General features: G+C 37.7%; 8 protein-coding genes and 9 long non-coding RNA genes across 40 annotated transcripts; 6 read left to right on the top strand and 11 right to left on the bottom strand.

The window, feature by feature from the left end:
• Positions 1–16,971: 16,971 nt before the first annotated feature.
• On the top strand, positions 16,972–18,335 carry LOC131004426 (uncharacterized). The gene is made up of 2 exons (XR_009095007.1): positions 16,972–17,976; positions 18,084–18,335. It is a non-coding gene; the product is annotated as an uncharacterized LOC131004426 (long non-coding RNA).
• Positions 18,336–23,277: 4,942 nt separating this feature from the next.
• Positions 23,278–27,815, top strand: LOC131004424 (vacuolar protein-sorting protein BRO1). Of its 11 annotated transcripts, none has more exons than XM_057931115.1 (13): positions 23,278–23,531; positions 24,562–24,615; positions 24,867–25,162; positions 25,228–25,302; positions 25,384–25,442; positions 25,524–25,659; positions 26,032–26,128; positions 26,215–26,281; positions 26,734–26,832; positions 26,931–27,020; positions 27,091–27,245; positions 27,336–27,437; positions 27,522–27,815. In XM_057931115.1, exons 3-13 carry the CDS (start codon positions 24,910–24,912, stop codon positions 27,634–27,636), a joined length of 1,248 nt encoding a protein of 415 aa, XP_057787098.1. In that variant the 5' UTR covers positions 23,278–23,531; positions 24,562–24,615; positions 24,867–24,909; the 3' UTR covers positions 27,637–27,815. The 11 variants fall into 11 exon arrangements, with proteins under 11 accessions (XP_057787098.1, XP_057787103.1, XP_057787097.1 ...); XM_057931120.1 differs by having other exon boundaries at positions 23,401–23,531; positions 24,891–25,162; XM_057931114.1 differs by having other exon boundaries at positions 23,406–23,554.
• Positions 27,816–44,784: 16,969 nt separating this feature from the next.
• On the top strand, positions 44,785–46,460 carry LOC131004417 (uncharacterized). The gene is made up of 3 exons (XR_009095004.1): positions 44,785–45,110; positions 45,427–45,501; positions 45,916–46,460. It is a non-coding gene; the product is annotated as an uncharacterized LOC131004417 (long non-coding RNA).
• A 448-nt stretch (positions 46,461–46,908) lies between these two features.
• Positions 46,909–49,619, top strand: LOC131004414 (uncharacterized). The gene is made up of 4 exons (XM_057931100.1): positions 46,909–47,234; positions 47,328–48,156; positions 48,632–48,798; positions 49,068–49,619. Exons 1-4 carry the CDS (start codon positions 47,032–47,034, stop codon positions 49,273–49,275), a joined length of 1,407 nt encoding a protein of 468 aa, XP_057787083.1. The 5' UTR covers positions 46,909–47,031; the 3' UTR covers positions 49,276–49,619.
• On the bottom strand, positions 49,548–50,568 carry LOC131004416 (NDR1/HIN1-like protein 6). The gene has a single exon (XM_057931103.1). The coding sequence runs from the start codon at positions 50,566–50,568 to the stop codon at positions 49,792–49,794; it is 777 nt and encodes a 258-aa protein (XP_057787086.1). The 3' UTR covers positions 49,548–49,791.
• A 389-nt stretch (positions 50,569–50,957) lies between these two features.
• Positions 50,958–55,999, bottom strand: LOC131004415 (alcohol dehydrogenase-like 6). The gene is made up of 10 exons (XM_057931102.1): positions 55,960–55,999; positions 54,346–55,514; positions 53,767–53,813; positions 53,332–53,654; positions 52,986–53,068; positions 52,822–52,897; positions 52,665–52,726; positions 52,191–52,286; positions 51,942–52,103; positions 50,958–51,376 (listed from the first exon to the last, which is right to left on the bottom strand). Exons 2-10 carry the CDS (start codon positions 54,517–54,519, stop codon positions 51,260–51,262), a joined length of 1,140 nt encoding a protein of 379 aa, XP_057787085.1. The 5' UTR covers positions 54,520–55,514; positions 55,960–55,999; the 3' UTR covers positions 50,958–51,259.
• A 1,687-nt stretch (positions 56,000–57,686) lies between these two features.
• Positions 57,687–60,826, bottom strand: LOC131004412 (protein FAR1-RELATED SEQUENCE 6-like). 3 transcript variants are annotated; one of them, XM_057931095.1, is made up of 3 exons: positions 60,494–60,720; positions 59,935–60,082; positions 57,687–59,807 (listed from the first exon to the last, which is right to left on the bottom strand). In XM_057931095.1, the coding sequence occupies exon 3, from the start codon at positions 59,805–59,807 to the stop codon at positions 57,810–57,812; it is 1,998 nt and encodes a 665-aa protein (XP_057787078.1). In that variant the 5' UTR covers positions 59,935–60,082; positions 60,494–60,720; the 3' UTR covers positions 57,687–57,809. The 3 variants fall into 3 exon arrangements, with proteins under 3 accessions (XP_057787078.1, XP_057787077.1, XP_057787080.1); XM_057931094.1 differs by lacking the exon at positions 59,935–60,082 and having other exon boundaries at positions 60,494–60,826; XM_057931097.1 differs by lacking the exon at positions 59,935–60,082 and having other exon boundaries at positions 57,687–59,784; positions 60,494–60,760.
• A 340-nt stretch (positions 60,827–61,166) lies between these two features.
• On the bottom strand, positions 61,167–66,504 carry LOC131004413 (phytochrome-associated serine/threonine-protein phosphatase-like). 2 transcript variants are annotated; one of them, XM_057931098.1, is made up of 11 exons: positions 66,345–66,504; positions 66,153–66,269; positions 64,561–64,707; positions 64,414–64,481; positions 63,363–63,420; positions 62,529–62,639; positions 62,252–62,302; positions 61,890–62,033; positions 61,718–61,813; positions 61,557–61,628; positions 61,167–61,479 (listed from the first exon to the last, which is right to left on the bottom strand). In XM_057931098.1, exons 2-11 carry the CDS (start codon positions 66,231–66,233, stop codon positions 61,396–61,398), a joined length of 912 nt encoding a protein of 303 aa, XP_057787081.1. In that variant the 5' UTR covers positions 66,234–66,269; positions 66,345–66,504; the 3' UTR covers positions 61,167–61,395. The 2 variants fall into 2 exon arrangements, with proteins under 2 accessions (XP_057787081.1, XP_057787082.1); XM_057931099.1 differs by lacking the exon at positions 66,345–66,504 and having other exon boundaries at positions 66,153–66,338.
• A 1,830-nt stretch (positions 66,505–68,334) lies between these two features.
• LOC131004410 (ycf20-like protein) lies at positions 68,335–75,020 on the top strand. 8 transcript variants are annotated; one of them, XR_009095003.1, is made up of 5 exons: positions 68,335–68,505; positions 68,587–68,718; positions 69,074–69,233; positions 69,308–69,832; positions 69,970–70,465. XR_009095003.1 is itself a non-coding variant. In XM_057931092.1 (5 exons), exons 3-5 carry the CDS (start codon positions 69,079–69,081, stop codon positions 70,012–70,014), a joined length of 543 nt encoding a protein of 180 aa, XP_057787075.1. In that variant the 5' UTR covers positions 68,351–68,505; positions 68,639–68,718; positions 69,074–69,078; the 3' UTR covers positions 70,015–70,465. The 8 variants fall into 8 exon arrangements, 5 of the variants coding, with proteins under 5 accessions (XP_057787072.1, XP_057787075.1, XP_057787074.1 ...); XR_009095002.1 differs by having other exon boundaries at positions 68,351–68,505; positions 68,639–68,718; XR_009095001.1 differs by having other exon boundaries at positions 68,351–68,505; positions 68,619–68,718.
• LOC131004409 (ABC transporter G family member 11) lies at positions 70,514–73,740 on the bottom strand. Its single transcript, XM_057931088.1, has 7 exons — positions 72,869–73,740; positions 72,330–72,791; positions 72,116–72,238; positions 71,915–72,043; positions 71,639–71,833; positions 71,480–71,566; positions 70,514–71,409 (listed from the first exon to the last, which is right to left on the bottom strand). The coding sequence occupies exons 1-7, from the start codon at positions 73,283–73,285 to the stop codon at positions 70,675–70,677; spliced, it is 2,148 nt and encodes a 715-aa protein (XP_057787071.1). The 5' UTR covers positions 73,286–73,740; the 3' UTR covers positions 70,514–70,674.
• A 10,502-nt stretch (positions 75,021–85,522) lies between the features above and the next one.
• On the bottom strand, positions 85,523–91,514 carry LOC131004408 (uncharacterized). Its single transcript, XR_009095000.1, has 3 exons — positions 90,947–91,514; positions 86,370–86,451; positions 85,523–85,789 (listed from the first exon to the last, which is right to left on the bottom strand). It is a non-coding gene; the product is annotated as an uncharacterized LOC131004408 (long non-coding RNA).
• Positions 91,515–94,933: 3,419 nt separating this feature from the next.
• LOC131004407 (uncharacterized) lies at positions 94,934–95,779 on the bottom strand. The gene is made up of 2 exons (XR_009094999.1): positions 95,319–95,779; positions 94,934–95,186 (listed from the first exon to the last, which is right to left on the bottom strand). It is a non-coding gene; the product is annotated as an uncharacterized LOC131004407 (long non-coding RNA).
• Positions 95,780–99,111: 3,332 nt separating this feature from the next.
• Positions 99,112–101,965, bottom strand: LOC131004406 (uncharacterized). The gene is made up of 3 exons (XR_009094998.1): positions 101,714–101,965; positions 99,859–99,919; positions 99,112–99,344 (listed from the first exon to the last, which is right to left on the bottom strand). It is a non-coding gene; the product is annotated as an uncharacterized LOC131004406 (long non-coding RNA).
• A 10,384-nt stretch (positions 101,966–112,349) lies between these two features.
• LOC131004429 (uncharacterized) lies at positions 112,350–115,474 on the bottom strand. 2 transcript variants are annotated; one of them, XR_009095011.1, is made up of 3 exons: positions 115,155–115,474; positions 113,086–113,145; positions 112,350–112,580 (listed from the first exon to the last, which is right to left on the bottom strand). It is a non-coding gene; the product is annotated as an uncharacterized LOC131004429 (long non-coding RNA). The 2 variants fall into 2 exon arrangements; XR_009095012.1 differs by lacking the exon at positions 113,086–113,145.
• A 1,716-nt stretch (positions 115,475–117,190) lies between these two features.
• LOC131004428 (uncharacterized) lies at positions 117,191–119,958 on the top strand. Its single transcript, XR_009095010.1, has 3 exons — positions 117,191–117,317; positions 119,033–119,099; positions 119,701–119,958. It is a non-coding gene; the product is annotated as an uncharacterized LOC131004428 (long non-coding RNA).
• Positions 119,959–128,935: 8,977 nt separating this feature from the next.
• Positions 128,936–132,092, bottom strand: LOC131004427 (uncharacterized). 2 transcript variants are annotated; one of them, XR_009095008.1, is made up of 3 exons: positions 131,896–132,092; positions 129,703–129,765; positions 128,936–129,197 (listed from the first exon to the last, which is right to left on the bottom strand). It is a non-coding gene; the product is annotated as an uncharacterized LOC131004427 (long non-coding RNA). The 2 variants fall into 2 exon arrangements; XR_009095009.1 differs by having other exon boundaries at positions 128,936–129,765.
• Positions 132,093–139,678: 7,586 nt separating this feature from the next.
• On the bottom strand, positions 139,679–142,835 carry LOC131004425 (uncharacterized). Of its 2 annotated transcripts, XR_009095005.1 has the most exons (3): positions 142,638–142,835; positions 140,446–140,508; positions 139,679–139,940 (listed from the first exon to the last, which is right to left on the bottom strand). It is a non-coding gene; the product is annotated as an uncharacterized LOC131004425 (long non-coding RNA). The 2 variants fall into 2 exon arrangements; XR_009095006.1 differs by having other exon boundaries at positions 139,679–140,508.
• Positions 142,836–143,460: the final 625 nt, after the last annotated feature.

Below are 143,460 nucleotides of genomic sequence, written 5' to 3'. Positions count from 1 at the left end.
GGATTCAAACTCTTGCCCTTTGAAAGAAAGGGAAGGTCTTATCCACTCCACCAACTAATGATTTGTGATTATTTAGAACAAACAAAAAATATTATAGAGACTTGTATTTTTATATTTAAAAAAAACACCTCTAATAAATGAATTCCTAACCTAGGCAACAATTAACGACAAAAAAATTAAACAAACTAACACATATTACAACCAAAAGCTACAATAATAAGTCAATTACTTTCAATCCATTAAAAAAGATTAATGAAATTAGTCTAAACTCCACCAACAAACATAACATAAAACATAAAGTAACAAAAATCTAAAGTCCAACACCAACAACAAAGAAACGGATTTAGGGTAAGGCACTTTAACTTGTTTGACTAGGAACATCTCCACTAGTTCTTCCACGTACTCCATGTCCTCCACCACTACTCATCCCAAGTTGTGTCAAAATTGTAATTTTTTTGAAATTAAAACAAGAAGAATAATTAACATATTTGTAATGATTTGAATTTTATACTCTCTCCGTCTCAGGCCAATAGGCTCATTTCTTTTCGGCACGGAGATTAAGAAACTCATTTTTTGGTAGTTAAATGGTTGTGGTCCACCAAAAATTAACTTTTTAAGAGTACTCCCTTATGAAAAGACTAAACAGTAAAAAGTGTACTTATTTTAGCCCACTCATATATATATATGAGGGTGCTCTAATGAGACCTCATATTTTTAGTGAGATCTTAGAATCTTAGACACGATCTCGTGCGTGTATTTTATCAATCATATGGCTGATATTGTACCTAGAGGGCGAATTTTTTTCTCAGGGTTCGAATCCTGGAATGAGCGAAATATTTTGAATTTCGTTATTCATCAGTATATGTTGCATTGTTCATCACTATATATTGTCTTGTTCATCAGTATATATGTGTTATTCATTACCAATTTTTTAAATTTCGTTATTCATTAGTATATATTGTCTTGTTCATCAGTATATACTCCATCCGTCCCACTGTAGGTGAGACCTTTTTTTTTGGTACGGGAATTAAGAAATGTGTCTTTGTGTGTAGGTGAAAAAGTGAAAAGGTGTTTAAAGGAAAAAACTTTTACCCAAAAAGGAAAGAGTCTCACTTACAGTGGGACGCCCAAAATAGAAAGAGTCTCAGATACAGTGGGACGGAGGGAGTATGTCTTATTCATTGGAAAATAAGGGTCTCGGTGTCTCACAAAAAATAAGGGTCTTATTGGAGCGAACCCCTTATATATATATATATATATATATATATATATAGAGAGAGAGAGAGAGAGAGAAAAAAAATTCTGTTGACAATGTTAAATATGTTGAGAATTAATGAGAATGTGTGTGTGAACATGTGCCAATAAATCAATAATTTTTACGAATAGGCATTTTTGTCAAGGTTCGAATCGAGGAGGGGGCGTGTTTTCACCATATTAACTGGATACGGCTATTCGTCAGTTATATTGATTATTCATAAATTTATTGATTTATTCATTATTCTCGTTTATCACGAAAAATAGAATTTTCAATGGAACCACATTATATATATATATATATATATATATATATATATATACCGACCTATTTATAGAATATTCCCTATAATGAAAAGGTGAAATAATAAATATACTCTTTCCCTTTCTCTTGTGGGAAAGTACAAGTTTTAATTTTTGTACATTCTAGGTACTTCCCTTTGCAAAAAAGAGGGAAACAATGAAGTTCAACTTGCATATCATAAAGATCAAGCTTATGTCTACATAAATTAAAGGGTAAATATCATGAAAACCCCTAAAGTATACCCGTTTTATCAAAAATACCCTAAAACTTTCAAAATGTTCTCAAACCCCCAAACTATCAAGTTTTTATCAAATATATTTCGCATCTATTTTTCGGTCACAAAAAACGTGATGTGTTTTGCCGAATGCTACAATGTAATTTATATTCTATTTTTTTAAAATGCAATGACAAAAACTACGTCGTTTCGTACCATATCATTTTAAAAAAAATTCACTATGAAATTTAAAATTCACTCATATCGTGTTTGAAATTCATGCTAATCACCTAGAATTATGGATGAACACAGTATAATATGGTACGAAACGAAGTCTTTTTTTCCATGTCATTTAAAAAAATAGAATATAAATTACATTGTGGCATCCGGCGAACCTGATAACACTCATATTTCCATGGTTTTTAATGTTCTTTTGATATTAATTTTATAGGAAATTGAGTGTTTGATAGTTGTTTTGTGCTTAATTTGCTTTATCTTGTGAAACATGATTCTTACTCCAACTTTGAAGGAAATTTCAGGTTTAATTACTTCGAATTTGAAACAATGTTCTTAAATAGAAGTTGTAGATCGTCTCGATACGAGTTCGTGAGCACAAACGGATCATAAATCGGAGTTCGGACGAGAAAGTTATGGCCGAAACAAAAACATTGCGCGCAGCAGTCAAGTTGGTCGCCGAAAATGGGCATTTTGAAGAAGAAATACGGCGACCTAAACGGCGACCGCCGAGTTGGTCGCCGAAATTTCTGTTTCAGTTTTGCACTGCGAGCTCTATATTCGGCGGGCGCCGCATTTGGTCATTTTTCAGCACAAATTCGGCGACCTAAACGGCGACCGCCGAGTTTGACCGCCGAATTTGGCGGGTTTGCGAGATTTTCCAATTTTCAGAGTTCTTCTGGGTTCCAAACACTGTATTTTACCCTGATACTTTAAATAGGTCTTCTTTTGACCTATCTAGGGTTCCTTTTTGAGTCCAAAAACTTTATTTTCTCAGTTTCATAGCTTTAGATTATTATTGCTTTCCAGTTTTTACAGCTTGGATTGGATTTCCACAAGATTGAAGATTCAAGCCGCTACAATTGTTTTATTCAGAGTTTTATTTAATTCAGTTCTTTCAATTGTGTTCTTTTTAATTATGTTTATGATTTATTTTAGTATGTTTGGCTAGTTCTTTAATCTGAACCTAGGGTTTGTACATAGCTGATTAATTATGTGTGTATGATTTATTGATATCAATTTGCCCTCCAACTTGTGATTCATGATTCCTGGTGCTTAATTTCTTGTGAATTATTTGGCCAATAATTTACATGTCTAGCTGTTCAGTTTGAGTCTTGAATGCGATAATTGTTCAGCCGATTCAGGAATGCATGTTATAGTAGTAGCCTTGACACTTGAATGGGATATGTGAAACTATAGGGAGCTATTCTTTGTGTACGCTTGGGAGTTAATTTATTTCTTGGAGTCTTGAATGTGAAGGGGGGTAAATTAATCTACTTTCATAGGTGTTCGTTAGAGAAGCTTGTGAATAGTTATGTGATCTCTCATCAGGGTTGGATTAAATTGGCAATTGAATCAATAGATTAAATGCATGTAGTTAATTAGTAAAAGTACATCCTTAGGGTCAGAGTCTTTTATTATTTGAGTTTTTACCTTATTTTATTTGTTGTTATCTGAATTTAGTGCTAATCAAACCTTCCTACTTTTTGTTGTCTGTCTACTGTTTTAGTCTGTTTAGGAGATAGCTAGAGTTATTTCGTTGTGTCAGTCCCTGTGGATACGATACTCGGTTACTGATTAATTGCTATAATTGCACCGTGTTAGTTGCGGTATTTTGTTGCTAATAAATTAGCGATCAGAACCACATCACGTTTCTGGTAACCGAAAAATAGATACGGGATATATTTGATAAAAACTTGATAGTTTGAGGGTTTAGAGAACATTTCAAAAGTTTCAGGGTAGTTTTGATAAAGTGAATATAGTTCTGGGGTTTTCATGATATTTACCCTAAATTAAAACCTCTAGCATATACAAATTAATATAAGTTCGGCCAAATTTTGATATAGTATGCCCAACTTTTTAAATACAAAGCGTAACTTATTTTCAAACCTATTTATGTCCTAGGTATAAGCATTAAGAAACAACCATGAAGGTTGTAATCATCACATATTATGGTCAACCATATTGTATAATACTAATTTCTAACATTTGGTTTTGATGTTCCAATTTTTTATATACCATTTGCTCTTTAGACTTTCAAATGTTTAAGTCTTACGGGTTTGAACAACTATCTTTAGTATCTATTTTTCTTTTAATTATTTAAAAAGTATATTTATAAAATACATATTATTATAAGGTGAACACATATTATAAAGAAATCTCAGCAAAATTAATGATCAAATTATGTTAAGAAATTGAGCATTTGAATATATTTTTATAAGCGGAAGCATTTGCAATCTTTAGAAATTTAGACATGTTAAAAATTGAAGTGATCATTAAAATGTGTTGTAGATCGAAGAATGGGAGCTATAACATAATCACCGGAATAAGCTATGCGCATATGCTTACTTTTTTTTATGTTGTTGAGAGAAATGCATATATGACACTATGCTTGCTGAAAGAAGGACTAATCCATAAAACATGTGGTGAGAAAGTGTAGTAAACACGAATGTGAGTATGCAAGATGATACATAGAGAATGATAACCCAGTTCGATTAAACAACCTACTTCTGGGGTTTTGCCTAGGAAAAATTATCCACTATATGAAGTTAAGATATACAAAGACTTACACAATAAGACATGCAACCTCTTACTTAGCCTATACATCTTCCCAAAACCTCATCAACAGTGAATAATTGAAAGCTAAACAACGAACAAGGAATCAACAATAAAGAAGAATATATAACTCTTTTACAATGTACGCTCAAGTGCATAACTCACAAACACTCTTATGCTAGGACAAATAAAAATAATGTATCAGTGAATGTACTGCAGACTGTACAAGTCCGGGGGACACCTAGAAGGAACAGAATTCTTTACTACATTGTGAGAGCTATTAAGAACGAAATTATCTAGTCATCTTGAACGAAATATGGCCTCCTTATATAGCTTTCATGTATCCAATCTTCTGTTGTAGCACAAGTTAATCATTTCCTAGTCGTAGATGTAAACAAGAGTTCTAGTTCGATGAGGACTTTGTTTAGATGATCTTGATCTATTTGTAATTGTGATCCAATTAGGCTTCACTAAAATCTGGAGATTTGATGCTGAGAATATTCACAAGAATCGCATAAACTTAATCCTCAAATTTGCTGCTAAAATCCCGCAAGACAAGGATAAGCTTTTAGTTGTTCCAGACTCGGTAAGAACAATGAGAGATACATCTGCTGATACTCTTGCGGCAAGAACAATGAGTGATACATCTACTGATACTCCTGATACTTGTCTACGCAATGACAATATATATAGTTAGGTTGCGTTCACTTTGATGGATGGAAAAAAGAGAGATAACAAAAAACTATGCTTTTAAATGTCTTCTTTCTTATCCCACATTTTACACAAAAGAGAAGATCACCATTTTTTCTTATTTATTTTCACTTCAATGAGGGATAATGTTATCACACCAAAATGGAGGGATAATATTATCCCTCCTTGAAGTGAAAATAAGGAAGACAAAATGGTGAACTTCTCTTTTGTGTAAAATGCAGGATAAGAAATGAGACATTTAAAAGCATAAATTTTTGTTATCCCTCCATTTAGAGGGATATAAAAAGCAAACACACCCTTAAAGTATATAATACTCTAAGACCATCTCCAATGATACACCAAATCTCATTTTGGTGTACCAAAACTTCTCCAATGGTACACTAAACTCAAACCCAAAATGGGTTTGGGGCCACCATTTGAATAGTATTACACCAAATTTGGTGTGACACTATTCACTACACCAAAACACTTTATAGAATTTTAAGAATTGCAAACTAAACCCTCTTCTTGCTAGATATTGAGAATCCGTCGAACTGCAAGCAGTGTTGAAGAAGACAAAGACGCTCTGTGTTTTCTCGAAACGAAGAAGACGACTTTCTTTAAATTCTGTAGTTTCGTGCATTTAATTATAATTTAGGGTTGTGTATCTAAATTTATTGGGCTCCTACAATGGGCTCTCAATAATTTACTTGTTTTGTTAATTACGTAGCTTTTTGTTTTGAGGAATGAAAGTTAATTTATTTTGTTTTGTTAATTTCGTAGCTTTAAATGATTAACAATAATAATATAGTTTGGTTGTGTATCTAAATTTTCGTAGTTAATTTATTTATTGTGTTAATTTCGTAGATTTAAATTTTAATTTCGTAGTTAATTTATTTATTGTGTATCTAAATTATTTTAATATGTTAATTTAATTTAAAAGTTTAGCCTTTTTGTTTATTTAATAATAATAATAATAATAATAATAATAATAAAATTAATTTCCGTATAGTATGTATTTTAATATGAAATTATTAATCAAAAAAATTGGGGTAAATGGTTAATTTAAAAGAAATACATAGGTATGATTGAAGAAGTATAAAAAGTAAGTGGAAAGAGAATATTAAAAGAATATTCTTTTGGGTTTGAGTTTAGTGTAAATGGTTGGAGAAGAATTACTGTTGGATGTGACATATACTGTAAAATGGGTTTGGGTTTGGGTGTAAATGGTTGGAGATGACCTAACACTTACTTATTTCTTCTAGGGAAAAGGTGCAGATGCACCCTTGTAGTGGTAGCCCCTATAACGTATAGCTCCCCTTACTCAATGTGTGTGCAAATAGGCCCCCAAAGTCCAAAAAATTGACCAATTAAACCCCTTTGACTAACAGCTGTTAGTCAAACGTTAGTCAATTTTTTTTAAACCCCAATTTCTTTCTTCTTTCAATTTTTACCCCCAATTTCTATCCCCAATTCCAATTAAGCCCTCACCGACATCTCCATCGGTGCCACTGGTAGCCTCTTCCTCAATCCGGCGCTGCCACCGCCACCGCCACCAATGGAAACTCCATCGATTCCCGGTTGGTTGAGTTTTTGCATAGATTTGGAGTATGTGCTTTTGGATGGAAACTCTTTAGATGGTATAATACCAACATAATTTACTAACTTGTGCAAAATACGAAAATTGTACTCGAGTCAAAATGAGTTTGAAGGAAAAATGTTAGATTCCTGGTGGGAAAATGAGTTTGAAGGAGAAATGAATTTCTGGCCAAATACATGTTTCAATGCATAACTGCACCGAATTAGTGAAGATAGGGCTTGCAGACAACAATCTTGGTGGGAATATACCACCGTGGATAGGAACAAGCCTAGTCCGGTTGAGGATTCTCATATTGCGCTCCAATAATCTGAATGGTGAGATATCTTCAGAGATTTGCCGGTCGAGCTCACTCCAAATATTGGATCTCTCCAACAACAACATCTCAGGCATAAATACCCACATGTCTTTACAATTTTACTGCAATGTCTACAAAGAGAAGTTTCGAACTTCTCTTCGCTTACTGGAGCGAGGGTGCATCAATTGTAAAAAAGGGAAGTGAAATGGAGTTTGACACCATTCTTCATTTGGTTACTAGTATTGACCTCGGTGGTGGCGATGGCGATGGCGGTGCCGAATTGAGGAAGAGGCTACCGGCAGCGCTGATGGAGATGTCGGCGAGGGCTTAATTGGAATTGGGGATAGAAATTGGAGGTAGAAATTGAAAGAAGAAAGAAATTGGGGGTTAAAAAAATTTGACTAACAGTTGTTAGTCAAAGCGGTTTAATTGATCGATTTTTCGGATTTTGGGGGCCTATTTGCACATACAATGAGTAAGGGGAGCTATACGCCATAGGGGTTACCACTACAAGAGTGCATCTGCACCTTTTCCCTTTCTTCTATTTACGCATTGGCAGTGAACTAATCACACATTTAAATAAGATACATTAACACATAATTTGACCTTAAAATCAAGTAAATCAAATATCGAATATTGTCATATTGCAAAATTTAATTTCAGTAAAAGCTCACACACTTGATTGTTATGACAAAAAATGGAACCAAAAAACAATCAGTATTCTCAAAAAGAGTATAGGAAACTTATTATAGTAGGTGAGAAATCCTTAAGTATCACATATCAATAATTGCACTTTCGAATTGTCATCAAAGAAAGTGCACAACTTTTAAAAAGCCGACGTGCCAAAAATACATCGATCGCATTTCCAGGATTTGATTGGACCAATTCGTTCAACGCTTCAACTAACTATACAATAATTTGGATATTCCGATCCCAAATAATTATATGACCAACAACAAAAGTTTTTTTGTTTTTTTTGTTTTAAGGGTTAATAGCCGGAAAATACACCAACTATTTTCAGATTTGCATATTACACATGACCTTCAAAAATAGCCACATAATACATCACCTTTTAATTTAGTTGCAATTTGCACATGCGTTGATCATCCCTTAAATTCTAGATGACGTGTCTCCCAGAATTTGCAGACGTGGACGCACCGGCGATTAAGTAAAACGACGTCGTTTTTGTCAAGCTTTTTTAAATAAAAAAAAACATGAAATCTGCAAACGTCGCCGTTGACCTCTCTCTCTATGGCCCATCCCTCGCCCCCCGACTCCTCGCTCTCTCTCTCTCGGCCAGACTCGCCGAAGGCGCTCGCCGCGCCCCCTTTCTCCTTTGCTTCGGCGAGCAGCCAGTGGCCTCACCTCCCCCGACTTCCCTTTCTCTAGTCTATCACACATAGACCAAGCACACACACTGACACCTGAGAACTCACACACACAACACACCACCTCATGCCGCCGCCTCCCTCTGAAATCCGGCGACGACACAGCCACCAGCCATGTCTCCACCCCTAGATCCCCAATCCAGACCCCTTCGATTCCGACGATCGCGGTCTGTAGCTTCACGCCACCACTATCGTGCCCTAGCTCCTACTTCCATCTTCCCTTTGCCACCGGCCATGTCTCCGCCCCTAGATCCCTAATCCAGATGTTATCACCGGAAGAAATGAGGAGGCGCTGCGTGGGGCAACGTCGATGTCCAAATCTAAGACGGAGGCGATGGCCTGAGGTGGTGCGTATTAAAACTCTAGTATTTAGTCCTCTTTTCCCCCAAAACTCTAGATCCCCAAATCTGGTGGAGGGCGGCGGATCGTGGGGGAAGAGAAAGTCACGGTGGCGGGGCGTCAAAGGGGGGCTACTTCGGTGGCCTCGGATGCTCGATGGTCGGGAGAGGAAGTCGCGGCGGCGGGGCTGCTTCGGGCAAGAGATTGAAGAAGAAGAAGAAGACATTTTTCTTTATTTTTTTTTTATTTTTTCTCCCTATCAAAACGACGTCGTTTTGAACGCGTGGCTTGCCACCGTGTAATAAATGCCACACGTAATGCCATGTAGTTTAAAATAGTGTCCACGTCATCGCTGGTCAAACATGAGAGTGGTCGGAACTTCCGCTGGGTGCAAATTGCAACTAAATCAAAAGATCATGTATTATGGAGCTATTTTTGAAGGTTATGAGCAATATGCAAAACCGAAAATAGTTGGTGTATTTTCCGACTATTAACCCTTGTTTTAATAATATGTTGAATCACTGCGGAAAAAAAAAAAACAACAACATAAGGTTTAATCAGTCTAAAGATGGCTGAGTTAACATGTTCATTAAAAAGAAGTTAGAAAACTAACTCGGCATTTGATTAAAGTATACATATACATACCTATATTTCTACTTTAACTTTTTTATATTGTCATTACAATTATGTTAACATTTCCACTATTTATTTACATTTAAATATACTTCAGTTTGATTTTTATATTCAAATCATATCAATACACGAACGGGCGTCGTTTACTATTGGAAATGAGCCTAGATAGATAGAAAAAATTGTAAAACTAATTACATGATTATTTTGATCGATTGAAGCTTTAGAGTTTACTTTGACGTATTGGTACTTTGGAGTATCTCAAAGCTATTGATAATTTTTATCATTTAATGAATATTGCTTAATTTACTTTCCATTAAAAATGTGAGCTTAGAGAAATTCTAATTAAATTTAAGGATAAAAATACTCAATCATGTATTTTACCAATAATGCAAAGTAGATGCCCTCTAAGGGGTTGTTTACTTTCAGGATTGATAAGATATATGCTTAAATATTTTATCTTAATTATGTCAGAAAAATTTCAATTCCACTCTATATATTAGCAAGATATAAATCAAACAAAACTAACTAAAATGTTATAAATTATCAAGGGACTTGGAATGAACCTCACAAATTATGTGTATTAATTAGTAACAATCTTTGTAAATATGTGAGAATTTGAATAAGAATATCATTTTTAAGAAAAATGTACTACCTCCGTCCATGAAAGAACTTCCTTTCTTGGACGTCCACAAAAAAATTGACTACTCATTTTTAGACTATAATTACAAAATCTTTCAACGTTCTCAATATACTCAACAACTTTTTTCTTAAAACTCGTGTCACTCTCTCATAGGAAGTTCTTTAATTTCATGAACGACGGAAGTATTAAGTGCATTTATAAATAAACAAAAATGGTAAATTAAAATGTGCATTCGTAGCGAGATGTATAAATTTTATGAAAGGATTAGAGTGGTGTTCATACAAATTGACATAATAATTTCAGAGTGGGAGTGGAATTTTAAATGGAGGCGTGATCTCTTCGATAGAGAGATAGTTTTTACTAATGATCTTCTGGCTGCCATTTCCCCTATATCTCTGAATGCAGGTACAGATGATTCTTGGAGATGGAAGGCAACAAAAGATGGATTATTCTCTACTAAGTCAGCCTACGACTTGATCAAAAGCTCAAGAATTCTGGATACACAAGCGGGCTTGGACAAGGAGCTTTTTAAACAAGTGTGGGATACACCGGCTCCACAAAAGGCAAGAATTACAACATGGAGAATTTTGAGAAAAAGACTCCCAACGTGCGAGAATCTTAGAAGAAGGAATATTCATCTTGGAGAAGAAGAGATCAAATGCAATGCATGCTGTCACGAAACAGAGACGATGAACCACTTGCTCTTGGAATGCCCGAAGACAAATGCGCTTTGAAATGGAATTTCGAACTGGCTGGGGATCAGTGGCCCATGGCCCCGCAATGTCGAAGAGCACTTTACAGCTTTTGCCAATTTGGGGAAGAAAAAGAGTCGAAAATTCCTTACATCACTGTGGATGTGTGTTGTCTGGATACTGTGGAAGAACAGGAATGAAAGTCGTTTTGAAGGGAAACCGTGGGATATCCAGAATGTGATCCGCGATATTAAGGTTAGGTTTTGGAGTTGGAACAAGATTTTTAACTTTTTTGACACTGAGATCAGTTTTTCCTCATGGATGACTGGAATGGTGTCATGTGTTTTTGTGTAATTCTGGGTTGGTACCCCTTGTACCAATGTTTAATTTTAATCCCTTTTCTGATCAAAAAAAAAATGGAGTATGACGCAAGATGCATTTGAAGAAAATAATTTAGCAGTATAAAAAAGTAACGGTGCATTCCCCCTTTTGGCAAATGGAGATCACCTAACCTGACCAGACCACGGTCGGCGCTAGCCGTCCGGGCTCCCTCCACTGTCCACGTGTCCCCTCAGCTGACGTCATCATATCTAAATCCAGCCCCTCATTGGGCGCAAGGATTATTCTCATAATTTATAACGTGTGACCACGTGGCTGCTTGGACAGCACGTGACGTTGCCCTTGTCTGAAAATGGCCATCCCTTGCCGCCTTATTTTTTGGAAGGTGCCACCGAGTACCATTCACCGTCCGCCACGTATTTGCCCAAAAATACTACAAGTCAACTCTCCATTGACAGGGGCAATCCATATCCCCACGTGTCAACCCAATCCACGCTCCTTCATATTAACGGCAATAATTAGGTCAATTACTTTGGATTCTAATTTCATTCCCATCATTACAAGGTGGTTTTGTGATTTATTATTTGAATACGATTGTTTTCCCTTCTTATTTATATTCTACACTACAAATAAAATATCTAATATATTTAATGTGACTATAGTACGAAAACAAAGTTGAGTTGTAAAAGAATCTAAATAGAATTTTCAGTTAATGTCATGACAAAAAATTTATATAACTAATGTGTATGCAAGTTCCTTTTTTTAAATAGATGTAATTCAAGCTAATATTATATATACTTCCATTGTTTTTCGATTCTTCCTCTGTCACCAATCACCATTCATATTTTTCTACCATATATAGCTCAATAGATATAAGCAATAAATCGTCGTTCCAACTTCCATCGATTAAATCACTCTATGGAACATGTAATACAACAAATCAGAACATATATTGTAATTAGTTTGTGCATTACCACTAAATTTAATTAATATATACTACAATATTTGAGGCGAGTGTTGGAAATATGGTTTTATGCCAAATCTGAAAATTATTATTTAATTAAATATTAATTATTTAATTAAAATAATAATTGGATGTTAATCTACATCTCGAGTAGATCAACGTGATATACTTGAAGTCTCAAAACCGATTTCCGGTGAGTGAGATATTGTATGTCAAAGTTTGGATGTTGAAGAGGGAAAATCAGTTTCAACTTCTGCGTTCAACGATTGCGGCCACCTACCGCAGCCGCCGGAATTGACTGTTTCAACTTCTGCGTTCAACGATTGCGGCCACCTACCGCAGCCGCCGGAGTTGACTGCCGATCCGTTCACACTCGGTTTAACACCTATAAATATGGGTGTGTGGTGAGCTTTAGAATTCACTCTGAAAACTCACAACTCACAACTCACAAAATAGTCTGCATTCTGCATTCCACCTCTAGCTCAGTTTTCGATCCTTATTCAGTTCGCCGGAGCTCGCCGGATTGTGGTGCTACATCCGCCGAGACGAAGTCGTTTTACCTTTGGGGAAGATACGCCAAACCGAAGAGCACTACCGGGGCGATAATCTTCTTGCGGGAAGAGATTCATCTCGACTCGACTTAGTTTATACGTATAATTTATTTATACAGTATATTTCAGTTGTATACATTTATTTGAGTTGTAATTTCTCAAATTATTTTCTTTGTAATATTTTCAATTATTTTGAGTTGTAATATCTCAAAATATTCATTTTGTAATATCTCGATCGTGTACCCGGTTCTAACAATCGCAAGAAGATTATTTCTCTGCCTCTGATACACGTTCGAGAAATGGCTCACACCGACATCAATATGGACGACTCCACTACCTCTGCAACCATCGGTTCAACCACGTCGTCAATATTTTCCTCGTTTGCATCAACGGGGGCTTCATCGTCAACATCTAGAACTATTGGTCTTGCCGAGAAACCATCAACGTTCTCAGGCAAGAACTTCAAATATTGGCAAGAGAAGATGCTATTCTACCTCACAACCGTGGGGTTTGCCGGATTCTTGATGGAGGATAAACCTCCAACCCCGAGTGAAGGGGAGACGAGCCAAGAAATTCGTGCCGGATATTTGAACTGGTGCCGCGGCGACTACTTGTGCCGTAACACCGTTCTCATGTCTCTGGACGAACGGCTCTACCGTGTTTTCAAGGTTCATGAAACCGCGAAACAATTGTGGGAGGCCCTTGATTTGAAATATCAAGTGGACAAGGCAAATACTACCAAGTATATTGTCGCCAAATGGTTGGAATATAAAATGGTTGACTCCCGACCATTGATGGACCAAGTGGAAGAGTTCCAAAATCTTTCACATGAGGTTCAAGCCGAAGGGATGCCCTTGGCGGATGCATTGCTCGTTGCAATCATCATAGAGAAATTACCTCCTAGTTGGAGGAAATTTCAAAACCTTTTGAAGCATGAGCGCTCGGAGATGTCCGTGCCGATATTGTTATCCAAGCTTCAAATGGAGGATCACGTGAGAAGTCGTGATCAAAAGGGAAAAGCTCCGATGGAGGCAAAGGCCAATCTCACCGAGAAAGGCGGTCCCTCCAAAAAACGTGGTCGCCCTAACCCTAATAATAAGGGTAAAGGGAAGCAAAGCGGTAGTCAACCATCAAAGTTTGATGGTGTATGTTATAATTGTGACAAAAAAGGTCACATGGCTAAGGATTGCCGCAATCCAAAGCGGAAGAAAGCAAATGGCAACGTGAACAACGTCGAGAAGGACTTCGACGATTGGAACCACGATGACTTTGCTGCCATGATCTCCGAGGTGAATCATGTGGACAACCCGAACGCTTGGTTCGTGGATACCGGCGCTACCGTCCATATATGCATAAATCGTGAGTTGTTCCACAACTACAAGGAAGTGGAAAACAAAACGATAATGGAGGCTAGCGAGCGGACATCCCAAGTCCTTGGCATGGGAGATGTGATTCTTCAACTCACGTCGGGCGTGGAGATCACATTAAAAGACGTATTACACGTTCCAACTGTCCGAAAGAATTTAATTTCGGGCTTTAGGCTTACGAATAAGGATTTTGAATTGTTTTTCAAATCTGACTATGTTGTAATACGCAAGTGGGGAAAGTTCCTAGGGAAAGGCTATGCCTCCGAAGGACTTTTCAAACTTGGAGTAAGAGCTTGTAAGCCTGCCAAGGCTAAAATCAATAAAGATGCATCAACCTCTTCTGCTTACTTGATTGAGTGTTCTGATTTATGGCATTGTAGACTTGGACATGTTAATCTAAATGCTATAAAGAGATTAGTAAAAATGAATTTACTAAAAGTTGATGAATACAACTCACAAGAAAAATGTGAAGTTTGTGTTGAAGCCAAAATGGCTAAGTTACCGTTTAAATCGGTAAAAAGGAGCACTCAACCTTTGGAACTTATTCACACCGATGTTTGTGATTTAAAGTTCGTGCAAACTAGAGGTGGCAAGAAGTACTTTATCACCTTTATAGACGATTGCACAAAGTATTGTTACCTTTACTTATTGAAAAGTAAAGATGAGGCTATTGAAACTTTTAGAAACTTCAAAAATGAAATCGAGAATCAACTTGGATGTCGAATTAAGATGGTTCGAAGTGATAGAGGTGGAGAATATGTAGCTCCGTTTGCTGAATTATGCAACGAAAGTGGTATAATCCATCAAACGACGGCTCCTTATTCACCACAATCTAACGGCGTTGCTGAACGCAAGAATCGAACTCTTAAGGAGATGATGAATGCCTTGTTGATTAGTTCAGGATTACCCCAGAACATGTGGGGGGAAGCTGTCTTAACGGCCAACTATATCTTGAACAAGATTCCACTCAAAGGGAAAGATGTAACTCCCTATGAGCTATGGAAAGGAAGGAAACCTTCGTATAAATACCTCAAAGTGTGGGGGTGTTTAGCCAAGGTAGAAGTGCCTTTACCAAAGCAAGTTACAATAGGACCTAAAACGGTGGATTGTATCTTCATTGGTCATGCACTTAATAGCAGTGCCTATCGTTTTATAGTGCACAGATCGGAGATACCTGATATACATGTTGGGACAACGATAGAATCAAGGAATGCTATATTCTTTGAAAATATCTATCCTAACAAGGATAAAGGTACATCGAACTCTAATGATGGAGTTGATGGTGATGCTACAGGTTCTAAACCTATGGAAGTAGCTAGTAATTCTACTCAAGTAGATGATGCCACGGGTTCTAATCATGTACCACCTAATAGGAAAAGACCAAGGTCTAAACCTATGGATGTAGAACCGAGACGTGGGGAACGAGTTAGAAAAGCTAATGTCTATGGACCGGATTATGTTGTCTTGATGCTAGATGGCGAACCGGTGACGATTAAAGAAGCTATGTCTGGCTCAGATGCTGCTCTCTGGAAAGAAGCCATCGATATTGAGATTGATTCCATTATGCAGAATCATACTTGGGTGTTAGTGGATCTACCACCTGGAAGTAAAGCTTTAGGATGCAAATGGATCCTAAAGAAGAAGTACAAATCTGATGGTACTATAGATAAGTACAAAGCCCGACTTGTCGTTCAAGGTTTCAGGCAGAAAGAAGGGTACGATTTCTTCGATACCTATTCACCTGTGACCAGACTAACATCTATTCGGATGCTTCTCGCTATTGCTGCCTTGCACAATCTCGAGATTCACCAAATGGATGTGAAAACTGCGTTCTTGTATGGCGAGTTGGAAGATGAAATATATATGAAGCAACCTGAAGGGTTTGTAGTACCTGGGCAAGAGCACAAAGTATGCAAACTTCAAAGGTCTTTATATGGGTTGAAGCAAGCACCGCTTCAATGGCATTTAAAATTTGACAGTGTAATGTTGTCAAATGGATTCAGAATCAATGAGTGCGATAAATGTGTCTACATTAAGAATTCTAATAACGGACATGTTATTGTTTGTCTTTATGTAGATGACATGCTCATCATGGGAAGTAATTCCCGAGTGATTCAAGAAACCAAAGGCATGCTAAGTAAAAATTTTAGCATGAAAGATATGGGCTTAGCTGATGTTATCCTTGGAATTAAAATTCTAAGAAGACCTGATGGTATTACTATAACACAATCTCACTACGTTGAGAAAGTGTTAAAGAAATTCAACGCTTTTGACAAGCCAATAGCTAAGACACCATGGGAACCTAGTGTGCATTTGAGTGTACACAAGGGAGAACCTGTTGACGCGATAGAATATGCGAAGATTATTGGGAGCTTGTTGTATCTAACAAATTGCACTCGTCCCGATATAGCATGCTCGGTCAACAAGTTAGGCAGCTTTACAGCTAACCCTAGTAATGAACATTGGAAAGCTCTTGAAAGGGTTTTGAGATATTTGAAATATACTCAAAACTATGCGATTCATTATACTAGGGAACCCTCTGTACTTGAAGGGTACTGTGATGCAAATTGGATATCTGATGCCAAAGACTCGTTTTCAACGAGCGGTTATGTATTCACTGTGGGGGGTGGTGCTGTGTCTTGGAAATCCAAGAAGCAAACATGTATTGCAAGATCGACCATGGAATCAGAATTCATAGCTTTGGATAAAGCTGGTGAAGAAGCCGAGTGGCTTAGAAATTTCCTCGAGGATATTCCATGTTGGTCAAAACCTGTGTCGTCCGTGATAATTCATTGTGATAGTCAAGCTGCTATCGGACGAGCACAAAACCATTTGTATAACGGTAAGTCGAGACATATTCGTCGACGTCATAATACCGTGAGACATTTGATCACCAGTGGAGTTATCACAATTGATTATATAAGATCAATTGATAACATAGCGGATCCTTTGACAAAAAGTATCCATCGAGATCAAATGTATAAACTGTTAGGGGGAATGGGTTTGAAGTCCACAAATTAAGGATAATCATAGTGGCAACCCAACCATGATGACTGGAGGATCCCAAGAACTTGGTTCAATGGGACAACTAAGCTATGAAAATCCGTGTGTTGAACACTCGAATTGCCTATTCCTTGTAGAACAGTGAGTGTTCGGAAACCTGCACGTGGTGAGGTTAAGTCTTTGACTTTTAATGACTCTAGAACTCCTCGAAGAGGACAAGTATAGCAGGATACTTGAGTTAAGAGTCACCTATGTAAGTGTGAAGTGGGGCCGCTTCGATTGAAACACTTATGAATCCAAAGAGGTGTTCCAAGGCCTGTAATGGACACAAACGTGAGAACGAATAAGGATTGAATCAATATTGTGTCAATATTGTTGACTAAGTATACACCGAGGAGGACTAGTTCAAGGAACACAATCCACTAGGCCGCCGGTATACTCGATAATATTGACTATGGCAGGTTCAAAGCCACAAGCTACCTTTCCAAATGCAATGTTGTTACTTAAGAGAACTGAGCTAAATGTCTGCATACATACGCATACTGATTTCTCACTCATGTGGGGGATTGTTGGAAATATGGTTTTATGCCAAATCTGAAAATTATTATTTAATTAAATATTAATTATTTAATTAAAATAATAATTGGATGTTAATCTACATCTCGAGTAGATCAACGTGATATACTTGAAGTCTCAAAACCGATTTCCGGTGAGTGAGATATTGTATGTCAAAGTTTGGATGTTGAAGAGGGAAAATCAGTTTCAACTTCTGCGTTCAACGATTGCGGCCACCTACCGCAGCCGCCGGAATTGACTGTTTCAACTTCTGCGTTCAACGATTGCGGCCACCTACCGCAGCCGCCGGAGTTGACTGCCGATCCGTTCACACTCGGTTTAACACCTATAAATATGGGTGTGTGGTGAGCTTTAGAATTCACTCTGAAAACTCACAACTCACAACTCACAAAATAGTCTGCATTCTGCATTCCACCTCTAGCTCAGTTTTCGATCCTTATTCAGTTCGCCGGAGCTCGCCGGATTGTGGTGCTACATCCGCCGAGACGAAGTCGTTTTACCTTTGGGGAAGATACGCCAAACCGAAGAGCACTACCGGGGCGATAATCTTCTTGCGGGAAGAGATTCATCTCGACTCGACTTAGTTTATACGTATAATTTATTTATACAGTATATTTCAGTTGTATACATTTATTTGAGTTGTAATTTCTCAAATTATTTTCTTTGTAATATTTTCAATTATTTTGAGTTGTAATATCTCAAAATATTCATTTTGTAATATCTCGATCGTGTACCCGGTTCTAACAGCGAGTTCTTAACAATCAATCATCATATATTACAATTAAAAATATGAATTATTTTTTGTTAATTTGTTAAAATTTAAGGATGATGGGACCGAGCAAGCTTAAATATTAGTATTTTAAAACTAGATAAAATAATTCAATAACGTTTGAAGAAGACGCATTAGATGCAAAAGAATACTTTGTTCCATTAACAATTTGAACTATATGGAATACTTTAATTAATCTATGGGTCAAATTTATGGAGTAATGAGTCAACAATGACGACCGAAAATTGACTCAAAGTTTCTGGAAGGGCCATCCTCCTAATTTTATCATCATTTATTTTTACAATTTCAATATTATGGTCATATTTCATATTTTACATGAATATTTTAAATATAAGCTAGAAAAGGAACTTTGTAAACCTTCGAGGATAATATTATTTTTAAAAAAATGGTTGATGATTAGGGGACGTCATATCATTGCTTCAAAATTAGAGAACTAACTTAAAGAATATATATAGGAAGTAGATCATATAAACCTCTTAGCTTATCGTAGTATCATAAATATTCTCTATGCATAATATTAAAAATAAATATGCATAATGTTTAAACATAAATATGCATTTATGAATTGTATTATTGTATATGTATATTTGAATTTATGTGTGCATAACTCCAAATATGCATATATGAATTCAAAAATGTATATTTGTGTTTCATATTATGAATATTATATATAAATATCGGGATCTACACTACTACGACAAGATCCAGCAAGATGATGCATCCACCGTATATCTTAATAATCAAAAGGTTGAAAATAGTTCTTTGTTCTTATTTTATTTGGTGGTTCTTACTTGAACCTCTCCATATATATATATATATATATATATATATATATAGGGTAGGGTTAACATAGAAACCTCTCTTAAGATGAAAACTAGGAACCAATTTAAAGTCATTGATTTAAATAAAATAGAAGACTGAGATTAAACTACAGATGCACAATTTCGATTGCATAGATGCACATTTTCAATTGCATAGATGCACAATTTTGATTTGCTCGAGTATTTTGCATTGTTGGCTTCAATTACATAAATTGCATATTTTTTAAGTGCACAGTAAAATATAATAGATGCACAGTTTCTTTTGTTGACTAAATCCTAACCATTAGATCTAATATTTAAAAGGTCAAGATTAGGTTCCTAGTTCTCATTTTAACAGAGGTTTTTATTAGAACATCTTCCTATATATATATATATATATATATATATATATATATATATATAGAGAGAGAGAGAGAGAGAGGGAGAGAGAGAGGTTCAAATGAGAGCCGAGATTTAAAATGAGAACGAAGAACCATCCTCAACAGATCATGAATATCAACGGTGGATGCATCATTTTGATTGATGGATGCACCATCTGGGTTCGAATCCTGGAGGGAGCGATTTTTTTTATTTTTTTTTTCATTTTTCCCGAATGCAAGTAATTATACAGCGAATGCAATAACTTTACATGCCAGTGCACTGTTCTCAGTTCTCATATATATATATATAGAAAGGGGCTAAAATAAAAACACATTTTAAAATATAAACTATGAATCATTTTCAGCCCTTAGATCATCAAGATATATGGTTGATTCATCACTTTGTTTGATGAATTCATGGTCCTGAGTCAATTTCATAGGTAGCAAAAAATTTAATTTTCTCAATTACATTTACACAGCGAATTTATACATGTTCTACATATAATTCATATATTTAAATATGAATTATCTAAGATTAAATCTCAATTGTTAGACTATGGGTAGATCAATGGTGTAGATCTATTCCCATTTTATACTTTATGAGCTATTTTTTGCTTAGCCCTCCCATATATATATATATATATATATATATATATATATCACCCTATATATAGGGAGAGGTTCAAATAAGAACCACTAAATAAAATTAGAACATAGAACCATTTTAAGCCATTCGATCATCAAGATCTACGGTGGATGCATCATCTTGGTGGATGAATGCAGATCCTGGGTTCGAATCCTGAAGGGAGCAAAAAATTTATTATTTTCGGATGCATTAAATTTAATAGCGAATGCATTAATTTATATAGTAGATGCATTGATTTTAATGGTTCTTATGTTCTCACGATAAGTGTGGTTCTCACTATAACCGCACCCTATATATATATATATATATATATATATATGTATATATATATATATATGGAGTGGTTAGTTTGTAAACCACTCTTAGAGTATAAAATATGAACAAATTTACATCATTGATCTACTTATAATCTATCGGTTGAGATTAATTAACTATAAATCTTGATGGTCTAATAATTGAAAATGATTCATATTTAATGAAATTTTATTTTAGCGCATTCCCATATATATATATATATATATATATATATATATATATATATATATATAGGGGAGCGCTCCAATGAGACCCCCTGTTTTTAGCGAGATCTTAGACAAGATCTCGTGGGTTTATTTTATCAATTATATGGCTGATATTGTACCTAGATGACGAATTTTCTTCTCAGGGTTCGAATCCCGGAGGGAGAGAAATATTTTAAATTTCGTTATGCATTATATACTGCCTTGTTCATCAGTATATATATATATATATATATATATATATTATTCATTATCAATTTTTTAAATTTCGTTATTCATCGGTATATGCTTGTTCATCAGTATATATGTCTTATTCATTGAAAATACGGGTATCGGTGTCTCACGAAAAGTAAGAGTCTCATTGGAGCGCACCCCTATATATATATATATATGTAGAACAAATTAAGTCGTATAGATAAAATAAAATTTAGTGGTAGTTCAAACGTCGTTTTGGTAATAGTGATTCGTGCCTAAATTATAATTTTACACTGTATTCTTGCCTATGCTGTATGGGCAAAATAAACTAATAAAGCAGGTGGTTTGTCACAATTCACCTAATTGCGGAATATTATTTAATTAGAACTAGGGAGACATTAATCAAATTTAATTATACTATTATTTAACACTATAATCCCAAAGTACGATAGTTGCAAATGTTCTTTACTTAAACAATGTTTAGTGGCAGCCGCTAGCGTGATTGTGATTACAATATTAATAATTAACATTTTTCTATGCTTACTAAGAATGCTGTGAATACTAAACAAGTCAAGACAGCATCTAACGGGGTTTGCATAAAGTCATAAATAAACAAACTATTTCGAGTAGACTACGTTGTAATTAACTGCCAAACCATGTTTTGTGTGGAGTATTAATGTGGTTAATTTTATGGGTATGTTTGTCCAAACGACGTCATAATTTAAAATAAACTTTTGATATATCCTATGCTTAATTAGTAACAAATTATTATTATTTTGTCCAATGATGATATCTTCATAGACCTTAAAGGGATTTATATTGATTTATAATTAGCTTGAGATCTGATTGTTATAGTTTTAACCCAATAAATCATTAATGCATTATGTAGGTCTAATAAATTGGATTTATGTCAATTTTAGCCATGAAGTGATTTTTGGCATCGGAAAACATATTTAGCAACCAAAGACGACATGGTGTTGTCATGTGGACGAAACATCGAATTAATCTAATTAATTTTTTAAAAAAACAATTACAGTACTAATAATTAATTGGAAGCTATCACAAAATCTTACTATCGTGTTGTACCAATGTATTAACCTCAAACAAAGTAGCATCAGTTCGTCAACGTTGACTGTCACGTATCAACTATCGTCTCGATACTAACTTACCCTTCTAACACAAAAATCACTCTCGACCTAAAATTGACGCAAATCAAATTTATTGGGCTTAAATAATGTATTAATTGATCCAAAATAATAATAATAATGTATTAATGATTTATTGAGCTAAAACTATCACATAACCACAATCTGTTGATGTTTTTTGTACTAGCTAGTGATCATGCATGCATAGAGTTAAAAATACATCATCGTTCCGTCTCAATAATAATATAGGTTTATTTTTCATTTTCGAATGTCCCAAATATATAGGTTTTGTTTCCATAAAAAGTACTCCCAATATCTTATTGTTATTATCCCAAAATTTTTGGACATGAGAATTAAGAAGAGTGTGTAAACTGATTAAAATTGGTAGGATCAACACCTTTCGAATGTTAATTACCTTTTATGGAAATTAGACAATCCAAAATGATAAGTGGAACAACAATAATAGGACAGAAGAGGAAGTAATGTTTTTAACTCATTTACTAATATATTCCTATTTAATTTTTTGATTCCGACTTTAATTCATCATTAAATAATAAATATGAACATATTGGAAAGTTTATTTACATATTTTTTTTATTTTCAATGATTTCTTTAATTTTTATGTAAATTCCAATTAATATATATAAATAGGACGGAGAAAGTACTTTGGTTTTTGAGAATTAGACGAAGAGAGTATTTAATATTACTAAAAAACAATGCTTTAGAGTTTGAGACGAATACTTCTTTAACAAGGTTCTTGATCCAACTTTCAATGCTAAAGTAGGTGATTGAATCTATTCATAGTGTCTAGATTACTATAGAATTTGGACCACGTTCAACTTGTGTATATAGAGGTTTAAATTCCCTCAATTTGGACTAGAAAAGGTGATTTCTAGCAAGTTGTGGTTGAGCAATTCAACACTTGATGTGGTGATATGAAATGGTCTAGCTTTAGACCTAGATCCCTTCCTCGCCTCTAAAAAATATTGGAGATTTGATATGAATTGAAATATAATTCATGAAGACTGAATTTTTGGTTGAATCACGACTTTCTCCATTAGAAAAATGATTTTGCTTCGGAAAGGGATCGGAAGGGATTATTAAATAATGATCATATATACAATATGTTAATATGTGCATCGTATCTTCCGTTTAAAATAAACAAGAAGTTCTGAAAATTAGAAGTTCGAGATAGATTTGGTGAAGGGACAATAATCAGACTGTTACAACTTACGAGGAAAAATGGTTTATTACATGAGTTGATAATACAAACATGCATGTTAGGTAGTTTTTGCCGGTTAGGAGATTTTTAGAGAGAGAGAAACAAACTTTGAGAGCTGATAAATCATGATATGAAAATCTTGAAAGATTTTTGTCTGAAAAATACAGGAAAGAGATGGACTGTGACCTTCAAAAAGGTCTCATTCGGCGCCATTAAATTGCAAGTTTTCCCCCTTGTCATTTGTGTTTACAGTTTACTCTAACTAAAAATATCCAGTAAATCTATGTATTGTTTGTATTCCAAATAATTTATAAAATTCCTCTCTCTCTCTCTCTCTCTCTCTCTCTCTCTCTCTCTTAGCTTGCTGCGACTAGTTATCAACAATTCCACTCTACGCTGCACATTAAAACTTGCAAGTCTCTCTCTCTCTCTCTCACTGTGTGTGTGTGTTTTTCTTTTTTCTTTTTTATATATCTACTCTAGTGGCTTTCTCTTTCTACCTCTTTCTCACCGAGTATTTGGAATTCCACAGACCATAGGAATTGATGTTGATATATGCGGCATAGAAATTCAATTCAATTCAATTCAATCTGAGTCTAGTTTCAATTGGGTGTGATTCGATTCGAGTTTTCTTGATGGTCTCAACTCTTTCCACCAAATCCCACAACAGAATCAATGCGAAAAAGTAAAAAAAGATCTCATATTGTTTTCTTCCCTCTCTCCTCTCTCTTGTATAGTTAGTTTCTTACTTGATGGAATTTCTGGGCTCTGTTTTACTTCAGGTATGAATATGTTTTGATTCAGCTGATTGATTCTTTGGGTTAGAAACAGCTATAATTGAAGTGGGATTCTTGCTCCTCATTTTTATTACCTTTGTGATTTTGGGTTCAATTGTGGCAAATTCTAAGAATAAAGAAGTTTGCTTGTATTGATTGCTTGCTTCCTGAACTATAGTTTATGGTTATGCTTTACTCAAAATGCTATCTGAATGCTTCTCTCGTGAGTAAAATAGCGGAAAGTAGGAAACGTTTTTGCTTAAATCTAAATAACGACCTAAATCAATGATTAAAACTTTTAAGGTTGGTTACATTGAAAAAGTTAGAGAGAGTTGGCAATTTGTCATGGGATTCTTGTGACATTGATGATATCATTTTCCTTTTTTAACAAGTGCCTTGAGTAGCTCAATTTGTTTGTTTAATTTCTGCTTTCCAACTTTGTCAATGCAGAAATTACTAGAGAGATCGACCAAGATACATATCTTCTAAATTATTGGGATACTGGTAAGCACATTTCCATGTCTTAGTTATATACAGTTGCTGTCAACTGCTTTCTTAGTTTTGGTTGTCTTGACTTATTGAGAAGCCAAATTCTTCATATATGCTTGTGATGTTTTTATTGTGCCGTCAAACCTCCTTGGTGTCACGACTCGTGATATAGAATTTGTACCCGGACGTGAATGTGCAAATTCTTGAAACTGTTGTCTTGAAATTATTCTAATGTTTCTTCTGCTCAATATCCTGTGTTCCAATAGGATTGGATTGGTTGTTACTGGCAGATAAATAAAATCTTAGGAAATGGGATGTTTTGTATCGACTCTAAAAGACACTGGAGGGAATCGGAGGAGGCCAGCAAACATTGGGGATGTCACTGTATTTGTTCCAGGTTTACGAATCCCTAAGCCAGCCAATTTCTCAGAGTCGCTGGGCGATCACCTATCTAAAAGCTTGGTGGAACGCCTTTCTGCTCTTAGAACGAGAATAGTTGTTATGGCCGGGCAAGAAGCTCCAACGATTACAAGAACCAGAAGGAAAACTGCTACCCAACATGGTTAGTATTGTGTTTTGTTGCCCCATCATATTGATATTGTTGCATAAGCTGATTGATTCTTTCAGGAGGTTCAACGCTGGGTGATCTCCTTCAGGCTCTAGAAGATTATCTGCCAGTGCTTCTGGGATTGGTTAAAGATGGTAAGCCTTTGTTGTGCCAATCAATTAATCAAACTTATTTTGCCAATCTTATGGCGAGTGTGACTCGTTCTCATTGTGCAGGGAGTCCTCTGCAACATAAAGTACAGTTCGTTTGGATCAATCAAGAAGATGAAGCAGAGGTCAAACTAACACCTCAAGAACAGCATTCTCTATTTGTTCCCTCGAACTGTTCGTCTCATTATCCTTATCTGTCTCTCCAGGAAACGGAAATGTATAGTGCTTGGTATGAAGTACTATCTGTTTTGCACTTGATGGCAACACTATCGTTATCCCAAGCTAATCTATTGCTCCTTCCAAGAACGTCCGTTGATGGTTATCAGCCCAAGCTATCAGAAGGTAGGTGTTATGGGAAGGCTTATGTTTTTTATTTTTCTGTGTGATCCTCCATGGAAGCTTTTGGCTTATAAACATATCAAGAAATGGTTTCTGTTGCATGATTGGATTGTAGGTGAAGTGATGTGGAGACCATTTTGATTGACATTTCAATGAAGATGATAAAATAACCCCATAGAATGATGTTCATGCAAAATTGAATTTCTTCTTATATTTTTCCATGGATAAAAATAACACCTTAGAATGATGAATATGCTAACGAAATAGAAGATGAAGAGTTTCTGAGTTTCTAGTATGATCTTTTTGAACTTTCTAGTAATTGTATGCTTTGAGTAAGCTTTTTCATTCTTCTCTAATGTGTCCCTTTTCCAACAGAGAGTCGTCGATCTTCTGTTGATGTTTTCTTGAAAGCAGCCGGGTACCTTGACTGTGCTGTTCGGCATGTTCTCCCACAATTGCCTGACGAACTGAGGTATCTTTGTGTGTGCTTTTCATTATTATTTAGAATGGTATTCAAGAACTACCGATTCAATCCTTGTTTGCCATTATATACTCAAGGAGAAATCTTCCAGTGGACCTTGCTGAAGGAGTCCTACGGGCACTTTGCCTCCAAGCACTTGGGCAGGTATTGGTTTGATTCTCTTGGCTGCCTTGTGGCAAATGCTTAGATAGATCTAGCATATCGAGTTCTGATTTCTGTATCTGTGTTTCTTGCATGGTTACTCTTAATAAATATTAAATAGCATATGATTCCCGAAGATAAACCTCAAAATTTCGCAGGTTTAAAACAAATAAATCTATGTGTTGTGATTTTACTAGATTGATAATAACTGAGCATGGACTTTTGGGTGGTACGAGGCTTTGGAGTTAAAAATGAGGGTGCATGCTATTGGTGGAATACCATCCCACACCTACTGTAGTTAAGGATGATAATATTTCATGATTTATAAGGCCTTGGTGATCGTCTAATTCTAGCTTCTCCCAGAAATTGCTGCTTTTTTGCCCCGTCTGTCAACAACTAGAATTGATGAAGTTTTTAATGTTTTTGTGGGGCTTATATGTGCGCGTGTTGAATAGGGCGTTGATATTCAGCTGGGACTTGCTATTGACAGCACTAAAGCAACATTGGCTGTTAAAAGAAGGCTTGCCTGTGAGATGGTAAAATATTGGCAGCAGGTATTGTATTATATTGTATTGTTAATATCTCTTAGTTAATGGTTAATTTGGTTTGAACGTGAGTGGAAAAGTTGAGTTATTTCTGTGATGACATGCAGGCCCAAGATAACATAATGAACCTTCCGTTAGGGAATGGCTGGGGAGAAAAGCATAGGCTATTTGTGAAGTGGAAATACGTAGAAGCGAAGGTACGTTGATGGAATGGAATTGGTTTAGATGGTGTATAGTGGTTGATGGGGTTGTTCGGTTCGATTGCAGTCTGCAGCATACTATTATCACGGCCTAATTCTGGACGAGGGGAACACGGAGAAGTCTCACGGAATGGCTGTAGCTGCTCTGCAAGCAGCAGATGAGTACCTCAAAGAGAGCAACAAGGCATCTGAAGCTTTTCATGCATCAGTCCCCCTATCTAGGTAATCCTTTTATATTCTCAATCAATGATTCATTACATTTTCTTTTCTTTCCTTTTCTGTGGAAATGTATGTATGAACGAATCTTTGTAGGAATCCTCCTCTCTGGGGAACCATGAAGTATCTGTCTGAAAAGATTCCAAAGGATACTAATAGCAAAGCGCGAACGAACGAGGACCTTTACTCCCACGACAAGTAAGTCAGTGTCTCGCTCTCGCACTAGCTAGTTTTAACTGTATCGTCAACAAGCATCAACGTTCACTGTGGTTCTCGTTGTAGAATAATGGAGGCAGCACCAACGTTGCCGGATTTCGCCTTGGCCCTCAAACCGGACGAATACCAGCTTCCTCCTGTGGATCTCTCGTGGAATCAAGAACCTCAGAAGAGTAGATGAATTATGAATTATCTGTTTGCTGTATCTCAATGCTCCCAATTTCGTTCCTTCTTCTTTGAAAATATCGGGTGAATGTTTGGTTGCAGATAAAATTCACATTTTGGTGTAAATCTCAGTGTGTGCAAGTAAACAAAAGGGAATGCTCGGTAGCATAATAATTTCCACAACCTTTTCCTCAACTCATTTTTTGCTTAATAATGTTGTAGATTCGATGCTACAATTGTGTCGGATCTCCCCATTGGCTACTTGTTCATCTCGGACAAGTTTTGATTAATCCATTCCCGTTAGCTCTTCGTCTTACGAATCAGGAGACCATCTTATACAAGTTTTGATTAATCCATTCTCATTGGCTTTTCGTCTCCTACTGTCCTTAGATAATACATTGTATATATGTGAATTCTTTTAGATTGTGTCATGTGACAATATATATTTTTATTAATTATTTCAATTAAAGGATAAATTAGTACTGACTGGAGAATTGACTGGGTAAACCCCGCAAAGCTTTTGTGTTTATTTATGCTGCAATCTATGCATATTTGTGTTGCAATATATGTATATTTGTATTCAGTAGTATGTATATTTTTTAAATCATATATAACCTCGCACCAACTGGATAATCTCACACAGCCTTTGGGTTTATTTGTATTGCAACGTATGTATATTTATGTTTAATTATATGGGTATTTTCTTATAAAAATTAAATTAAATTTCAATTATACCCTTACTATAGTAAAATAAGCTTAAAAATGCGATTGGATTCATTGGACCATAAGATCAAAGAGAAGAGAAAGATGGATGAGATTGGATACTACATAAGCTGAACTTCATATATAGCCCATTTAATAAGAGTGATATGTTTTCTATCATACTCCATAAAACTATAAGTTTCTAGCCATTTTAAAGTAGGGGTATTGACGTGTAAATACTCGAACTTTTTCTATTTTCTAGTTTTGCCTCAAATTTAAAATCTCCCTATAAAATACCCGAACTTTGTATTCTTTCTGATTTTGCACTAGACTAATTTTTACCCCAAATCGTTGCTGACATGATAGTCCTTTCTGATTTTGCACCCACGAGGGTGGCCTTTCCCACGGTCTCACCCTTTTCTTTGGCCGAGGTTGCACCCTATCTTTTTTTATGATTTTTCTCGATGTTTCACCCGCGACTGTGCTCCATACCCCGCGACCGCGCCCTTTTCTTTGGCTACGGTCGCGCCCTATGTTGTGGCCTCTCCCTTTTGAGAGGATGCGGTCGTTGTACGGATGGTCATTTTTTAGCATTTTTTGGTACAGTTTTTGGGAGTATAAAAGGGGAGTCTTGGCTCTTTTGTAGCTCATCCTTGACACTCTAGAATAGACCTTTCACTTCCAGTTTTTAGTGTAATTTCTAGCTAGAATATTCTTTTCTTACGTCTAGAACAATTTAGATTTAGTAGATAAAGATTTATTCTTTCAATGTCTTGGAATTTATTAGACGAATTCTTTGTATGTTGAATTCTGGTTGCTCTAGATTAATATTGTACTTTATGGTTTTACTACAGATTTATTTATTGTTCTCTTTGGATGTTCTTATTAGATTAGTTATAGCTTATGATTAAGTTTATTGCTTAGATAATTGACTCCCTTATCATTGGATTATCTTATTGAATTATTATTTTCTTGAACCCTAGCTCTAGAATCTATGATGCACGGATTCGCCTAAAACCAACACAATGCAGTATCCGATGCGCGCAGGGGGCGGGTGCGGGCGCGATTCGCCACCCCCCCAAAAAAAAATTGGATTCGCGAATCGGGTGCGCCAACCTCGCGAATCCGGTGGTTTCCGGTGGTTGGCTTCGTTAGCAGTTGCGGTCGTCGGATTTCAGAGGGCGGCGGCGGTAGGGGCGGCGACCTCCTGCCGTTGTTCAATCGGTGTGAGACAGATAGAGGGGGGTGAGTGAGAGGCGAGTGTGGCCGGAGAGGCGGCGGTTCCTCACCTTGATTCCGCTGGGGAAGAAGAACGAGGGAGGTGGCGCGGCCTGGCTATGTCCTCGTGTGTGTGGGTGTGCGACAGAGGGAAAGAGAGAGAGAGAGAGAGAGAGAGAGAGAGAGAGACAGAGAGAAGAGAGAGCAGCCGTGAGAGGGAGAGTGTGCGTGTGAGTGAGTGTGTTTTAGTGTGTGTGTGTATTAGGTTAAAAGAGAGGGATTGGTCTTGGACCCTTTGATTTATTATAATGGACTTGGGCTTCTAATTAATTGCTTGGACCCTTAGTTTTATTAAAAAAGAATTTGATGGGCTACGAAATTTGGGCCTTTAACAAATTTTAATTTTTTAAATGGTCATATATAATAACAATATATATATATATATATATATATATATATATATATATATAGCACAGACGTATCCTTTACGAATCGCACCCTATAATTTTTAAAAATCTGTATCCCTGCACCCGAATCGTATCGCTCCCGCACCCGCCCCCTCGCAACTATGCAACATAGTCTAGAATCCTAACTTAGAATTATAGATTTCATAATTGCTTGGATAATTTGATTTCTTTTATTTGTTAGTTAATAGTCTAGATAATTTATTCGCTTTCTTTTAATTATGTACTAGTTAATTGGTCGAGGAATGACATACCCAAACCGAGTTTAGAGTGTTTAGGATTTACTGCTTTTTGTGTAACATGAGTAATAGTTAGGGCTGGCAAATTTCAACATGACACGAAAACACGACACGAAATCGCACGAAATTAATGGGTTAGTAACACGCACGATAAGGTTCGGGTCCTTATCGGGTCGACCTGATAAGGACTTGATAATTTCGTGTCGGGTTCGGGTCGGGTTCAGGTAACCCGATAGTAATATTATTATTTTTATTAAATATTTATTTTAATTTTTTAATTTTTGATTTCTAATTTTTTATCTTCACTTTAGTTTAGGGTTTCAAATTTTCAATATCTTCCAACTTCCGCCGCACACCCCTTGAATTCTAATTTCGCCGCACACCCAAGTTCTCTTCTTCGGTTCTCCCACCGTCGACGTCGACTCTCACGGCCACGTCAGCGTCCCGGCGCGGTCCCTCTTCGTTCGCCACCCCTCTCAGTCGCTCCCACCATCGACTCTCACGGCCACGTAGGCGGCGCAGCGCGGCACCTCTTTGTTCGCCTCCCCTCCCAGCCGCCGCTGCCGGTCGTTTGGAGTCGACTCGCCGCCCTCATTCACAGCAGCAGCAGCAGCCTCATTCTTTGTCACTTTCGATTAATTTGCTCTTCTACCTTCCCCGAACCCTAATTTCACTGTTTCTCTCTCAGGTACTCATCGCTGTTTCTTTTATTCTACTTTTATGCCTCATTCTAAATTTCTCCTATGTCGATTGCTTTCTTTTCTTTAGGGTTCTTAAATTTAGGTTTTCTTTATAGATAGAGCTACTTATTTGAGGCTAATCTGTTCAACCTAAAGTGTACCTCTAGATTGCTCGCAAGAGAACGAGGTCAATCGTAGAGTGATAAGTTGCCCAAGTCGTATCCACGAAGAAGGCTTAACAGGGCTAGTGATTTATGTGTTACACACGAAAAGCAAATAAATCCTAAACATTCTATTCAAGTAGTTCAAAGTTGTATATCTAAAACAACGAGAATAATTCAAGGTAATAAAACAAACGGAAATTCAAGAGTTAAAGATTCTAGGGTGACGGATCATCTTCTTGGGAAATCAATAAACAAATGAAGATCATGCACAATTCATAAACTCATAAAATTCTCCTAACGTAGGTGCTCAAACCATAGTTTTCACATTCAAGCATGAGTCTACGCTAATTAAATCACATGAATTCATCAATTATTAGACTATACGTTTCCGATTAAGTCTAATTCCAATTCAACCACAGTCAAGCAACGAGTTCTTCTCTCAATCTCACACGTTGCAAACACAATCAAGTAGTGATCAATTGCTAAATCGACTATCAAATAATTGAATCAGATAAAGTGCATCAATACATCACAAGTAAATCAATTAAACCCAATTGAATTTCCAACCCTAGATTATGTAAATTAGTTCATCATGCTATAGAAATAAAAGAAAAAGCAAAAGTAATCCATACAATGAAAGCAAAGATGAAAAATAAAGAAATTCTTGCTAAATAAAAGTGTAATCCATCCCAAATGCGTAAAGAAAGTGTAATTAAATGATAATCTAAAGGTTTCTTATTGTTCTTACTTCAAAAGAGAAAAATGATGGCAGTTCTAAGTGAGATCTCTTTGAATCTCTAAAAATCGTCTTTTTTATGAGAAATTCCGTCAGAAAACAGTCAGGGTCAGCCCGGTTGACTAGTGCGCCGCGGCTCACTGCCTTTTCTTCCCAATCTTCTTCTAATCACCCCCGATTCATTGTGGGCCATGGTTAGCAAGGCTTAAACACTCTCTTTTGCATCGTTGTGAGCTTACTTCACAATCTTCAAATGCTTTAACATCGACATTCTTCATTTAACACCTAAAGCATCACAATTAACCATTAAGCTCAAATTAACACAAAATCACCACTACTCTACACAACTTTTGCAATCAAATATGACTAAATTAATAATAAGCAACGACACAAACATGACTAAACAAATCCCCCCACACTATGCATTTGCTTGTTCTCAAGCAAAAATTTAGTTCAACGTAGTAGAGTTTGAACTTAAGAGACTTCATTTCCGGTGAACTCAACATAGACATCATATCCTCTTTAGAACCATGGTCAACCATTTCCCAACATCAATAAAAATCACAATTAACCCGAAGCATGTTACTCATCTATGAGGTAATCAATCGGATCAGACCCAGCCCCCCATAAGAAGTGAGTTACCTAATGCAACTGCTTTTATCAACAAGTATCTTTACATTTATTCAACAATAACGAAAAACTAAATAAGGTACATCCCTGTTATATACCTAAACTTTCAAACTTTTTTTCTTTGATTTTTTTTTCTCTTTTTGTTTTTTTTTCTTTTCATTGCTTTTTCTTCTTTTTCCTTTTTTTTTACAACTCCACAAATCCCAACAAGTAAAAAATATCAAGAATGAACTATAACCATATCAATTCGTACTAGATGGAACACTTATGAATTAGAGACAAGTATTTAAGCAACTGCAATGATAACACTCCTTCAAATTTCAGCCGAACAAATCACCTCAATCATATCTCATAAACTTGCCCCACAACAAGTATAAAAATGGCCTCATCTCAGTTAAGTCACAATCAACAATGAATTCCAAAGGTTCAACTCAAATCTAGCCGACTCAACCAAAAATAAACTAACTTAAATCAAGCCTCTACTATGCAAAACTAAATTACTGCAGGGATTTACAAATACTCACACATTCAAAACAAAACAGATATCACAACGCACACAAACTCATCATATCACATAAGAAATAACGACCTCCCCCCACACTAAAACAGAGCAATGTCCTCAATGCTCAAGTGCAATGAAGTAGTGCAAAGGAAAAGACGAAACTTCCCTGAAAATTGACGAGCCAGCAACGATGTGATCCATTGTTGGCCCGTGGGTGGTGGTGGATAGGGAAAATGTTGGGTTTAGGTGCTCCAGTTGTTCTCCAACCTCTCCTGAAACCACAAAATAACCCTCTCAACTCACTATGAAGCAAAACTAAATAACAACTAAACTAAAATTAAAAGCAAGAAATAAAATGATAAAATTGTGGGTTGCCTCCCACGTAGCGCTAGTTTTTAAGTCGCCAGCCCGACTAAGAACGTGTTATCCATATTCAAATTCAAGTTTGAGCCACTCCATCATTTGGACCAACTCATCTTTCCCCTTCACCTCTGCGGGTCCTTGAATAGATGGGAATGAGCTCATCCCATTTCCACATGTAGAGTTCCCATCCACACTTAGATTGATAACCGAGCTTGAATTTATCTTTTCCTTGTTCAAGTTGACAATCTGCAGTAAGCCATTGGTAAAGAAAGCATCAGAAGCAATGATATAAAAGAAATGCTCAACAATAATCGTGGGAGGTTTAGAATTGCTATCATTTTTGGCGTCACTTAGTGACTCGATTGTGGTCATGAAAGACTCTCCCAATGACTTTGTGTGTTCTTTCTCCAAATTTTTCAAGAACTCCCGCTCAATCTCCTCCTTGACCAACGGATCAAACAATTCAAAATATGGGCAATATGCCGAAAGCGAAGTTGATAAGGACTCAACTTCATCCTCATTCCCACGCCATGTTAGCACCTCATTCTCATCATCACTCACCGTATCCCTGTCGAGAACAGTGACAGTAAATGCTTGCACTGGCAGTGTGTGCAATTCTTCCTTGGGATACATTGGTTCCTCATCAATTTTCTGATGCACCATCTCTTTAACAACAACAGTAATTTGTGCAATTTGAGCATCGAGACGGTCTGCATCATCAACTCTCTGTTGGCGTTCTGCTACTGCCTCTACGGACTCAAAATTCTTTGTGAATGCTTGAAGGGTGTCTTCCAACGTTGGCTCATAAGATGGAACCGACTGTGGATGACAATTCTGAATGTTTTCACTGAATTGATCGAGGTCTAGATTCCATGTGAAAATCGGGTTCTCCATCCATCCATGATTATATGACTGTTCTTCAGTAGTGTCACACATCTCCCAAGTTGAATTTGAGTAACAATTCCAGCCTTGATTGTATGTGCCACCGAGCATATATAGCCCATTCTTGTTCCTCTTTTACTCTGCGCAATCGATGGATTTCATGTGTTAGCTCAGCTATCTGCTTCGTGATCTCACAACTTGAAGGATCCTCGATTGTACCCTGGAGATGTGTTCGTCTTCCCACAGGGTCTCATCCACTCCCAGTTCAACGTCGGCAAGACCAACGCTGTTGCATTTGCCAGCTTCGGCAGCCAGAATCCTGGTACCATAACCATTGCCACCGCTGTGTTTGGCTCCGACCCTAAGATCAACCCTGATGTCTTGGCCAAAGCATTCCAAGTTGAGAAGAACATCATCGATTACCTCCAAACCCAATTTTAGAATTAATCCCTTGAACTAAACATACTCTGCCTATTTTATTTTATTCCCTAAGATAGACACGCATTAGATGTTGCGTCTTCTTAATTCAATAAATTCAGTCTTTACTTGGTAAAGTTTGTATTTTAAAATTATTTCTCATGTGATGATGCAATAATAAACTTGTGTTTGCCGTTTGATGTATTCTCTATTTTTCATCTCACAATTATACGTCTCATCCTATAATTAGTCTCCTGGGCTGACACATAACTCTATACATATATATATGGTTGTCCTTTTTTATTTAGTGTATTGATATAGAAGATCCTACTGCTGATATCTACAAAATCCGACTACTCTTGCCTTGACACTCTAGCAGAATCAAGGCAGCACCACATAATTACTAGTTACATCATTTCCCACATCATTTCATCATGTGGGAGACGAACACATCTCCAGGACGTCATTCAAGTCAAAGTCAGGACACTCATCTGGAAGAATTCTTCAACTACTTCACATGGATCTGTTTGGCCCAATCTCTCCTAGAAGTTACAACGGTAGGAAGTATACCTTAGTTGTCGTGGATGATTTTTCACGATATACTTGGGTTATCTTTCTCTACAACAAAAGAGAGACACTGCTGGAACTGCCAAAGCTGCTGAGAAAACTAAGCGTTGAAAAGGAAGTCAACATCATCAGCATCAGATCAGATCGAGGGACTAAATTCCTCAATGCCGTCATTTGTAACTACTGTGAGGAATAAGGAATCAGTCATCAAACTTCTGCAGCGAGGACTCCTCAACAAAATGGAGTAGCAAAAAGAAGAAACAGGTCTTTGAAGGAAGCAGCAAGGACGATGCTAGCCTAATCAAAACTCCCTTTGAAGTTTTGGGCCAAAGTAGTCAACAACGCATGCTACACGCAAAATCGCTCCTTCCTCACTCAAAGACATGGAAAAACTCCATACGAGCTATGGAAGAACAAAAATAGGAAACTGAAAGAAGTGTTGAGAACACTGAAGTTTCCAGAACTGAAAAGCAGGACACCGAACCTTCTACAGTTTTGGTGTGGGGACCCGGAAAAGAAGAAGATACTGAAAAGCTTCAGTATTAGAAGATCAGTCAAAGGTCTGAAGCTCAGACTGGAGCCAAAGCAGATGGCATCAGTCAAGGGGGAACTCCGTTAAGCGAAGAACAAGTTGAACCCGCTGAAGCAACACCAGTTCAACACTACCCTGCTCGAGAAAATGTTGAACAATTCCGAACCATTCTGACTGAAGAACCTCCACCATCGCCAGAAGAGATCAAGAAGTATCGAAGATGGTTTGAACTCCATTCAAAGGAGAACATCATTGGAGAACCATCGGACGGTGTAAAGACTCGAAGATCAATGTGCAACCTCGTCTTCGACATCAACCCGAACTACATCAACGAAGATAAGAACTTCAATTATTTCTTATCATCTACAAAGCCCAAGGACGTTGAAAAGACTCCAATCCCTGATTCTGTTGCTCCATCGCCTCCTCTTCATCAGAATCCAGAACCTGAAGTCACTCTCCAAGAAGCCCCTGCATCTGAGTCTGCTCCTCAAGATGACTCTGCAACTGGTTTCACTTCTCCGGATCAGTTGATGACTGATCCAATCAGTCACCTATTGACAGAAACTTCAACTGACATGCCATCTTTCTTTGAGGATATTCAGCCCCGTGATTTTGACAAGGCTGAAAATCCGAGCTCCCCTCCTGCAGCTGAGATGAAATCAGTTGACGATACTGATCCCTCCTCTCCGGAAGGACGTGTTGAGGACATCACAGAAACTCCTCTACCTTCCTCACCACCAATCTTCACCACTGATGAGCCCACTCCAACCAAGGGCCTCAACATCGGAAAAGGACGTACTTTTTCTCCTTCCTCTCCCACAGATGAAGAAGTGTTCATTCATACTCCAACCCCAGCCCCTGATGCTGCTACATCATCTCATGAAGCTTCAACCTCTCACGAGCAAGCACAGGCACCCCCTGCTCCTCATGAGCAACCAGATGAAGTCATCGAAATCACTCGCAAACCGGGTGTCATTCGATATGACTCAGATGTTGACACTGATGAATATCTCACTGAATGGAAAATGAGAGAACCTGTCAAGTCTCAGTTCAAAATCCCTGAAGGAACTGAGAATCCAATTGATGCTTTGCTGGATGTCATCTCTGATCAACAATTCGCTATTGAGACGCTCAAGCATGAGAGAGAACGTCAGGACATCTACGGCGCCAAGTTCCTAAGATATCTCATTGTTGTTGAAGCACAGGCCCAAGATGACATGATCAATCATGATGCTCGCATCACCGTTCTCCGAAGAAAAATTCTGCGTGCAGAAATTGATCATCTTACTCTCAAAAGGGACCTGGTTCCAGTTCAAGAAGGATTTCCAAAAGCTCAAAAGGACATCAACGAGCTACAACAACAAGTCTTGGAAGCAGAGATAAAATCCAAGCAACAACTTCTCGATCTCCAAAATCAACTTGGAAAAATGCGCATCGAGTTCATGAAAGACTTCATGTGTAACACCCAAATCCAATTTAATTTTAAATAAAAACGCACGCGGAAAAATCATGACTATAAATAAATATATAATGTGAAAATAAAGAAATAAATATCTTATTTTAAAATACTTTACTAAACATAACATTTTTAAGTAAATTTAAATACAAAATATTTGATTTGCCATTCGACCTTCCACGTGCCTCCGACCTTTAAAACCTGAAAATGTTTAATATGGGATGAGCATACAGGGTACACTCGGTGTGGGAACATGCAATTATTGTCCACGTTAATAAAATGAGAATCACATATGATCAATACATTCGTAATTGAAAGTCGCACGGTGGCATACCAAGGACCTTTCCGTCCTGGACCGATTTAGCCGGCCCCTGGCGACTGATTGCAACCATAACTTTAACATAATATCGCATTGTGGCATACCAAGGATCTTTCCATCCTGGACCCATTCAACGGGCCCCTAGCGATATAATTTAATGCAACTCACATATGGTAAACACATAATATTAAAATGGACAAGAATTAACCACAACATGTACTGAAATAAATCCCACACCTGAAATTTGAGCTTTGAAAATCAACTTGAGTAATTCAAATCAAAATCAACGTCTTAGTTGCCCGCACCTAATTACAATTAATAAAAGAATAGAAAAACTTAATTATTATAAATATACATACTCGTGCGTGTGTTCGTGTGTTAATATATCACTAAATTATATAAGAACTAGCAAGGTAAGAAAATTACCTTAGTGTATTATCAAATATTTAGTTAGTGATGATGGAACTGTCACCCCAATTCTCGTCTATTTATACTAGTTTCAAATTTAAAATACAATGAATATAAAGTGTAGGCTTGATGAGTCATTATGTAGGCTTTGTAGGTTGGCTTAGTTATTTATTTAGGAAAACTCCACGTATACCTTATGCAATAATATAAATAGATGATATTATCTATAACTACATACATATCTATTGTTTTCGTGTACTGATACATACAAATTTACACATTTATTAAATTATTTTATTTTTTTGTTTTTCTAGATAAATATATATATATGTGTGTGTGTGTAAGTTTCGTGTATATATATATATATATATATATATTATATATATATATATATTGTTTAACTTATAACTTAAAAATTCAACTTATATAACATGTAAATTTAAAATGCTATAAATCGTACAAATACATAGAATTAAAATATTTTCTGCAAATATTATAGCTTAAAATTATAATAATTTTCAAATAAATTATATAAGGAAAATAAATGGTTTTGGGCTGTGACATCATGACTTCTACTGATGCTAAACTTATGATCGCAGAAGAACTCTGTCCCATCTTTGCTCGCCTTGCAAGATTCGAAAGTGAGCTGAACAATGTTCGTGAATCATCCAACTCTGGCATCCAAAATTCATCGCTCATTCAATCGATGCTTCGCGACATCAAGGATCTTCAAAGGACAGTCAACTCTCTCCCTGGAGATGATGCCAAACCGGGGGAAGTGTATTTGGAACCTGACCTCCCTGAAGATCTGGCACAGGACTTTGCCAAAGCTCAAGCTCTTTTCTCACGTGCTACCAATCCCTCTTCACAAGCTATTTCTGCCTCAAGAGAATTCAGCAGAAAGAGATCAAGAGAAGAAACCTCATCGTCTAGAGATCCAGAGCCGAAGGCCAAGAAAGTTCTCCTTATGGGCGAAGATATTCAATAACCCTTCCCACAAAGGCTTTGAGAACAACAAAGACTAATGCAATATATCAGCGAAGGTCTCTTGGTATCCTACTTGGATAGGTTTGAGCGACAAGAACAATGGATACCGACTGACATGAATGAATGGTGGGAAAAGCTGAAAGAATGCTACACCAAATGGGTTATTTTTGCCAATCTCAACAGGAGTAGTGATTTCCAAAATGAAGCATGGAAATACTTTCTTGTAAACTGGCCTGAAAGAGCAATAGTTATGAGAATGCAGTCTGCTCAAAGGAAAGCTGGAATTCCAACCTCAAATTCCCTGAAGACAACGGTTTGCCCTTCGAGAAATAGAAACGGCGTCAACAGAGATTCTATCAGAAGAGAAGTCATGAGCATCTGCAACATTTGGAAGGTGCCTACAAACGTCAGCTCAGATGCTTATAACAGTATCAGGAACGCGGTCTTCAGTTTGTAAGGTCAGAAGCCTTAGTCTTCTGTTTTGTTTCTTTGGTTGTTCCTTTTCTTTCCTGTATTTCGAACTGAATTCTCATCAGTTTTCTTTAATAAAAATGAACTTCTTTTGATCTCAACCTGAAGACAATGACTTTTTGTCCAGGCTCTGATTACTGTTTTTCTGTCTTGTCCTTGTTCTATTTTGAACTGTTGTGTTATTTCTCTGAGTACAAGTTTTAGGTTCTATTATTAAGGGGGAATAGTATTCACCCTGTTTTAAAACTTGTGCTCTGAGTTCAGTCTTTTTCTTGCTTAGAACTGTTGTGTGGTTTTGGCATCATCAAAAAGGGGGAAATTGTTGGGAACTTAATGAAATATCCTAATCCTTGTTTTGATGATACCAAAATCAATAGGTTTCTTTTGTAATAGACTAGAACTGCTCGAACTCAAGTGTTAGAGTTCTTTTTCTAGTTTAGCTTGCTGTTCTGAAGACTGAATACTGAAGAACGAAGGACTGAAGACTGAAGACTGAAGTTGCCGACTGAAGCAACAGTCGAAGAATCAGTTTTGAACTGATTACTTAATGCGTGCCATGTGGAATCAGCGGACTGATACTAAAGTCAAGTATTAGTTAAACATTCTTCCTCGGACTGAACCTACAACGTTAAAAAAAAGCCACGCACTCCAGAAATACAGCCACATTAAATGCAGAGATCTCAGGATCGTCATTTCTCTGCAGAGGTCATTCATCCTTGGTGATTACTTTTTCAGAGATGTCGCATCTCCTGGTCTTCAAGATAGCCGTTCTCACCAAACAAGGAACCTCGATGATTGAAGCCTCAGCCCAAGTTCAAATTACTCTCTAATGGAAGAAATCTTGAAGACCTTCTCCGCCAACGAATCTATTCAAGACTTCTCCTATAAATAGCGCTCGACGATCACTTCAATCTATACCGATTCAACGACATAAGTTGAAACTCTGCCAAAATTATTTCTCAGCCAAAGCCCAGCCTCTCCAAAGTTTGAATCGAAGAAGAGAATCCCAAAGCTAAAAATCAGTCACTGCTGATTACATAAATTCTCTTAGACCTTAGGCAAACCTCATTTATCCAAAGCCTAGGTCAAACTAACTGCAAAGAACTTGTTCTTTGAAGTTTAGTTGGCAACTTTATCAAACCTCCCTTCGACCGGCAGAATCGAGTGTTTGAGTTGTAAAGGAGTTCAGAAGGTACTCTGTCTCCGTGAGATCCTAGTGCCCAGTGCGTGCTAGGAGTGAGAAATTCAACAAGGTGTGTTGGTACTGAAGATTGGATCTTCAGTTGTTTCGGTTGTATGCACCCGCAAGCACACATTCAGGTTTGTTGTGCACCCGTAAGCACAAGCATCGGTTTGTAGTGCACCCGTAAGCACTTGCAGAGTGAAGTTGTTGGTCTGATCAACCGACCGCGGATGTAGGAAGTATTTTTCGAACCACGTAAAAATCTCTGTGTTATTTACAGCTTTCAGTATTTACCTTCTTACTTGTGCTCTTCCTTTCATAAACTGAAAACTGATTAATTGCAAAGAGAAACTTAAGACTAACAACGTGCTCAACTCAAAGGCTATTTCGAAACAAAAGTTTTCCACTGCGTGTGTTATCAGTCTGACTGATCTATCTTCTGATAGTCATAAAGATTTATAACATCTCTGTTTATCAAACTCGACTGAAGCCTTACGTGCATCAGTTAAGTTCTTGTGACTTAACTGATTACTCCTTACTGAAGAGCTTTCAGTATCAGTCGTCAACCCTGTTTTGGTCAAAACTCTTTTCAGTAAACATGTGTCTGAGTTTGTGTTTAAAGTTTCGTTTTGATCTCTGTGTTAAGATCGAAAAATAGCCCATAGGTGTATTTCCCCCCCCCCATACACCTATTCGAGACCCTCCGGACCTAACAACTAGCCACATTATTTTAGTTCATCGTCGTACTTTGACATGACTAACAATTAAAAATGATTGTGCTCTATCTAAATATAAATTTATTTTATAATTTTAACATAAATAGTATTCCCTCAGTCCACGACGATTGAGGAGTGAGTAGGAGAGCACGAGTTTTTAAGAAAATATTAGGGGATTGTATAAAAAAAAATGGACCCATCAAATTAATTTGTTATGTAATTAATAAATAATGTATGAGATGATTTTTTGTAAATATTATGTACGAATGAGTGTAAAATTTAAGGATAAATATAATACTCGCGGGTACCCACCCCTAATGGGTCGGGGGTATGGGGGTGAAATTTCAAGGGCGGGTATGAAACTTATATCTGAGTTGGGTTCGGGGGTATGGGTACCTTCCCCGAACCCGTTCCGGTTGTACTTTTATATGTTTCATAGAATTTTTGTTAGAACATATATTTGAATTTTAATTGTGAAATTTATGGTTTATTTTATTTTGAATTTTTATATGTTTGATGAAATGAATAAAATGCTTGTTGTGTAAGAAAATTTTATAAAATGAATAAATAAATAAATTAGTGGGTACCCGACGGGTAATCCCCGCCCCGATTTAAATGGGTATGGAAGCGAATATGGAGATAATGTTTTGAGGCGGGTATGGGGGGTGGAAAAGCAATTCCCGCTCCGAACCCACCCCGTTGCCATCCCTAGTAAAATTATAAGAATATATATCCTAATATAAAAAGATCGCATTTATTATGGATGAAATGTAAGTAATCCCATTGAAATTCGATTAGATAGTAACTAGCAGTGTAGCACATGTATATATCTTCAAGTAATCTATAATCTATAATATATTGAAAATGCAACTTTCAATTAGAAATCAATTTCAAAATTGAGTGTTAATTTTGTACTTATAATAAAATTAAAGGTTTATTGGTAAACTATATTTTTTCCTTTTTTATGTTCTTTATCTTTTTATTTTTTCGCTTTATTTCTTCCTAAAATTATAAAATTCGACTAATTATAAATTACTAACATGCATATCAAATTAAAAATCACGATAAGAACTTTTATTAGATACTATATTCTATATAAATATTTGATTTAAAATGTAAATATTATATTTACTTAAAGATTATAATGTTAAAACATTCTCTCTCCTCTCATCTTTTCTTTTTTGAATAAATCTATTTTTTTAATTCTTTTATATGAATAGGACAAATGCATGTGAATTGGACAAATGCTTTGTCAGAATTGGCTAAATGCTTTGAGAAGCTAAACAGATCCAATGCTCTTCAATTTTAGATGAAATACACTTCTTCATTAATTAAACATAAAATAGGTACATAATACAATTTGGCAAAACTAAAATCACACAAATAGAAAGCACATAAGCTAAAAACACACAAATAAAAAGTACATAAACTAAAATTACATAGAAAGTACATGATTAAAATACATTCACTCTCCAAACACAATTTTAATTAGTTGACATTTCATCTCTTCGTATTCTGGAGATAAGTGCTCTTTCGACAACAATTGAAGTAACATTTTTTCTTTCATCTGCAGTGCGTTTCTTTGCAACTTCTCACGCTCTAGTTCGATTCGAGTCTTTATTAATTCAGCTTCGGCATCTCTAGTGAGTTTCATTGCACGAATTTCTGCAGCAACAACAGATTCATTAGTAGATTCAGATTGTGAGACCTTACCTTTTCCTTTCATTTTTGCCTTATCTAACAATGGGACAAGTCGCAGTTGACTGTTCAGATGTTGGAGTTTCTGGATTAGAAGGGATAGAAAATCCCCCATCTTCTAAAGTCTTTGATCCTTTCGAACTGCCACACTTTGCTGGTCATCAACATCTCCACTTTGAGGACGAAAAACATGTGTGGTATCATGAAGATTCCACTTGGGATGTTTACTCTAACTTCATTGAATACAACCAAGTCTATAAACTTGCTTCCACCTGCTTCGTAAATGGAATGAGCTTCTTTCTCAACATCGTTGTCGCTCATCCCACTTCTTCTTCGAGCGTTTGCTTCCCTGCAAGCAACAACCCATTTGTTTCCATTTTCATTAAGATGTTTCCAGCGACTTTTCATCGATTCAATGCTTCTTTCGTTGAGCTCATTCAGATTTTCTGCTTGAGTGTTGTGATGCAATTTATGAACATGTGCCCAAAGCGATTCCCTCTTTTGATTTTTTTCTCGAACGCTATCTTTGCTAGCATAGATCCAAGATGACATAAGGGCTACATCTTCTTTCACACACCAAGTTACATTTTTTGCCCCTTTTTTATTTTTGTTTGGGCGTTGAACACCCATAAAAAATTACAGGAGACGTTTTCTGATGTGGAAATTCTTTGAGATGTAGGAATCTGGCTTAGATTTGGAGAAAATTGAGATTCATAAAATTGAGAATTTGATGGATTTTCGAAAGTTGAAAAAAAATGAGGAGTCGGATAAGATGAAAAATTTGCAGAATCTTGAGGGTTAGGATAATCTTGGGAATTTTGATGATTTTGAAAATTTGGATAAAAATAATTGGGATGATTTGGATCCATAACTTAAAATGAAAAATTCAACGAAATGTGAAATGAAGAAAGAGAGAGATTTGGTTTGTGTGTGAAAATATATACTGAAATTAGGTTCTATTTATAGAGCTAAAAATAATAAAATTTTTAATATATTTTTTATAAAGAAAAAAATCATTATAAAATTTTATCTATTACAATATATAATACACCAATTAGAATTAGACATGTGGCAAAATAGATAAAAGAGGAAAGGCGTGACCTGGGGCGGCAGAACTTCCAGGTCATGCATATTACATGACTTTCGAATTATTTTTTTTAGCCAATTGATTTGTCTTATTCGAGTGACCCTCAACGAGGGTCATCATTGTGGGTGGTCTTAGAGCGGACCAGATTCAGATCAAATTTGGGTTTGCGCGTGGGTCAGGCACGCGTGGCACTATTAGTGTCATTAATATCATATACCCTGTGCTCACGAATAGTACTTATGCCTATATTAGTGCCATACGAATGATACTTATGGCCATATTAATATTAGTGTCATATACTAGTGTGCTGATATTATTTAAATGAGTACAGTTATATGACCATTTTGAGCACTTCCCCGTAGAGTTTAGATTATCATTTTAGGGTTGTGATTATCCATTTAAAGTGCTGCACGAATGATACTTATGGCCATATTAGTGCCATATACTCTCTTATGCAGTGTTGCACGAATGGTACTTATGACTATATTAGTGTCATTAGTGTCATATACTTAGAATTTTTTTGTGGTTGATTAAAGGCAAAATAGTCTTTACACGTAATAAATGATCAGATTTTTTTTTTCAATTAGTGGCCAAATATTGTATTTCCTTCTTCAAAATGGTTATTTCAAAAGCGCTCTCTATTTATAATCTATCTAACTTTTAATTTTTTTTTTATTAATAACAAAGAATAAAAATACTAAATGCTTGATGAGTTTAAAAGAAAGGTGGGTAGCTAAAATATTGCATGTTTGACAGGACGGGTTACGCTGGTTTGTTAAATAATCTGTCATCTACTCGGTATTTGGTAGCACAGGCAAATTACCAATGTGGCCTGAGGCAGCCCGAAGGCCCGCTGTTATTCTACAGTTCTACTTCGTTTATGTAACCAGCGGAGGGGGTCGGTTAAAATTAATCAGGAGCTACAATGCTTAATAAAAAAAAATTCAATTTCCTTATTACCCTCAAATTCAAATCTAAAAGTTTTTGGGAACGACGATACGAGACATCCATTTCTTCATCACATTCTTCCTCAACGTGTTTGTGGTGTTACAAGAGCTCCGTCGATCTGGTAAGAACACCAGCACCATGGCCATTTCTTTTTTCATTCAAAATTTCCTCTGGATATCGATTCCTAGTTTCCCATGTTCCTTTGGGTTGTGGAGTGTCGTGTTTTCAAAAAATTTATTTCAAGGATGATTAAAATTAGTTTTTTCTCAAAATAACATTATGGATTTTGAATAAACCCTATCTGAGATTGTTGCGATGCCGATTTTCTGCTATCTTCTACTGAATTTGATTTTCATCAAAGAAAATTATGGTTTCTGAGTTTGTGCACCGCCATTAATTGTGCTCATGTGGGTTTTTTCTGTTTGGCAAGGGACAAGGTTGAAGCCTAACTACCGAATCTTGAAGTTTCGTGCTGTATAGCAATTGAGCATCACAGCAGGTGTGGACCGAAGGTAGTACATAACACACACTCGATAATTGAATTTCAAGCTTCATTCTTGGTGGTTACCCTTCTGAATTGATTTTAACTGATATTAATTGAATTGGTGGTTTATTTTACATGTGGAATTGTTTATTGTTAGTGCTGGAACAGATTTTATGATTGCAGTGCTTTGTTTTTCTATTTGAATTTTACATGTTCTTTTTTTGAGATTGGAGTTCTCTTTAATTTGTGGTTGTTGTTAGATCATTTTGTGGCTTATTAAACCTCTTTTTTGTGTTTTAAAATGCTGACTTGTGGTGGAATGTTGGAGCCTTGTATGTTGTCTTCTAATAGAGATGTAGATGTTTTTCGAATTTTTCAAGGCTTTGTCATGTACACGAAGTGGCATTTTACAAAATGTGGTGTGATATTTGATTATGTGCAGATTGTATTCTCCTGTTCAGTTTCATTTGGCATGGGGAGGCTGAGTGCATAAACTTATGCTTGCTCTTCAAACCCGACAGAGTCAAAGCCGAGCCATCGTGGGAATGTGATCGTCATCAGCAATTCATCTACTGCCAAGGCTGCACAGAGCACTCACAGCAGCAACGACACTCAGTGCTCAGAGGACGAGGTTACCTCGCCTCTGCTCCATGGAACGTATAAGCTAGCACGCAGGCTGTTTTACGATGACAATGACAAAGCAGCAAAGAAGGGGAAACAACCATCAAGCCAAACATTCTGGAAGTGGTCGAGCATTGAGAAAAGGCTGAAAAACCCGGGTCCTTCAACTGTGAACATACCTCGCGATGGTGATGGCAAACGCGGTGTTGGTGATGGTGATGATGGCGGCTCGTGGAGTCCTTGGAAGTAGGCTCCCGGCATATTATCTATGGTTTCCTAAGAAGTATTTATGTTGTTATGTTTTTTTCTTTTTGTTTTTGTGATGAAATTATGAAGTTATTAAGAATGAAGCTATTATTATTATGATATCGTTTCTGTACTTGAGCCTAGTATCTCTTTCATTATTTGCAATCAAAATGAATGTTTGTCGATTTCGGAAGTTTTCCCTCCAAATAGACAAAAAATACATTTCATAAAAAAAATTGAAATGAGGAATACGCTTGGCATTTTGAATTTTGATTGGGGATAAAATTGTAATTTCGTTTAATAATCGGCTGAATATACAAGCCTACCAAACATGTGAAAAATTTAATCTACCATAATAACATAGTTACCAAACACAAGACTCTGTTACAAAGTATGGACTATTTACAATGGGCCTTCAAGTTTGTAACAACCAAGCATTATCCAACCCTTGCTATCAAACTGAGTGGAAATGAGGGAGTGTAGTTAAATTAATTATGAGATTATATAAAAATAATTGATTGAGATTAAAATAAAAGGCGTGACCATATCTCAAAATAAAAAATGTAAGTGATATTTTTTAATTGGACAAATGAAAATTAAAAATTTGATATTCTGTGTACGTTCCAAAAATGTTGACACAAATAACCGCGACTGACAGAGACCGAAATAGCGAAAACCGAGCATCGAACCGATGGAGGAGGGAGGAGCCGCCGCCGCCGCCGCGGTAGAAGATGCCAAGAGAAGGTGTGAAGCTCTCACCGATCAACTTCAGCATATCCCTAGGAGTAAGCTCTCTCCCTCCTCGAAGACCACCCTCTGCCGTTTAATCAACTCAGAGCTCACCTTCCTCCACCGTCTCTCCGCCGCCTCTGATCTCACTTCTTCTCCTATCAGGTTCCTCTTCCTCCCTTCTTTACGACTTGCGGTTGGTGATCGATTCTCTCTTTCGCTCTACACTTAGCTTATATGATGAATTTGATTTTACAGTCTGAATATCGGCCACTTAGAGGCGGTGGTACATGTGCTCCGGCAGCCCTCTGTGAATGCGGTATCGCGCGTCTGCAAGCCGATCGAATTCTCGAAATCGTCTAGCATTTACGTTGATGTAGTCTGTTCACTGAATGGGAATCCTGTGTGGTTCATTGTCTCCGGCAGAAACCCTAAATGCATTTCCTGGAACGGTGGTTCTTCTGAAAAGGGCAAGGGATTGAGGAAAAAAATTCAGCAAGTTGTTAATGCTGCACGCCAGTCCCCTGTAACGCTCCGGCCGTCATCGATTGTTCTTTTCTTTTCGAATGGCCTCGGTGACGATGTTTACCAGAAGCTGAGATGTGAATTTGAGGCTGTCGATGTGGAATTGGAGCCACTTTGTTATCAAGAGTTGGAATTGGAGGAAGAATGGACACATGTGGTGCTTGGTAGATTGTTTCCTGATGCTTGTGCTGTGAGAATACAGGTTGGGAAAGATGGTGTTGAGCTGGAGAAAGATATTCATGAGAATAGGATTGATGGCCCCGTTTCGTGCAACAAGTATTATGAGCACTCTAATTTTGATCTAGGCGTGTCTTTATGTTCTCTTGTTGCTGGAATGAAGTGCTGGTGTTGTTGCTCTTCGGATGACAAGGTAGAACTTGAAATTGGATTAATGAATCAGTCATGGAGGGATGTTGAGGCCAAGTTGGTTAATTTTGATACTACTGCAATGGTGGCCATTGTCTCAGGAATTAGTAATGGAAGGACAGAGAAGCTTTTGGCTACATCAGAGAGTCAGTTGAGGGACCGGTTTAAGGGCAACTACGACTTTGTGATCGCCCAGGTGATAATACGAGACTAATAAGTGTGCTTCGTTGTTTTTGGTGTTTACTGGCAAGTTGACATAGAAAAGTGCCCTTTTTATGAGCCAAATTGTATGCATTTCACAATTTTGATCATTTAGCATCAATTTGATCTTCAGGATGCAGAACCAATACCGTCTCTAGGTTTAAACTATCAAATCATGATTTTGTTTTTTCTACTTCACTCTGTAGTCTGGATTTAAGCATGCAAGCATTATGTTAATTATGGCTCAAGAGATGAACGTTTCACAAGGGAGAGACTACTTCAATATGCTCATAATATCTATGACTCAGATTGCTTGAAATGTGAGAAGCAGCAATCTTTCATAGTGAACTATATTTATTGTTTTGCTTAAACTTTTATCTTTCATCTGCATGCTGCATTTGTGTCCTATTATTGCCTTTTATTAATCTGTTTCTATCTACAAGTGACCCTTGATTTTCATGCTGTTCCAGGTTGATTCGGAAAATCAGAATCCAATCCACAGCGAGTTGTGTGGCTTAATATCAGGAAAACGAGGAATTATCTGTGAAAGTGTTAGGTTGGAGTTCCAAGAGCTCATTAAGATGTGTGGTGGACCTAATGAGAAACTAAGAGCTGGATTCTTTCTGAAATTTCTCAAGTAAGTTCTTAGGAACTGAGTTACTTGTGCTTGTTTCACTATGATAATTTGTTATTTGGCCTCATATTCAACTTCAACCATGAAGACGAAAATATTATCTTCATCTTAGCTTGTTGAATAACTTTTGATTTGATCTGTCTTGAAAAGTGAAATTGGAAACTGCAACGCATATGATTGTATTATTAACTCATACATGTTTTCTCTGATGTTAACCTTGTTTTTAGACCTTTGTTAATCTCGATTCATTAACAAATAAATGATTATGCCAGGGTAGTACCTGACTGTCCATCCACACGACTGATGAGCCTTCCGACAACCAGAAAACTGGCTTTGAAAAACAAAGTGGTTTTTGGGACTGGTGATTATTGGTGTGCGCCAACTGTAACAGCGAATATGGCTTTTGTCAGGGCTGTCTCACAGACAGGAATGTCTCTTTCCATTACAGAGCACAGACCACGGGCCCTAATTGGGGACTAAAACGTTGCCAGGGATATTTCCACTTGGTGGAAGAGATTGTCTACCGGCCAATCAGTTCTTAAAATGTATACGCACTGGAACTACTGTCTATACCTCATCAAGACAACAATGCCATGCTCGCCTAGAAAGCACCTGGACATCCAAGGAGGCAGCAATGCAAGGGGGACCATCCGAGATTATAAAGTTTTGTACTTGTGTGTTTTTCCTCATTTGCTAATGGTATGGTAGCTTTAGTTCAATATTCTTTTTCTGTTCGATACCAGGACTCTTACTTTTAATAATCCAGTTTCTAGTATTGTATTCTTTATTATTTCGTATCCAAAGATTGAAAAGTCCATTATACACGTGGGGTGGCCTTTTAGCTAAATACATAAGCGTTGAACGGTAAATACTAGTGATAACAAAGTGTAGGCAGATCCACAAGTAACAGAAAGTGAAAGCTGAACAGGGAGAGAGTGAAAAAATGTCTTCCCAGAACATGGGAAGAGGCAGCGGCAACAAAAAAGAAGAAATTATTCAGAGTTTGAGTCCAAAATGACAGGTACTAGCTTTAATACTGATTAAACTATTAGTAGTAAGACTATCAACGATCAACATGCAGGTTCCCAATATCCTGACCTTCCTGAGCTTGAGGGCTCCAAGTTTGATGCTGACAGGCACATTTATCTTAAGATCGAGGGGGACCCTTCCAGTCTGTTGCTGCTCCTGCAATGCATTCAGCAGAGTTGTCCCATACTGATTCCTCCCTGTTAAGGCGACGTCCAGCACCGTCCTGTTTTGATGCCCCTGGTAGAATTTGGGGATGGTTCCTTGGCAGAGGTTGGTGTCTTTGTACCACACACTCAGGCGGCTGCCCTTCTCGTAGTATATCCCAATCTTTTTGTTGGGGTTGTCAGTGGTGATCCTAACATTGAACCTTGCGGAAAGGGTCATGTCGAAATTGAGTGTGAGGTCCGATACCCTGAGATTGTCGACTGAATATTTGGGAAGCTTGGGTTGAAATACAAGGTAAATAATGGCTGCCGTGGCTCCAGCGATGAACAGCAGGAGGGTCAGGAGGCCTACTGTCCAGCAAAGGCATTTGCAGCAACATCGGTTGGGTTTGGGGTCAGGGTCAGGGTCAGGATCGGGACCGGGCTTGGGCTTGGGCTCACGTGGTGGCAGCACTCCTTTCTCTAGTCTGAGTGAGGTGGCTTGAGGCAGAGTAGGCGGCGCTGCTGCTTCAATATCCGGATATATCTTCTTCTGGTGGTCTGCCATTGGAGGTGCTCTCACCGGGACAGGGCCACTCATCAAAATTCTATTTTGCCAAAACCAGTTATGTACTCGCACTTTTGAAAGCTACTGCCTAAATTATGTATTGATATAATGTCTCATTAAGATTTGTGGTGCATATATACGTGTGACTATGGAAGTAGAGGTTTCTCCTTGGGTAGGAAAAAATGGTCACCTTTCTACCTAACAACAGAGGCAATAAGTGCATGAGAGTCAGAGAGTGTTAGGTCAGCTAAGCATGACACTTTGTTATTTTTTATTTTTATTTTTCCTGGGAGGAGAGCTAAGCATGACTTGTTGAATCAAGCATAAAATAAGCATGAGAAAGAAGATGTTGCAAGTCAATAGATTTCTGTCCAATTGTATTTGTGCGCTTGTATGAAAGAGAGTAACTCTTGACACATATCTTTGCCGAATCTACAAATATAGTTGATCAATATTTGAACCCAAACAATTACAATATGTATCATCATATCGTCCATTAACAATTAACAGGCTACAGCATTTCCAACTAATGTATTGATAATTTAGAAGCCAGACAGCTAAGTAAAACAAACCAATAGCGTTTGAAATTTAAATGCCTTTCAAGAGGGAACCATTAAATACAAAAGCACCCAAACCTGTATTGTTGTTCCAACATAATAATGCGATGAGCTCAAAATGGTCTTAACTAGTAACTTGATCAGTCTGTTGGTTGCATCAGAAAACTCTACTTTGGCATGTGGATGACACAGCGCAAGCATTTTCCTTCTCTCATCAACTCAAACGCCTCGTTTATATCTTCAAACATCAGATTGTGCGTTATATAGCTGTCAATCTCAATTTCCTGCAGCACAAAAATTGTAGCGATGTCAACTACATCAATACAATGTTCCAATATCAATTTCCGGATCGACATATCTGAATTGAATCATTGTCTCCATCACAAGTTTACAACAAATACAAACTTTTCAAGTAAAAATAATTAAAATCAGGTCACTGTTAATGTGAAGTCCGAGAGGTAATATGACAACTTCGAAACAATGCAAATTAGAATTACTAGCCAGGTGCTATAAAGAAGCAGTGAAATTCCTAAGAACTGATTCGTTTCTTTTGTCCCAATTTCAACCTAAAGGAGATAGCACACAAATAATATACTGCAGATCTGCACCTCCAGGAACTGGTTTGATGTAGAGGTACTAGGATTCTTCAGCATAAGGGGGCTAACTTTTTTTGCGTGTGGTCTTCTTTATCTCAAAACTTACTAGACAAGCGTGATTTCATATATCAAGGAAAGTGACACGATGAATTTAGAGGATGGACATTCTACAAGCAGTATAATAATACATCACACAACACTTGTCCCAGTAATATAATAGATGCAGATGTTCAAGAGTGTATGATGCTGCTACCTTCCTCAGGTACATGTCAACAAGTGAAGGAAGATCAGATTTTGGTTTCCATCCACCAAAAAGTGATCCAGTTAGCGTTCTTCCAGAGAGAAATAGCCCATAGTGAGCTGATACCTCTGGTTTCTCTTTGGGCACACCAAGGGTCACAGTCAAACCCCATCCCTGTACCCACAATATATAGCTGGAATTTTATTCTCCTCCTCAAACAAGTGAACCAAATAATATGAACAATTGAAGTTTAGAATTTACAGCGCAACATGACTGTAAAGCAGTAGTAATCATTCCAGTGTCTCCCACGCACTCAAATGCATAGTCTGCACCACCATCTGTAATACTGCTAATAACCTGAAAAGGAATTCAGCATATACATAATTGCTCATATTTGAAAATAATTATCCTAAAGCCTTGCATAAGATCTGATCAGAAAATAATTTTTAGGATTATTTCCTGGAAGTAAGCTATTGTAATATTATATTGATAGCAAAACAGGTAGAAACTAAGGTCTCAGCACTATTTCAGAGCAAAAGGATGGCATCAATTCACTGGAACCCCTATCAGAACAAGTTAGTCAGACAACTATATAAGTAAAGCACAATTCGTAATAACCATGTGCATCGCATTGCCTCAGCTGCTATAGTTTTCTGGTTGCTATTGGCTAATCTATACACAACATGAAATAGTGTAGTTAACAATTCCTGCTAAATGAAAATGGAAATGCAAAACCTGTTGGATAGGTTGATCGTGGTCATTTGGGTTCAGAAAGTCAGTTACTCCAAAAGCCTTAGCTGTATGATCAGCAAAACAAGATTGCAATTCAGTAAATCTTCCATTATGCTTATTCTTTGTAGCTCATGAACATCGAAGTATAAATATTCAGCACCTCTTTCACTCTTCTCTGGATTTGTGTCAATACCAATTATTCTAGATGCTCCTCTCAGTTTTGCACCTTGTGCAACCTATGTGGAGTGGAGAAGCAAGATAGAGATGTCACTCAGAAAAATAAGGTTTATAGCATGATGGTGGAATATGAAATCTGCTACTCACAGAAAGACCAACAGTTCCAAGGCCAAAAACAACGACTGTTGATCCTTCTGAGATATTTGCAACCTTCCAAGCTGCACCTAAACCTAATGGTGGGAAATTCAGGTAGCTTTATTATATTTCAAATGCAGAAAATGTACAGTAAAAGTATCTCAAGTTCTATAATTTGAACTAGCAAACATTACATAACAATTATGTTCCAGTATGGAACAAACAGATCCCACGTGCCCTAGCCAAGAATAACACCAACAAATAAGGGAATGCTTATAACTGTAAGGCTGAGATAATGCTTGAAATTTAAGTTCACATCATATGATTCATATCTATGGAAAAAAAGTAAGATAAGTACCTGCAGCGACTCCACAACTTAGAAGGCATATTTTATCTAATGGTGCGATTGGGCTAATCTTCACAGCACATCCAGAGTGCACAACTGTATACTCACTAAAGCTCGAAACAGCACAGTAGTGATATACAGGCTTTCCCTTTAATGAGAAGCGTGTTTTCTTGTCGCTGTGCATTAAGCCTTGGCGTTCCAAGCCAAGCGTGTGGCAGATATTGCTTTTTCCTGAGGCACAAGGTCTGCATCTCATACATTCTCCAGTGAATAAGGTAAGTACATGGTCCCCCACTTCAAATTCAGTAACTCCTTGACCCACACTCTCGACAATCCTATAAATTTGCACCTATGTGTTAACCATGTTTCTTTCCCATTGCGAGTTGCAGTAAAGATAGAGTCACATTCAGCAAGATGCAAGGAGTAATAAGGACATAGAGAAGTCACCCTGATGCTTCATGGCCAAATATCCGAGGATATATTTGAGGTTGTGCCTGCAAAAACAGTAGGATGCATGTCTTAAAATGTGTGGAAGTAGCTGTACCCTTGAAATGTGCACAACAGCAGAAATAGACATCAAACACAAAGAATGAAAACGATAAGGATGCGCAGAAAGAGAATAAGGGAAAGGATTTCTTTTATATTCATACTTTTGGAGTTAATAAACTGAAAAAGATGCATTTGACTACTTTCAGGAGAATCCTGCTTAAAATAGTGAATGAGGTACCTTAATGAGGTAGTAACAGGAAGCTGGAGAGAGTAAAAAAGAAATGGAGCAGCAACTATGATAATCAGGGAACAAAATTTATAGAACTAAAGCAGCAGCAACTTAGAAAAGGATCCCCTTTATCAGCCCAATTTGTTGCCGAAAAGTTGACATATATGATATCAACTCAACCAATTGACTGAATTCAGCAAAAGAATCGGAGCACATTCCAATAGTATTACTAAACGAATTCGATGAGCCGGCTAGAAGAAAATGAAGTTAGCGAAGTAGCAAAAGAGAGGATGTGAGTTGGCGTGCACCTGCGAGAGCCAAGCGGTGAGGTCGCTGCGGCAAAGCGAAGTGCAGACGACTTTGATGCGGATCTCGAGTGGCTGAGGCGGGCTCAGTTCCACCTCCTCTATGACCAGCGGCTCTCCCGCCGCCCACGCCACCGCAGCTTTGCATCTAATCACACTCTTTGAACTTGATGACATCTCTGCTCTCAGCAATTCCTATTGCTCACACACACAAAATGGAGGGTAGGTGGGCAGTGAGGGGTGGTTAAGGCCATAGTTTGGTGGGAAAGAGATTCAGAGGTAGGTGAGTGAAAGAATTTTAAAAAGTAAATAAATTAGTAGTTCCTTTCGTTTACAGTTATACCTCAAATTTCGACTTTGGATTTGACAAAATATAAATTCATCCAGATCACAACTTCTCCCAACTCCAATTGAGATTTCTGTAAGTAAAGTATTAATTAGATAGGTTGTGAGGGGTGTCTATAAAATATGTATAAAACTCAGGGACTTGCATGTAAAATTACGCAGAGTTGACCTCGGGCAGCAGCTATTGTTCTTCTGATATATTCTAAGCTCACATTCCTGTGTGCGATGCGAGAGAGAAGAGTGAAAACAAATTAAGAAAAGAGAGGTTTGAGGTAGGAGATATAGCTTCCTTCTCGTTTGGGTGGGTTCATTCTTGGTGCCGTGTGAACGGACAGTGATATCGGCGGGATAGATTGAAGACAAAGTTTTCAAGCTGAGAAATTCACGGGCAAGAATGACTTGGGTCTATGGCGGCCATGCTAATGCAGCAAGGTCTCTTTGCTGCGCTTCAAGGGAAAAGTTGTCTGCCGGAGGAGATAAAATCAATTTGATGGAAAGGGTTCATAATGCACTTATACTTGGTCTCGGTGACAAGGTATTAAGGGAAGTCTCGAAGGAGACAACTGCTCCAGCAATCTGGAAGATACATGAAGAAATCCCACACCAATTTGTTATACATCAAACAGAATTGTTATATTCTAAATTATTCCTTTAGGATCAAATTGAAGAACTCAATAAAACTCTAAATCAATATCGAAGTAAAGCTTAATGATGAAGATAAGGCCATCATATTGTTGAATTCCGTACCTAAGTATTTCGAGCATCTAAAAGATGCCACACTATTTGGCAAAGAAAAGACTATCTCTCTTCAAGAGGTCCAGTCGGCTCTAGAGACAAAACAACTGCGTAAGAGTAATTCAACCAAACAAGAAAATCTAACATGAGAGAATTTGACTGTAAAATCAAAGTTTGAAAAGGGAAAATTCAAGAAATAAGGAAATGACTTCAAAAAATCATCTCAAGAGAAAGGGTAAGGATCATGGAGAAAATGAGACTAGGAGCTGCCATTACTTCTAGAAACCTAGACATTTAAAGAATAATTGTTTATCATGGAAGAAGAAGCAAGCAAATTAGTGGCAAAAGAGTGACGAGGCTAATCTGGTAGAGCAAATTCAAAGTGTTGAGATCTTGAATGTCATGGATTGTCCAATTGTTGATGAATGGATGCTTGATTCATGGTGTAGTTTCCACATGAGTCCACATAAGGAATGATTTGTTAACGTGCAAGATGGAGAGCATGATCAGGTGGTTCTAGGCAATGACCTTACTTACACAGTGCATTGGAGACAACAAGCTGAAGATGGCGATGGATAAGTAAAAATACTCATTAAATGCCATTATATATATGAGTTACGAGCTTTTTGTGTTAGGTTGTAGACGTAGTTGCAACTTCTTTTTATAAAATTTAGGGAAATTTTTTAAATCGGGCGAATATCAGAAAATTTAAAACTTGTTGTATTCCAAATTTCAAATTTTAAATTTCAAAGGTCGTGTGATTCGTCCAAACTTTATGTATTTTGCGATAATTTATCCTATTAAAAATACCATTAATATTGTTTGAAAAATATACTCCCTCCGTCCCAATATTCAAGTCCCCTATTCATTTTTCAGCTCTCCCATGTAACTAGTCCCCTTTTCTTTTTGGGTAAATTTTAAGGGAAACTAATTTCTAATTAAACATGATTTCCTTTTAATCCCCCCATCTACCTCACACTACTCGGCTCTCTCTCTCTACCACCTCCCCCCTCTCTCTCCTCTGCGAATCTCTTCTCCGGCGCCTCCACCGCGCCTCCCTCCTCCGCCGTCGGCGACACTCACGGCTATCCGCCGGCCTCATCGCCCTCTCCATCTCAACTACCCAATTTCATCCGCACCCTCTGCTCTCTCTCTCTCTAGCCGAGGGGAAGCGACGAAGGTGGAACTCCTGCTGCCTTGCCGGAAATCGAACACAGCAGCGGCGGTTTGCGGAGAGAGGTGTTGTTGTGTTGTGCTGTTGGTGTTGTTGTGTGAGCATCAATCGAGGGAGAGAGGTGAGAGTCGGGAGTCAAGGCAGCAACGGCGGTGGTATTAGTTGCTGTTGTCCGGCCGAACAATGGGAAGAGAGAGGGGGGAGCTAGGGAACGGCGGTGCGGACGCCGGAAATCGAAGCTTGAGGGGCAAATTTAGGGATTTAGGGTTTCAGTGTGATTTAGAGAGAGGAAGGTTAGGAGAAAGGGGGAGGCGATTGGCGGCTTTGGGCATGCGATGGTGGTTGGCCTTGCTAACCGCTGCGGCCACCGGATTTCAGAGGGAGGGAGCCGACGGAGTTGCCGGAGGAGGCGGCTGCTCTCTCCTCTGCAATTGAGCGTATGTGTGTGTGGGTGTTAATTAAGAAATAAAATAACATTAATTAAAACACTAATTATGTGGTTCCTACTACTTTTACATCTACTTTAACTCTCCTAAATACTCGTGTCCAAAAGAAAGGAGACTTCATTATCGAGAAGGAAGGAGTAATTTATATGTAAAAGAAAATTTTAATGTAATTTAAATTTAGAAAATGAATTATACATTAAAATATTCCATAAAAAAAAATAAGAGACAACCAAAGTAGGTTGGTGGAAGTATTAATTTATGTATTTAAAATATTTTAAAAAAGAAAATAAGCAAGGATGAGAGGAAGGGAGTAAAAGACAATGACTTAGGTAGCTGAAATAAAAAATTTAGAAGACTTTGCCAATAAAATAACTAGGTAATCCAAATATTTGGTCAAATAGGATTTTACAGTCATTTTAAAATGAGTAGAGCTTAACTCATTCCGACAATAGGATACAATACACCAGCACATTGAACACCAACAATTTCAGTCACCGCCACAGTGTAATTGTATGTGCTCTATTCCTCTCAACAATAGTATGATGAAATGTAAAATCTGCAGATTTTTCTCCACCGTGAAAAAAAGCTAAATCTCAATTTGAAGCAGAAAAACAATATACAGAGCGCATCCGCCACAGCTCATCTACATCTCAAAACACTTGTCATATTCACTTTGAGGTTGGAAACATTTTACATTCATCAATAACCAACAAGGGAATAGTATAAATTCAAGTAAGATTAGGAAATAACACAAAACATATAGACGTTCAGTCACATATAATCTTGTCCATTAGACTAACTTCAGTCACCAAAGAGTTGAGTTCTTGCATTATAGCTTCATAATGTTGTTCAGATTGTGCTCCCTCCTCAACAACTTGAAGGGAGCGCCTGAATAGATTTTCATGCCACTGCGAAGAACTTTCCTCATCAGCATCACTAATGTTACTATTTAAGAGAAACTTACGCTTGCAATCTTTATTCCAACGATGTAGAATGTATTGAGATGGTATTTCTTCTACACCATTATGATTAAGGACACTTAATGCATGCCTGCACAAATAGCCTTTGAAATTGAAAAAACCACAAATGCAGCGCACTTCAACCTGTGTTGTCTCGTACAGCACTTCATAATGTCTGACCTCCTTCTCGTTTCCTTCACCTTCCCGTCGCTCTTTGACAACAAAAGTCAGTATTGGGCCATTCGCAGCTACTTGCTTTATGTTGAAGCAAGAATACATGCCCTCAACTTCAATTTGACATTTTTTAAACATTTCCTTCGTGTAAACCTTCGACAGCTGCAACTCAAAATTCAATTTTGTTTTCAGTTCAGAGTCTAAACTCCTGGATTCAAAATCTTCCATTGCTTCTTTCAAATATTTTCTTTGTAGAGCCAGATCATACTTGTCAAGGAACTCCTTTAAGCATGTGTGCTTGTGCACATACCCATCAAAAAATGCAGTAGAGCCCTCCCCCTCACTGATTGGGAGCATACCGAAGAAAGAAGTGTCTTTTAGGTATACCGGTGCCCACCTTTGACGATCTTCATACAATACATGTAGCCATTTATTCTCCCTGAGGTTGTGATGACTAGTCATCTCCCCCCAGAAAGTTTCAAACTCAGATATTGTCAGGGAATCAAAAACTGCTTTATTGAATCGCCTCTTGATCACTTCAAACCCATTTAGTCCACCCAGTTTCTCAGGAACACGAAGCATTATATAAGACAAACAATAACAATGACAAGCCTGTGGAAAAACCTCAGAAACTGCTATGTGCAAGGGTTTGGACTGATCAGTAACAATAACTTGCGGATGTCGTCCCAGCATACAAGTCAGCCATGTCCTAAACATCCAAACAAAATACTCCACTGATTCATCTCCAAGAATGCCGCATCCCAATAGAACAGATTGTCCATGGTGGTTTATTCCCACAAAGGAAATCAAAGGTATCTCATACTTGTTCGTCAAGCTTGTTGTATCAATCATGATGGTGTCAGAGAAGTAATTATATGCAATCCTGGACCTGGCATCAGCCCAGAACAGATTTTTCAAGTGCCCCTCATCATCAAGGTCCATCAAATAAAAAAAGTTCGGATTTGTGAGCTTCATACGACAAAAGTAGTTATATGCTGCAAGTGCATCCCCTTCTTTGAGGGTTAGATGCTTTGAATGACCAATGATGTTTCTTTCATTTCTCTTATCTATCTTACACAAAGCATCCACTACTGTAGTCCGGTATAACTTAATAGTGTGTACTTCTCTTACAGGTTCTGACTGCAGCGCTTTCTTGGCAGCAACGATCATCTTTTTGTGAGATTTATAGAAACGCTTAATTTCTGGGCTCACTGGATGGTTGTGAACAAGCTCAACCTCAACTATTCTCCAATTTCGAGCATCCACAAGCTTGATGATTACCATTGCAGGACATCCCGTTCTTGTTTCTGGCCTTGGATTGTTTGCTTCACTTTTTTTTTTGAAACCAGCACTGCTGCAGCTGAGTTTTGCTCTATACCTCTCTCTTCTTTTTGACCGGAACCATGAATTACTAACTCTAATCCCAAATCCTTGTCCCTTAGCATAAACATTGTAGAAATCGTATGCTTCATCAAAAGACTCAAACTCCAGTCCGACCATAGGCAGAAGAAATTCTTTTTCCAACTGCATTGAATGGGGTTTGTCACAGTGTCCCACAATTGAACAGTCTCCATCTTCATATTCATCGCCTTCCCCGAACACTGGCTCACTGTTAAGAGACACTAGCTCCATCTAGTTACAAAATTGAGCTCATTAACAATGGGGAAGAAAAGAAAGAGTAGCAGTAAAACTGATGAAAACAATTTCAATAGCATTAGAAGAAATTCAAAGTACAATGGAAACGTTTATCAGGACACACCAGGCAGTTCCAAGCACCCTAATATTTTGTCTTGCACTCAACTTCCAAATCAAAATGTTTCAATTTTCTGGAACTAACATCCCTTTTGAGAAGGTGTGATGCAGTATGTAATCAACTGCAAGGCATACGTCACACCTAAAAACGGTAGCTGGTGCACAATTGAAGTAAATTAGTGCACCTTGGTTGACAAAGAAGAGAGTTATGGCATGATAAAGAGGAGAGCTTCCAGGCAATGGGAGGTAAGCAACTATGTGGAAACCCTCAAATTTGCTAGTTCTCTCCTACATTCAGTAAAAGGGATTCTCAAACGAGAAAACAGCACCTTTAGTTTCTAGTGATGGAAGGGAAATCAAATTAAAAAGAGGCAGGTTCCACAAAACAATGATCTTGTAGGGTAAAAGATAAACGGATGGAAATAATGAGTGACAAAAAGTTTCAGTGTACGCGATTTTTCAGCTCCCCGATTCAAGTGGTTATCTTGAAGAGCCAGCGACAAAGAAAACATGAGGTGAATCGGTAATTAAGCAAACGAGGTGTGAAAGGGAAGAAGTGAGCTTACTGAATCTACGTGATATGGATGATCGTCATCATAAGCTCTTGTAAAATCTTGTTTCCCCGCCCAATTTTCACGAATTGCAATGCAGAAAATATATCATCCTTCTTTCTCCGGCTGCAGAAACCCTAGCTGAGACAAAATGGATAAGGCTTTAATCACCGGTGGCAGCCTGCTACTATTCACACCCCCCCCCCCCCCTTTTTTTTTTTTTTCTTTTTTTCAAATTTTCACACCCCTTCTTATTTTGCCTCTCAACTGTATATTGTAATTCATCTACGGGTATTTGGAAGGAAAATCAAATTAAATGGAAATCTACGATTTGGATTCAGTAAATTTATATTAGAAAAATGAAATTTATAAGTTTCAAATTTAATTATTAGAAAAAAAATGATTAAAGTCTTAATATCAAAATTGATAAAAGCCTTGACTTGAGATTATTATTTAAGAATAAAAATCGTTATTTATTTAATAAATGAAAATGAACATAATTAGTTTATCTAAGCAAGTCATGTTTAGTGGGATTGAAACGGTTGGAACAGCCTTGTATATTTGTAGTAGCTGTGATGATGGATGATTGTTTGCTGATACGTGATAGATAAAATCGATTTCACCCACACTAATAAATTGCGTGTTCTTTGCTTCTAGGAAAAAATAAAATAAAAACACCAGTGCTATATTATGCAGATGCAAAGGATGATATTAAGGAAAACAATTGTAAGATATGAATGAGGTCTTTAACAAAAAATCAAGGTAAAAAGAAAAAAGGGCAAGAAACATAAGCTATCTGGAAATGGAATACATGCCAAAAAAGTATATAAGGTTTGCACCTTCTAACACCGCTTATATATCTTCATCCAAACTACATTTCACTTATCCAACAAAAAAGAATTAATACCAAATCCAAGTTAAAGAAAATAAGGTACTCCACTTCTTGGTCCTCGCATCTGGTTGTTCTCCTCCGTTTCTGTAAAGAACTTCACCTCTCTCTCCTAATCCATGCAATGGTGGAAATCAGAATTTCATCTTGGAAAAACCATCAATAACACACACACACACACACACTTACCATATTCTCATTGAAGCTCAGTATCGATGCTACATTTCCACAGCGGTAACAATAATTTGGTGCAGACCACACCTGCATTGTCCAAAATGCAACCATCAATCCAAATAATACAACTGTCTCAATCTATCATCACAGCACTTCTTATAGAATAAGCAACTCACTGTCACAAGTCCTTTATCTTGAAACATATACTTTAGACCTTCTTGAACAAGTTGGTGGGCACGGCAAACTAGGTCAAGTTTGTTGATATGATTGAACTGCAAAACAAAATCCAGCATTTTAGCTTGCACCACCATCAACCTAATCTCATAATCCCAAGACATGTCGACTCACCTCAGATGTAACCCTTGATCCAAAAAGCCAGCCTGCTCCTCGAGGACTCACTGCCCATGTCTCAATATCTTCAGGATCACTCCACATTAAGTCACAGAAGGGCCCTTCATGTGGGATCTCACAGTTACGTTCTATAACTCGAATCTGCTTACCAGACAAAATGGAGAAAGCCAATAAGCCTTTATATACAAGCACCAGACTCGTAGAAACAGAAACAAACATAGAGAAATTGCAAATACAACAAGTTTGAGGACCAATAAAATGTACAATAAGTCAATAAGAACATTAACACTCATCAATTATTATTACATCACATAGGACATGCCCTCCAACTAAAAACACCATTATGAAAATGACCTAACCTGGTCAATAGTTCTAATATCTGGAGATAGGCCACCATGTACACAAAGTACCTGGGATTCAAAAAAAGTCAGCGAATCAGTGGCATAATGATATTAGAAATTAGTAAAAGTGGGATCTACCAACAGGGATAAGTTCTTCTTGTTCCCCTCCAGGGAATTAAAATAGCTAAAGACTTGGTCAGCGAGGCCTAATATTAGAAAAAATACCAATTTAACTATTTACAGCATGAGGTTTTTGATTCCACTTAATTCATATTTCTGATTAAAGAATGCATACCGTGCCATCAATAATTGCTGATAGGGTAAGATAGTCAAAAACATCAGTGCAATAACGCCAAGCATTAGCGTTCCCATACTTCCGTTGACATTCATCATAGAATCCATAAACCTACCAAGGACAAGAACACGGATATTCATCAGTAATCAGGAAGTACCAAACTAGCAGTGACGACAATTGCGCAGTTGCCTTTTGAACTGGTAATTAAACAAGTATCGACATAGTATATGTTGGTAATCTTGTCATATTACAGGCATATACATGCCTAAGATTATCAAATTGAAATAAAAAAGCAAATGCAATGCAGCACAAGCCAGCCCAGTCAGGTTTTACACGATTTCCCTCAAGCGATCTAGGTAAAGTTTCTCATAGAAAAAGTAATACTAATAACTGACGACTACCGAGTTAAACAAGATCTTAAGAAACATTACAAGGATCAACAAGCATACAAAGAGTTAAGAGCTTTAGTGGGGTGACAAGGTACCCAATGCATACAAGGCATAATTTGGTACATAAAATGTAGTGGCTGATCCACTTCTACCATTTCAGATGATTACTGTAAGAAAAGAGGACATATAAAAGGAGAACATGATGTGAGTTCAATTATCTACATAATTGTAAATAACTGAAAATTGTGTAAGTCAATTTCGGATTCATTAAAGCCTTATCTAAGAAAGCCCTGTTAGATGATTCTTACATACAATTAGTTAACTGCGTGAAGTAATTTATCTAAGTGTATGTACCAGTGCAAATCATAAAAGAAGTAAAGAACTGATTTACTGTTTTTCAGCAATTATTATGGCCATAAAAATATAAAAGTTTTAATGAAAATACCTGCGTTAGCTGCCTGCTTTCATGGTTTCCACGTAGCAGAGTAATGTTAGCAGGGTATCTGAAAGCAAATGTAAGTGACATCAATAAATAACCACAAGGAGGAACAAGAAACAGTCTAATATACTCCAGCTATCAAGTATCAAGTGCTCATTAACCCACAAACTGAAATCCACTTACTCCTAGAAAGACCAGTAATTATGTTATTAACAAGTATTTTCAAACACCAAAAATAAGGTAGAAAGTTTTGAGATTGAGAATAGATGATTCTTAAGGAGAATGAAGTGCCATATATAGAATTTTATCATTCTGTATAGAAGTCTGTGAACTAAGGCTTAACTGGTGGAGATTGGTTTTTTGGATTAAGTTAGAGGGTGTTTTGTCTATGCTTATTTCAAAGAGCTTATAAGCTCTAACAACTTATAAGATGTAGTTTCTCAAGAACTTATAAGTTGTGAAAGTGTTTGGATAATTGAGCTTATAAGCTAGAGAGAAAATTTTGTGTTAGAGAGAGAAACTCTTTATTAGAGAGAGAAAATTGAAGAGAGGTGAACTTGAAAGGGTATATGATGAAAATAACAAACTATGGATGAATAATATTTGTAAAATGATTGTTGCATATAAGGTTATGAAAAGATAAGTTGGGGTAGAGGAACTTATTTTTTTTGGGAGCTTATTTTTACAACTTATAAGCTGTTTAAGAGCTTATTTTGCCAAACATTTTGAAGGGACTTATAAGCTCTTTAAAACAACTTATAAGTTGTTTTAAAGAGCTTATAAGATCAACCAAACACCCTCTTAAAACAACAAGAGCTGCAGTTTAAGTTTCTTATTATGAGAAAACATAATATTTGTAGCAAGCAGAGAATTTTTGAAAAGTCAACATTTGTAGTCCATTATTAACTTCAAAGGATGATAGCAATTAAACAAAAGATCAAAGATCAGCTTCAGAAACATATTGTTGATGGCGTAACCTCGTGGGACCTATCCACTAATAAATAATGACACATACCAACTTTAGCAGATAAATACCCCTGAACTGAATTATACACACCTTGCTTTGAGAAGCAAAAGGATGGTGAAAACTTCAAGACTATTGTAACCTCGATCAACAAAGTCCCCCTGTCAGCCAAAAGTACAATTAGGACAAACACAAAACAAGAAGAAGTAGTCAAGTAGGAAAACACCTCAAACTACTTACCATAAATATGTAATTTGTTTCTGGTACATGACCACCAGTCTGGAAAAGCTTCATTAGATCGTGAAACTGTCCGTGGATATCACCACAAACTGTGACCGGACTGTTGACAGGCTGAACATTTGACTCCTCAATCAAAATTTCCTTCACCTGAATAAGGCAGGACCAGAACAAATTTAGAAATAAACTATAAATGAAAAACAGATGTACATGCAGCGAGAGAGAGATAGTGCTTGAACAAGTTAGAAGTCCGGGTAACTAAAGCAATGTGATCAAAGAACTACAAGGGCAATCCAAGCATTAAAGGTTAGTGGAATTTATGACAATATCGCTTGGAAGGACTCGGCAAGGGTCTACCCAGAAGCTCATGAAACAACTAAATTAAAATGAAAAGACAAGAATCTAAGCTAAACAATGAATCAAAACTCCAATAAGTTTGCCTTCAGCCACTAGTACAAGCGTGATGCCCCAGTTTAATCATTCACTGCCATGATGGAGCAGTGTGTATGTCACATATTATAGGGTAAATTAGCAGCCCACCATCATAAGATCTTATAACAGCTCAAAATGCTTAAATCATAACCCTTTTCCTGACAGAAAGAATAACCACAAAGTACATTTTAGCTATATTATATCAAGTATATTACTTTATAGAGCAAGAATTGCAAGGCCTTTCATATGTCATAAGAGATAACGCTCATAATATATTCCATCACTAAAGTTGTGTCATGGAAACGATGAAGTTTCTGGATCCCTTCTGAAGAAAAAGCACATTCACAACAGATGTTAAACTGGATACTGAAAAAGAAAAGAAAAGCACAATCAAGCAACCCTGATTTATCTAATGTATTGTTCACTATCCATAGAACCTGATGGGCATTTATTTATAGACGCAGCAGTAGGATGCTATGTGCTATGTCTATGTTTTTAATGACTCCCATTAAGGCATTAACATAAAACCGAGAAAGAAAAGGTGTAAAATAAGAAACTTGAAGGGATAATCAGCACTGGGATGAGTCAAGAATTCAAATAATGATACAAAGCGCTGAATATAAATAAAGGAGAATAAGATTAAATATCAGCTTGCAGAGGCAGAGTTCTCACGAATCTTTTTGAAGTCAAAGAACAAAATTCCCAAACTGAAAACTTACAATTGCTCAACTCTTCTACCAAATAATGATTCTTCAGAATAGACATAGTGCAAAACATCATCAGTTGTCAGTGATCGACTCTCAGGTACAAGAAAACTAAAGAGAATGAAGTGAGTGGTTTAGGCGCAAGAACCTCTTCTCGAGTAAAACTGGAGCAGCAGCCTGCTAAAGAGAACCCCATCCCACAAAAATCTTCAAGAACCCTAATACTTTGTTGAAAGAGTTACCCCTAAAACCCAAGAACCAAACGATCAAGGCAAAACCCTAAGCACCAGAAAATGCCCAAGATTTAAGTCTCAACATCAACGAAACTCTTGTTTCAATGCTTTCCGTCCTTTGGGAAAGGGATTCACGAATTCGTAGGACATTGAAATGCATAAGTCAAAATTAAAGAAGAACCAATAAATAAAATAAAAAATAAAAAGTGCAGAAAGAAGAAGTTACGTATTCGCATAGAAGCTGAAGCTCGTCTTCCGACAAGTGCTGGCCCTCTTTCACCTTAGCTATCCACTGCTCCAAATCCATCCCCTTTTCAAGATAGAAATTGATTGAATCTTGACTCTGGAAGGAATTACAGTGAATCAGGAGCAACGACAAAATACACGTATAAAATTGTTAAAGGGCGTGTATAGGTACCACAGATGGAAGGAAGGGAGCGGCGATGGAGGCCGGGGGAGGGAGATATTTTGATTTGGAGCTACAACTCAATGTAAATGTGATGCTGATGCTTCAATTTCAATTTCAAAGATGCAGACGCCCTCTTTTTCTTATTTTTCTTCTTAATATATTACTAATACGAAATTACGAATTACTACAACAATTTGCAAACTAGATCTTTTTCTTTTTCGCGTTTTAAAAAATCAATTTTTTAATATAATGTTTTGCAACAACCCTCGCTGATATCATTTTTCATTTACAACACAAGTGGTCCTGAATTTATAATTCAAAACATTTAACTGTGAAATTGAAAACTTACCAATTTCGAAAAAAAAAAAAAAATGAAGCTACAAAGTACAATGGCGCCATCCTTAAAAAAATAATTGTTTATATATATACTAAGGTAAATAATTTTCCTAGAAAAAATATTAACAAAGTTGAATCATACTAGTATTTCTTTTCGAGCTGTCTCAAAAACTAAAATCGTTTTTCTTTTTAAAAGAATTAAAATTATTATTTTTCTTTAGTGTTAATATATAAGAGTACCCACTTTTATATAGCAAAAATAAATTTTACCCACTCAAATAATTTTTTTAAAAAATACCCACTTTTTGTGTTAAATGACTAAATTACCCTTAAGATTAAAATAAAAAAAATACCCACTCTTAATCCCTATCACTTTCTCTCTCTCTAAAAAACGCCTCTCTCTCTCTCCCCCCTTTCTTTCTCTCTTCCGGCGATTAGATCTCCGCCGTCGCCCTCGACTTTCCGGCCACCGCTCGCCAGTCGTCTCTCCTCTCGCTCTCGATCGATCTGTTCTGCAGCCGCCGCCTTGGATCGGCGAAGGTCCGATGCCGCCGTTGCTGGTTTCGCTGGGCCACTGCTGCCCTCTCTCTCTCCTCTCGCTCTCTCTCTCTCTCTCTCTCTCTCTCATCACAGATCTGCGATCTTCCCTCTCTCATGGTCTATTATGTCGCCGCCACCTTGGACCAACGAAGGTCCGATGCCGCTGCCGCTAGTTTCACTGGGCCACCGCCGCCCTATTCCCACCCTTTCCTCTCTGAAAATCGCACACACATACACGTCGTATCTCTCTCTCTCTCTCTCTCTCTCTCTCCCCCCCCTACGCGATGTGGATAGAAACCCCAATTTCTCAATCCTTGCCAATTATTCTATCGTACTCTTTGATTTCTAAGAAGAAAGTGGTGTCCACAGAGTGTATAGCCTTCGAGAAGCTTTCTCGTTGTTTCATTTCGAGGACGAGAACTGATTCGCTGCGAAGGAAACAATGCGATTCAATATAATTTGAAACAGAGTATATCTATTTTTTTTTTCAATTATATTTGATATTATTTTACGTTGATTTCAACACGGAAGTTAATTAGGAGATTATTTAGATTATTTGAGGAAAAAATGAATTCAGTTTGATTTTAATAAAAAAAAAATTTACAAGTAATGAAGAAATTGATGAAAATCACGCAATTTTGTACAAATGTTCTTGAATTCACAATCAAATTTATGAATTCACAACTAAATTATCATCGTTGGTTGTGAATTCACAATTAGAAATAATATTTGTTGTGAATTCAAGTTTTATTGGTTGTGAATTCATAACTAGAAATAGTGTTGGTTGTGAATTCACGCGAATTCACAACTAATACTATTTATAGTTGTGAATTCAAACTTTAAAACTTAAATTCACAATCAATACTTGTTATTCAGTTGTGAATTCGAGTTTTAAAGCTTGAATTCACAACCAAAATAAATTTTGGTTGTGAATTCACTGGTTGTGAATTCGTGGGTATTTGTAAAAAATTTATATGCAAGGATAAAATGGTAAATGTGGGTATTTTTTAAAGTTTTTATATTAGTGGGTAAAATTTATTTTTACTATATAAAAGTGACTATTTTCAAAATTCACTCTTTTATTTATTTATTAAATACTAACTCCTTAAATATCATTAAAAAAAAAAAAACGCATCATTTTTCAGTGACGGAGGAAATCGCATAGAAGAAAAGGGCCTACAGCTATCCTTGGTCAGTGGAGTTTGGGTTATGTTTAATCCAGCCGCAAATAATAACGGGTCCAAAATCAAAATCACTAAATCAGAAACCATGGCTGACCACCGGGGTTGTGAAAGTAAGCTTTCTTCTCTCACTACAATTTATGGCTTTTCTTGCACTGGTTCATTATTTTCATTTTTATTGATCGGCCGTGTAGTTACTGCTTCCTTCTGACCATAATCAATGAAGCTTTTACTCCTTCCATTAAGATGCCGACATATTTCCGGTGAAGAAGCGAGACTCTAGACAAACAGAGGTGGTGGTCCGGTTTCAGCTCTCTCTACTAAAGGCGAGCTCTTTCACTCCTCATGTTTTTAAATTAAAAGTTGAATCTTTCCTAGAAAAAAAAAATATTCAATTTAGGGATGGATTGAATTCAGTTGATTAGAGATTTTTAGAAATGGGATTATATGCGTCTAAGGCGTTTACTTTTGAGGATTTACTAAGATGGATTGAAACTTATAATTTCTACTGTCATTTAAGCTAATTTTACTTGAAAGGGTGGGATGGGAGAAATTCTAGTAATGAGGATAAAAATACGTAATCATATATGTTAACAATCATAAAAAGTAAATGCCTCCTAAATGTGTTAGTTAAAGTATATAGTATGAAGCGGTGTCCTTAATGTGATTGTTGGATTGCAGGTTTCATGGTGGGAGCAAATATGGCCTTTTACTTAACAAGTCTGAAGCTCCTCCTTGTACCTAGAGATTCCAAATCAAGGTTGCTTGCTGCTCTTTCATGTCCCAAGTTTGTACCAATTCACTTGACATTATCTCGGCCTTTCACTGCAACGCGATACAAGTGAGTGTGTCTTTTTTCAAGTGTTGTTATGCATATGTGAATGCCAGCTGCTGAAACGTGATGCAATTGTATAGGAAGCTGGGCTGGTCTCTCAGAAGCGCAGCTGATGATAATCGGCTAAATTCATCATCGTCTTCTTCTTCTTCAAATGAGTCGAGTGGGGGGACTAGACTTATTAGGACCATCCAAGTGTTTCAGTTCAAGCTAACTGCACGACTAAGAGAGCTAACGAAAAACCTGCCTGTCAAACTCTTCTCTTTCTTGGTGGGCTTCTATTGTGCCACTGCTTTTGCCACTGTGATAGGACAAACTGGGGACTGGGACGTGCTGTCAGCTGCTTTGACTGTTGCTGTAGTAGAGGGTATTGGAGCTCTTATGTACAAGGCCTCTCTTCCTTTGGTCGATAACATAAAGAAGGTAATCATCATATCCAATTATTGGAAGGCTGGACTTTCTCTTGGCTTATTTCTGGATTCATTCAAGTATTAGGCTTGAAAGGTGATGGCTAGCCTAGATTTGGTCTAACTGGAACTATGTATCCTAAACCTAACATCAAGGAATTAGAAAAGCAATGCTGAGGGGTGGAGGATGACCTTCAGGTTTGCTTCTGTTTGCTACTTGCCTACATTCTCCTTAACATTGTTTAGTTTGACATTTTGACTCTTCTCAACTCTGTCGGGGGATAAGTAGATATTACAGAGAGAACGATAATGATATTCATTTATTTTGTTGTTAGGTACTTGGTCTACCGAACGAGCAACTTGTTTGTAAATGGATATGAAATTACAGCAGAAATCATGTTGTTGTGCTTCTCTGGTTCATTCGGTAATGGTTAGGCGAAACAAGAAAAGCAGATGGCGACTTGAAATGGAGGCTCATTTTCGTGTCTCAACTCTGTCGGGGGGATACGTAGATGTTATAGAGAAAGAACGATAGTGATATTTATTTATTTTGTTGTTAGGTACTTGGCCTACCGAATGAGCAACTTGTTTGTAAATGGATAGGAAATTACAGCAGAAACCATATTGTTGTACTTCTCTGGTTCATTCGGTAATGGTTAGGTGAAACAAGAAAAGCAGACGATGACTGGAAATGGAGGCTCATTTTCGTGTCGTGATGATGGTTTACGTAGAAACTATAAACAAGTTTGTGGTGTTGCAAGTCCTAGGTGATGTAATTTGCAATTCCTCTGTATTACATTTGCTCTTTATGAGAAGGAAGCCATTTGTCCATTGTCCAGTTTATTTACACAATAAGAAGGATAAAGCTGAAGCTGTGGATGAGCTAAATAAATATATATGAAGATAAAATGAAGACTTGAAAAGTGTAGCTAGGTTGCATAGTAAATACTAGTTGTCTGACAGTGAGAAAAGTAAGAATCAGCTAGTCGACATTTGAGCAGTGGTAATATACTGCAGCAGTGGGAAATGGCTCTGTGGTTCTACCTCTTGGCTGTGGCAGAACCCCGTGGCTGGACGTAATTCCTGAGCGAAGGGGACTGCGTGAGACCAAATGGAGTCACCATGGTGCTCTGGTTTGCTCCTTTGTGTTGGATTCTTCGTCTTGCAATGTAGCCGCGAACCCAGGGAGTGACATCCTCGTTAACTTTGATCATTATGAAGAAGATGATGCGGTAGATGATGATCATGCTGAGGAGAACGCTGAGATCCACCCATTTTGATCGATGCATATCAATCTGGAAAACATTTTCTAGGATGTATTCCCCGGGGATCTTTGGGAGATCGGGGGTCTGGTTGTCGAAGATCAAGCCTTTGAGATCATTCTGGTACTGGCCCTGCAGAGCCCAGAAGTGGAAACTTATGTAGGACATGGGGTAGCGCCAGAAGGGCTTTGGGATGTCGTTGGGGAGGCGGAAGTAGCCGGAGACGAGCATGAATATCCCCTGGATTCCAGCTCCGATGATGATACCCATGAGGAAGTTGGGGACGACACTGGCTATGGCCATCATCAGGCTCTCCACCACAGTCACACTCGCGTAAAGACACAGCACGAAGAAGATGTAATGCGTGACCCCGGGGTGGAGTCGCACCATGAAGTAGCACACGGTGCCGGAGAGGAAACAGATGAGTATCAGAAACGGCATTGCAGACAGGGTGTTGCTGATCACAAAGGCTCCCACGCCGTAGTGCCCATTAAGCCTTTCCCTTTGGAACACCTGAGATAATACATTTATTCATAAGCCATGCCCCAATTATACACCACCATCATCATATCATATCCTCTACCTTCATATCTTCCACGAATGAAGGAAATCCACCAATCGACATGAAGGTGACGAACCCAAACACGAAAGACGCGCAGGCACCCCTTGCCTGCAGCATACAAACTATATAAGAAATCCATTCCTAAAATCATGATATATATAGAAAGGTATTGATGATTACCAGGATGGCGCTGTAGCTGGTTCCTACATTCATGTAAATGGTTCCGATGCAGACAGTGACGACGAGGTAGATGACAAGCCTCAGCCAGTAATATCCAAAGTCCCTCGACATGTTAACAAATGAGCGTATAGTTAAGGTGAAAGCCTGCATCAAGAAACTCGCCTGACTCCCTCCAGAATCTAGCACGGTTCCTTTCTGTTACCAAGCATTGATTAATTAAAGTGAGATGAGATGATCAATTTCAGTAGTTGTACATTTATATTGTAAATGACTCACAATCTTAGACATCTCCTCAATCTTCTCTCTTGCGGAGTAACAATACTGGGACTTTTGGTAAGAGTCCACAAGCGTCCGTATAGCTTCTGCCGTGGTTACTCTATCAACAGGATCATCATTCATCTCAAACTGAAATCAAAATCATTTAATTATTAATAATTTAGGAGCGGAGCAGGGGAATTTGAAGAATTTGATACATACCCTCATTTTCATGGATCCTTTGAGCGTGGCTTTAACTTTGTCGAAATCAGAATTGATGCAGCGGAGAAAATGGTCAGATGGGTTCCGCAAAGCAGGGCAAGGAAAGCCGGCTTGAGCGAAAAACTGCAGAAATTAAATCAAGAGATGGTATCATCAAGTAGCTAGCCTAGGAGTAGTTGATAAAAAAAATGTTAGCAACAAATAGGTAAGGTACCTCATAGGCTTGGGAAGCTTGGCCAAAGTAGACAGATTTACCGCCGGAGAGCAAGTATAATCGGTCGAAGAGCTCGAAAACCTCACTGCTAGGCTGGTGGATGGAGGCGATGACGGTGCGTCCATCTCGGGAGAGGCCTCGTAAGGTCTGAGTGACGAAGAAGGCGGATGCACTGTCGAGGCCGCTGGTAGGCTCATCCAGGAAAAGCAGGCGTGGCCTCATCAAGATCTCCAATGCAATGCTGACCCTTCTCCTCTCTCCGCCGCTGACGCCGCGCAGGTGCCAGTTCCCTATCACCGTGTCCGCGCAATCCTGAAGCCCCATCTCGATGATGGTGCTCTCCACCAGCGCTCTCTTATCCGCCCACGCCATTCTATCCGGGAGCCGCAGCCGGGCTGAATACGATATGGTCTCACGGACTGTGAGGGTGCCGATCAAGTTGTCATCTTGGGTCACATATGCCTGCACGCAACAACATCAATATTGTTCCACTAAAGTAATGTAAAGAAAGAAAGAAATGGTATAGTTGGGTTGCTGACGGCAGTCCCAAATGACAAGTTGGCTTTGCGGCCGTTGAGAAGAATAGTGCCGGAGAGGAATGCGTTGGCGGCGAGGCGGCCGGAGAGGGCATCGAGCAGCGTAGACTTGCCGGATCCGGAAGGGCCCATGAGGGCGGTGAAGGATCCGGGCTCGGCATAGCCGGAGAGTTTGTCGAGGACATTCTGGGTGTCTCCGTTGCCGAGGGTGACCACCACAGTCAAATCCTTCCAAGCCAGCCTGGCCGAGACGTCGCCCACGAACTCCGTGTTGGTCTTCTCCTTCCAGAGGCTCTCGCTCAACGGGCTCAGCCCTCCCACTACTATCCCGTTCCCCTGCGGCTTGTTAGCCTCTATCTCCATCACCACCTCCGCACTCGCACTCGCACTCGAGCTGCTCTTCATCTCTGCTCTCGACATCAACTTCTCTATCTATATATATACTCCACCACTGCGCGCCTCAAAAGAAAAAAAAAATGGAATTTGTGTGATGAATGCGAATGCTATGAGCTTGACTCCCAACAAATTCTACTAGTAGCTACACTGACTGATAATTACTTCACACAATTCCAGTCCGATTCAATCACGCAAATGATGCAATCATCTGCAGCATCGCCATCTACGACTGCGAGTTTAATCTCGTGTGATCTGCTAGCTAACTAAATAGAAAGATGGATTCATTTCATTGTGAAAATATAAAAATGATATCCTTTTTTCTCATCCTCCTCCTCCATTGTTATGTGCGCTGGGATCCCAACTGAATTAATGCGTGCAGGTAGATGTTGGTGGAGGTAATTTAATGCAAACCGGCCCCAATTTAAAGTAGGAGGTTGGCAAATTAATCGTTAGGCGCCTGCCTTATTCACTATCATTATATATATTTATACAACACATTAACCATACATGTGGATGGATGATGCCTAGCTACCTCTAATTTTCCACATGCATGTGCTCTGAATGTTGAGAAATTGGAATGTTGAGCTTTTGACCGCCTCCCCCCTAAGACCAATTTTTACAAACTAATCTCTTAATTAATATGCGAATTTAAAAAACCAAAGCCTACACCATATACGTGCCATCTAGCTACTTGTCAATTTTGTGTTAACTACTTTCCACACCGTATGAATCATTAAAGTACCCAACGATCAAAGGATTATTAATTCAATTATGGTAACACATTCCAAAATAATTTACTGTATATGCCGATGATAATTTTTCAAAATTAGTACTACTACTACTACTAAGAATGATGGCGGTGGAGGTGATGGTATTGACGATGACGGATAATGCCATCTCCCGCCCAATAAATGTTTTACTACCTTTTTCTTGTTCAATTCTTTTTTCCTTTAGATAGACACGCATACACATATTTATGCATCCTACTAGCTACCAATTACCAAAGCTAATAATAATATTAATAATTATCTCCAATGGGTACTTCTCACATTCTTGACAACTTTAATTAATTTATCATTAATTAATTTACCCCCTTTCTAATAATAATAATAATAATAATAATAATAATAATTATTATTATTATTATTATTAGTTCAAGTCTTCCCCTAAAAAAAAATTAGTTCAAGTCCCGTTGACGTCAAAATGAGTTATATTTTCATTTATTTAATTATTTTATCTTAGTTTATATTAGCTTAGTTGTTGATTTAAGTAGCTTGATTAATTCATTGCAATATTCAATGATATGACATGGTAGAGAGAATACATGGTTCGGTCATTCACCGGTCTTATCTCGCAGGTGAAATTTCAAGATTAGGAATGACAATGTTGGTTGTCCAGAAGAAAGAGGCCAATCATTTAAAGAAGGCAGGCGCACGCAGGTAGAAGGTAGAAGCAATGGTGCCGAAGAAGGGTTTGGTTAATAAAAGATCCCTGGGTAATCATTGCCCGTGTTCGGACCGGAGTGTTCGTCCTCTTCCCCTGGCTAATCGCCAAAAAGGAAAGTTTTCGAATCCTTCCCGCCCTTGTTTTACTTCTTTTAAAGGAAAACTAAGAGACTTGCTGGTGCAACTATTACTTAGCTTATGTAATTTACTGGCTTTGACTTCCTTTGCTTTCAAGTCTCAACGATTGCCTTTGGGTTCCGAACTCCATATGGGGAAGGAGCGTTATTCTATTATTATTATTATTATTATTATTATTATTATTATTATTATTATTATTATTATTATTATTATTATTATTATTATTATTATTATTATTATTATTATTATTATTATTATTATTATTATTTTACTAGTTAAATGCGACTATTTTTTTAGGGGAAATGATATTGTATTTATTCAATCAAATTGTCTTTTAAAATATCTTCCAACAATTTGGGAAACACTCAGTCCAAAAAACGGCTTGAGAACAACATTGCACGACATATTGTGTTAAGCTATGAGCCGCTCGATTAACATATCTATACATATGAAAAATCCCAATGGGCATCTGATGAGCCCAAGTTTTGTACTTTTTTTCTTTGTTGTGTCTAGGTTGAGTCATTTGTGTGTGTTTTTGTGTATGGGAGGACACTTGTTTGGACATGGCCTCGTAGAGCCATAATGGGCAAGATAGGGCGAATCTGATGAGATCTGGGAAGGCGCCTCAACGATCAAGTCTAACGAAGCCTGCAGGTTGGATGCAATCTAAAGATCGAGAGTCACTTATGCTGACCTGTTGGGCACGATGTTGATCAAGTAGGTAGTACCGCTCAAAAGAGGAGTTCTATCGAGTCTTGGGCATTTGGAGCAGGTTCCGGAGAGAGTGTTGCAGCCAAGGCTATCTACCGCTGACCTGACTTACGCTCAGAAACCAGCATCCACCACGAGAGTAGTCGAAGGCACAAGAAGGGGTAGAATGAAAACAGGAAAGGTGAATATGGAAGGATCCATCATGACCAGGTGTTCAAGGCACGACGCTGACGTGGCAGATCCGGTGCACGAAGATAAGGCGCGGGAATATTCATTTTCCCATGCTCGAAGTGGATATGTTTAAAGCTTCAGATATGCATATATCAAGGGCAGAAATCATCTAAGGAAGAGTCTTCGCGCTTGAAGACTCTATCTAGGGCAGCCTAGACACTCCAACTGGAGTTGGACTCTTCTGAAGCCCTAGCTGCGTGTTGGCCTTCGGCCCACACCTGGTTGATTATAAATACCTGTTCTCAGTTCATTTTGTGCGCGTATGGTTAGACGGGGCATGGACAAAAGGAGTAGGGAGAGTACCAAAAACAATTTTTACTTTTCTGCATTTTAGTAGTTAAAGTTCCGTTTGGGCAAGACATTTAGTTTATGCTTTATGTTGGCAGCGTAGCATCTTGCCTATTTTTTCCGTATTAGTAAATTTACTTTATTTTATTTTTTATATTTTGTTTTTGGAATTTACTTAATGTATAGCTAAGTTTATTGATATGGGCAAGGTATAGATGATGTGGATATGAACTTATATACTCGTGAAGTCTAATTGTGTGCCTAAGTAATTGAATGTTGTGTTCCCAAAGTGTTGAACATTATAACCAAGTGTCTAACTCGATTTGATTAGTTAACAGACCATTAATTAATTGAGTAGACTTAGATCACCAATAAATCAAGGTTATAGGGTGTATACGATCATTGTGCGTCTTGAGAGTATTTGCGGGCACGAGAGGTTGAAGTAGATCACAGTCTGCCTAAGTTCAATATTGGGTCTATCTAGGGCTAAATGCTTCTCGATTTAATTGCATGCTCTGAGGTGTCATGTTGCATGGTTGGGTCGAGATAATTTAATGGTATAGGGTGTCCTTTATCTTGAACACACTTAAGGATAGATTTTCTTAGACAATGGAAGTGCACGTGACAAGTGAGAATGGGGGCACAGACCATTGGTAAGTTATAACCCGTAGACACAATATTGTAATGAATATCTTGACCAAGGAGCGAGTGTAAGAGATTATCCACAGATTCGACGTCTTGACCAGATTGCCCTTTATTACTGATATTTCTGTTTAGTGTTTTCAGTTTATTTTCATTATTTCGAGTCAAGTTGAGTTTAGTCCCAAGAGGTGTCTCGTGACCTTAACGGTAGTCCACCCCACCATTTTCTTTTTTTTTTTGTTCGTGACAAGAGACAAGTTGCACCAATTCCCTGAGGGATCGCCCCTTGCTTCCACTAGGTACTACGCTTGTCTTGGGCAAAGTTATAAATTTATTTGTACGTTGGCTGAAACAACAACTTTGATTAAAACTCGAAGTACAACCGTCGTCAGCATCTCACCATATACTGCTCGCATAATGTCATGAACATCGTCTAAAAGTAGAGCATCATCATCTTCACTTCTGGCCATAGTACGAGCAGCAACATAGGAGTTCGTGTAATATTATGCTTATGTTAAGCACAATCCCTTCCACCAATGCCATAAGCTCATAAGTTAACATATTAGAAGCTGGGTTGGTTCTCTTCGATTGTGCAGCAATAATGCGCCACGTGTCGCTGCAAATAATAAATCCAATTCCAAAGGTCCTCATATTTGGATTGAAGAGAGCATCAACGTCCACGCGATATCTCCCTCTCGTCGGCTTACTGATAACACTCATGTTTCCATGCTTTTTAATGTTCATATGATGTTAATTTTATAGGAAATTGAGTGTTTGATGATTGTTTTGTGCTTAATTTGCTTTATCTTTTGAAACACGATTCTTACTCGAACTTTGAAGGAAATTTCAGGTTTATTGAGTTCGAATTTGGAAACCTTATCTTAAATAGAAGTTGTAGATCGTCTCGATACGAGTTCGTGAGCGCAAACGGATCGCAAATCTGAATTCGGACGAGAAAGATATGGCCGAAACAAGAAAGTCGCGCGCAGCAGTGAATAGTGCCCGACGGGAATTTCCGAATTTTCGGGATTTTTGGATTTTATCAGTATTTTCAAGTTCTGCACTGTATTTATCTCCTGTGCCTATATATATAGGTCCTTTTCCTGACCTAATAGACACATCTCTTTACCTCTCTTTACTTCTTTTCTTCTTCTTTTTATTTTTAGACTTAGAATTTTATTGCTTCCATACATTAGCTTTATTTTTCCTACAAGATTTCAGCTGTCATTCAACTTTCATTCCGGGTTTTATATAATTTGGTTTTTATAATTACGTTCTTTTTAATTATGTTTATGTTTTATTTCAGTATGTCTGACTAGCGGAGATAGGTGGATCATATGGAGCTATTCTTAGGAGCTATTGAGAGTTAGTAGATTTTCTTGAGACCTAACGGAGATAGATAATTTACTAATCTACGATCGTTGCTGCTCTAGCGAGAGTGATTGATTAATTAAGTGATCTCTCATCATAACTGGATTAAACTGGTACATAGGATTAATAGATTTATTGCGTAGATTTAATTAATGAATTTACTACCCTAGAATCAGTTGTCTTTTAATATTTGATTTTTCCTACGTGTTTTGATTTATTGTTATTTGCGTTTTAGTATAAGTTAATCAAACCTTCTTTTTATTCATTTGCCTGTCTACTGTTATAGTCTCTTTAGGATATAGCTAGAGTTATTTCATTGTGTCAGTCCATGTGGATACGATCTTCGATTGCTGTTTATACTACAATTACACCGTGTTAGTTGCGGTATTTTTATTGCTAATAAAATAGTGATCACTTACACCATTTTTGCTCTCCACATGTAAACTTCAACTACATATTCCCTTGTTTCACCAATCGCACCTCCTGATACAACTCCCACAACGTCCGACAATCCACTTCTGGCACTACCTCTAACCTTGCTCCATTAGGCTTATCATTTTTCCAGCCTTAATAGTATCCAGAACATGCTATTCTTTCAGTCTTCTCGAACTTCCGGGCAGAAGTGCAGCGCATGTTCTAAAGACGCCCACCAATCCTTGCATAAAGTATAAATTCCATCCATACGAACATCGTGCGCCCTTAGGTTTGCAGGTGTGGGAATGAAGTTATTAAGAGCCATCCAAACCATAACCTTAGCTTTTGGTGGTATCGAAGTCGCCCAAACAAGTTTGTTCCACATTTTCTTATCCACATCACTCATATTAGGATAGCTATTGTAGTACCCCAGCTCTAGAAGATATGTTGATTTAACAATGAATGGACCTTTTGTTTCCAGATCCCACAAAACCTCATCACCACACCCTCTTTTCTCTATAGGCGTATTCAAAATGCCTTCACTATCAAAAGGCAAAATTAAAGAGCGAACACGATCTTCATTCCACCCACCTCCCTGATGCATAAGATCAACCACCACCATCTTAGCTGCCTCCATAATCTCCAACCGTAGCAGCAGCCCATCATTTATTACTACCACCCATCTCTCTTCAAACACATTTATAGATTTACCATCTTCCACACTCCATCTCATGCATTCTTTCACCATTCTCATACTCCACGTCAACGATTGCCACACATATGAGCAGTTCAGTTTTTGCTTCGCCGAAATGATATTGTTATCTCTAAAGTATTTCGCTTTAAAAACTATAGCCACCAAATAGTTCGGCTCCTTCATCATGTGCCACCCTTGTTTAGCAAGTAATGCTTGATTAAAGCTAGGGTTGTATACGAACCGAGCCGAGCCGAATACCTCCAAGCTCGAGCTCAGTTCGTGAAGATTTGGTTCGGCTCGAGCTTGAATTCGAGCCTAAAAATGAGCTCGGGCTCGGCTCGCTTATATAATACCAAGCTCGAGTTTGGTTCGAATTCGACTCGTTAATTATTCGTTTATCTCGAGCTCGAGCTCGGCTCGAATTTCAAGCTCAATTTCAAATTCAAGCTCGAATTCGAGCTCGGTTCGAATTATTTATATATTAAGGTTTCATTAAAATAAAAAAAATTATATTTGTTCATATATTACTAGACTATTTATGAATCATAATCTATAATTTATTTGTTAACAAATAGATAATTTATCAAGTTAGTAGTAATTTTTTTTAATTATGAGTATTATTTTTATTATTTAAAAAATATTTAACAAATAAAATATATAAAATTATTATTTAATGAATCTATTCACGAGCCTATTCGTGAACATATTTGTGAACCTATTCGCGAACATATTTGTGAGCCTATTTGCGAATAGGCTCGCGAATAGGTTCGAGCCGATCATGTTCGCGAGCTCACGAGCCGAACATGCACAGGCTCGAGTTCGGCTCGTTTAGAAATTGAACGAATTTCGAACGGGCTTTTTTCGAGCCGAGCCCCGAATAGTTCGCGAGCGGCTTGATTCGTTACACCCCTAATTAAAGCTAATAAGATCTCAAAAACCAGTACCCTCTCACTCATTCGGTTTGCACATATTTTTCCATCTAGTCTAATGCATCATCTTCTTCTCCATCTCATCCCTCCACCAAAATGCCACATTCATCTTGTTTATGTCTTCAGAAATATACTCTGAAATTCTAAAGCATTGCATGGCGTACATCGGGATGGCTTGAATGATCCACCATTTGCCCAACACTTGTGGAAGTATATTCATAATGACTTTTGACATAATTTTATAGATCGTGTTGCACATACTTGATGGCAGGAACTCAACTACAATCTCTACTTTATCAACTACGATCCTTCATTATTAAGAATCGCCAACACCTTCCGCGTAATGTTGTCTCCAATGACCGGCCAAAAATGCTGATAAAACCTTGCATTAAAATCGTTCGGCCTCGGGGATTTTGTTGGGTGCATGCCAAAAATTGCCCATTTTACCTTCTTCGCTTCGATCTACCTATCCAAAAATCATAGTCATCACGTGATATTCTCTCATCAATTTGCCAACCACCTTATCAACCTCCTCCCTAGAAGATGAGCTTGTTAAGAATAAGTCACGAAATAATTCTTTTATAACAAAAGCCTTATCCTTCTCATTCTCCATCCAGGTGCCTGATTAAATGAAACTACTTTTACTTATTAACATGACAATCGACGAAAAAGTCTATGGAATGGAGGGATTTTCTTTCGTATATGCAACAATGAATACATTTTTAATATTTGAAGTCGAAGCGAGGCACATATTTTAACCCTTTTTTTCAAATAAATCATAAACCAATTAGTCGATTTCTCTAGTTGGAATATTGTTTCGGATTTATTAATAATTGTGATGAGGAGTAAAATATGTATCTGCCCAGATCTTGACACGTGTCTGCCTCTCTAGAATGAGGAGAATCAGAACCAAGGGAAATATCCTCAAATCATCGTGAAGATACTCTAAGGGAAATGTATAGTAGCAGGGCTGGAAAAAGGGATCCTCGCTTAATAAAGGGTAGTCTTATATCACATGGTTATGGATGAGGCTCGACACCCGAGTGGATGACAACAGTGCATATCTAGACTCTTGTCATTGCATCACTGGAAGAAAAGACAAAGCTCGACAAAAATCTGACACACACTCGCGCCCAGTGTAACCATCATCATCATCATCAATACATGAGAAATATGTGAATACATTTTTAAAAGACTAAAATACCCCCTCATGAATGTATTCTATAAATAGATTGTTCTCACGTATTGTAAGGCACTTTTTTTTACTCATACCGAATATTGAGTGCAATAGAGTTATTCATTTTTCGTATCTTTCCTTTTTCTGGATTCAACAACTGGCGCTGTCTGTGGGAAAAATTGAGTTTAAGGCGTGAGATGCTTGTGTGTTTTTTACGTTTGAGGATAACTAATGGGAGTTTGATGTGACCTTCTGGGATGCCCATTCATAAGTCGTGTTTTTACATGATGATTTCGGGTTAGAAAGTTTAGGTTTCAGTTGTGGGCGGATTTACTAGGTTTTATGAAATCTCATATTATCGTTGTTCTTAATTTTTCATAATATTTGTGTTTAGATGGGTTACCTTTTATTATATCTGTGTGTTCTTTGGGTTATAAAATTTTGGTGGTTTAAGGAGGGTTTTTGGCCATAATTCACGCGCGATTTACTTTAACCATGCTTCCTATTATTTGTATATGTTGAATGTTCTGCTAAGACGTGAATGCAGGGAAATTATATATAAGTTTCCCCATATAATATATTATGACTTTGGATGATTTGTTTGAAGCCTACTATTTTTTGGCCTTCTATAATAATTGACCGAAGGATGCCCTGTTTATTTCAGGGTAGGGATTTTTCCTTTTTGGATTTCATGGGGAATCTCCCATGAATCGTTTAAATCTTTTATGGATTTTCGTATTCTTATTCTATGACTTACCAGAACTTCTTGGAATGGGATGTGGAGAACACGGGTGTCAATAAGGATCTCACTAGAGATTTTGAAAGAGAAGTTTCTTGTTTCGTTGTGGGATAAACATGGCTTATTTTAGGATTCTAATTCATTTCCTTTTACTAATAAGTAGGGGAAACCTCGCCTATTTTTAATGCCATGTGGAATAAGGTGATAAAGCCTAAACTGCCTTTCTAAAATTCGAATAGAAACCAAAGGGTAAATTCCAGATATGTAGCCCTTCCGAGGTAAGATCTAGATATTGACCAGTCTCTCATTAAACAACCTCTATCTTGATATCGTTTCTTATAGAAAGTATGTATACGCTTAACAAAACGACTTCTTTTTTGAAGGGTCAAGAGGGAGATAAATAAAAAAAGAAAAACTTCCTTTAGTATTCGTGCCGAAGCACGTCGTCAAGACTTCGGGCAAATGAAATTTATATTGTCCTATGCCCTGCAATTAAGATTAGTTAATGGCAAGTATAGGGTCGAACCCACAGAGAATCGGTGTATCTCGGTACTCAGTATCACAGTTTATAAAGGGTTGTCCTTACTAGGCAAATGTGTCACTCGCCAATACTCTGGCCAAATACAGAATGTAAATCTAACTCAGGGCAATATGTAAAAGCTGAAAATAAATAAGAGAAATATCAGTAATAAGGAAACCTGGTCTGGGCATAGTCTAAGTAAGGTATTGGGTAATTCATCGATGCAAGGGTTTTCATTATGCCTTCACGTCTTTGGTTATGGACTGTTTGCTCAGTGAGATGTGCCCTCATTTTCACGGTTTCACGTGTATGAGCCCACCTAGCCCTCATCCACGCCTTGTAAGTTGGGTGGAGGTGTACACCCCTCTTCCCTCTGGCCTGGTAGATTCCCTGCATCAAGCTGTAGTTGTGCGAGTATGTCTAGAGTGCATTATGGCTTAGTGGACCCAAATGGTCATCAGGCATGCCCAAATGGCATACTACCACCTCCCGCATTTGCCACACTATGTGGAGTAGGATTTTTTCAAACTTGTGCCCATGTACTACTAATAACTTGGTCGTGCCCAGAACATTACTGGCCGCATAAGGCATCGGGTTTGTCCAAGTCATATTAGAATCTGGCCCAATGCTTCAGGAACATGGTTGCCAATTATTAAGTTTATTTTGACCTCGCGAATATTATTACCTCATACCAAACGTTGACTTAGTTCATACCAGGTATAAAAACTTAGCTATTCATAAATAAAACAGTAAAGGCAAAGCAGATGTAAAAATAAAACATACTTGATTAACGTAGTATGGGAAAAAGCTTAAAAACAATCTTAGGTGGCTCCAACTTCGGGCAAAGCAAACAAAAACATAAAGAACAAAAGTAAAATAGCCTGCGGCCTTGCAACTGCCTCACAACTCTCAAAACATATAAAATAAAGGTTAGGAACAAAATAAGGAAAGTGGCCACATAAGGGGTCGGCCTGGATCAGCGCACACCTCACTCTCTCGTCGAAAACTCTGAGTGCGGAAGAAGCTTCTCCCTGCTGGGTAGTGCATCCATATTTATAGAGAAGGTATGCGTTAGGGCTCGGCCCAGAATCAGGCGTCGGCTGGGCTAAGGTTGCATGGTTGGTTCTTTTCTTCCACGACGTGCCCTAGAATATGTAGATCCTCCGGGTGTGGCAAGAAATCGCGCATGGAAGGTAAGAGATCTCGTTCTTTTTCTGGACCTGTGGGCAGATGTACCGCACCTTTGCATGTGTATGCCCATATGTAGCTTCTCTGTTGGTCTCCTTTCCTTTGCCTTTGTTCCTTCATCCTCTGGTCACGTCCTTATCTTTTGAACATTCCGCACGAACACGATCCGATCCCGCACGGTACTCGATATGGGCAAAGCGTGGGTTTTTCCCTTGTATGAACTCGAGTACTTGCTTCTCTTGCGGAATGGAGCCTGTTCTGCCCTTGCACGGCCCTGCACACTCTTGTGCCCAATATATGCCCTCCCAGGCACAAACACACACAAAAACATGCAAAAAGACTCAATCTAGACCTTAAAACAGACTAAAAAATAGCACAAAAAATGGGCTCGTCACACTCACACACTTTTATCATGCATTGTCCTCAAGCATGTAAGTATGCCTTGCCCAAAAATAAGAAACAAAAGACAAAGAAAAAGAAAGACACCAATATAGACCAAAGAAATCAATATAATAAGAATCATGGGCGAAGAATCATACATGCATGCATACAGAGTTCAGATAGATTATGCGCTCAAGCGAGTCAGAAAATGCATTGGGCACAAGGGAGGTTCCTCACCAAACATTCATCTCTCTGTGTATATGGGCTCAGTGTATCGCTCGTGTTCTCTGACCTAAGCGTTCACCATAGGCTTGCATGCCTTTGCCTCTCAAAAATATCGGTCATAGGTCATCATCCTTAGGTCTTATTAGGGTTGTAATGTGGCTTTAGGCATAAGCGTAGGAAGATACAAGGGTGATGAACGGGTCGAGTACGGGATAACCGCACCCAAAATTCGGGTACCCGTACCCAAAATTTAGCATTTATGTTACCCGTACCTAAACCCAAACGGTATTCGGTTATCGGATAAATGGGACAGTTATATGAGTCAGTTAAAAAGGTAACCGAAATACCATTAATAAAATTTAACTATGTTAAATTGTAGCTATTTGGTATAACTTATTTGATTAATTCACCTTCATGATTCCTCGTGTGATGATGCGATGAACAAGTTAATGATTTCATTGAGTTAATGATTTAATGATGAACAAGTTAATGAACAAGTTAATGATTCCTCCACGTCAACAATAAATAGAGTTTTTTCTTGTCAGTGTCAAAAATCAGAAAAAAATCTAAGTTCATGTATTTGTGGGTAGGGCTGAGCATGAACCGAACCGGACCGAAAAAACCGACTGAACCGACCATTTTTGGTTCGGTTCGGTTTTGGTATTTCTGGGTCGGTTTTCGGTTCAGTTTTCAAAGTGAAAAACCGATGGGATATCGGTTCGGTTTCAGTTTTCTGTTTATGGTTCGGTTATAAACTTAACTGAACCGATGCATTAATATATTTTAATAAAATATATTATATATTATATATTTTATATCTTTTAGCCTAAATTTTGAAACCCTAGTTCTCCCCTACACCACCCGCCGCTCACTCATTCTGTTTCATTTCTATTCCCATTTCCAAATTCAAAAATTTTGAACCCTCCGCTTCCTCTCAGTTCTGCCACCACTCGCTTGATGTCGCGCAGCCGCGCCACCGCGCCAGTGACTCTCTAAACGCCCCCACCCTGGTGTTTCCTCCGCTGTTCCGCCACCTCCGACGATGAAGCACGAGCAGAGCGGCGGTGTCACGGCCCGCTACCCTTAATGACGATTTAGCCGGGATTATGACTTGGGATAAGAATTAATGAGTGGGAACGGATATGGACAAATACTTAACATTAAAGTATATGGAAATGTCACTCATAGATAAAATGCTAGGATCATATATGATTATTTGGATACTTATAAAACATACACATAAAGGAGAACTAATTAAGGTGGGTTACCCAATAACACGTGTCACAACTTTATAACATAGAGTTATCCTAATCAAAGTGTTTTGCAGCGGAAAACGTGTGAGATATACATATGAAGATGTATACTCAAGGTTACATTTCTTGAAATGTCAAAGGAACACCCGCTCAACACCATTCCATTCCATCAGCTGCTCAACCTGCACATTTAGAAATACATGCAGGGCTGAGTATAAAAATACTCAGTAGACAAATGCCCAAAATACATTCATGCATACATATATAAATTGAACTGCCATAATAGTAACACACAGGGATTTTGCTTAAATGACCTGCGCTTACTAAAACATTTCTTTCATTTTCATAAGATCGGCCGGCCGACCCATTTTCCTTCATATGATCCATATCTGTTCCTTTCTGTCACGCGCCGGGAAGGAGGCCTCCTTACCACGGACGCCAAGACCGGTCGCAAGCGACTCGCGGTCTCCATGAGTGTACACGTTAACCCTAGCTAGCGACCTTTGTCTAGCATAGGATCCCAATTGGATTTCCTTTAAAGTTGGCGAACCAACACAGATAGGATACATACGTAAAACATAAACATTTTTGGCAGTGAATCATTTCATAAACATTTCATTTTCATTTCATAAGAGTCATTTATCATTTGGGCATAATAATAAACTGAAATTAACAGTTAAAATCATCTCATGCATATATTCGTATAGGAGGCCTACGACACGCAGGGGATCTCTATATACGTATAGTAAAAGTAATGCCCACCTGGATAGGCAAAGCCTGAAGATCATACACATATAAACCTGTCTTGGAAAAGTAGCGCTAATCCTCCTGGTCATCACAAAGCCTACAAGAAATTCTATTCTTAATAGGTCTCGTGAAGCTAACTTAATATCTTGGGGAAAAATGCTTAACATTCTATGATTCATCACGCCGGGTTTCAAAATTTAATGAATAAATAATTGAAAACATTTCTCTTGAGTTAAGAACACCAACAATATTCTTACTCGTCTTTCTTTAATAATGGAATTATAATTAACCAATTAAATCATGATGCAATGCATGACTCATTTCATACTTAAACATATAATAAGTATTTACTTAAAATATGCACATAATAATAAGTTAAATATTATTATGCAAATTAAAATAATTAATCAAACTTAATAAGTCTAATTAATAAATATTGGGTAGCCCATTTAAAATAATAATGCAGTCCATCAAATGAAAAATCTGCACAATCCAAGTAATAAGGCCCAGCTGTTTTAATTAAATAAACTGAGCCCAAGTTACAAAATAAAAATCAACCCAACCAGTTAAAAAAAAAATTCGGCCCAACAGCCCAACACTCAAACCCTATACCCCTTCTTTCTCCCTTTTCTCGTCTCTCTGCCTCACAACGCACACACACATACCAGCTGCGCAGCAGCACCCCTCTTCCTCCTTCTCTCTTCCGGCGGACGACGGCAGCCACCGCCGGACACGCCGTCGCCCCTTAACTCTCCTCTCCCTCAACTGCTCCTCTCTCCCTCGACTGCTCCATCGTACCCGGCGACGAGCGCCGCCCGGAACACTTCTCCCTCGACTCCTGTCACTCCCGCCGCCTCCCTCTCAAAATCGACGGCCGCAGCAGCCGACAAGGCCTACCGCCGCCCCTCGAAACAGACCAGCGAACAGCAGCAGTTAGTTGCAGCCATCCCCTCATCTCCCCTCGTTTCTCCTCTCCCCTTCTCCGGACAGAACGACGGTGGAGCCGCCGCCGCCGAACCCTAGGCTCCCAAATCCGGTCTCCTCTCGCTCCAATTCTCGGCGACCATAGCAATAGCCATGGCTGCCGCTGATGACAAACGCTACAAGCCACCTGGAACCAGAGGTTCCCAATTCCGACCTTCCCTTTCTAAAATCCGACGACGACGGTCAGCAGCTTCACGCCACCACCGCCGTGCCCTAGCTACTGCCTCCATCTTCCCTTTGTTCGGTCCGACAACAGCTAATAGCCACCGCCGTTGCCGCCCTGACTCCCGACTCTCACATCCCTTCCTCGACAGACACTCTCCAAGCAGAGATACCCCACGAGTTCTATTCTTGTTTTAGTTATCAGTATTTTCATTTCATGCACATATCTTATGTTCTTATGGAGCAGTGATTGGTACACAAATAAACAAAACATAGGCAACAAAACTATCAGTTCTTATATCTCATTATCTGTATTCTCATTGTATGAAACATTTACATCTCGTTGTCTTTATTGTTATGTAAATTCAGTTATAGATGGACATATGAACAAACATAAAGCTGTATATGTGTGTGTTTACTGCTATGAATTGAAGAAAAACCTTGATAGGAAAGGCTGAGCTTTTTCTTGATGTTATGCCTGAGTGTTCTACTAGTTTGAGGAAGGGCTTTGAGTTGAGCCGTTGAAATCTGAAATGGTTCGATTGCTTGATTTGTGAGGAGAATGAATTGCTTTCTGTCTCAACTTGGCACAGCAAATAATTTGTATGAATTGAGTAAAGGAGAGCTTGGATATGGTATACTTATGGATGCAGAGGAGTTATGGAGCACTTGATTGCCTATGTTCATAGGTGTATGGCTTAAAGTTTAATTGGGGTTGCTTTAAAGTGGTGGTAGTAGGTGACAGCTTATTTTGAGGGAGGTAGGTGGTGTATGTTAGGTGAGGGAGTAGGTGGGAGTAGTTGGTGGTTGTAGGAGAGTATGGTCAAAAGTGGCTGGTGAAAAGACATTGAGTGTGAGTGAGTTGAATCATTGATTGGACAATTAAAATTTGTCAGGGTTGAATTATCGGGACTGTAAAAATCTTTCAAGGTTCGGTAAATAAATGGCTCATGTAAATAAAACTATATGAAATGCATATGAATTTAAATAACTCAATGAAATTAAATAACTCAAATTTTCAAAACTTTTGAAAATCATTTTTGTTGGAATTAAAATAAATTGTTTTTTATTTATTTGGCGTGAATCAATCTAATTCTAAGTTCAAAATAATTCTAAATTTAGCTAAGAAATAACGGGGTGTGACATCCCTCCCTCCTTATAAAAATTTCGTCCTCGAAATTGCATACTTGGGAAATCTAGTTTGGAGTACTAGACATTCACTATCAGTGCACCTACATAGCTTGATGCTTATCACATTTTCTAATCGTGAGAATGCTACGTCTCATGTCTCGAGAACTGTTGAGAAACGAACTCATTCTAATCATACTATGCTTGTCGTGATCAAAGAAGATCTTATTGGGACAGCTATATAGTACGAGTTTATACTTTGGGATGACTAAATTGACAATCACCGAGATCATAGTCATGTGGGCTGGCCAGACCCAGCACAACGAATCACTCAGTCAAATGGGAGCTTCGCCCCCAATCATGTCAACTTCTTATCTCTTATAAAGCTCTAAGTCAACTTCTAACTTAAAGCACTTACTTCTAAGTACTTCAATCATAAATCTTTGGTATTATATAGGTCCATTCTATGTCGTTCTAGCGGTGCTATCACGACTAACATTCGTAAGGCATTATTGGGTGGTTCTCAAACGATTTGTAAAAGAACTCATCATTCTAATCATATAGGTAGTGAACCTAAAATGATAACATAAAGCTTTCTCATCATTCATTCATACATATATTTGCTTTCTTTGAAATTTTGAGTCATATGGACATTAAATGTCCCTTTCATGAAAAACTTTGCTTATGCCGGAAAGATTCAAGGAATCTAACTCGACCATACATACATACATACATTGATTCGTTAAGGGCTCGGGTTGTCCCAAACATGAAATACATTCATTGAGTCGTTATGGGTTCGGGTAGTCCCAAACACGACAAAAAAAATCATTCACATAGCATCATAAACGTAAGGCGCACATTTTCTTTTTCTTGGAAACATTCATAACATCTAAAATACATATATGTATATTTTTGAAACTATTATCGTACCTTTGTTGCGGCAGTGTGATGGCGAGCTGAGGGCTACTGACATTCTTAGAAGTCTAGAGATACTATTCTAGACTCGACATCAAAAGCTTATGGTTATCAGAGTCATGAAAGAAAACTTATGCTCTGTCTCATATTCTATCTCCTTACTCAACTCTATATAAACTCTCCACCCATCTCAAATCCTTAAGTTCAAGGATAGGTTTCAAGAAAATCATGGTTCTAAGTCTCGATTTATCTCTCATATAAGGCTCGTCTAATCTCATTCAAACACATAGACAACACAATCACATAATGCACATAAGAATCACAATCAAACATCATTAAAACATGCTCTGTTTTTACACTGATTCAACTTCAAAATTTAATCTGTTTTGACTCCGACATCTCCTGGACTCGAGACTCATACTGGAAGAAATATCTTCAAGTCTAGTTTCATATAAAAAAAAACGTAGAGTCGAAAACTCCAAGTGGTTTGACAGATATGACATTTTTACCACGATCTACCATATTCGGCAGTTTTGAGCAATCGAAAACTTGGATTTTTGAAAAATAGTAAACGTTGTCAAACTGGGCTAAAATTTGGTGTATATCTAGATAACACAATAAGGTTAATACCATAAAAATTTGGAAAGCTAGATCACACAGGAAGCTACTGAAATGAATGACTCGTTCCCATGTTCTCTAAAATTCTCGGTAGTAATGTGCAGTTTAGGTTTTGCATTTGAAAGAAATATCAAACGAAGTCGGAAAGGCTTGAAATTTTACCAGGGTACTCAAGATTCATGTCGGGACTTGCTATAAAATTTTCAAAGCTATTAAACATCGACAAACCGTCGATCACACTAGGTCAATAGGCCTACGAAATTTCACCAAAATCTCATCTCGAACTCTTTAAATGTTCAAGATTATATACTTAACTGATTTCACACAATTAACACATAGATTTATTAATAACCCTAGTTTTTATTAAACTAAATCTTTTGAAAATATCACTAATCATGTATAACCTATTGATCAAATCATAGATCTAACATCCTAGGTTACCAATTAGCACAAATCAACACCATAAAACAAGATCACATATAAATACACATATATGTCATCTTCTTCCTCAAACTAACACTTTTCATTTTTTTACTTCTCAACCTCTAGCTTCAATCTCATCCATCATTAATTATCTAGATCATCTCATAAACTCAAATCCATCATCAATCATCATATAACTCAAGCCAATTTAAGAAAATAAACAACAAAATTTCGTAGGGTCTCAAGCCCCAAATTTTCGAAAGTTAAGAAAAACAAGGAGGTGAAGTTTTCATGCTTCAATCATCCATCTACACACATATATCTCAATATAGAGTCTAGATCCATAAGATTAGAACACTTACTCAAGTAAATCAAAGAGAAAAATAAAATCTTCTTTCCAACCTTCAAGCTTGTATCTCCACTAATCTTCTAGGTTTTACCAAGGAAATAGAGGTGTTTAGATCAATATCTTTGGAAGACTTGGGTGTAGAGATGATCTAAAAAAAAGCTTGGTGTTCTTCGATCATGGAGGATTAATGGAGGAAAGGAAGATTAGAGAGAGAAAAGGGTGAGGCCGTGAGTTAGGGAAGAAGTGAGAATAAAGAGAAAGTGTTTTGTTTAAAATCCTCCACTTGCTTCCAAACTTAGCCAACAAGTAAATGCTCAAGCTTACCCACTAAGCCTCTTGATTAAAACACACATGTCTAATTGATTATAATAATCAAGTGAGAGTGTAGTATTGTGTGGTGGAAAATAAACCATGTGCTAAGCCACAAGAATTAAATCATGGAAAACTAGTCACAATTAATGAAATGTCATAGCATAATTATTCATGTGACCAAATTAAAATAAATATAGCACTAATATTAGTGCACTCACTCAATTATAATATTCCTCATCATAGGAAAAATAATTTGAAAATATTTTGTTTGGAAAAAAAATTCCATAATCCGGCATTCTTTGATTTCTCGGTAAAAATAAACTGCACTTGCTTTGGAAACTTAATTAAAATTTCAAGTGCTATAATCCTCAAATAAAAATCATAATTACTTGCTCATATAAATACACTTAACTCACCAATTAAAACTTATGCACCGCATTTATAAAAATTTCTTTAACTAAGCACATTAAAACACATATATAACGATGAAATCACATCAGATAAATCAAACCAGTTTTATTATTAATGGATGCCGAACCCTAATTATTTAATAATTAAGCCCTTAATCAGGGATTAAAAGTCGGGGTATGACATACTATTGATGAAGAGTCGGTAAGTTCGTGAAGAAAATGTCATAAGACAAAGTCTAATTCTACGTGCCTAGGGTATATTTTAGTGTTTTAGGGTTCTAGCATCCATAAGTCGTTTTGATTAAAACAATCAAAAACCCACATAACATCGACTAACCACATAATATCACGTAACCACATAACAAACGAAATAAAAGAATTCAACATCCTTAAACTTAATATGACTTAGAAAGCTAAGAGCATAATATAAAACATTCCCAACCCAATCCTTGAAAAATAAATCACATAAACAATTAATCTCAAATATTAGCATTCTTGAAAAATAAAACTAAACTCGAGGTTTCTTTGTTGAAAAATTCTCAAAATTTCAATTTGAGCTCACATAGTACACAAGAATACAAATACATGATCATACGTTCTTAAGAAAAAAATCAACAATCGGCTTCCCCTTTTTATCATCATTTTCGGTCCTCTCATAAAATCTTAGGGGATGATTCGTTTCATCTCATATCGCATATATGAGCTCAATTATTCATCACATAGTCATATATGTTCACATCCAACACCTAACTCATCTCATATGAGAGACCTCATACAAACGCTCAAACTAAACTCGGGAAAAAATTACATTTCATTCAAAATTCTCAATTTAATCATGCCATAGTCCTTTATAAAATCCAATTAGCATATAGGCATCATTAATCCAAACATTGATCTCATAATTCAAAAATACCCAAATCCTAGTAAACTAAACTCAAGCAATTTCACATATAATCAACAATTAGCGAAATTAACCTTTAACTATCATTACTATCATGCTCAATATCAATTATCCTTAGCCAATTCAAATAATTAGCACATAAATCAAAAAGCCCTATTTTATATCTAACTAAACTTTTTGAAAATTTACAAACATGCATAAATCATTAATCCAACTTTAGATTAATCAAATTGAGTCATTTAATAGCACATATAAGACATCAATTCATCAAATCTCATCATCAATCAAAACTTCCCAAATTTTAGCAAACTAAACTCTTTGAAAATTCAAAATCCTTTCTAATCCTTTTAAAATCCATACTCATAAAGCCTTAACTCATACTCTATCTCATATTTTAATAAAGACAGTTTATCCAATCATACTTGACATGACTTAGAAGGTTTTAAATTGAAAGAACTTCTAAGCATGTTAAAACATTTTTCATTTGTGCGCACATGTCACACTCCCTTTCCGTTACTCGCTGTGATCCCGAACCTTTTAGCCACCGAGGAATCCATTACTCCCGCTTGCTTGGACTGAGGGCGTAACCCAGCCAAGTTCCCATTTGGGACCCAATGCTCCGGAACACATCCCGTCGAGCACCCTTATAACGCCTCATACATGATTAGTGCCCGAATGGAGATCAACCCACCGAGTCAGCTAATAGGTGTACACAATTCTCAAATAACATGTTAGGTCAAGAGAGAACCTCGATCGATTAACTTATGCGAGCCTTAAACAGAGCAGAGTGCACATAAACATTTTATTAACAGCCCGCTACCTCATTCCTAAGGCTCATCTACGGGGTATTCTATTTTCCAAAGACCAAAATGGTCAGTAACCCATTTCTTGTTACCTATCACATGCACAACACTTTCCTATGAATCTATCTTAAAACTATCATAGACCAATTAACTTAAGTCCTCGTACTCGAACACTATATTACGATCTTAGCTTGAACTCTGAATTTCTATCATAATGAGTGATCGATATCATTTATAGGACAAAGACTAATCTCAACTAATCACAATGAGACACAATTATACGAAGCCATAGTTTGGGTATTATACTACGTCGGTAGACTAACACTTCTTGGTCTTATCAAACAAGGGGATCTATTATGACAACTTACGTGTTGCAAGGCTCAAACTCAACACAACATCAAAGCAAAGTGTTGTAGAAATTGTTCAAGAGAATCAAAAGAATGACCAGAGGGTATGAAATGATTAACTACTAGGTCGAACAAAATGACCTCGAGTATGAACCCATCTGACTTTTCAACCGAAAGTTGAAACACATAGGTTTTCAACCCAAAAGACGTCTACTGAGATTTGGATCATGTGGACTGGCCAGGTCCAACATCATCACCTCCCAGTCACACGGGAAACATCGTCCCGAACTTGGAGAGCCATGAACATACTATACATAACAAAACATAAGCTCATTATGACAACTAAACTTATCTTAAGGTTCCCTATCCTATTGATCTCAAACCCCAAACCTCTCTTAAGACATATACACACAGACATACGTACACAGGCAAAACATACTATTCTTAAAATCTATCCTATAGCAAAAGTTGATTTGATATTCCATCGCACTTCCGTCGCACTTGAACATTTGAACGTAGAGACTATGGTTCAACCTTTGATGCAATGTTTACCTAGAATTCGTCGCGTATCGTCATTCTGTGTTTTTCCTTTACCTCATACATATCTTTTCATTCCTCTTTGTAGTTCAAAAGAATCATTGTTTTCTTGAGGGAACTGAAATATTCTAAGTTCTCTTTCATTCTTCTACATCATCACCTTAAGAATCTAGATTGTAGAGATATCCTACTAATCTAGTAGTCTATGTTCTTTTGAAATTGTGATCATGCAACTTATAGCAATCTATGTTCTCCGGGAAAACATATGTCAATTTTTCTATCATTCGTCTGATCATAACATCATAGACTACGAAAATATGCCATGAAAGGCAAAACATTCAACATTTCATCATAACATGCTCTTCACATAAACATATTCATGAAGCATTTTAGAACATTAACATCTTTAAAACGTTGAAACTGCAGTTACCTTCTTTCCTTGATTGAGCACGATGTAATGGAGTGTTGAGCGGTGCCATATGAACCCATGTAAGTCTAAAGAATCAAACTAGACTCGACTCTTTAGAATAAGGTTTCTAGGGCCAGAGCGAATGAACCGCTCTGATACCACTCTGTCACGGCCCGCTACCCTTAATGACGATTTAGCCGGGATTATGACTTGGGATAAGAATTAATGAGTGGGAACAGATATGGACAAATACTTAACATTAAAGTATATGGAAATGTCACTCATAGATAAAATGCTAGGATCATATATGATTATTTGGATACTTATAAAACATACACATAAAGGAGAACTAATTAAGGTGGGTTACCCAATAACACGTGTCACAACTTTATAACATAGAGTTATCCTAATCAAAGTGTTTTGCAGCGGAAAACGTGTGAGATATACATATGAAGATGTATACTCAAGGTTACATTTCTTGAAATGTCAAAGGAACACCCGCTCAACACCATTCCATTCCATCAGCTGCTCAACCTGCACATTTAGAAATACATGCAGGGCTGAGTATAAAAATACTCAGTGGACAAATGCCCAAAATACATTCATGCATACATATATAAATTGAACTGCCATAACAGTAACACACAGGGGTTTTTCTTAAATGACCTGCGCTTACTAAAACATTTCTTTCATTTTCATAAGATTGGCCGGCCGACCCATTTTCCTTCATATGATCCATATCTGTTCCTTTCTGTCACGCGCCGGGAAGGAGGCCTCCTTACCACGGACGCCAAGACCGGTCGCAAGCGACTCGCGGTCTCCATGAGTGTACACGTTAACCCTAGCTAGCGACCTTTGTCTAGCATAGGATCCCAATTGGATTTCCTTTAAAGTTGGCGAACCAACACAGATAGGATACATACGTAAAACATAAACATTTTTGGCAGTCAATCATTTCATAAACATTTCATTTCATTTCATAAACATTTCATTTTCATTTCATAAGAGTCATTTATCATTTGGGCATAATAATAAACTGAAATTAACAGTTAAAATCATCTCATGCATATATTCGTATAGGAGGCCTACGACACGCAGGGGATCTCTATATACGTATAGTAAAAGTAATGCCCACCTGGATAGGCAAAGCCTGAAGATCATACACATATAAACCTGTCTTGGAAAAGTAGCGCTAATCCTCCTGGTCATCACAAAGCCTACAAGAAATTCTATTCTTAATAGGTCTCGTGAAGCTAACTTAATATCTTGGGGAAAAATGCTTAACATTCTATGATTCATCACGCCGGGTTTCAAAATTTAATGAATAAATAATTGAAAACATTTCTCTTGAGTAAAGAACACCAACAATATTCTTACTCGTCTTTCTTTAATAATGGAATTATAATTAACCAATTAAATCATGATGCAATGCATGACTCATTTCATACTTAAACATATAATAAGTATTTACTTAAAATATGCACATAATAATAAGTTAAATATTATTATGCAAATTAAAATAATTAATCAAACTTAATAAGTCTAATTAATAAATATTGGGTAGCCCATTTAAAATAATAATGCAGTCCATCAAATGAAAAATCTGCACAATCCAAGTAATAAGGCTCAGCTGTTTTAATTAAATAAACTGAGCCCAAGTTACAAAATAAAAATCAGCCCAACCAGTTAAAAAAAATTCGGCCCAACAGCCCAACACTCAAACCCTATACCCCTTCTTTCTCCCTTTTCACGTCTCTCTGCCTCACAACGCACACACACATACCAGCTGCGCAGCAGCACCCCTCTTCCTCATTCTCTCTTCCGGCGGACGACGGCAGCCACCGCCGGACACGCCGTCGCCCCTTAACTCTCCTCTCCCTCAACTGCTCCTCTCTCCCTCGACTGCTCCATCGTGCCCGGCGACGAGCGCCGCCCGGAACACTTCTCCCTCGACTCCTGTCACTCCCGCCGCCTCTCTCTCAAAATCGGCGGCCGCAGCAGCCGACAAGGCCTACCGCCGCCGCCTGACGTCCCTCGAAATAGACCAGCGAACAGCAGCAGTTAGTTGCAGCCATCCCCTCATCTCCCCTCGTTTCTTCTCTCCCCTTCTCCGGATAGAACGACGGTGGAGCCGCCGCCGCCGAACCCTAGGCTCCCAAATCCGGTCTCCTCTCGCTCCAATTCTCGGCGACCATAGCAATAGCCATGGCTGCCACCGATGACAAACGCTACAAGCCACCTGGAACCAAAGGTTCCCAATTCCGACCTTTCCTTTCTAAAATCCGGCGACGACGGTCAGCAGCTTCACGCCACCACCGCCGTGCCCTAGCTACTACCTCCATCTTCCCTTTGTTCGGTCCGACAGCAGCTAATAGCCACCGCCGTTGCCGCCCTGACTCCCGACTCTCACATCTCTTCCTCGACAGACACTCTCCAAGCAGAGATACCCCACGAGTTCTATTCTTGTTTTAGTTATCAGTATTTTCATTTCATGCACATGTCTTATGTTCTTATGGAGCAGTGATTGGTACACAAATAAACAAAACATAGGCAACAAAACTATCAGTTCTTATCTCTCATTATCTGTATTCTCATTGTATGAAACATTTACATCTCGTTGTCTTTATTGTTATGTAAACTCAATTATAGATGGACATATGAACAAACATAAAGCTGTATATGTGTGTGTTTACTGCTATGAATTGAAGAAAAACCTTGATAGGAAAGGCTGAGCTTTTTCTTGATGTTATGCCTGAGTGTTCTACTAGTTTGAGGAAGGGCTTTGAGTTGAGCCGTTGAAATCTGAAATTGTTCGATTGCTTGATTTGTGAGGAGAATGAATTGCTTTCTGTCTCAACTTGGCACAGCAAATAATTTGTATGAATTGAGTAAAAGAGAGCTTGGATATGGTATACTTATGGATGCAGAGGAGTTATGGAGCACTTGATTGCCTTTGTTCATAGGTGTATGGCTTAAAGTTTAATTGGGGTTGCTTTAAAGTGGTGGTAGTAGGTGACAGCTTATTTTGAGGGAGGTAGGTGGTGTATGTTAGGTGAGGTAGTAGGTGGGAGTAGTTGGTGGTTGTAGGAGAGTATGTTCAAAAGTGGCTGGTGAAAAGACATTGAGTGTGAGTGAGTTGAATCATTGATTGGACAACTAAAATTTGTCAGGGTTGAATTATCGGGACTGTAAAAATCTTTCAAGGTTCGGTAAATAAATGGCTCATGTAAATAAAACTATATGAAATGCATATGAATTTAAATAACTCAATGAAATTAAATAACTCAAATTTTCAAAACTTTTGAAAATCATTTTTGTTGGAATTAAAATAAATTGTTTTTTATTTATTTGGCGTGAATCAATCTAATTCTAAGTTCAAAATAATTCTAAATTTAGCTAAGAAATAACGGGGTGTTACAGGCAGCGCCCGACTTTTCCTCCGCGGTTCCGCTGCTTCTCCTCCAACACGAGAAACGTGCAGACCCCACTGCCCGCGTCTCCTCCGCCGACTGCCGGTGAAGCAGACCGCCTCCCCCGACTTCTCCATTCTTCCCTCCTCCGAACGGTTCGGTTCGGTTTTGAACCGAAACCGATCGGTTTTTAGCGGTTCGGTTTTGGTCGGTTTTCGTACTTCAGTCAGTTTGGTTCGGTTCTCATTCTTCCAGGGTCGGTTCGGTTTCGATTTTTTCAAAATGCATCGGTTCGGTTCGGTTTTGAACCGATGCTCACCCCTATTTGTGGGCATAAAATAAAAGTTATGTTAAATTTCAGAAAATATAAAAAGTTTGTGTATTTATAGGCTAATAACCCTTAATATTTTAATAGAGTTTAATAGTTTATTATTGATTATTCTATTATACTTTGACTATTCATAATTTTATTTAATTATTAGTTTTTAAATTGATACATTTCATTTCACATAAATGTGTAGTTATATTATAAATATCATACTCCCTCCGTCCGCCAAAAGTATTCCACAATTACTATATTTGATGTCCGCATGCAAAAAGTATTCCACTTTCCTTTTTAAGTTATGGTCCCACCATCCATCTTTATATTTTATCCTTACAAGCACTCTTTATTTACAAAAAACACACCCCAAATTCAATCTCAACCACACATCTCACAAAGTGGTGGGACCTTTCTCCACTATATCAACATCATCTCCAATTTTATTAAACTCCGTGCCCAGCCAAAGTGGAATACTTTTGGCGGACGGAGGGATTATTAAATATATTTATATTAATAAATTTATGTCGCAGCCCGATCCCGACGCTAGTGCTAGCGGGGTACGAGTATCGATACGACTATTTTAAAAGAATAAAAGTCAAGAAGAATAGGTTGAACATCAAGCGGAAGCTCACATGAAAAAGTGTTAAGGAAATCATCTTAAATCAACCCTAGGGGTATAAATGTCAACATCGTCATAACTCCATAAATATCAGGAATTTCAAGAACAAAAACAAAACGGGTATAACTCATTTTTCATAAGGAATCATAATATACAGAGTATCGCAGCAAAAGGCGAATTGATTATATGTATGAAGATATATAACCGCGAGTAAATTGCTTGATTCAAAATCAAAGTAACTCCACATCAAGACTTTATCGCTAAAAAGAAAATACGATAAAGTAAATACATCATCTAACAATCCCCCACCAGCACCAGACCAATCTCGCTCCTTGCTTAGCCTGCACATTTAGAAATACATGCAGGGCGTGAGTACATAATACTCAGTGGGCAAACGCCGAAAAACAAGAAAGGTGCTCTTAGAGCTATAGGTTTGAAACTTGCCACATCTCAGCAATACACAGGAATAAATTTAGCGTAAATGAACCTGTGTAAGCAGTTTTAATAAACATCATAAAGAAATGAATGAATGACAGCTGTCAAAGATCTCAACATGCATGTACCACATCTACAACTCATCATCATCAAAGGTACTGAGAAGTAGGCCTCCCTCTCAAGTACCGTGACCGGCCGACCCGAAGACGGCTCACAGTCACCTCTGTGCACAAAATCCCGCTTGTGGCAGGATCGAATTCGTCTCATCAGTAGAGGGTAACATACAAGCTCAACATCAAAAATTGGCAAGTCAAACAGTTCTTAAACATCATTTATCTCAAAGCATTTGATAAACTCATAACATCATCAAATCATTTTAGAAAGCTCAAATGATATACGTATACTCAAAATATTGCCCACCTGTAGTCCTTCGCTAATTTCGGAAAGAAAACAGGCGACTTACTTCTTCGTCTCGCTCGGCCTTCATAAATCATCATCATCATCATTGAAGGTTCATGTGATAAAACAAACCTTAGTCAGAAACTTATTTACTATAACGAATCTCATCTCAAACTATAACTTCTCACTCAACGTCTATTTATCCAATAAAACTCAATCCCTAGGTATACTTAACTTCTAAGGATTTACACGCCCTTCTCTCGACTTAACTCTCAACTCGGATCAAACTCATAGCAATCAAGCACATAAACAAGCATAAACACTTAAGCATATGAAAATCACACATAGACAAGTCAAAAACAAACTTCACTCTGCACTGACTCAACTTCAAAACCTCACCAGACTCGGCACAGAACTCCCCTGGAGTCGTAACCTATACCAAAAGAAACCTCTTTGAGTATAGTTTCATTTAAAAAAAAGTAGGATAAACAAATACAATTATTTTAGGAGATATAACCGGTTTACTACAGTCTACCATATTCGGCAGTTTTTGGCAATCGAAAAGTTTGATTTTTGAAAAATAGTAAACGTTGTCAAAAAGGTCTGAAATTTGGTGGGTATATAGATAAGACACTCATATCTTAAAAATAAAAATTTTGGTTCCAAAACGTTAAGGAAAGATACTGGAAAAGGTGCCTCTATTGGCTACTCACCGAACATTTCGGCAGAATGTAGCAGTTTTGGTTATTCATTTTATAAAAATAGTAAACGAAGTCCAAATGACTTGAAATTTTACCGGTGTGCTCAAGACTCTCAAATATACTTATCATAAAATATTTATGGTGTTTGGGTATCAAAAACCCCTCGAAATCAGTAGGTCAGTGCATCATGAAAAATAACTCCGAACTCAGTCACACAAGCAAACATGCTCAACTCAACATTCCTTCAAGGAAAACTCATCAAAGCTCATTTTAAACACTTATAGCACTCAAAAACATTCAAGTACAACATAATACTCATCATACTCAATCTCGACTCTCCTCTTACATCATAAACTCAAATCTCAAGGAAAACGTTTCAACGAACGCATCAATTCAATTCTCTTTTCATTTTCATGCTCAAAATTACTCAATCATTCATAAATGACCTCATAAATCATATAACTCATTATACACATATAGATTTCCTTTAATCATACAAACTAAACTAAGTCCAAATTTTACTTAGCCAACAAAAGACTTAATCAAACATAAATAGACACTAATTACATGCTCAATTACATATATCCTAAACCAAAATCACTTAAATAACACATAGGCAAAAAGTCCTAATTTTTATTAAACTAAACTATTTGAAATTTTATAAACACTCATGAATCTTTAATCTAATCATAGATCTATCAATTTTAACCATTTAAACTCACATATAAACCATCAATTTACAATTTAGGGCATAGATACACATATCCCTAATTTTATTAAACTAACTCACCTCAAATTCATCAATTAACATCATATACTCAATCTACTCCATCAATCATCATCATAAACATCTCATAGACTCATTTTCATCATCAATTCATCACTTAACACATCAACTCACAAATTCCCAAATTTTGGGTAAACTAAACTCATCCAACTTTCACATCTCAAGGCATAGCCTTTCACAACACACATCAATAATCTCCAAACATCACATAGATCTCATTTTTCACCCCAATTCAAGGAAAGAACAAGAAAAATTTTTGAAGGGTAAAACCCCAAAATTTTCGAAAATTACAAAATAAAGGGAAGGGGTGATTTCATGCTTCAATCTTCCATATATGCTCACATTCAACATCATACAAGTTAGATATATGAATATAATGATCACTTACCCAAGCTTACACCAAAATCCAACTTTCTCTTTCTAGCTTTGAAATCAATCTCCAAAGATCTTCTTGAATTCAATGAGATAGAAGGTGTTTGAGTAAGGTTTAGGGGTGGATTTGTGTGTTTGGTGTGATTTTAGGAAGCTCCGAAGGTCTCCAACAATAGTGTTAATGGAGGAAAGAGAGAGATGAGGGAGAGAGAGAGTGTCGATTGTGAGGGGTGAGGAAGAGAGAGAGAAATTCTCAAGATTGGTTTTGATTTGCAAATCTTAGAGAATATTAAGCATTTAATGCATTGCCTCCCTAATCTCTACACCTCTAATTAATGCTCAATTAAAGCTCCTAATCCACTTGGCAAATTAGTATTTAGGCACATGTTTAAGAAATTAAAATAATCATGTGTGAGAGTAGTAATTGAATAATGATATTAATAATCATGATAATGTTACTCAATAATAAAATGCATAGCATAATTATTCATGTGACCAAAATAAAATAATTATAGCACTAAAATTAGTGCACTCTCTCAATTATAATGTTCCTCATCATAGGAAAAATAATTTAAAAATATTATGCTAGGAAAAATTTCCATAAACCGGCATCATTCGATTTCTCGGTAAAAATAAACCGCACTTGCTTTGGAAACTTAATTAAAATTCCAAGCGCTAAGGTTCTCAAATAAAAAAAATCATAATAGCATGCTCATAATGGCATACGTAACAAAAATCATATAATCAATCAGTCACGTAATTTCACATAACATCACATCAAAGCAGTCGGCAAACACAGACAAACTAGACGTCTCTCTGACCGACTCTTTTCATCAAGGTTCTCACTCTTTCTTTCTCGACTCTATTCCCAACTCATTATTCTTATTTTCTTAATAGGACAGTCAATCGCTGATAACTCGGTATCCGTAACTCTATTCCCAGTAGTCGGAAATAAAATAAAATCTCAACTCAATTCAATCAACATCTCTGACTCAACTCAATTCTCAAATCTCATCACTCTAACTCCATCATTGGTTTGTCCACTCGTAACTCTATTTAAAAGACAATCTGTCTTATCTGCTCATAAAAAAAAGTAGTCTCGCATCTCGACATCTCAGTACTCTCAATAGTGTTAAGACAATATCTCACAACATAAGGAAAAGTACGGGGTGTTACTATTTATATTTTATAATTTTAAAATTAATTAAATCGGTTAAACGAGTATACCCAATCGGTTATCGGGTATACTCGATAACCAAAAAATCTCAATACTCATACCCATAACCGTACCATTTAGCCAAATATCGGGTATCGGTTACCCAATAACCGACGGGTTTCGGTTCGGTTCGGATATAACCAATACCCAATATCTAAATAAGCAGCCCTAGGAAGATATTTGGCTCTGGGCTAAAGTCAAATGAATCTAGCTTAGGGCACATCTACCCTTCCCTTTCTTGCATCAGACTATGTCCAATTCTTACAGGCCTAAGCACAAAACAACAATTTGGACTCATTTTTTTTTTCTAGTCCTTATTTTCTTTTTTTTTTCACTACAGAGGCAAAATGAAATTTGTGATAAGGCACAACCTCTCCCCATTCATTCCTACTAATTTCCCTTCCCTTTGACTTCTTATTTGACCTAATTCATTTGACATTTCATCTGGTCAAAATTAAAGTGATTTTTCAAAGAAAACGATCAGGCTCAAAGGGGTTGTAGAAATGATAAGATGTAGGTTTTTGCATTTGGGCACGAGGATTAAGTGAAAGAAATTTCCTAAGTCATCTAAGTTCCACAAATCGATTCAATGAGGCCTTGGCAAGAATACATGCAAGTTTTAGTTTCACTCAAATTCAGAGAACAAAATTCACACAGAAATGAAAGGCATACGTATGAACATATTTAGCATGATAAGTTTAAACTTCACAGGATGTGTGCCCAAACATAATTAATCCGTCATACTCACTATCCCAAGACATGCTCAAATCTAACACTCAAATATACAGCACGTAATCATCATGCCCAGAACTCAAATCACACTTCATGCTTAGTCAGACTCGGACAAACAATCAAATTAAAAATGGGACAACGTAGAGGCCCTCACACTCACACACTTTGGCCAAAGCTAAGTGCTTGAGTATGAGGGTCCCAAATCGAGGACATCCCATAACCTCGACTGGTGCCTTCCCAATCACACACTTTCCTTTGGGCAAAGGGTGTGAATAGGAAGGCAAAGACACGACACAAAAATAAAAGAAAGAAAGAAAAAAACAAACAGGACAATCTCCCTTCCCACTCACACACTTTGCCTTAGGCAAAGTGGCAAGCCAAAGTAGGGAGGGGAAAACAGACGACACACACACAAAACACACACAAAGACAAAAACAAAAACACACAAAAATGAAAAAAAAAAAAAAAAAACTAAGGGGGACAAAAATTAGGAGAATCCAGGGTACCTGAATCTGGTGTGCTCCATGTTGACACGCTGGGCATCTCTGCTCTCCGTCATGATCTCTAGAATTTTCCCTAGAATCCTCGCAACTCCTGACTCGCGTGGTTCTGGGGTGGCACTACGGTGGGAACTTCCTGTAGGCTGGGGTGTTGATCTCGGGTTGGCAAGTGGGACAGGTAGCTCTTGCTCTGGTGAATCCTGCATGCGCAGCCTCCCTGTTCCATCCGGGCAGATGCTGGACATCTTGTGCAGGGTAGGCATATCGAAGGTCTCTTCTAGCATTTTGGGCAGAGTGATTTCTCCTTCGGCCAGCGCCATTGACGAGCCCAAGTTTTGTGCTATTTTTCCTTTTTATGTATAGGTCTAGATCGAGTCTTTGTGTGTGTTTTTTGTGTGTTTTGGTGTCTGGGAGGACACTTGTTTAGTAGGGACTCGTGGATGCTATTATGGGCAATATGGAGCAAATTCGACAAGAGAGGGAAGGCACCTCAATGATCAAATCTAACGGAGCCTACAGGTTGGATGCAATCCAAAGTTCAAGAGTCACATTTGCTGACCTGCTGGGTATGATATTGATTGAGTAGGTAGTACCGCTCAGAGGAGGAGTTTTATTGCGTTCTGGGCAGCTAGAGCTATTTTTGGGAGAGAGTGTGTGTTGCAGCTAAGGCTTTTGCCGCTGATAAAGATGTTAGCCTGACTTACGCTCAGAAATCAGCATCCACCACGAGAGGCATCGAGGGCATGAGGAAGGCAGGAAAGGTGAGTAGGAGAGCAATACATCAGGACCAGGCATCCAGGGCTAGATACTGACGTGGCAGATCCGGTGCATGAAGAAGATGTGCGGGAATATTTCTTTTCCCATGCACTAAGGATATACGGATGAAAACTTGAAGATATGCACGGATTGGATGGTGGAGTTTTATCAAAGGTAGAGTCCTTTCACTTGTGGTTTGGAAAATAAGTTCCTACGTCCACGGCCAGCTGATCAAACTGACAATCACTCTGTACTTATGCTTACGGGTGCACAGCAAACCTTAAACCGAAATAGGGTTTCAGTGCCAATACACTGAATTGGACTTCTCGTCTCCTTCTCAGCTCGCAGTTGCAAAGACAACACACGTCTTGCTTGCGGGTGCTAAGAGCTCTTGAGTTCAGAAAACAGTCTAGAACTCTCTCTCTCTCAAACTCTCTTTTCGCTCTTTTGAAAAGGGTTCAAATACCAACTGGATTACAGAGAACAAGCTCTCTGTAATCGAAACTTAGACTAGGTGTTTATAATGTAATTGCCTAAGGATGTAAGATAATTTAGGTAATCAGTAAACTGGTTTGGACTTTGAATATTCTCTTCTTCGATTCAAACTTTGGTAAGTAGTGAATAAGCTGAGTCGCAAATTTGGTAGAGCTTCATCTTAAATGTTTGAATCGGTGAAGATTGAAGATGATCCTTGAGCTCTATTTATAGGCGAAGTCTTGAATAGATCCATTGGTGAGATCGTCTTCAAGAATTCGGCCGTTGTGAAATAGATTTGAATCTTCGGCTGAGGCTTCAATCTTCGAGGCTCCTGATAGGTTGAGGATTGGGCGTGTCACGACCGCACTTGCTAAGGATAGCAAATTCGGGGAAAACGCGACTAGGGGAGGGGAATTAGGAGCGGGATTAGAAAAGGGGCATGTTTAGCTTTCTTGATGACTTGACTTGTATAAGGGAAACAATTGAAATTCTCTAGAATTTAACGAAGGCCAAAAGGAGACCGTACATAATATTATTCAAAAGGGGTACTCAACGAGTTTGAGTACATTGTTAAATAATACATATTGTTTTGACAGATAACATAATGTCTTTAGCAAAATCAGTGTTCGCAGCGGAATAACAATTTGAGTATATGTATGAAGACATATACTCTACTCTGAGGTACTCATCCTAGATTGACAGAAGCTCCGCTTGCACACTACATCCTCGATCACAGCTCAACCTGCACATTTAAAAATACATGCAGGGCTAAGTACGGGAGTACTTAGTGGACACTTGCCGAAATTTACATACATGCATAATATTTTATTGTCAAGCCTTTCAACAGTAGTAAGATACGAGAGTTTTCCTTTAAAGACTCGTATTTACCAAAAAATAATATCATTTCTTTCATTAATAACCCGCACAAGCATTTTATATCATTAATCACCATATCAGTAACTCGTGCCGAGAGGGAGGCCTCCCTCTACGGACACTATGATCGGCCAACCCGCTAGATGACTCACGATCACAAGGGTGTACACTAATTCCGAAGGGATTTGCGGTCCCATCCAGAATCCGAATTCGATTAATATCAGATAGGCAATTAATAATAAAACATAAAGCATTTAGGCATTGACAATATCATTTAAATTCATAAGCATAAAGTCTTAGCAATTCTAATATATGGTTTTAGTTTATACGTAGAAAGCCCACCTGGTAGTAGAGACTCACGACTAAGCCTTAAACTCTTGTGCTTGACCTTTAATACGAGAAAATAAAACAAGATTTTAATTCGAGGAAAATCTCAAATAAATGAGGATGCGTAATGTAATTATGCATGGCTCATATTCCTTTTTATTAAATTATTCTGAGATAATAAATCGAGAAATTTCTAATAATAATCCAACTATAGGATTAAAGCTCGTTTCATGGGGTTGGATTATAAATCTTAATAATCTACTCATCTTGAATTAGTCTAACTCACTTACCAACTAATAATTAGTAAGTATTAAAATTAATCACTAATTAAAATATAATTAGGATTAATAATGGGGCCTAATTTAATAACTCTTATTGGGCTTAAAATAAAATAATTCACATTAGGCTTAAATAACTAAAAGTAGGGGCGTAAATAATATAAATTGAAGCCCATTTTTAAAAATAAAAGAAGCCCAAAGGAAAATAAGAAGAGAGGCCCAAAATCCTCCCCTCCTTCAACATAATCAGTCTCTCTCTCTCTCGTTCAACTCTAAAAATCTGACCCCTCTCTCTCTCCTAAATTCTCACACAGATCGGCTCTTCATTTTTTCTTTTTTTTTTTCGGTCATTCGGCTACCGGCCGGCGTCGTCTCCCACTGCCCAGCTCCGGCGTTCTCCTTCCTCTGCTGACTCTCTCCGACAGTATGCGCTCGAGATCACAGGGCGAGCCCTAGTCCTCCGGGAGTCCTCGCTGCTGCCGCTGCAATCTGGCCGTTCCAGCCGCCGGCGAGGCCGGCGTTGCTCCGGACCCCAACGCCGGTCTGCTCCCTCGTCTCCTCTCTCTCGATTCGAAGCATCGGTGGAGAGCCCGAGCCCTAGTTCATCTCCTTCTAGAAAATCCCGCCGTGGCCGTGGGTTCTGTAAATCCGGCGACTCACCACCGTCGTCTCTGAGAATCCGGTTAGTGGTCGTTGCTCGGAAACCTGAAATCGGTCTGTCTTCTCGACCTCTGCTCTGGCGTCTTGCTCCTCGGCTCTGGCAACGAGCTCAGCCCTCAACATCTCTCTCACTCTCGACTTAACAGATCGTGGAGCACCAAGGCGAGCTTCTCGCCTGAAACCTGCTGCCAAACACCGAGCGCCGCTGCTGTAGGGAGGCCGGCGAACAGTCGGGGTCTCGATCCGATGCGATTAGCTCGGGCGATCCTGGCTGTTGTCGTCTCTGAAATTAGTGAGGCCATCGCCGCTCCCTGCTCTGACGCACACGTTTGTGCCGACACGACGAAGGCAAGGGTCGAGCCCTGACCTCTCGGCTCTGTTGCTGCTGTTCGGTTAATGGCGAGCCGGGGAGTCCGCCATTTCTAGTTTTTCTCCGAGTTCTGAAGCCGGTGAGAGCTCCATCATCGCGTCGTCCTCCCCAACGCCCCTGTCACTCCGAAATCTGGAGATAGCCGCTGCCTTCGCCGTTGCTGAAAATGGAGGACCAGCGAGCTTCGTCGCGCCGCTGTCATTGGGAAACCGGTGAACGCCTGCTGCTTCACCCGCGAGTCGCCGCCCACTCGTCGTCTCTCGGCCCGACTGAACAGGGCCGCGTCCCTCGTTGTCTAAAAGCTAAGTTCTTCAAGTTTCGTTCCCCTCTTATTCTACGAATTATAGGTGTTGTTGTGCTAAGTAAAAGGCCATGATTTTTAAGCCTAAATCGTGTATGGTTACATGCTGTTGGTTATACATAGAAGTGAACATGCTGTTGTTTTTTTAATAAGTAAGAAGTGAGACGATAAGGCTATGTGTGTAAGTCATAGTGTGTTTGATTCTATAGAAGTAACTAGTTATGCTACTCCCTTCGTATGATGCATTTCAATCTAATGAATATGATTTCTGTGGGTGTGCATCATGTAACAGGAGGAAGTAAATTGAAAAGAAACAGAATACCTTAATGTTTGCTTTGGTTGAAGGTTGCAGTTGAATTAAACTGAAACTTGTGAATACTTTGGCAGAGATGGATGAAGAGCAGTACAAGTGTGGAATGAGAATGAAATGAAGATTAATAGCTGCTGAAATCTGGAAAAAAAATGAAGATGTTCGGGTGTGAAATGCACACATTTTTAGTCAAAAATGTGCAAAATGGCTGGAGTCAAAAGATACAAACAGGCGTGGAGCTGGAGGAAGCATGCAGTGCATTTTTTTTCTTTCCCTTATCTCATTCTTTAAGTGTTGATAGATAAGTAATAAAAATATAGGGGTTTGTATAGTGAAGTATAAACAGAAGCAATAATTCTTGTCTTGGAATTTCTATATCTGTAATATTGTATTGCGTTTTTTAAATAAAATCCAACTACCGGGTTTTGTTAATATCGCGTGTTTATGAAACTACTCGATATCTGCTTTCTTGCTTAGCTTAAATTAAATCCGTAGATTTAATTCTTCATAAGTCGGAATAAATTCACGACTCAAGAAATAATAATAATAATAATAATAATAATAATAATAATAATAATAATAATAATAATAATAATAATAATAATAATAATAATAACCCTGCTTCAATTAGAATATAATCCAGTGTCATAAGCTGAATTTAAATCATAAATAATTACTGAGCTTGATTTACTGAAAGATGAAATAATAATTATTGTATTACTGGATTTAAATATAATAAAAGAGCGGGCTACTACAGGGCGTCCTTTGTAGTAGGAGCATGGTGCTTCTGAAAAGTTAGCACGAAATAGGAAAGCTCTGCGCAGGCGAGGATGATTTTCATATCTTTGCATTTAATGCAGTTGTACTTGGCGTGAATACGTGGCTTCTTTTAAACTTAAGTCTTCAGTCCGAGGAAGAATGTCAACTGATACTTGATTCATGTATCAGTCTACTATTTTCATGTGACTGGCCAACATTAGTTATTCAGTCAAAACTGAATCTTCAGTGAAGTTTTCATCCGTTAAATACTTCAGTATTTGTCTTCAGCCTTTTCAGTTTCAATCTTCAGTCAAGCGGTCTTCAGTCCTTCGATCTTCAGTCCACCGGTCTTCTGTCTTCATTATTCAGTCTAGCTAGTAAACTGAACTCTAACACTTGAGTTTTGGTATCATCAAAACTAGGACAAAGATATTTCATTAACTTTCCAACAATATCAATAATTACTTTTTCTTACAATAATAATTATTTGATCAAATAACTAAAAGTATAAATTCTCATGAATAATTTGCATGCATTTTCTTTCTTTTTTTCTCCTTTTTCCTCCTGTTTTTGCTTGCATTTTCTTTCTCATTTTTTTCCTCTTTTTTTTTGCTTGCGTTTTTTTTGTTCTCTTTTTTTCTACTCCCTCCGTCCCAATATTCAAGTCTCCTATTCCTTTTTGGGCCGTCCCAATATTCAAGTCTCCTTTCCTTTTTTGGCATAAATTACAATACAATTAGTTCAATTAATTAGGCATTCTCTCTCTCTCTCTAACTTTAATCTCTCTCTCTCTCTTCGCCTCTTCTCTCTCTCGGACGCCTCACCACCGCCGCCTCACCACCGCCGTTCCTCTTCTCTCCCGGTGACCGCAGCGACAAGGCCTCTGCCTCGCCGTCCGTTTTCCGGCGACCAGGGCTCTGCCCTCTCCTGGCGTCGACGAGGCGCCGCCGCCTCCTATCTCTCCACCGCCTCAACCCTCTGCATCCACCGCCTCAACCCTCTGATCTCCTCCGCCTCCACCGACTCCCTCTCCCAGACACATCCGCGCAGGCGCAACCAGCCGCCGCCCATTTTTCAAGCGGCGGCGCCGCCCTCTACAAAAGGCGACTCTCTGTATGTACTCTGCCTTCCACCGCCTCTCTCTCTCTACTCTCTTCCTCGAAGGCGGTGCGGCGGCACGACGGCCCCTCAGAGGTGGTAGGGTTGCGCGGTGGTGCGGTGGATTTCTGAGCTTGATTTTGCAGATTTGGGGGAAAATGGTGGTGGCTTCGGCGGCGTCTCTGAGATGAGACGAAGGGAGTTTAGGGAAGCTTCTGATGGTGGTGGTGACCGGTGGAATTGGAGGAGGAGCTTCTGATTTCTGGCGGCCGGTGGAATTTGGGAAAGAAGGTGGAAGAAGGGAATTTGGCGGCCGGTGGAATTTTGGGGCGGATTCCAGGAGGAGGAAGAAGGAATTAGTTGCTTTAATTAAGAAATAAAATAATATTAATTAAAACACTAATTATGTGGTCCCTACTAATTTAACATCAACTTTACCTCTCCTAAATACCCGTGCCCAAAACAAAGGAGACTTCATTATTGGGACGGAGGGAGTAGTTTTTTACAAAAAAAAAAAATTCTTTTTTACAATAATGGTTATTTGAAATAATTATACATATCAATAATTATTTTTATACATATCAATAATTAATTTTTCTTACAATAATAATTATTTGATCAAATAACTAAAAGTATAAATTCTCATGAATAATAGTAACAAATATCATGAAAAAATGTGATAATTTAGAAGCATTACATTTCATCGTAACAATAATTATTTTTTGTTATGACAGTAATTACTTGACCAAATGGTTATGAATAAAAGTATTAACGAGTGAAGATAACATTACTTTTCTTCACATCAATAACTACTTTTAGTTACAAAAATATTTATTTGAGCATATAAATAAAAGTACAAATTCTCATAAATAAATGTAACAATTATCGTGAACAAATGTAATAACATAGGAACATTACATTACATCATATCAATAGTTACAATGAAATGTAATGTTTCTAAATTATTACATTTGTTCACAATGATTGTTACATTTATTCATGAGATCTTATACTTAATTATTTGATCAAATAATTATTATTGTAAGAAAATGTAATTATTGATATGTATAAAAATAATGTTATTTTTACTCGTTAGAACTTGTAATTTTTTATACTTGGTCAAATAATCATTCGTAAGGAAAAGTAACTATTGATATGATGTAATGTAATGTTTCTAAATTATTACATTTGTTCACGATAATTGTTACTTTTATTTATAAGAACAGTTACTTTTAGTTATTTGCTCAATTAATTATTTTTATAAATAAAAATAATTATTGATGTGAAGAAAAGGAATCTTATTTTCACTCGCTAGAACTTTTATTCTTACCTATTTGGTCAAGTAATTATTTTCGTAATAAAAAGTAATTATTGTTACAACGAAAAAATTAAACAGAAAAAAGAAGAAAATAAAGGAGTTAACAAAAAAAAAAGCAAAAACGAAAAAAAAAAAGAGTTGAAACAAGAAAAAAAGCAAAAAAAAGGCAAAAACGAAAAGGAAACAAAAAACCAAAAAGGGGGGGGGGAGGGGAAATAGGAACAAAAAAAAGAACAAAAAAAGAAGAAGAAAACGGAAAAGCAAAAAAATCGAAAAAAAAAAAGAACATAAAAAGAAGAAAAACATGGAAAATAAAAAAAATTGGGGAAAGGGCTTTTGAACCCCTGACCTTTGTAACAATGAGAGCGCACTTCAACCTCTGCACCAAACAACATTTTTAGCTTTACTTACCAAAGTCTGCAATATAAATGTTTGATGCGGGTCAGGGTCCACCTGGCCACATAGCATGGTGTCATTGCACCTAATACCAACTCATGAATAAAAAAGCTGACCACAAGGACAAAAACGTCAGTTTTCAACAAGTTGTTCGTTTTGCTCCATGTCACGATCAGACCTAATTAAGGATAATTAAGCCGGGGAAACCGTGACTAATGGAGGAAGATTAGAAGCGGGGTAGAAAGGGGAATAATCAAACAAGAAAGGATCGCATTTCATCATTTTTAACAACATGGATATTTATAATATAACGGAGTTTTAGTCGTAGAGACTCAAATAACTAATAAGTTCGGATAACTCCGACTTATCCAAAATAACATAAAACTTCTGAGTACGCAGCGGAATAGGGTTCTGATTACATGTATGAAGACATGTAACCCTAGAGTTCATTAATACATAATAAGATAAAAGAGTCCCGCTCGTCACTTCATCACCATCGGTAGCTGCTCAACCTGCACATTTAGAAATATATGCAGGGCTTGAGTACAAAAGTACTCAGTGGACACGTATGCCTAAGTATAAAAATACATGCTTCAAAACTGTAAATTGTCATGCCATCATAAACAGTACAGCAAGGGAGTTTTTCGCTAAAAGGCCCAAGCTTACTAAATTCATTTGTGATTCTTAAAGTTCAACTGCAGTCTAAGTTCTCTTGTAATCTATCATATCTGGAACTTTGTGCCGGAGAGGTGGCCACCTCTCACGGTCACTTGACCGGCCAACCCGCTAGATGACTCACGGTCACTGGTGTACACTAGCCCTGACAGGATAGCTATCAACTGCTCAAGACCCGAATTCGATTACATGATAAAAGCCACATCAGATAGATATCATACTGAAATTGAAACATTTTATGGCAAGACAATATTTGAAATAACTTCAATTAATTTAGTCATGAAATAACTTGCTTGAACGTAACATTTAAACTCATTTGATATATATGAAAGTAATGCCCACCTGTTAGAAACTTTCTGTGGTACAGTAGCTCCTTGACTGATTATTAATCTCGTGCTTGACCTTTATTACGAGAATATAAATAAGATACTGCTCGAATAAAATCCTCAATTAATGAGAATGCGTAATTTAACTATGCATGACTCGTATTCCGATAATTATTATTCTGAGATAATAATCTGGGAGATTCTATTATAAATCCAGGCTATCGGATTTAAACAAAAGTTAAGTCTCGTCTCATGAAACCGGATAATTAACTAAAATTAATCTATTCTCTTCAGGATGTTATAATCCACTGATTAAATAATCCCGCTCTATGTGGTAGATAGAAAGGAACTAACTCGGCTTATTCATTACATAACCTCGTAGGAATTAATCGGGCTTATCAAATAAGAACGGAATAATATTATAAGCTCAAGTAATTAGAAGGCTCAGCATAAGGCAGCCTACTAATCAATTAAAAGTGGGCTTGAATGAAATAAATAATTACAATCTATTTATATATGAATCTGAAATCCAAATAAAATAATTAATCAGGGCCTAAGTATTAAAGAAAGGAAAAGCTCTAATTCAAAATAACTCAGCCCAAGAAAATCGGCCTATGTAAACGGATTAAACTCCAGTTGCCATGAAATAAGGGATGTGGCCCAGTTAATTAAATAAAAATCGGCCCAGAGAAAAAATATTTCAGCCCAAGTGACTGAATTACTAACTAGGCTTAATTAATTAACATGAGAGGCCTAATGAAATAATGTAATAGAGACCCATCTGAATAAATAAGGCCCAACTAAAATAATATAACAAAGGCCCAAAGAAAATAAATAGGAGGCCCAATCGGAATAAAATAACAAAGCCCAATGAATTAATCTAAAGCCCAATGAATTAAACTAAAGCCCAAGCAAATAATTGAATTAGGCCCAATTACAAAAAATAAGGGAAAAGCCCAAATAAAAGAAAAAGAGCCCAATTAAAAATAACACTCGGTTCTCTCTCCCTCTCATAATACACGCTCATCTCTCTCTCTCTTTATTCCAACACAGTCGAGCTCTCTCCCTCTTTCTCAAGGTAGACGCTCCCTTCCTCGAAATGGAGCTCGATCGGCCCTCCTTCTCCGACCGCCTTCTCCGGTCGGCGTCGACTACCGACGTGCCTAGGTCTGGCGTGGTCACACCCGTTTCTCTCTCCTTATCATCGAAAACAGTCGACCCCTCTTTCTCAAATCAGTCTCGGTTTCTCTTCACAGAGGGGTTCGCCGGCGCGGCTTCGGAATCCGGCAAGGTCGACGCCAAACGAACCTTCTCCCCTCGTCTCACTTCCTCCTCAGTTTACCATATCAGCCAACAGCGTCATCGATCCCTAATTTCCTCCCCAAATCAGAGAGCGCCGCCGCCGCTGCAACTGGAAGGTCGGGAGATTCGCCGTGCCGCTGCTTCGATCCGCCACCACCGCGGAACCGGCGAGCGGCGCCGCTGCTGCTGTGCAATTTCCAGCGAAGGGTGTCGCCTCGCCTCCTCCTCGGAGCCGTTCAGTCCTGATTCAGACGTCAAGGCAGGGAGTCGAGCCCTGTCTCTTTTCCACCTCCGCCACCATGGTTCTGCCGCCATCTCCTTCGCGTTCCTCCGGCGACCAGGGAAGAGTCCGCCGTTGCTGTCGCTGTTCCCGGGGTTGATGAGGTTCGAGTTATGCCACGCCGCCGCTGCTGCCGTTCTCGGACTTCGCCGTGACAGCAAGAGCTGTCGTCTTAATCTTCGTCATAGCTCGGCTGAATAGGGCAGTCGCCCCCTTCCCATTCGAAGCTAAGTTCTACAATCCTATGATATTCTATTTTCCATCATATATTATGCTCTTCGATTTGCTGCTATTCTCATAGCTCGTGAAATCTTGGTTATTCTATACTCTTGTTATGAAATGCTGTGGTTTTGCTACTGATTATGCAAATTCTCGTATCCTGTTTAATCTTCTAGTTGCTAAGGTGAATGATGTTAACAAGATTCATGTTCTATGCTTGGGTATTATGACAGTGTATGTGGCTTGAATAAATTGAGAGAATAAACTGAGATAGTAGTATATACCTTGAATGTGATCAAATTGATTGCTTGTTGTTGAATCGAATGAAGTGTGAAATAACTGAAATGAATTTGAAGGTGATGTTGCTTTAATAAATGCAGGTGAATAAAGGAGGAATGGGGAAAATTTAGCCAAGACTTACCTCCTTTGAAGTTGGCAGCAGTTTTACAAACTCTATCTCTTTCCTTCAAATTTTCTGGTTTCTGGTGTCAAAGGAAATGAGTGAAGACTATATTTGTTGGCTGATTGGCATTGATTGGCGTTGCATAATTGGTGGTAATGGTGGAGATAGTTGGTGGAGTGGAAAGCAAAGTGTAGTGGTGGTAGTGGTAGTAGTGGTAGTGGTGTAGAAATGGGGAGCAAAGGGTGGTGGAAAGAAAAAGAAAGAAAATAAAATGTAGAGAAGGATTAATGATGTATTATCTAAGTCTCGGTGATTTTGTAACTGTAATAAAATACTGGCTTCGATTCTGCTTGATACTGTATATTTACATAAGTCTCGATTTCGACATGTGATATCTCGCTAAAATCGATAAGTTATAAAATGAATCTAAATTAAATCCGTAGATTTAATTCGTTCGTTGTTTTAATATATAAATTAAATCCGCAGATTTAATTAACTCACGAGTCGGAAACAATCCATGACTTAAGTGAAAAAAAAATCTAGTACCATCTCGTTTAAATAAATAACGTGACTTTGCTAAGTCAGTTATAACTCTGAAATAATATCATTGACTGCTTTAACAATATAAATTCAGGATCATAAGCTGAATTCATATCAGGATAATATCCGTTTTCATTCACTGATGTACAAAAATAAACACTCATTACTGGATTTAAAATATATAAAAGAGCGGGTCACTACACTCCAGGTTTCACTCCCAAAAAAATATTCATTTTTGCAGTAGCTTTAAATATTTTCTAATAAATTTGCATCAAATTTAGCTCTTCTCTAATAAACGTCATTTGACGACCGATTAGTAGTAGTTATTGCAAAATTACAACAATTTTTTTTTTTTGACAAAATACTTCCATGTAAGTTAATTAGCAAATTAGGAGATTCAGAAAATATTCACATAGAACCGTGCGGGTATATAGTCCTCTATTACTAACATGTAAAAAAATAAAATAATTTTAATATTATTTTCAATTATAACTTTTTATAAAGTTGAACATACATCATCTATACATAATAATAGACCGCTCTATTTGTCTTAGTAAATATTTAAATCATACAATTAAAAGTATACCCCTGTAAAAATTTGGTTTACACAGCTGAACAATTGTAATACCCGGGCTTTTGATGACGTGTTTAATTGCTTAAGTTTGAGTAATTAGGGTATAGATCCCTTGTTTGATTACTTTGTACATAGATGATGAGTTATATGATGTTTTCTTTTCTTTTTTTAAAAAAAAAGATGTTGACATGTTCTTTTGATGATGTTTGGATGATGTGAGATTTTATATCCGAAATTGAGTTTGAGTATTCGAATAATTCGAGATAATTATTTGAATGAGAACGGTGAACTCGGAAGTGAGATCTGAGTCCGTTAAGACGTTTTTGAAAATTTTGACTTTTTGACGATGAATAGTAAAATACTGCTATTTCGTCTTTTTGTCGACTTTCAAAATCTTACGTGCACGTCGTCGAGAAATATTCTTAGTTTTTCGATACGAGTCCAATAATGAAAGTTTTTATTTTTGGACGATGAGTGAATAGTGAACCGGATTTTCTCGATAAACGAACCGAGCTCGTTTATCAGAATTTCGAGAACGAGCTTGCGTTTTCTATATTTATATAGAATTACGAGTGCAATGAAAGTGAGTAGAGGTTGAGAGGGCGAGTAACAAAGAGTATGGGTAGTTAGTCGTTAAAACGAGACGAAACAGGATATTTAACGACTAACGGGTTAATATCCTAAAATATCTAAACCTACCCTACCCCTAACCACCCCCCAACCGCCCAAACCCCTTTTCCCTCACCAAGTGTTGACTGAGATCAGCCAAACACTGCACTCACTCACTAATCACACGCAACACACACACTAGCACCTAAAACACACACTACACACACGTCATTTTCCATTTAAGCTTGGACGGAGCTTTTGACTTCCGATTTGAGCACCGAGACGAGCGCCGATCATCTTTTCGATCACGTATCTAAGTAGGTAAGATCTCTACCTACGTTTTGATGGTTTTCTTTTCGATTTTCGTCGACGTCAAAAAACGTCGATTCTCGACTTTATTTTGAAACGACGTCGGATCGTCGTGAAATTTTAGTATGTTGTTCTTGGATAGATGTCGAGCATGTTTAATGAAGAGAGTAAGAACAGAACGAACCGTAGCTATGAAACCGACGAGGACAGCCCGTCTTTTCGTCCGTTAGCTTGTCTTTCGATTTTTATTTGATCGTTTTGACTTGATATTTGTGCTTAGGGGTATGCTAGGATCGATATATATTAAATTCGTATTTTTTCAAGCACGAAAATTTTATAAGTTTTTAGAGTATGATTATTTAAATTCGTGAAGTTTGGGACGTTGCATAATGAATATTATTGCGTATATGTGTTCTACGATATCACATGAGCATGCTAGATTAATTTGAGAATTTTTGAGAAATGTTAGAAACGAGAAGCATGAGGACCGAATGGTTTGATGCCCGGATGTGAATATTTGATTTTTATTTGAATGATTTGAGTTTATATATGTGTTTATATTTATTAAATATTGCACGTATAATTTACTTAGATTAATTTGAACACCAAGGTTCAAATTTGATGAAGGCCGTGAGTCATAAGGCCAGAGACGAGCGATGCTCGATTTTAATTGAGTTATTTTGAGCATGCCAATGTGTTTAGAATAATTAAAAATATTTGTATTTAAATTTTTGGAATTTATTTCCATTAAATACAAATTTTCTAATTATTCGATGATTTATTAAGTTGAGATATGTGGAGTATGTGAAGTCATGTAAGTGAACTAGCAGTGCATATGAGTTAATGCTATGTTAGTAAGACTATATAAATTATTTGAGTATTTATGAGATGAGCATGATTAGTAAGTTTTTGAGTTTTTTTGAATTGCATGAGAAATGCATATAAAATGGCTAAGTATGAGAAATTAGCATGGATTAGATTTATTAGTTTAAATGAGATAAATAAATTAGAGAAGCATGTTAATTAATTAAAGTTGGAATTTAGTATTTAATTACAAAGTTCGAGATTTAATCGAGAACTATGAGCATGATAAATTGTTAAGATATAATTTATTATTTGAGTTTGATATCGATTATGTGTCTAAATGGAGTGAGTGTGAGAGTTATGATTAACGCACATAAATGTTGGTATCTGACACTCGAACAATTGGTGTCGAGTATAAATGATAGTTTACTGATAAAGAATTTTGATGATTTTGAATTGTTTGGTTTGCGTTGAAAAGATGTCAAGATGTTAAGTTTTGAGTCGAGAGACGAGTTCACGTAGTGAGATTCACGCGTTGAAATCTCGTGGCTGACATTATATATGAATAGGTCATGCCGAAATTTTTAGTGAAATTAGGATTTGAGCATAGTCAATTCTTGTTGACCCGTGACTCAAATACATGCCTAATGGAAAGTTTAACTTTCTAATTGGTTAATTAGACGAGATGAGAGCTAATAGATCTGCTAAGAAAGTGGACTTTTCGATGTGTTAAATATTTCTTTTAATTGAAGCGTTGCTAATTATAACATAAGGATGTTATAATTAATGAGTAATGACGAGAGATAATAATTGTTATATTGATTAACAATCAAGAGAGATGAACATTAGAGATACTAATGTTTCATAAAATAGAAATCGAGGTTTCTTTTATAACTTCTCACCAATTCTTCATAACGATGAAGGTCCTTTTGGGAAGTAACGACTTGAGGGAGAGAGTGACGTTACTCATTGATACAGAGACACAACGAGGTGGGCATTACTTTTACTATACGTATATAGAGATCCCCTGCGTGTCGTAGGCCTCTTATACGAATGAATGCATGAGATGATTTAACTGTTAATTTCAGTTTTATATATCTATCAAACGAGTTTAATGCTACCTTTGAACAAGTTATTTCGTTACAAATCTTTGAACTGGAAAATTATTTCAATTGTTGTCTTGCCATAAATGTTTCAATTTTAGTATGATATCTATCTGATGTGGCTTTGCCAGTTATGTAATCGAATTCGGGTCTTGAGCAGTTGATAGCTATCCTGCCAGGGCTAGTGTACACCAGTGACCGTGAGTCATCTAGCGGGTTGGCCGGTCAAGTGACCGTGAGAGGTGGCCACCTCTCCGGCACAAAGTTCCAGATATGATAGATTACAAGAGAACTTAGTCTGCAGACGAACTTTAAGAATCACAAATGAATTTAGTAAGCTTGGACCTTTTTAGCGAAAAACTCCCTTGCTGTACTGTTTATGATGGCATGACAATTTACAGTTTTGAAGCATGTATTTTTATACCTAGGCATACGTGCCCACTGAGTGCTTTTGTACTCAGCCCTGCATATGTTTTCTAAATGTGCAGGTTGAGCTGATGTGATGATGGTGCTGCAATGAGCGGAGTCTCCAGGGTTGTTAATAAATAGTTAACATGTCTAGAATATGTCTTCATACATATGTCTAGCTACTTTCCGCTGCAAGATGTTGATGTTATAGTATGTTATGTCATACTTTGAGGCTTAAGAGAATGGTTTCATATGATGTATAACTTGATTAATGATATTAATTAAGTTTTATGCTGTCTTTCATAGACTGTTTTCAATTGAGTATTAATGAATAAAAATGACGAGTTTTATTAAGATGAGTAAGTTTTACGGCTATAAATGACGCCCCTTTTCTTCCCCTTCTTCTTTAACCTCATCCCTAGTCGTGGATCACTCGGCCTAACTATCCCTAGTTAGGGCGGGCTGCGACAACAATGATAATGGGTGCTCTGTTATCATTATGGTTAACTTGTTCCAGAAACATATCCACATAATCCTCCCAGAGAGTACAGAAAATCCGGTTCTGTCTGAAAAATTAAATACAACTACAAATTAAAAAAAAAATTGGACAACATTACCTGCACAAAATGTTAAGTACATATAGATAATACATACTTCTCATCCTCCAACTTGAGTTCCACCATTTTAGAATCAGCATCATTCTTAATAAATCCCTTACCAATTATCACACCAATGATATCTACAACAATAAATGAAATCAGTATATAAACAACTTCACAACATAAATAGAGATTTTCAAGAAAACCAAACATACCAAATAATGGTTCTCCATTAGTTTTCTCAATAGCTGCAATCTCCTCATATGGTTTAAAGGAGAACATACATTTTGGAAAACTCTTTGGAAAGACCTCAGATATCAAACTTTTTGGCATAAGTTCAAGACGATAATTGTGGTCTGTCACCCTAAACCTCCAAGCGTTCCTTTTGACCATAAAATGCATGATTTGGTATACTCAACCTTCACTCATTTTCTTTCCAAACATATTCATTAATTTGTGTGGCACAGTCAACTGTATCCTGGTACCCTGGAAATATACTAACATATTATTTGTTGTGTGACAGGTTGCTAAAGCAGGTACAGGTGATACCTATTCATATAATATCCAATTAGTGATAAGCTCTAAATGAATTATAAAAGTAGTCAGCAAATTAACTATAAATAAGAAAAGTTTACAGTCACAAAATGAATAGCAATTAATACTCACAGGATCAAAGACAGAAACATTATATAATTACTTCACAATAGCAATAGTTTACTTGTTGAAAAAAAGTTGGCATGCATACTTTTCCTATTACATAACATTCTTACATTGTTATATATAAACTTATGCATTCAGGTTGATTTAGGGTGACATAATATATACTTGATCATCATGAACAATACATTCTATACGAACTATTTTAGTCTTTGATCCTGGAGCATATTTCTCATACAATCTCACACACCTGTGTGGTACTTTAATAGCTTGGTTGGTTTTACTCGCCACCAAATCATCAATAGTTGAATATAAAGGAGCCATAATCGCCTTTTGCCTTTACATGAAAATAACAGAGAACTATTAAGAATTACAAAAATAAAGTAAAATTGTAGATATTAAATATATATGATGAGACATAAATTATTCTGTTTCACTTAAATGTAGAAAAGTATACTGCAGAACTCAGTAAACATTTAGTTCTATTTATGTTTCATATAAATTATAAAGTTTCATTGAGCATGTGTAATATTCTATACAAATTTTTTGAAAAGTTCCTGTGTCGCAGCCCGACATCTAACTAGTAATAGCATAGACCGAGTATCACGCGACTAATTAGGAAAAAGGATCGATTTAACAATAATAACAATAGACCATTTATTTCAACCATTTCATAATAAAATCAAAATTTATTCAAATGAATTGTCATTAAAAATAATTACTTTTATAATTATTATGAAAAATGAGGCTTGATAACTCAATGATAGTAGTGCTTAAACAAAATTTTAATCAATTTAATAAGTAAGCGATCATAAGTAAATCAACAATAAGAATTACTATATGACATAAAAATTAAATTTAGTGAATTCATATCCAACTATTCCAGAAGTTATGCGATCAATTATTTATCAAATATTGATAATCCATCACCACTATTTTAACAAAATCAATTATCACTATTCTCGTGTATACATCACCTTCGCATGCATGATAGGAATTTTTATTTATTCCCATGCAAAATAATTTGCAACAAGTCAATAATTTAAATAAATCATTAGCACTTTAATACTTACTTCAATCCACAAGTGTTTGGGAAATTCAAGTTGTGCTTTGTCGTGGAGCAAACTCGGTGCTTTGATTATTCCGTTCGGGATCTAAAATAAATTACTACGTAAGATTTCTTCTTATGAGAAGAAATAATAATAATAATAATAATAATAATACTATTATTACCAATAATAATAATAATAGTAATATTATTACATATATATATATATATATATATTTACGTAAGCATATATATATACATATATATATAAGTATTCAATATAAATAATAATATATATCTATACATATATTCTGTGCATGTGTGTGTGAGTTCATTTTTTTTCTTCACGTAAGTATACATATATACTTTTTTTTTTTTTTTTTTTTTTTGATCGGGCAAAGTCATGTTAGATGTTAGTAGTTAGTTTCCCATCCACTCCAAGAACCACCTTATCTCTCCATTCACCAAATCCACCTTATATCTCCAATCTCCAATTCGCTCCCAAGAGGGATCGAACCCGGGTCACTTCACTTAAGTGAGGACCTGGTGGCCAGTGGTATACATATATACTTATTATATGAGGTATATAACACAAGCAAAAATTTGAGATAGGTTCGTTGGCTACCGGCGATATCAACGCCGATGAGGTAAACGGCGATTGGGGGCTGAGCTTGATGGCTTTGATATCGTGAGGGATGGCTTCAGTTCGTCTGAAAATACGCCGGAAGTGAGGGCAGCGCAAGGTGAGAAACAAAGGTGCTCGCCGAGAGATCTTTCGGCCCTTTGTACGTGATGATGTTCGGTCATGGAGACGAACGGCTAGGCTGTCCTCGAGCGAGGTTGGTCGGGCTATACGACGGTGTTTTCTTGGCCTCTTTTTGTCATGGGAAGAGCGAGACACAAAGGTCGCAAGTCGGCTGGCGGATATGTCGGAAATTCGACGTTGGTTGCCGAAGGATATTGCGGCCGTTAGTCAGGGAGATAGAGAGAGTATTTCGGCTTTTCGATTTGTGTTGTTGGTAGTCTGAAGATGAAGGATTGGTTAAGTTTTGACATTTCACGGTCTGGTGGTCGGTCGGCGAAGATACGAGTCGACGAAGGTGGTCCACTTGAGCCTTTTGCTCTAATTTCCGGCAACAAAAGATAGAGATTTGTAACGTTTCTCTCGTGAATTCCGCAGCGTCCTTGTCTAGCTTTTGCAAGGGTGTCGACGTAAGAGGGCCGTGGTGGTAACGTAGGTGGCCGGTGGAGCTCAATCGACGAGCTCGAAGTGGCGGCGTGGCGACGGGGCGGCGCAGCTGGGCTTGCTCGCTGCTGCTGCTCACTGTCAGCTGCTTCCCTTCGTCGTTTGGTGATTACAGAGGTGAGAGAGAGTGGTGAGTGTTGCTAAAAAGATGATGAGGCGGTGGTGCTGTTACAAGAGAGGAAAGAGAGAGTTTCTTTGGCAAGTAGAGGAGAGAGATGACTGAGTGTAAGAGTGAAGAAGGCAGTTGTTTATGAAATGAAAAAAAGTAGTTCGCAGGTGAGAGAGTGTTAAATGTAAAGTAACTCAGATAGCGTAAGGGAATGCCTAAAACATTCTGTTGTCCCTTATCGCAAATCTTCATATTAATCTTGCCGCCCACCCTACTTTTCGTAGGCTATCACCGATGTTCCCTGGAGTACTATATTCAGTTTCCGTAGACACAAAATAGCGGGATACTTGATATTACACAAAAATATGATCTCTCTTTAAAAATATTACTATAAATAAATAAAATAATGTGTGATGCATATAAAATATGAATAATTTAATTATTCCCAAAATGATAGTAATTCATCCCCATAATATCAAACTTAGCTCAATTATCAAGCTGTAATTGCATCATAGCTTATTTCTACAAATTTAAATTGTGGGCTATTAACAATGCAATAATAATATATTTGTGATTTAAATGTATTTGCTAGTTTTCAATATTATGCATTGTTACAAAAGTAACTAAAATCGCTTATTTAATATAAACGATTATTTCTTATATCAAGAATGATATCTCCTTTAAATTCTACCCATAGAATATAGATAAATAAATTTTTCATTGCTTAATGAAAAATGTAATATTATTATTTTATGCTCATATAAGCATAATATAATTGACCGACATATAATATCACTTAGCTCAATGTATATATATGTATATATATATAAGTATATATTACAAACGTTAATAAATAATTAGCAGGATAATATATGTATACATATATATAGTCAATAATAATCTCGTTAATGGATATAAAAATTATTAATGAGTCATATTTCTTTAATGGACGCGGAATACCATTAAACATGTTAGAAATTTCCTAATTTTACCAAATGATAAAAGTTTAAATTCCTACCAAATAATCTTTATAATATTATATGTATATTATATATATATATATATATATATATATATATATATATATATAAAGAATAAAAATCCTCACCCCCTTAAATAAATTTCGTCTCGAAATTACTAACCTTCGGAGAATAGTTCTGGATATTTCTCTCTCATTTTATCTTCGAGTTCCCACGTAGCTTCTTCCTCTCCATGATGATTCCACATCACCTTGACTAATGGAATAGACTTCGTTCACAATTGTTGGACCTTCCGATCCATAATTCGTTCTGGCTTCTCTTCAAAACTCAAGTCTGGTTCGAGGGTGATTTCTTCTTGATGAATAACGTGTTTAGGGTCAAACACGTATTTTCGTAGTTGCGACATGTGGAAGACATCGTGAACGCTTGCGAGGTTTGGTGGTAAAGCTAATCTATAAGCGACGGGTCCTATTCTTTCTAGGACGTCATAGGGTCCTATAAATTGAGGTTTAAGTTTTCCTTTTACCCCAAATCTGATTTATCTTCTTCTTTGTTCAAGTAGACCACGTAAGCGGTTGCACCTTCTGTTTGTATCAATTTCCTTGCTTTTAGTGCAGAAATGATAGGTGTCTTCTTCCATTTGCGCTCTATACCGTAGAAGCACGTAGGTTCTTGCCCGGGTGGTTGAAAAGAAATCCGTCTTTCCTTGCATTGAATTGTCACAAAATTTTCTTCTAACCAATCCATGCCTAATATGATGTCTGTAGTCCACATAGGCATTAACCTTAAGGTTTTCACTGTGAGCTTAAGTGGTCCTAACTCAAATTTTAAGTTAGAGCATGTATGGGTTACTGTCGTGAATCTCCCTATTGGCGTACCTACTCGTAGTGGTTGTGGGGCTATTTCTATGTTCAGCTCTAATGTATCCACACATACACAAGAGATGAAAGAATGCTATGCACCCGTATCAAACAAAACAACAATAGGTTTCCCTTTTAATTCTCCAATACCTGTTAAGTTCCCTTGATTTTTGTCAGGTGACTTATTCTCTATTGCATACACCCTCGGGTGACGTGGCGGCTGATCGTTTTGATAGGCTGATGAACGACGATCAACACGGTTTTGGCGGCGTGGACGAAAATACCGTTGAGGTTGAGGGAACGTGTACACTTCTTCTACTGCGCGTAGTTGAGGCTGAGGTTGAGGATTTTGTTTTCCTCCATTGTTTTGACGATTGGGGCATTGTGGTGAGTAATGTCCCACTTTTCCGCAAGTATAACAAGTGTTACCTCATGGTCTGCACGCACCGTGGTGTGGTTTCCGGCATTTTGGACAAAACGGAGCGCGCTGAGTATTTTGGGATGGTATGTTCGGTCCGTTTATTGGTCGTTTATCTCCTCCATGTGGTTGAAGAGGTCTCGACATACCGTGCCAGGTTTCTTTGATGGTGGTCCATGTGGCTCCCATTTTCTTTTGCCTTTATTCACCTGATGGTTATTGGGTGGCGTGTGCCCTAATTTAGAATTATGCGTGGCTGGAGGTTGAGTGGCTATTGCTGACCTTTCTGGCTGCATAGCCAATTCCATGTCTAATGCTCGGTTTAAAGCTTCCGTGTAGGTCAGTGCATGTTGGCTGGCTAGCACTACTCGAATCTCTTGGCGAAGTCCAGCACAGAATAGTTCAAACATCTTCTCGTCTGTGTCTACCCGATAAGGGGCATATCTAGCTAAGTCACAAAATTCTCGATTATACTCAGCCATTGATTTCTTTCCTTGGCGAAGGTTTACGAATTCCATTTCCTTCTTTCTCCTGTAGCTTCTAGGAATGTATTTCTCACATAGTGCTGTTTTAAATTCCTCCCAGGTGAGATTGTCTAATTGTTCGGGAGTCATGGTCTTTTGTCTTGCCTCCCATCAAAAATCGGCCGAACCCTTCAACTGGTATGACATGCACAGAATTCGTTCTTGATCATTGCAACGTAAGAATCGAAAAATCCGTTCCATGGAGCGAATCCATTCTTCTGTTACCGAAGGATCACCTTTGCCATCAAATATTGGTGGGTTCTGGCGTAGAAAAAGTTCTTCAATTCTCCTTTCTTGGGGAGGAGGTGGTGGTGGCGTGACTTCTCGCTCTTCTTCTTCACGGTCTCGGGGTCTTCTCCTTGGGGGCATTTTGACTTATAGCGATGTTCACGATTTTCTATTGAAAACAAGAAAATATAATGACATTATATCACTTACTAAACCATGTTATGCTCCAAACACGATTAGGCATCTTAAGTGTATTAGTACACAGACAAAAATATTATTGCAGTTAATGGGTACTTTTAGCCTCAGGCCATTAGTTTCCCAAGCTGCTTTTATGCGTAATATATAACATCAAATTTTCTTTTATTCGATTACTCAGGATCTCTAGTTCTATATATGACCTAATTGTTATGATTTTGCATACACATTGCATTTCAATTGTAAGAGATTACTATAGGAGCAGATCATTAATAATAGTGACCGCTTTAGCCACGACACACGCTTCATTCAGGAAAATTGCCTCGATCACGAGGACTTATACAACCAGAACTCAGAAATTTGTAAGATTCCGAGCCCTATCACTACTAGGGTGCTATAGCGGATAATATAAATATTCATCCTATCACTTACTATTACAGACATAATTATGCATTAAGTTCTAAAAGCATACATGGCAAACATAATAAGCAAGCATAATAAGCAAACATAATAAGTCTTTGTTTTCACAACAACCCGATTTTGAAAAAGTTTCTTCCTTGTCACATGATACCATATTCTGTCCCAATGGTTACCCCAAGTGGAGATGTTCTTTCAGCTGGTTTCCATCTTCGTGCATATCCTCGGTGTAGCTACACTTGTCCTCCGAGCTGTGAGCTTTTTCCACCGGCGGGTACCTATAGGTTGTCCAGTGCCTATCCATCATGCTAGTCCCATAAACATCGGCTTCATATTCGGCTGCTGAATATTCCACGGGATCTTCTTCTGATTCTTCTTCTTCTTCTGATTCGCTTACATGATTTGGTGGCCGAGATGGCCCTGCTTCAAAATCATGAGGGGCAGAAAATAAGCCGAGATATGGATGAGTTGGGTCATACGCCATTGGTTGAGATTGCATAGTAAGAGGTAAAACAGGCCTAGGTGGGAAATAATTTGGTTCATTCCCAAGAAAGGACATGTTAGACTCCACGTGTGGTAGAAAAGGAAGATCGCCATGAATCTCGAAGTTATCGTGTGACATGGCAAAGTCATACGGTGACGCGCAGTACGCTTCCGGCCCGGGTGGGGTCATAGGAAGAACAGGCATACTAAGAGCTAAGGGGACACGGTTAGGTATTGGTCTATCGAGGTTTCGCAGAAAATGAATTGGGTCGTACTGGGGTTGGAAATTAACTAGTCCTGTTTCTATGTCAATCGGTTCCTCTATGTCGTCAAAAGGTCCAGGAGGTGGATCCTCGTTAGAGTAATATCGGTGGCTGATGGTAGCAATGAAACCTCGAAAGTCCCTGTACAAAACTCCTCCAATGAGCGTCCCGTCAATATGGTAGCGTATTAGGTATGTCGCCCAAAGTCTCCATTCCTGAGGCAACAATGGAATTAAGTTCATTATTCCTTCCACTCCGTCGACACCATATTCTTCTGCCTGTAGCCAAAGAGCGTGGTAATGACCTAGGAATTGACCTAGGGTATCCCCTTTATTTTGTTGATAGGTTCTGAAGATCATCACAATCTCTTCTGGATTTTCCATCCTGTAAGGAAATATTCCTTATCACAGATTGGTACTTAAGATTTAGTGAAGTTCATTCACATATATCCCACCTCATAGGAAGAAAGAATGGTAAATCAAATCAATTCATTCATAAGGAAATAGCAATTAATGCTTACCTTGTTCCAAAAGTTTAACTATTGACATGTAAAATCTAAATTCCAAAGCATTGTCTCTAATTGACAACTTGCACAATAGAATACAGTTTGATGATATTAACATCAATAATCCATATATATGTCTATATTATCACATCATTATAAACATAAAATCTAAATCGTACCTTGATAAGCTGGAGGGAGGAGAGGCTGAGATTCTGTTACACTTCGATCAGAACTTACACAAAGATTTTAAATAAGTCATAAACTCTATCAATTTGAAACATGGTCATGACTTTTTGTTTAAAAAAAAATAAGACCTCAGAGCCAAAGACTGGCTCTGATACCACTCTATCGCAGCCCGACATCTAGCTAGTAATAGCATAGACCGAGTATCATGCGACTAATTAGGAAAAATGACCGATTTAACAATAATAACAATAGACCATTTATTTCAACCATTTCATAACAAGGTTTGATCAAATCAGAGGTGACTCGCATAACGGACAATATGCAAATCAATACTAGGCATTATTAGTCCAGTACTAAGTTAATTAAGTCATCAAACCTAAATTTTATTTTACAAACATTTCAACAGAAGATAGACAACCACAGTCATGACACACAAAGTATTACATCATTACAAGGTAAAAATGTATCCAGTTATAGATGTTCACAGAGCAACACAAACAAAAGCATAATCTGTCACGACCGAGTCCTAATTAAGGATAATTAAGCCGGGAAATCGTGGCTAATGGAGGGAGATTAGAAGCGGGGTAGAAAGGGGAATAATCAAACAAGAAAGGATCGTATTTCATCATTGTTAACAACATGGATATCTATAATATAACAGAGTTTTTGTCGTATAGACTCAAATAACTAACAAGTTCGGATAACTCCGACTTATCCAAAATAACATAAAACTTCTGAGTACGCAGCGGAATAAGGTTCTGATTACATGTATGAAGACATGTAACCCTAGAGTTCATTAATACATAATAAGACAAAAGAATCCCGCTCGTCACTTCATCACCATCGGCAGCTGCTCAACCTGCACATTTAGAAATATATGCAGGGCTTGAGTACAAAAGTACTCAGTGGACACGTATGCCTAATTATAAAAATACATGCTTCAAAACTGTAAATTGTCATGCCATCATAAACAGTACAGCAAGGGAGTTTTTCGCTAAAAGGCCCAAGCTTACTAAATTCATTTGTGATTCTTAAAGTTCGTCTGCAGACTAAGTTCTCTTGTAATCTATCATATCTGGAACTTTGTGCCGGAGAGGTGGCCACCTCTCACGGTCACTTGACCGGCCAACCCGCTAGATGACTCACGGTCACTGGTGTACACTAGCCCTGGCAGGATAGCTATCAACTGCTCAAGACCCGAATTCGATTACATGATTAAAGTCACATCAGATAGATATCATACTGAAATTTAAACATTTTATGGCAAGACAATATTTGAAATAACTTCAATTAATTTAGTCATGAAATAACTTGCTTGAACGTAACATTTAAACTCATTTGATATATATGAAAGTAATGCCCACCTGATAGCAAAGCTTTGCTACAGATTAGTGACTCCTTGACGAGCTCTTATTCTTGCGCTCGACCTTTAATCCGAGAAAATAACGTAAGACTTTAAATCGAGGGAAAATTCTCAATTAAATGAGAATGCGTAATTAAACTATGCATGAATCTCGTATGCATGAACTATTATTCTGAGATAATAATCAGGGAATTTCTATTGTTAATCCAGGCTATCGGATTTAAACAAAAGCTAAGTCTCGTCTCATGAAGCCGGATAATTAACAAAAATTAATCCGTTCTCTTCGGGGTGTTCTAATCCGTTAATTAAATAAACCCCGCTCCTCGTAGTCAATAGAAAATAAATACTTCAACTTATTCGCTTTATAATCTCATAATTAATCGGGCTTAATAAATAAGAACAAGTAATGTTATAAAATTAAAAAAAAAATAAAATAAAATAAAAAAAGGCTCAACATAAGGCACATAAGAATCACAATCAAACATCATCAAAACATGCTCTGCTTTTACACTGACTCAACTTCAAAATTTAATCTGTTCTGACTCCGACATCTCCTGGACTCGAGACTCATACCGAAAGAAAGATCTTCGAGTCTAGTTTCATATAAAAAAAATAGAGTCGAAAACTCCAAGTGGTTTGAGAGATATGACGTTTTTACCACGATCTACCATGTTCGGCAGTTTTGAACAATCGAAAACTTGTATTTTTGAAAAATAGTAAACGTTGTCAAACTGGGCTCAACTTTGGTGGATATCTAAATAACACAATAAGGTTAATACCATAAAAATTTGGAAAGCTAGATCACCCAGGAAGCTACTGAAATAAATGACTATTTTCTCTGTTCTCTGAAATTCTCAGTAGTAATGTGCAGTTTAGGTTTTACATTTTAAAGAAGTATCATACGAAGTTGGAATGGCTTGAAATTTTACCAGGGTACTCAAGACTCATGTAGGGACTTGCTATAAAATTTTCAAAGCTGTTAGACATCGACAAACCGTCGATCACAGTAGGTCAGTAGGCCTACGAAATTCATATTTATAAGTCCATAAAAATAATTTATATAAATCAAGAAATAATAGTTTAATCCCAAAAATATTCATTAAAAGTCCATCCTAATTTAAATAAAGAACGGACCTCATTTAAAATAAATAGTCCCAAACTTGTTACGCACATATACTAAATCTTTCACGAAACATCCTTTAAAATAAACTTTGATACATAGAAAATAATTCAACAACTTGAGCTCTTAAGGGGTTGTTTTACAACAGACACCAAATCTACCTCGGATCTCCAAATGAGGCTCCAAATGACATTCTGGAAACTAGACATTTCAAGGATCATTCTCCAATTTGAATCGAATGAAAAACAATTCAAACGAGCAAGATATGCCCTCTCAAAGATGGGTATTTAACAAGCAAAAATCTGTAAATTTCATATTTCCAGATTACAACCAAGTCAGTGGGCTTTCTTTAAAAATTCATATCTCCCTTTACAAAACTCCACTGGGAACCCCAAAGGTCAATCTGGAAACTAGGGAGAGATCATAACACTCTCCAGTTGGATTTACTCTAAGAACCTTCATGGTTTAGAAGATATGACTATCTAAAGTTCAGTGCACAAAAAGAGTTCAAGTTTGGCAGATTCAGAACATAAATCGGAAAAACCACTTTAAGCTTCACCAAAAATTCTAAAACTGAACAAGTAAGTTCCCAACATGTCAGTGAATATTCAGTAGAAAGATAGGCTTGAGAATCAAATATTTAAGTCGGCCTTTTCCACCTCAAAGTCGTAGGTTTGTAAAATCTACTGGATGGTACATGGAATAAGAACTAGATTTCAAGAATTTATACCGGTTGTTTCCCTTACTCAAAAATGGTGAGGCCGATGTCAAAAGAAAGATACGGGAGTCTAGAGTGACATATTCAAGTTTCAAAGGTTTTCACCGATTGAAACTTTACTTATGATCTCCCAAAGATTGTTTACCAAAAATGTATTCCAGATGGGCAGTGATGTTTACAAATTCATAAATAAATCATTCGAGCTCTAAATATTCTGAAATTTTACCAAACTATAGAAAATGTATGAAAGATGATACACAATTAATTTGGGAATTTTTGGGAACCGTTTGGATGGCTGGAATCGCCTTGCAAAACACTGCCGGAGCAGTGTGCTTATGGCAGATTCGCTGCCTTACCTCATGCACGGTTTTTCACCCAATAAACTCTAGCTTCGAGTGTTGGGGTACTACTGGACTGGAGCAGCTTGAAATCTTGGCAAAGTAGTTAAGCCAAGTCTTCCTTCTCTTTGTGATTGCTGGTGCGAAATGGAAGGAATGGGTGAAGTGTTGGAGTTGATGGGGAGCAAAGGTAGTGGAGATGGTGGGGAGCATAGGGTAGTGAAGTTGATGGAGTGGGGAACAAAATTAATGGAAAGAAAAAGAGAAGAAAAAGAAAGGAAAAAAAATGTAGAGGAGAATTATTGATGTATTTTCTCTGTCTCGGTGATTCTGTAACTATAAGATGGATCGTGTGCTCGTATATGCTTGATACTGTTTATTTAAATAAATCTCGTATTTCGACATGTGATTTCTCACAAAAATCGATAAATTATAAAATGAATCTAAATTAAATCCGTAGATTTAATTCGTTCGTTGTTCTGATATCTAAATTAAATCCGCAGATTTAATTAACTTCCTGAGTCGGAAATAATTCACGATCTGAGTAAAAATAAAATCAAATTTCATCTCGCTTAAATAAATAACGTGACTTTGCTAAGTCAGTTATAACTCTGAAATAATATCATTAACTGCTTTAACAATATAAATTCAGGATCATAAGCTGAATTCATATTAGGATAAAAACCGTTTTCATTCACTGATGAACAAAAATAAACACTCATTACTGGATTTAAAATATATAAAAGAGCGGGTCACTACATACTACCCCTCTTAACAAAAATTTCGTCCCGAAATTTGCATATTTCTTCTAAAACAGTTCGGGGTATTTCTCCTTCATTTTGTCTTCAAGCTCCCACGTGGCTTCCTCTTGTCCGTGGTGTCTCCATAAGACTTTCACTGATGTGATTGCCTTATTCCTGAGTTGTTGTACTTTTCGATCTAGAATGACCTCTGGTCTCTCTTCATAGCTCAAGTCTGGACAAATGATGATCTCTTCTTGGTGGATTATGTGCTTTGGATCGAAAACGTATTTTCTGAGTTGTGATACGTGGAAAACATTGTGAACGTTTCCAAAGCTTGGCGGTAACGCCAACCTATAGGCTACTGGGCCTATTCTCTCCAAAATCTCATAAGGTCCTACGAATCGGGGCCTAAGTTTTCCCTTGACACCAACCTAGTTATCCCCTTGGTAGGAGATACCTTTAGGAAGACCTTGTCTCCTATTTCAAAACATAACTCAGTTCGACGTGCATCAGCGTAAGATTTCTGTCTATCTTGTGCCTCTTTTATTCGCCCTCTGATCTGGCGGACTATCTCAACCATCTCATTGACCATGTCTGGTCCTAAAACTTTTCTCTCACCCACTTCATCCCAATAAAGCGGTGATCTACATTTTCTTCCATATAATGCCTCATATGGTGCCATATCGATAGTTGCCTGGTAACTGTTATTATAGGCAATTTCAATCAACGGCAGCACTGCTTCCCAACTTCCACCTCTGTCTAACACCACTGTTCTCAACATATCTTCAAGGGTCTGAATTGTCCTTTCAGACTGCCCATCTGTCTGCGGGTGGAAGGCGGTGCTGAAATTTAGCCTCGTGCCTAACTCCTTCTGTAAGCTCATCCAAAATCTAGATGTGAACTTCGAGTCTCGATCTGATGTGATTGACACGGGTACACCGTGTAAGCGTACAATCTCTCGAACATACAACTGAGCTAGCTTGTCTGACCCGTGTGTGATCGGTATTGGTATAAAATGAGCACATTTTGTGAGTCGATCCACTATTACCCAAATGGCAGTGTTTCCTCTCTTTGTTTTGGGCAAACTGGTCACAAAATCCATTGCGATGTGCTCCCACTTCCATTCTGGAATTTCCAACGATTGTGGTTTTCCATATGGCCTTTGGTGTAAGGCCTTCACCTGTTGGCATGCCAGGCATTTCTCCACAAATGACGCTATGTCTCTCTTCATGCCTTCCCACTAAAAGTGTTTCTTTAGGTCCTGATACATCTTAGTACTCCCTGGGTGGGCAGTATAAGGGTATCGTGAGTCTCACTCATGATTTTATCCTTAAGCTCATCATCGTGGGGGATGCATATCCTTCCCTCAAAGAGGATAGCATTATCTGATGCTTCTTGATAATTCTTGACGCCTCCTTTCCTTACTGTTTCCCGTAGTTTTTCCATCTTCCCGTCTTTTCTTTGTGCTTCTACGATCGTCTTCCTCAAGTTAGGTACCGTTGCCACAACGCTTGCTATCGTCCCTGGTGGTTTAACCACTTCTATGCTCATTTTGCTAAATTTCCTTATGAGCACCGTCTCTCGAGTGATGAGAGCTCCCAATTTAGATTGAGTCTTACGACTCAATGCATCAGCCACTACGTTGGCCTTGCCTGGGTGGTAGTTAATACCACAGTCATAATCTTTCACTAGTTCGAGCCATCTCCTTTGTCTCATATTAAGGTCCTTTTGCTCGAAAAAGTATTTCAGACTTTTGTGGTCTGTGAATATTTCACACCTAACTCCATATAGGTGGTGTCTCCAAATCTTCAGCGCATGCACCACTGCAGCTAACTCCAGATCATGAGTCGGGTAATTCAGTTCATGTGGCCTAAGCTATCGTGACGCATATGCTATCACTCTTCCTTCTTGCATCAGCACGCAACCAAGTCCATTTTTGGACTCGTCTGTGTAGATCACGTATTCCTTATCAGCTGTTGGGACGGCTAACACTGGTGCCGTAGTCAACTTTTCCTTGAGTTCTTGGAAGCTCTTCTCGCACTCCTCTGTCCAAGAAAATTTTATTCCCTTCCTGAGTAGTTGCGTCATTGGCCTTGCAATTTTGGAAAATCCTTCCATAAACCTCCGATAGTAACCTGCCAATCCTAAGAAACTTCTTATCTCATTAGGGTTAGTAGGCGATCTCCATTCACGCACCGCTTGCACTTTTTCAGGGTCCACTTTAATCCCTTCTGATGATACAATATGTCCTAAAAACGTGACTTCGCTGAGCCAAAACTCACACTTGCTGAATTTGGCATAAAGGCGCTCCGTCCTCAACGTTTCTAGGATAATTCTCAGATGTTCCTCATGGTCTTTCTCGTTCTTCGAGTAGATCAGGATGTCATCTATAAACACCAAGACAAATTTGTCTAAGTACGGATGAAACACTCGATTCATGAGGTCCATGAACACAGCTGGCGCATTGGTTAGCCCGAATGGCACAACTACAAATTCGTAGTGGCCATACCTAGTTTGAAATGCCGTCTTAGGTACGTCTTCTGGTCGAATCTTCAGCTGGTGATAACCAGATCGCAAATCAATCTTCGAGAACACGCTTGCTCCCTTGAGCTGGTCGAAGAGGTCATCTATCCTTGGTAAAGGATATTTGTTCTTCAGTGTCACTTTGTTCAGTTCTCTATAGTCTATACACATTCGCAATGTGCCATCCTTTTTCTTCACAAAAAGTACGGGTGCACCCCAAGGTGATACACTTGGCCTAATGAATCCAAGTTCTAAAAGTTCTTGCAGTTGTATCTTGAGTTCTTCCAACTCTTTAGGAGCCATTCGGTATGGTGCCTTCGAAATGGGAGCTGCCCTGGGCTCCAAATCAATGGTAAACTCAATTGGTCTGTCCGGTGGTGGTCCTGGCAGAATCTCTGGAAATACATCTGAAAAGTCCCGTACAATTTCTACATCTTCTATACTCTTTTCAGTACCCAATTCTCCGTGCAAGTATACGAGGTAAGCTGGGTATCCCTTCTTCATCATTTTCGTTGCTTGCAGGGCGGAGATGATCATTTTTCTTCTTCCCATACTAATTCTGTGGAAATGTGACGGCTCCCTTCCTGGGGGTCGAAACGATATCCGTCTTTCGTTACAAAGGATGGTGGCATAGTTCTCGACTAGCCAGTCCATTCCTAGGATTATGTCCACATCTCCCATCGGTATAACATAGGAGTTGTTCACTACAATCTTGAGTGACCCTATGTTCAGTTCTAGGTTCAAGCACACATGATCTACTGTCGTCATCCCTCCTATAGGTGATGATATACTCAACTTCTGGTCAGCTCTTTCCATTTTAAATTTTAATGTGTCAACACATGTACTTGAAATGAAAGTATGCGATGCGCCCGTATCAAATAGAAGTACAACAGGAGTATTGAGTAGCATGCCCATACCTGCCAGGTTTCCCTGGTTGTTCTCGGGCTGTTTCTGCCTCATAGCATAGACTCTAGCATGACGAGGCTTTTCATGTTGTTTCTGTTGTCGCTGCTGTTGTTGGCGGGCCTGTTGCTGATACGGTTGTTGAGGTTGTGGTTGGTACTGTAGCTGTTGGTGCTGCTGTGGCTGCTGATACTGTGGTTGCTGCCTTGGGTATGGTTGGGGCAGAGCTTGGATTGCTCGCAGATGCGGAGCCTGGATAGGTGGGTTTGGCCTTAAACTCGTTCCATGTTGCTTATTCGGGCACCGATTTGCATAGTGCCCCTTCTGGTTGCAGATATAGCAACTATCACTGCCGGCCTTACAAATTCCCATATGACTTTTGTTACATTTGGGACAATGTGGGGCTCTTTGTTGGTTATTTCCCATCTGTTTCGGTGCGCCCTGGCTTCCATAACCTTGTGACTGGAAGACCCGTCCCTGCCATGGCCTCTTCTCGCCTTGGTTCGGGTTACTGTTGTCCCATCTCCTCTTTCCTTTGAAATTCTGATTATGATTTTGATCATGTGGAGGTGCTGGCGCAGGTATAATTGCAAGTCTTTCTCCTGGCATGGCTGCCTCAATGTCTAACGCTCGGCTGAGCGACTCAGTGTAAGACAATCCTCCGTGGCTTGCCAAAGCCATCCTAATCTCGTGCCTCAGACCGGCACAAAACTTTTCAGCCATCTTCTCATCTGTGTCAACTTGTTCCGGCGCATATCTAGACATATCGCAGAACATCCTGTCGTATTGAGTTACCGACATCTTTCCTTGTTTCAGATTGTAAAATTCAGCCTCCTTTTTCTTGCGGTAGCTCTTGGGTATATACTTGTCATATATACCGGCTTTGAATTGTTCCCAAGTCAGGTTTTCTAACTGCTCTGCTGTCATCGTTTTCATCCTTGCTTCCCACCAGAAATCAGCTGACCCAGTCAACTGAAAGGACATACAAGTCAGGCGTTCTTGGTCGGTGCAACGCAGGAAGTTGAAAATGCGTTCAATAGCGCGAACCCAAGTCTCAGCTTCTGCCGGGTCTCCTGTCCCGTTGAAGGTAGGTGGGTTCTGTCGCAAGAATAATTCCTCAATCCGCCGTTCTGGCTGAACAGGAGGTTGAACTAATTCAGGTTCTGGCCCTGCTTCTGGGCCTCTCTCATCATTACGGGGAATCCTTCCCATTCCTCTCGGACGCCCTCGTCTTGGTGGCATTCTAATGAGTAAAAACACAAGTTATCAGCGCATTAAAATGCAATAAGGACATACTATCGTTTCTATAGTTACTCCTTAACTCATCGAGTTCTGCTCCTGCTAAAACTTAAGCGAACATATAAATAAAACATAGCGGTTCGACTTGCCGCGAAAGACTGATAGGGTCGCTACATAGACATGGGAAATTAGTATCAATGAGGACTATTTCATCAACATTTGAATCTAAATATGGTGATCTATTCAAGCATTATACATGATGAACTGGCTATCTTGCAAATTCATCATGAAAGATCTCAGTTCCAAAATGCCCTATTAACCAGCGTTTCCGTACTAATACTAGTCAAAATAACTAAGCCAACATAGGGGCATACAAAAGCATCGAAATGATCATCGTTTTTGAAATACACAAATAAGGTCCTACTAAATGCACAAGAGATTGTCTGTATGCATTACGTGCTTGACCCTTGGGTTGAAGCATATGTGTTTGACTGATTTAATCAGATAAGTATCTGTTTGTCCTTGGGTCACAGAAAATCTACCAACAACTAGTAGATCGCAATGATTCAAATAACAAATGGCAATTAGGCAAAGTGTTTCAATAATTTGCCAAACAATTGAAAATGAATAACCATAGGGTAGAAATGAATTGACTGAAAGGTCGAAACGAAATGACCTAATAGTCTGAACCCGTTTGGCTTTTCAGATGAAGGTTTAAAATATATAGGTTTAAAGACCCATATATGACGACTACTGAGATTTTGGCCATGTGGACTGGCCAGGTCCGACACAACTACTTCTCAGTCATTCGGAAATATTTTTCCGAACTTGGCAATTCTTGTTCCTTGGCTGCAAAAGGTATATTTGGTCTAAAATTACCACTTTCTTCTTAATATCTTGAACATGTCCTTGAGAATATTCTAGAGCTTCTCAAACTTGGAGTCTGCCTCCTAGTTTAATGCAATCCTTAAACATTTTCTATAGGCGAAATAAGGTAGGCTCGACCTTACTCAATAATGTTCCTCTATATGATCTTAATGTAGTACTTCTAGTACTTAGTGTTCCTTCACATAGCGCTTGAAATGCAACCATATAATTTGAAGCACTCTTCCGTGTTATTGCAAAAGACCTTCTGAATCATCACGCATTCAATAAGGAAATAGCTTTTGCTCATCTGAGCACCTTATAGGGTATGTGTCTCCATGTGTAATACTAAGTCATGGAATGACCTTAGTCAATGCTCTCATTACGGCTACCAGACTAAATGCATAATCCATGACGTTCTAACTGAGACGATGTCCTCGATAGGTTAAGGTATATATACTTATCTGGAGTATATCCTTAGGGTCTCATTAGAATCTTAATTCATTTGTTCCAGCATTGATCCACTGTCGGCGCTTCTAGCTATTATTAAACTCTAAACCATCTTCGAGAACTTCTCTCGTCTTATACACTTGCGTAAACTTTTATGATCAATCATAATGGTTGATAACTGCTAGTACCCATATCACATCTCGTCTTTCCAATTCGTAGTAGGTGATCGTAATCAATAGGGATTCTCAGTCATGTCCTTATCTATTGCGATAGGTACTGTAAGTAGAATGGTTCCGAATATCTGAAACTATAAGCTGATAGCTTTAATCGTAATATTATAACATCATATACAAAGCATTTTGACCCCTCGTAAGTCTAACTCTGAAGTTCATACATGAATCATGAAGGTTATCCTCAAGCCATAGCTAGTGATAAGCGAGGCTAGAAGCGAGTCTCAGCTTATTAGGGATTAGCTAACTGATTACATCAGTTGCACTCATCACTTATAAGCAATATTGTACTTAAACTATCATCGAAGGCAATAGTCGATTAGGTGCTCCGTCTTGCGTGAACAACCTGAATGAAGAACTATGCCTGCTTCAGTGATTCGTGCGTGGCACTCTGCTTGCACTGCTTTCATTGGATTCTCTTCCTCTTTCTTAGCTCTTCACCATGGCTATAGTGAAATATGACTGAGTTCCTAGCTTCTATCGTTCTTCTCGTAACAGTGATCATGCATTCTTAACGCATCTAAGTTCATTGAGATATCTAATCAATCAATAAAGCATAAAACTTGAATGTAAGCATCAGTACATTCATATAAAACGTGAACTTCTCAATGTTTTAAAATCATTACCACCTTCTTTCTTGCTGAGCATGACGATGTGATGAAGTGATGAGCTTTGGCTGACTGACTCATATATACTAGTGATCATACTAGAAAAATGGGCTAACTCTAGGGTTCAGAGCAAATGAACTGCTCTGATACCACTCTGTCACGACCGAGTCCTAATTAAGGATAATTAAGCCGGGAAATCGTGGCTAATGGAGGGAGATTAGAAGCGGGGTAGAAAGGGGAATAATCAAACAAGAAAGGATCGTATTTCATCATTGTTAACAACATGGATATCTATAATATAACAGAGTTTTTGTCGTATAGACTCAAATAACTAACAAGTTCGGATAACTCCGACTTATCCAAAATAACATAAAACTTCTGAGTACGCAGCGGAATAAGGTTCTGATTACATGTATGAAGACATGTAACCCTAGAGTTCATTAATACATAATAAGACAAAAGAATCCCGCTCGTCACTTCATCACCATCGGCAGCTGCTCAACCTGCACATTTAGAAATATATGCAGGGCTTGAGTACAAAAGTACTCAGTGGACACGTATGCCTAATTATAAAAATACATGCTTCAAAACTGTAAATTGTCATGCCATCATAAACAGTACAGCAAGGGAGTTTTTCGCTAAAAGGCCCAAGCTTACTAAATTCATTTGTGATTCTTAAAGTTCGTCTGCAGACTAAGTTCTCTTGTAATCTATCATATCTGGAACTTTGTGCCGGAGAGGTGGCCACCTCTCACGGTCACTTGACCGGCCAACCCGCTAGATGACTCACGGTCACTGGTGTACACTAGCCCTGGCAGGATAGCTATCAACTGCTCAAGACCCGAATTCGATTACATGATTAAAGTCACATCAGATAGATATCATACTGAAATTTAAACATTTTATGGCAAGACAATATTTGAAATAACTTCAATTAATTTAGTCATGAAATAACTTGCTTGAACGTAACATTTAAACTCATTTGATATATATGAAAGTAATGCCCACCTGATAGCAAAGCTTTGCTACAGATTAGTGACTCCTTGACGAGCTCTTATTCTTGCGCTCGACCTTTAATCCGAGAAAATAACGTAAGACTTTAAATCGAGGGAAAATTCTCAATTAAATGAGAATGCGTAATTAAACTATGCATGAATCTCGTATGCATGAACTATTATTCTGAGATAATAATCAGGGAATTTCTATTGTTAATCCAGGCTATCGGATTTAAACAAAAGCTAAGTCTCGTCTCATGAAGCCGGATAATTAACAAAAATTAATCCGTTCTCTTCGGGGTGTTCTAATCCGTTAATTAAATAAACCCCGCTCCTCGTAGTCAATAGAAAATAAATACTTCAACTTATTCGCTTTATAATCTCATAATTAATCGGGCTTAATAAATAAGAACAAGTAATGTTATAAAATTAAAAAAAAAATAAAATAAAATAAAAAAGGCTCAACATAAGGCACATAAGAATCACAATCAAACATCATCAAAACATGCTCTGCTTTTACACTGACTCAACTTCAAAATTTAATCTGTTCTGACTCCGACATCTCCTGGACTCGAGACTCATACCGAAAGAAAGATCTTCGAGTCTAGTTTCATATAAAAAAAATAGAGTCGAAAACTCCAAGTGGTTTGAGAGATATGACGTTTTTACCACGATCTACCATGTTCGGCAGTTTTGAACAATCGAAAACTTGTATTTTTGAAAAATAGTAAACGTTGTCAAACTGGGCTCAACTTTGGTGGATATCTAAATAACACAATAAGGTTAATACCATAAAAATTTGGAAAGCTAGATCACCCAGGAAGCTACTGAAATAAATGACTATTTTCTCTGTTCTCTGAAATTCTCAGTAGTAATGTGCAGTTTAGGTTTTACATTTTAAAGAAGTATCATACGAAGTTGGAATGGCTTGAAATTTTACCAGGGTACTCAAGACTCATGTAGGGACTTGCTATAAAATTTTCAAAGCTGTTAGACATCGACAAACCGTCGATCACAGTAGGTCAGTAGGCCTACGAAATTCATATTTATAAGTCCATAAAAATAATTTATATAAATCAAGAAATAATAGTTTAATCCCAAAAATATTCATTAAAAGTCCATCCTAATTTAAATAAAGAACGGACCTCATTTAAAATAAATAGTCCCAAACTTGTTACGCACATATACTAAATCTTTCACGAAACATCCTTTAAAATAAACTTTGATACATAGAAAATAATTCAACAACTTGAGCTCTTAAGGGGTTGTTTTACAACAGACACCAAATCTACCTCGGATCTCCAAATGAGGCTCCAAATGACATTCTGGAAACTAGACATTTCAAGGATCATTCTCCAATTTGAATCGAATGAAAAACAATTCAAACGAGCAAGATATGCCCTCTCAAAGATGGGTATTTAACAAGCAAAAATCTGTAAATTTCATATTTCCAGATTACAACCAAGTCAGTGGGCTTTCTTTAAAAATTCATATCTCCCTTTACAAAACTCCACTGGGAACCCCAAAGGTCAATCTGGAAACTAGGGAGAGATCATAACACTCTCCAGTTGGATTTACTCTAAGAACCTTCATGGTTTAGAAGATATGACTATCTAAAGTTCAGTGCACAAAAAGAGTTCAAGTTTGGCAGATTCAGAACATAAATCGGAAAAACCACTTTAAGCTTCACCAAAAATTCTAAAACTGAACAAGTAAGTTCCCAACATGTCAGTGAATATTCAGTAGAAAGATAGGCTTGAGAATCAAATATTTAAGTCGGCCTTTTCCACCTCAAAGTCGTAGGTTTGTAAAATCTACTGGATGGTACATGGAATAAGAACTAGATTTCAAGAATTTATACCGGTTGTTTCCCTTACTCAAAAATGGTGAGGCCGATGTCAAAAGAAAGATACGGGAGTCTAGAGTGACATATTCAAGTTTCAAAGGTTTTCACCGATTGAAACTTTACTTATGATCTCCCAAAGATTGTTTACCAAAAATGTATTCCAGATGGGCAGTGATGTGTACAAATTCATAAATAAATCATGCGAGCTCTAAATATTCTGAAATTTTACCAACATATAGAAAATGTATGAAAGATGATACACAATTAATTTGGGAATTTTTGGGAACCGTTTGGATGGCTGGAATCGCCTTGCAAAACACTGCCGGAGCAGTGTGCTTATGGCAGATTCGCTGCCTTACCTCATGCACGGTTTTTCACCCAATAAACTCTAGCTTCGAGTGTTGGGGTACTACTGGACTGGAGCAGCTTGAAATCTTGGCAAAGTAGTTAAGCCAAGTCTTCCTTCTCTTTGTGATTGCTGGTGCGAAATGGAAGGAATGGGTGAAGTGTTGGAGTTGATGGGGAGCAAAGGTAGTGGAGATGGTGGGGAGCATAGGGTAGTGAAGTTGATGGAGTGGGGAACAAAATTAATGGAAAGAAAAAGAGAAGAAAAAGAAAGGAAAAAAAAATGTAGAGGAGAATTATTGATGTATTTTCTCTGTCTCGGTGATTCTGTAACTATAAGATGGATCGTGTGCTCGTATATGCTTGATACTGTTTATTTAAATAAATCTCGTATTTCGACATGTGATTTCTCACAAAAATCGATAAATTATAAAATGAATCTAAATTAAATCCGTAGATTTAATTCGTTCGTTGTTCTGATATCTAAATTAAATCCGCAGATTTAATTAACTTCCTGAGTCGGAAATAATTCACGATCTGAGTAAAAATAAAATCAAATTTCATCTCGCTTAAATAAATAACGTGACTTTGCTAAGTCAGTTATAACTCTGAAATAATATCATTAACTGCTTTAACAATATAAATTCAGGATCATAAGCTGAATTCATATTAGGATAAAAACCGTTTTCATTCACTGATGAACAAAAATAAACACTCATTACTGGATTTAAAATATATAAAAGAGCGGGTCACTACATAATCGGATCATTCGTATGAAGACGCGTGATCTGTGAGGTCTAAACGAGATATCATAGATATGCCATCACAAGCCAAGGC

Source organism: Salvia miltiorrhiza, unplaced genomic scaffold, assembly GCF_028751815.1.
Source record: "Salvia miltiorrhiza cultivar Shanhuang (shh) unplaced genomic scaffold, IMPLAD_Smil_shh original_scaffold_392, whole genome shotgun sequence".
Classification (NCBI taxonomy): domain Eukaryota; kingdom Viridiplantae; phylum Streptophyta; class Magnoliopsida; order Lamiales; family Lamiaceae; genus Salvia; species Salvia miltiorrhiza.
This window is presented reverse-complemented; position numbering and strand designations above follow the sequence as displayed.

Excerpts from the sequence above, each read along its gene's own strand:
- LOC131004424 (XM_057931115.1), top strand. The coding sequence starts at position 24,910 with ATGGGATGTTTTGTATCGACTCTAAAAGACACTGGAGGGAATCGGAGG. Across the intron at positions 25,163-25,227 it reads GAAAACTGCTACCCAACATG|GAGGTTCAACGCTGGGTGAT; the intron begins GTTAGTATTGTG and ends TGATTCTTTCAG. Across the intron at positions 26,282-26,733 it reads GCCTCCAAGCACTTGGGCAG|GGCGTTGATATTCAGCTGGG; the intron begins GTATTGGTTTGA and ends CGTGTTGAATAG.
- LOC131004414 (XM_057931100.1), top strand. The coding sequence starts at position 47,032 with ATGGAGGAGGGAGGAGCCGCCGCCGCCGCCGCGGTAGAAGATGCCAAG. Across the intron at positions 47,235-47,327 it reads CTCACTTCTTCTCCTATCAG|TCTGAATATCGGCCACTTAG; the intron begins GTTCCTCTTCCT and ends TTGATTTTACAG. Across the intron at positions 48,799-49,067 it reads TTCTTTCTGAAATTTCTCAA|GGTAGTACCTGACTGTCCAT; the intron begins GTAAGTTCTTAG and ends TGATTATGCCAG.
- LOC131004416 (XM_057931103.1), bottom strand. The coding sequence starts at position 50,568 with ATGAGTGGCCCTGTCCCGGTGAGAGCACCTCCAATGGCAGACCACCAG.
- LOC131004415 (XM_057931102.1), bottom strand. The coding sequence starts at position 54,519 with ATGTCATCAAGTTCAAAGAGTGTGATTAGATGCAAAGCTGCGGTGGCG. Across the intron at positions 53,655-53,766 it reads TTTGGCCATGAAGCATCAGG|GATTGTCGAGAGTGTGGGTC; the intron begins GTGACTTCTCTA and ends GCAAATTTATAG. Across the intron at positions 52,898-52,985 it reads TTGGAACTGTTGGTCTTTCT|GTTGCACAAGGTGCAAAACT; the intron begins GTGAGTAGCAGA and ends CACTCCACATAG.
- LOC131004412 (XM_057931094.1), bottom strand. The coding sequence starts at position 59,807 with ATGGAGCTAGTGTCTCTTAACAGTGAGCCAGTGTTCGGGGAAGGCGAT.
- LOC131004413 (XM_057931098.1), bottom strand. The coding sequence starts at position 66,233 with ATGGATTTGGAGCAGTGGATAGCTAAGGTGAAAGAGGGCCAGCACTTG. Across the intron at positions 62,303-62,528 it reads CAGCAATTATTGATGGCACG|GTACTTTGTGTACATGGTGG; the intron begins GTATGCATTCTT and ends TTTGAATCCCAG. Across the intron at positions 62,034-62,251 it reads ATATTAGAACTATTGACCAG|ATTCGAGTTATAGAACGTAA; the intron begins GTTAGGTCATTT and ends TCTGGTAAGCAG.
- LOC131004410 (XM_057931089.1), top strand. The coding sequence starts at position 69,079 with ATGGTGGGAGCAAATATGGCCTTTTACTTAACAAGTCTGAAGCTCCTC. Across the intron at positions 69,234-69,307 it reads TTCACTGCAACGCGATACAA|GAAGCTGGGCTGGTCTCTCA; the intron begins GTGAGTGTGTCT and ends GCAATTGTATAG.
- LOC131004409 (XM_057931088.1), bottom strand. The coding sequence starts at position 73,285 with ATGTCGAGAGCAGAGATGAAGAGCAGCTCGAGTGCGAGTGCGAGTGCG. Across the intron at positions 71,834-71,914 it reads TTGAGGAGATGTCTAAGATT|AAAGGAACCGTGCTAGATTC; the intron begins GTGAGTCATTTA and ends GCTTGGTAACAG. Across the intron at positions 71,410-71,479 it reads CATTCGTGGAAGATATGAAG|GTGTTCCAAAGGGAAAGGCT; the intron begins GTAGAGGATATG and ends GTATTATCTCAG.